Below are 120,359 nucleotides of genomic sequence, written 5' to 3' on the forward strand. Positions count from 1 at the left end.
TAGCTAAAATTATAGTCATGCCCCACCAGCATCTAGCAACAATTATTGTTGCCTAGAAAATAACTATCTTTGGACTTTTGTTTATTTAAGATAATTAATCACATAATTTACATTGTACTCCATTAACTCTGATTTTGATAAAGACTACATTTTTAAATATTCTGATAGTCTTTTTCATATGTTCTAAAATATAACTGATATACCAAATAGTTGCTATCCTTTATTTCTTCAGATATCATTATAATCACAAAACAGTGTTTCATTTTGTCTATCTTGTATCTTTCCTTTTTTGCTGATGATCTGTCACTTGAGCCATGTCTCCAAACCTGCATTTTGCTAGTTAATTGAAGATAGTGCCTAAGGATTTGTCTTCCCAAGTTGGCTTTGAATAACAATCATCAGATCTTAGCCTCGTGAGTAGCTAGGATTATAGACATGAGCCACTGGGGCCTGGCCAAATGCACCGTTGAGATTTTAATGAATATTAAAAAGCATAAGGATCAATCTCTTCATGTTATAAAAGAGGAAATTGGGACTCAGGAACAAAATAAGATATATAAAATTAGATAGCTTGTAAAGAGAAAAATCTGAAAGTATTGGAACTTTATAACTTTAAGTATGATACATTCCTTTGTTGTAGATGATGGAGATAATTTACAATCTTGTGACTGCCTGGGCCTTTTCTATAAGCTTAAAGCCTCATTTAGTCCTTTAAGAAAAAAGTAGAAAGAGTAGTGATTGCATATAGTTCTCACTCATGATGAGATTCTCTACTGCAAGGGATCAGGTACTAAGGGATGATGTGATAACACCTGTTTTCAGCATTAAGCTACTGTTAGGTAGAAAACCTGGAAATGAAAGTTATACACCAGTAAATCATCCTGGTACCCTAATAGGGTAGACAGCTAAAGTTAGGTAATACTAACTTAACAATCCGGAGGAAAAGGAAAAAAACAGTACACAAGGAAAAGTACTCAGATAATCACAGATTTTGGCTATCCCACTGTGAGTTGACCCTTTACCTCCCAGTAAGGTGATACGACCACATCTGATGCACAAAATCTAGACTAGAAGATGTGAATAGGATCATGTGAATGAGCCTGTGCTAAAATTATTTTCATCATTACTACAGTACAGCTCCTTTCACAGGTGCTAATCCAATGCTATAATGTACATTAAAAGGTTCAGTTCTCACCATTGATTTCTTTTTAAATGATGTAACATACAATGAGCAAATAATAACCCATTTTAGGGGCAGGGGGAGGCTGGGAAGGGATGTGAAGGGTAAACAAAGGAGGAGGCTGCAATGCTTGATAAGAAATGTACTCATTATCTTGCCCATGTAATTGTAACCCCTCTGTACAGTATGTTCACAATAAAAATTTTAAAAAAATAAATAATCCATTTTATTTTTTTTCTCTGACCCAGGTCTGTAATAAATGTTTTGCTTTTTCTTCCCCAAAATATCAGATATTGTAAGAAATATCTGATGTTCATGTTTATGCATATTACATTCAGAGGACTCTTAGTCTTTATGAGAATAAAGGCTACTTACCTACAGTTAAGTTGTCTTTATGAGAATAAATAACTTTATGAGAATAGAAACATCTTACCTTCAAGATGCTTTCAAATAGATTCCATGCAATTTCTACAATGATGAAAGTAATTTTTATTTATTTTTTATTGTAAAAGGTTAGAAGATTTGAAATTTATTTGTAAGTGTACATTTAGTGAAGAATGCCTTCCTCTGACACCACACCTGGTGTTCTTTCTACTACTTAGAAAGATGTGAAAGATGTACATTCCAAAGGATTTGCTTTGAGATTTTGCTTCAACACTTTTATTCGAATAAATGTACCAATTTAGGTTACTAATTGCATTCTTTATGAAAATATACTTCCATTCCAAAAAAAGTAGTCAAGTTTTTGTTCTAACAAAGAAAACTGAAACTACTATTAGTAAAGTAAAAATAGCTAAAAAGATAAAGAAGAAAAGGGGAAAGAAGGGGAAAAAGGAAGGCAGGCAAGCTGGGAAAGAGAGGGAGGGAGGAAAGAAAGAAGAAAGGAAAAGGTAAGGAAGGAAGGAAGAAGAGAGGGGTGGGGATGAAGGGAAAGAAAAATGAGAGGAGCGAAGGAGGGAGGATGAAAGGGAAGAAAGGAGACAACAGAAAGGCAGAGAAGAAAAAAAAGTAACCCAAAAATGGTGCATTATATGTAAAATTAGTAATATGTAAATATTTTATGTGGTTTTCTGGCAGGAAAATATAAGGCTTTCACCCATAATAGACCATTGTAGAATATCAAATAAGTTTGTAGCCCAAAGAAAGAGATTGTTGTATAGGAAATTTGGACAGTAATCCATCAAGTTAATCTTAGAGTAAAATGGAAGTAACTAATTAGAGATAATAGAAAATTGTGGAATTCATGAGCTGAATCTTGACAGGTTGAATATCAAGAGGAAGAGGAAAGGAAGAAAAGGCATTTCTTTTTTTAAAAAATGAGTTTTTTATTGTGAAAATACTGTACAGAGGGGCTTCAGCTACATGAGTAAGGTAATGAGTACATTTCTTTTTTTATTTTTATTTTTTTGGTCCAGTTGTGGGGCCTGAACTCTGGGCCTGGGCGCTGCTCCTCAGCTCTTCAGCTCAAGGCTAATGCTCTACCACTTGAGGCACAGTGCCACTTCTGGCTTTTTTCTTTTTGCTTATGTGGTGCTGAGGAATTGAACCCAGGGCCTCAGGCATGCAAGGCAAGCGCTCTACCACTGAGCCACCTTCCCAGCCCCATGAGTACATTTCTTATCCAGCATTGTTGCCTCCTCCTTTGTTTTTCCCATACCATCCCTGCCCTCCCATCTCCACAACTACATTCCACCCTACCCCCCACCTAAATTGCAAAGTTTATTTTTCCACATAGCATCTTGTACATCTCATTGTTGCAATGGGCCAACCTGTATCCCTATATAAACAATTTGTTTTTTCCCTTCCCCTCCCCAAATTATACCAACATCAAATACGGTGAAAACAGGGTTATACCATGGGGAAGGGATATACAAAGCAACAAAAAAATCATGTGGTACCTTATAAATACATTAGAAACAATAGCAAGAAAGAAAAAAACACTTGTGTCCTTATCTTGGGGTTCATTTTGCTTAACATCATCTTATCTGACCTTTCCTGCTTGCCTCAGACACTTACTAGTTATTTCAAATAAGGGAAACCATGGGACCTATGTTCTTAGGGCCAGGTTTACTTCACTTAATATAATTTTTTCCAAGTCTTTCCATTTCCTAACAAATGGGGCAATGTCATTCTTTGTGATGGAGGCAAAGAATTCCATTGTGTATATATACCACATTTTCTTGATCCATTCATCTCAGTAGATGGGTTGGTTCCATATCTTAGCTATGGTGGATAATGCTGGGATAAACATAGTTGTGCTGGTAGCTTTGGTATGACCTTGTTTGTGATCGTTTGGGTAAATGCCCAAAAGTGAAATTGGCTGGGTCATAGGGGAGCTCTATGTGGAGTCTTTTGAAGAACCTCCATACTGCTTTCCAAAGTGGTTGAACAAGTTTACACTACCACCAACCATGCAGTAGGGTTCCCTTCTGTCCACATCCCCTCCAGTATTTATTGTTATTAGAGTTCTTGATTATAGCCATCTAAATGGGGTGAGGTGGTATCTCAATGTTGTTTTGATTTGCATTTCTTTTATGGCTAGAGAGGCTGAGCATTTCTTTATGTGTCTATTGTCCATTCTTATTTCCTCTTCAGAGAAGTTTCTCTGTAAGTCTTTAGCACACTTATTTATTAGGCAGGGTTTTTTTTGAGGATCTGAAACTCCTTGAAAAAAAGCAGCAAGCTAAACCCCAATCCAGTAGACAGAAAGAAATAATTAAAATTAAATCAGAATTAAATGAATAAGAATCCAAAAAAATCATAGAAAGAATCAACAAAACAGAGTTGTTTTTTCAAAAAATTAACAAAATTGACAGACCCTTAGCAAATCTTATCAAAAAAAGAAAAGAACAAACCCAAATAAACAAACTCAGAGATGGGAATGGAAATATCACTACAGAAACAAGCAAGATTCAGAACATTATAACGGAATACTTCTCAAACCTTTATGCTAATAAGTTTGAGAACCTGGAAGAAATGGACCTTTTCCTAGCAAATATTGACATGCTGAAACTAAACCAAGATGAGTTAAACCAAGTTAATAGGCCCATATCAAGCATTGAAATAGAAACAGCAATAGGAGACCTCCCATTTAAGAAAAGCCCAGGACCGGATGGACTTACAGAGGAATTCTACAAGGCCCTCAAAACAGAACTCACACCAATACTCCTCCAACTCTTCAATGAAATTCAAAGAGAAAGTTCACTACTGAACTCTTTCATTGAAGCCATCATACCCTCATCTCAAAACCAGGCAAGGACTCATCAAAGAAGAGAACTATAGACCCATTTCTTTGATGAACATTGATGCAAAACTTCTCAACAAAATTTTGGCCAATCGACTTCAACAATTCATCAAAAAAATCATACACCACAATAAACAGGATTCATTCCAGGGATGCAAAGCTGGTTCAATATATGCAAATTAATTAATATAATTCATCACATCAACAAAAGTAAGGATAAGAAACACATGGCTATCTCAATAGATGCAGAAAGGCATTTGACAAGATCCAACACCCCTTTATGGTGAAGGCTCTAGAAAAATTAGGAATCCATGGAACATTCCTCAGTATAATAAAGACTGTATATGACAAACCTACAGCCAGCATTGTACTTAATGGTGAAAGAAAAGGCATTTCAAACAGAAAATCAGGAGCAAAATCACAGCAAAAGCACTGTACATCTGGGAACATGCAGATGTGTTAGCATCTGCTGAAGGGTTTGGTGAGGAGGCGTGCTTGCTGAGGGACACTAACCAGAACACAAATCAGGTATCTGGCGTTGGAAGTTAGCTTTCATGTAACTGCAAGGAAACAGAGGCTCTGAGTTAGGTAGAATCACTCAGACTCCCTTTCTTTACCCAGGGGACACAAGAAGCCCACTTCTGCTTTCCACCTCCCTGATCCTCCTTGTTCTCACGCTCAACAGGTAATCCATTACATAACAGCCTTCATAAGTGCTCCTTAAACTAATCTGTGCGCACTTTCTGTCTTGCTGTCATAAACTTTTTGGTAATTCTTCTGCTGAAGAAACAAAATATTTTTCTCCAAGTACTTACAGCATACTTCAAAGAATGTTATGCCAAAAAAAAAAAAAAAAAAGGTAATGCATGCCTTCTGGGTAGTGCAGACTCTAATTGTAACTCTTGTTAACAAGCTGAGTTAGCATCCCCATACATTCTGCTCTCATTTCTCTTCCTCTGTGTTGTACTCAGGGCGTACACCTAAAACAGCACCGCCTCATCTACTTCAGGAAAATTGGGCTAATGAAGTCACATGTTAAAAGAAAATCTCTCTTTTCTTTTTCATTACTTTCTCGATCTAAAACTAGCAGCACTAAAAAATTGACTATTTTGTGTAAATACCTTTAAAAACTTCTAATTCATTGATAAGATGAAGTCCTTTGAATATTCTATTTTTCACATTCTTTTTAATGTGTGTGTATGCATGTGTGTAGAGGAAAGAAATTTGGTACATACTGTGGCTCATTTAAAAGTGATTATTATATTTAATTTTTTTCCTAAATTATTCATGTGTGATTGCACCCTATGTAAAAAGTAATTAAATTCTAAAATAAACACAGGTGAAAAGACCCCTATCCAAAACTACTAAATGCCAATTTAAAATGCTCCCTATCAAAGTTTAAAAGACAGACAGTAATTCATGAATACAAAAACACGTTAAGTTGCAATTGGTACTTTAACCTGCTGGTTGATGAAACTTCATTGTATATTTAATAAGAGAATTCTCTAATGGCCATATCATTTGAATAGAAAATGCAAACAAATTAATCTCTTTGTATTCAATGTATTGTATTCAAATTATTATGCCAGTGCAACTCAATTATAAATTTTTTCTTTTTTTTTTGACCATTACTATTTTTTTATTTTTTTTATTGTGAAAATACTGTACAGAGGGGTTACAATTACATGGGCAAGATAATGAGTACATTTCTTATCAAGCATTGTAGCCTCCTCCTTTGTTTCCCCTTCCCATCCCTTCCCATCCTCCCCCCACCTCCCACCCAATCCTCTTCCCCCCCCACACCAAAGTTGTAAAGTTCGTTTTTCCACATAAGGACTTGTACATCTCATTGTTTTCCCCAAGTTCATTCTACTCTGCAATGCTGAAGCTCAAATTTAGAAAAGTGTATTTGCTAGACTCCCTTGCTACATGACTAATAAATTTCTACCAACAGGTAACATTAGAGGGTAAACTTTCAAGGTAGATAATACGAAAGGCACTTTCTGACTTGCAGCTTCCTCCTTTAGCTACTCTGGCTAAAACGGTTAGGCATACAGCCTTTATTCCATGTTCCGCAAACCAATCTGTTGTCACAGTTTCTTCTTTAACCCACGCTCTTCTCCAGGAATTATTCCAGGTCACAAATGTTCCATTCATCCTTTTTTCATCTCACCAATATCTATTTAACAATATTTCAAAGAAAACTATTTTAAATAATTAATGTGGTATCTATTAATCCATTGCAATTCTGATATTGTAAAAGTTTTCCAGATAAATATCCATTTCTATATTATTTACCATTTACAAGTTTGGGATGATGAGAGAATTCAGAGAAGAAATTAACAGTGTTCTGACCTTTGGAGCCAGAAAAATGGTACAAATGCAAATCTTGTGAGCAAAAGATAAATTTTCTGAATTTACCCAAGGCAAAACAAAATTCCCTAGACATCAATCATTCAGAAATGAGGAAGGGAAGGGAAAGCAGTATTATAAAAGAGCTTCCCACTAAAAAGTAGGCCAAGAGAGAGGGTACAAAGAGGTAAGGAACAAGTTTATCTTCTTCGCTTTGAAAACTTCAAAATTATTTTATGCTTTTCAGCTTTGAAAATTGCCTTGTTCATAAAACTTTTATGGGCAATTTAGATATTTTCTGCAAAAAAAATACAGAATATACAATGAGTTTCTGAGAGGTTTCTCCATTAACAACCAATTTCAGATCCATCTTGAAAAGGTAGCTCAGGGGCTAGACTCTGGCGACTCATTCCTGTAATCTTAGCCACTTGAAGATTGAGATTAGGGGGATGGAAGTTCCAGACTAGTCTAAAGGGCAGTGGGGGGAGGGCAAAAAAGCACACATGACTCATCTCAAAGGGAACATGTTTCCTCTCATATATAGAAGTCAAATTATAAGCACTTATGAAAATATATACACAAACAAATTGATGAAGGTATAGTATATGCAAGGGAGGATTCCAATGGAATAATTTTTAAACAGGAATTCACAGTTCAACATAATGAATACCAGGAAGCTGACACACATTTTGTGGAAAGCAGGAAAGGCCCAGAATGGGGGAGACGATGAATGGAGAGAGTACGGATAGGCGTTTACAGTTGTAATACTCGATGTAGATATGCGAAAATAAAACCAGGTAACTTGAGGGGAGAAAGGGAAAAGAATGATGGAAGCAATGGCATTGATCAAGATGGATTATACTCAGAAACTGATAAGTTGAATTGTGAAATAAGGATACTGGATTTAACCAACGCCATCTTGGCCATGTTGTGGGAATTGGTTTTAACCATCTTGTATTCATAGTGGAGGAAGGTAAAGTCACACCATCAAGTGATGGGTGTGCTTGAATTCCTAGAGGCCGGGACAGTGACGTGGTGGATTAAGTTACTGGACCTCTCAGTCCTGTGCCTTAAACTCCTGAAACTCTCCGTTCCTTGTGACCCTGCCTTCCCCTGACCCTATTTAGGCCCAGACCAGCTCAGACGTCATTACACCATGCCTCCTGTCTCCTGATTCTCCTTCAGTCACCGTGGAACCCCACTTCAGCAATCCATTGGAATTGATCTCCATTGGTTTATTGGTATTGTTTTTTCTCTTTCCTTTCTTTCCTACTCTCATGGCTCAGTTTTCTAACAGTGTAAAGTATATTCCAGGCACCCGCAGGTCTTTGAGACAGGAGTCCACTGGCAGTCACCCCTTTCCAATAAAGACTCCCAATTTGACCTCTCAAAATGTGGATTCTCTGTTTCTTGGGACTGAGTTCCTGTACAACAATGGAAACTCTTTTGTATGACTACATAACTGTATCAATTTTGTAGAAAATTTAAAAGACGCATCTTAACAGACAAAGCCAGGAGTGATGCATACTTCTTGTTCCAGTTATAGCAGGAAAAGGAAAAGGAAGACCATAGTCCAGCTCAGCTGAGGTAAGAAGTGAAACTTTATTATAAAAATAGCTAGAGCAAAAATTTTGGAAGCATAGATCAAGCACTAGAGTGTCAGTCAGCCTTGAAAGCATGAAGCTTTGATTTCAAACCACTCCAGTACGATTTTTTTTTAAATGCATCTCAGAAGTGCTGGACTCTAACATTTCTTGCTCTCATTTAGAAAAGAACTAAATGCATATTAAGCACTGTTATTTTAAGGTACCCTTGGGGATAAAAGCAATCTCAATATAAGTGTTAAACATTATCGTGTCAGAAAACAGTAAGGTATTTGGATGTCTTTTAGAAGGAAGGAAATAAATAGAATTAATAGACCCACCCAGCAAGATGTACTTGAGACATAATTGTATGGCTACATGCAGCGTACACTGTTAGAAAGTGAATCAGAAAAGAATTATTCCAAGAATTCCAGTGAGCATCCTTCTGCAAGCATGCATCTAAAGTCCACAGATATCAAGAACAACCTAAGCTTTCCCTGCTCACCTATACATATTCAGGGAGACCAGTTAGTTAATTATGTCGAGGGGGATCTCTAGACACCAACTGCCCATGAAAAATCATTTGGTACGTATTCATGTCTGTCCTTTAAAATACAATAAAGGAAATGAGGAATGGGTGTGGTTGAGAGACATGGGAAAAAATGATGAAAGGGAGAGCTGACATGTTGATGTGAAACCCCTTTGTATAATTACCTACAGATAAAGTTAAAAAATAAAACAAAAAATGATTTCATAAAAAAATTCCATAAAGGAACTTCCTATTTCCAAAGACTTTCCACGTGCTTTTCGTGCCTCTTATCTAAGATAATCCTCACAGAATCATTACAATGATTTGACAAATGTGAAGTATGTTCATGGAGCTTAGGCCTTGGATACAATCACACGTCATAGAGATGTTGCACAGGGAGTCAAAATGAAGCAGTCAGAACCATCAGAAAGCTCAGACATGTGTTCATTCATCTTCTCAAGCAAGAAAGATACATTTAGGGGACTGGGAAGGTGGCTCAGTGGTAAAGTACTTGCCTTGCATGCATGAGGCCCTGGGTTCGATTCCTCAGCACCACATAAGCAGAAAAGGCTGGAAGTGGCGCTGCTGCTCCAGTGGTAGAGTGCTAGCCTTGAGCTGAAGAACTGAAAGACAGTGCCAAGGCCCAGAGTTCAGGCCCCACAACTGATAAAAAAAAAAAAGAAAAAAAAGAAAAGAAAAAGATACAGTCAGAATTTTTTAATTTAAAAAAAAAAACTAAGGAATTTCTAAAATCTTGTTTCAGATAAGTCAGAGGATTTGAGAAAAAAATACTGCCCATAACAATATAATAGATATTGCTCTAGCACTCTCCAAACTCAGTGTCAATATAAACGTTCAAAGCAGTACAGTAAACAAGCAGATCTCACATCTTAGCATAGCCATAGGTTAGATTAATAGTTATTAAAATATAAACCCTGACCAAAGCATGTATGCTTTAGTCAATTCAAAATCCATAGCAAAATATCACAAATAAAGTGGATTATAAATATCAGTAATGTATAAGTTACATTTCTAGCAGCTGGGAAGTCCAAGTTGAATATTCCAGCATAAGTATCTACTTGCTTTTTCTTTTTTGGGGGGGGGAGGGGATGGTCGTGGGGCCTGAACTCTGGGCCTGGGCGCTGTCCCTCAGCTCCTCAGCTCAAGGCTAGCGCTCTACCACTTGAGCCACAGTGCCACTTCCGGCTTTTTTCTTTTTTGCGTATGTGGTGCTGAGGAATTGAACCCAGGGCCTCATGCATGCAAGGCAAGCGCTCTACCACTGAGCCACCTTCCCAGCCCCTCTACTTGCTTTTTCATAGATGGCTTTTCACTAGGTTGGAAAGGGGAACACTTCCTGTGGCCTCTTTTACAAGGACTCTGCTTCTTTTCACAAGGACTCTTTTCACAAGGACTCTACCCTGAAGGCAAACCTTGATCACACGGGGCCTTAGAATTTAACATGAATTTTGAGCAACCTGACTCATCTTTAGCAATCCGCATCACTTGGGAACTTGTTAGAGAAGTGAATTCTTGGGTGGATTGAATCATAAACTCTTATGTGGTTATCCAGAAATCTGAAGTTTATTAGTGATTCCAGATAATTCTGCTACCTTCTCTGGGATGAAAGTGGAATTCAGCTTAAGGTCAAATTTGGATTTTGTAAACAGATTCAACATCTACTATATAATTTTGTGTGAGGTCTTGAATTTATCATAATCTAAATTTGTTCTCCAGCAAAATGGATAGAATAACACTTCTTTGTTGTGTTATTTTAGAATTTAACATATTCATAATAGCCAATATTCTCATGTTGAAAATCCAGCTCAGATATTCCCTAACAAAGGAAGAAAATCAAACAACCAAGCCTCAAGGAAGTTATCACTAAAATAAAATTCCATGAGCACCTAATTCACCTTGAGCAATGCCTGGACCATGAAAATTTAAAAACCACAGAGATTGCCAAAGACTCCACATGGAGAAGACCATTCTGTAAGAATGCTGAGCATGGTTTATGCATCCAGGCAGAACTCAGGCCTCATTCATATTGCATTACTCCTTTGGTGAGTGAATGTACAAGATTTCAGGCCATCAATAATTTACTTACACGCCCACGGATCTTCTAAGTATTAGGGCTGTCCTTTAAAATAAGCCCAAAAAACCTGTGAAAATTTGCCAAAGACATCCAGCCTCTCCCACAAGCCAAAGCTTGTGAAAGCCAGATTTAGCAATAGAATTGCTATGGCTTTCTACCACCAGTATCATCCCTAGAAGCCAGCGTTTTACTGTCTCTTCCAACTAAGTCTTCAGGGATATAGAACTCCAATATCTTTTCAGTGATATATACATCGGATATAATTGAGCTTGAGAAATCTAACTTTGGTACACATAATTCCAGCTGATCTTTCTGACCCAACAGAATTGGAGTTAACAGTTTCATCTTACCACAGTCAATCAGGGTCACCTGATTCAGATTATCTTCCTGGCAGTAGGAACTCTCTAGGGCTCTCCCAGGAGGGCCCATGGCTAAGAAGAGGAACTTCTACCTTTTCTAAAAAAAATTCCACGATATTTTTCAATTGTCAATAGCTCCCCCTCATTTGGAGCCCCCAAATTCTAAGATAAGTCCTCTTGTATAAAATCTAACCAGGCTTTTGTCCTCAAAGGCTATAAAATCTGTTTATCCATTTGGCAGTCTACCAAGTTATCTCTGAAAGGTTCCATTGTTTGAACAGTCCAGATTATTTGAGAACTCTGATAGAGCCTGGAACATTTTTCTCAATCTCCCAGTATGTGTGGGAACACCAATTATTACTAAATTGTTCTGCTGAAAGTCAAGAATCCTCCCTGTCCCCCTGCTGAAACTCTATGGATTCTATTTGCCATCTCTAGGACCAGTGAAGCTGTGCAGGCTGTGTTGAGAACTTATTTAGTGTGTCCTGATCACCCCTAATACTTTACCTTGTCATCTTAGAGAAAAGCATAGCTCAAAAAGCCACACAAGCATCAGAATCAGAAACTAAGATAGAGATATCAACAATGACCATAAACAATACCATTTGCAGCAGCTTTTCTGAAGCCAGTAGGCTCTGTCAGTTTGTTTGGAATAAAAGCTAGCAGACATTAGCTAGTAGCTGTACTGAGTTTGCTGATGACGCTAAAGACATCAAAGTTCCAGAAGGATCTACTAATCAACCCTAGTGAAAGGCTGATACTATCATTGAGTCTAAATCTGCAGTTGTATGTTGTGTTTTGGCCACCTGTAGAGCACCTCAATGTTTAGATCTCTTGAAAAATGCCTATATGTATCACATGCTAGGCTGAGAGAGGTTACAGTATTGAGACTTAGGATGTTTCTAAAACATAGACTAGATGACTGGAGAAAGGTGACTTTATAAAGAGACCTGGTATGACTGGATTCTATCACAGACCAAAGTGCTGGTATCAACAGGATTTTACTACAAAAACAAATAAACAACAATTAAACGAATTCAGGTGTCCAGAGGCCTAGCTTCATGGGAAAGTCAGCTACTGGAAGCCTCTTTCTGCATGCAGAAATAAGTTTCTCCGCAAGGAATGTGGAAGGACTGAAGATTGTGTCCTCTAATTGCTGGTGGCTTATACCTATCATCTTAGCTCTGGAGGCTGATATCTGAGAATTGCAGTTCAAAGCCAGACAGGGTAGAAAAGTCCATGAGACTCTTACCTCAAATAACCAGCAAAATGTGGAAGTGGAGTTGTGACTCAAGTGGTAGAACATCACCCTTGAGTGAAAATATGCAAGCAGAGGTGTGTGGTCCTGAAATCAAGCCTTAGTACTGGCATAAAGAAAAATTCATCTCCTGAAATCCTCACACCAGTGTGATCTGTGGTAGGAAGAGGGGAGGCCTTTTGGGATAACTAGGTCAGGAGGGTGGAGATAAATAAAGGAAGAGATGGGATTCAAGCCCTTATAAAATGATCCCCAGAGAGTGCTCCTATCCTCTCTCTGCCATTTGAAGATACAATAATAAATCAGAAGCATGGAACCCAAAGAGGACCCTCACCAGAACTTGACAGTGTCAGCACAGTGATTTTGGGCTTTTAGCCTCCAGAACAGAAATACAGACTAGGTGAGCACAGAAATGCAGGCTGACTTAAGTGAGCACACAAACTCTCTCGCTGTACACACAGCCTTCATTGGCTAAGGCCCGGGTGCCTTCCAGGGACCTGAGGATCTGTGGTGTCATACTCTCATCCTGCCTTCTGGTTATTGCCTTTGAGTCAGACTAGTATGAGTTGACACTAATTCCTTCCTTAATAAATGCCTTTGAGACCAACGATTTCTCTATAAAACTGAAAAATAACATCTGTTGGCTTTAGCAACTCAAAAGAAAATGCATTCATTATAACACTGTTTTTTTTCTTACCAAATTTCTCTGAAAAAAATATAATATTCATTTAATGTATGTATATTTGATATACAGAGAGATGGATATATAGGGATAGATTGATAATAGATAATAGATGGACAGAAAGAGAGGTAGGGCTGGGCAACGGTGGCTCACACCTGTAATCCTAGCTACTCAGGAGGCTGAGATCTGAGGATCATGGTTCAAAGCCAGCCCAGGCAGGAAAGTCCATGAAACACTTATCTCCAATAAACCACCAGAAAACCAGAAGTGGTGCTGTAGCTCAAGTGGTCTAGCACTAGCCTTCAGCTGAAGAGCTGAGGGACAGTGCCCAGGCCCAGAGTTCAAGCCCCACAACCGACAAAAAAAAAAAAGAAAGAAAGAAAGATAAGTAGATGATAGATAGATAGATAGATAGATAGAGATAGATAGATAGATAGATAGATAGATAGATAGATAGATAGATAGATAGATAGATAGTTAATGAATGTGTGTGCATATACATGACTCATACAGGGCTTTAGAGTTTTTATGTAAATTATGTTGTACAACATGTAGGCACACACAGATTCAAGTGTTCTCAGGATTAGTTGCTTTTTATTCGTTCCTTGAAAAATCAATGTTTTAGTAATCATTTTTGGATATATACTTTTTCCATTTCTTTCTCCACCTTCATTTTTAGTGAATAACTTGTTTCCCTCTTCTTAAGAAACCAAGTATTCATAGGTAATTTCCACAACAGGCCCCAGAACCCTGTGAGTATTTCCTCTTTGTCCCTATGACCACCGGAACGCTGCCATTGTGAAGGTTTTCCTTCACAATAGGTCACTCACCTTCAGTCTTCCTTCCAGTTGCACTTCTAATCTTCAGCCCCCTAACGCTGGTGTTCCCCCAGCGATTGTCTTTAAGTCCCTTCTTTCTCTACAATCACTTCCCCTTGCTCTCATCTGGCTTTGAAGCTTTAAATGGCAAATCTATACTGATCTCGCCATTAGACCTGAATCTAAGTGCTGTGTGTCTTAATTTCGCTCTTCAAACCTCCACTTCAAACCTGTAACAGATATCTCAAACTAATATGTCTGTCTACCTCCTTCTTGCCCCAACTGTCCTTGTCTTCATCACAGGAATATTGCAATAAACTTTATAGTTTGGCATGCCCGATAGTCCTTATTTTTGTTCAGCAATATTCTCAAGTATCATTGACTAGTGAGGTAAGTGCTCATATTAGGTTTACCTAAAAAAAAAATGGGATTCTGTGCCAGCATTTCCCATCTCAAGGGCTCATCTGGAGAATTAGATCCACAGTTTTCAATACATCCCATGGCAGTTTACATATTTAGAACTTTATTTTTCAATTCCCTCTGTAGTGTTTCTGGAGAATTCTATAAGTTATATTTAAGCTCAAGAACACTTTCATTTATCAAATTTCATCAAGACTCCTATATTGGGGTTTGTGTGTATGCACATGTGTGTGCATGTAGGTGTGTGTGTGTGTGTGTGTGTGTGTGTGTGTGTGTGTAAACATGCATGTGGTATGTGCATGTGTTGCAGGTACAGATTTCTGGCCAGTGGGCCAGCCTTACACATGTCTAAGTCATTTGTAACATAATGTCATAATCGAGATTCTCCTTACAATAATCACTAAGTGATACAGGCATCACTAGGAGACAATTGCAGAAGATAGGCCCTCATGCTACACTTACTTTGTCTACTAGATCCTAGCTGATTCTTTTGTGTACTTCTGCGAGAGACATAGCAAAGTAGCAGTGTTTTTTCATCTTCCTCTGCCATTTTATAGAAGATATCATAACTCTGGGTTTTTCTGATTTTTTGCTACATGTCATACTGAATTAAATATGGAAACATGATTCAATATTAAAGCTATCCCTATAAAGTTAGTAAGAGAGGAAGAGAAAGAAGTGAACAGATTTTCTAGTTTATTGTTTCCTTGGCCCATGACAAAGAGAGGACTTTGTTTCTCTGCACCATTGACCTAGGTCAAAACTGTCTTGTTGACCTAACTCTAGTCAGGCTCTTCTGTTCTTCTTGTCCAGCTAGTCTTGACTTCTCATCTGTGCTCATCTCTACTTCAGCCTACTTTTGCAAGAAATTCTGCTGAATTAATTCTGCATCCCCCACAAATACAGAACCAAGTTTCTCAAAAAAAAAGGCCCACTGGATATTTGATTAAATAGACAAAGTAATCGTGTTCATTAAAATAGAGAGTCTTGCTAATTTTTTATCCTGGCTGACTTTGAACCATGATCCTCCAATCTCCACCTCCCAAGTAGCAAGGATTGAAGGTATGAATCCCTCTACCAGTCATGTCTTTTTATTTGACTTATGGAGACACTTTTTAGTATCTTTACCAACAAGTTCAAAGAAAATAAATGTATACTTAGATTGTCTAGTTCTGACAGGTAAAAAAAAAACTAGAACTATTCAAATAGATGAAAATAGTGGACAAAACTTTTAAAAGGAGAAGTTGTTCTTTTGTTTTTTTTCAGTTTTCCCCTGTCAACCAACAACTAAGGAAAAACAAATGCAAGGAAAATCATTGGATTGCTGGTATCAGCAAGGTTAAATTAGACACTAACATTTTGCAAGTGAAGTAGCCTAATAAATCCATTACTTGTAATCCTAATTTTCAAGCAGGACAAATAAAACAAGAATTTACAAGTATAATAGCTTAGGTTTTTTTTTCTGTTTTAACAAGCAATACAAATCATTTGAATAAATTAAGAAAAAAGTATAAGTAAAAGAAATTAAAGTCACCCATATATACTGCTGGTAAGGGACAACTGTAGCAGTGGACCCTTCTACTCTTGTCTAATTTCTATTCTAAAATAAATAGATGTAAACATCTAAAGTCTTTGAGTTCCCTCATGGCCTTGGTGAGGCCACTGCCCTTCTCCTGTTTATACCAATCTCTTCAGCAAAGGATTCTTGGCATCACCTTGATGTTCTGTCCTAACCATGCTTGTTCATTCTTTACAAGACCTGGCTGGGAAGGTTTTACATCTTTAGAGTCTAATCACTTTTTAATTATAAATTCTGTATTTAAATCGTTTCTTTCTTCCTACATGTACCACACACAGCTAAAAGAAGCCAATTAGCACTTGAATACTTTTCTTAGCTATTTCTTCCCCCAGATATCCTAGTTCGTTGTTCGTAGAACCTGATTTCCACAAAATCCTAGGGTATGCATACAAATCTGCAGAGTTCCTTGCTACTTTATAATAGTAGTAGCCCTCCTTTCTCCACACCCTCTTCTCCCCCCGCCCTGTTGCTCAGTTTTCTTCTCATCAGAATGACTACTGAATCCCAGGAAGGTCTGGTCTCTCCCAGAGCTGATCCCTTCTGAGTCCACAACCAAATCACCCTAAAATTCCCAGTTCACAGCAACACAGGTCATTTCATTACGTACTTCATAACTGCTAGAGCCTCTTCTCACTTCCCAGGTCCAAAGATGATTCCCTATTATTCAGAATTTGTTGTAACAACAACCCCATCTCTCCCCAGTACCATTTTCTTTCTTAGTCTATTTTGGGTTGCTATTGTATGCCTAGTATGGGGTCATTTATAATAAACAAGTTTATTAATTTTTTGCACAGTTCTGTGTGAAGCCTAAAATGTTAAATATCAAGGCACTGGCATGTAGTGAGAGCCCTCTTGGGGAGATGTAGAATAGCAAAGGAGAAAACAAACGAAGAAAAGCTCTCCTTTTAATGACAGCATTAGTCCTACCCCAGAGGGTAGAGGTTTGATATCTCAATTGCTGCTCCAAAATCTCAACCTCAACATGACCACAGATAGCCAGAGACATTCAATTGGTTTGTTCTCTCTCTTAATATGTGTGTATATATACATAGATAGATATAGATAGATACATATAACTACATTTGTATGTGTGTATGCATATATTATACTTTCTTCTGAACAATTGAAGAATAAGTTTCAGATACAATGATGATCCTTTCTTTAAATGCCAAAGTGAAATTTTCTTACACAGAGGATAAATTTTACATAAATGCAGTATAATTGGTGTTATTGGGAAACTAACATTAAGTTAATACTTCTTGTGACATATAGATTTTATTCATTTTTCCGTTGTATCATTAATGTTCCATTTAGAATAGGATGTCCTTTTCTTATCTGGAAAAAGAACACGAATCATACATTACATTGGTGAGTTGGTAAGAAAGAGTCAAAGCATGAAGGATATCTCAAGATGTAATTCTATGAAGAAATACTCACTTTTTAAAGAAGAAAAACATTGAAAGTTTGAAATAGGAGTTAAATATCTTAGATTTCTTTCTCTTTTTTTATTTTGAAAATACCATACAGAGGGGTTACAATTATATGGGCAAGGTAATGAGTACATTTCTTATCAAGCATGGTTGCCTCCTCCTTTGTTTCCCCTTCCCATCCCTTCCATCTTTCCTCCCTTACCCCCTTCCTCCTTCCCACCCCCCTACCCCCTGGTCAAAGTTGTAAAGTTCATTTTTTGACATGTCTTGTACATCTCATTGTTGCAATCATTTTACTTTTCAAAAATGGTATTACTAGGCAGGCACCAGTGGCTCATGCCTGGAATCTTTGCTACTCAGGAGGCTAAGATATGAAGATCACAGTTCGAAGTCAGCCCAGGCAGGTGCTATGACTCAGCAAAGAGGCCCTGATTTCAAGCCCCAGAACCAGCAAAAAAAAAAAAAAAAAAAAATATATATATATATATATATATATATATACATATATATATATACATATATATATATATATATATATATATATATAGTATTTCTCTCTGCTCAATAGAAATGAGTTTGGGTCTCTGGTCATGATTGTAAACTTGTTAAATCACTGAGGAAAGCAGTATGGAAGTTCCTCATAAAACCAAGGCCAGAATTACCCTATAATCCAGCAATCACCTTCTTGATTGTTTATCCAATAGATTACAAACCAAGATACAGTAAAGCCTCCAGCACAACCATGTTCATTGCAGTACTATTCACCATAGCCAAGGTCAGGAATCAATTAGCTCAGATGCCCTTCAAGAAAAGAAGAAGGCTTACCATGTCTAATAGTAAATGCAGTGTCCAAGATCATTTTTAGCTTTGAATGTTGATTTCAAGTCATCACATATCAAATCATCATCTATTAATTACTTAGGATCCCAAACTTTCCATTCAAACTAAATTACAGAATAGTCAATAGCCTTATGAGTGAAATGAAAATATATATGTCATGTAGTGTTTTATGGGCCTATGTAGTCTAAGTAGTCCATCCTAATGAAATATATCTGTCAGTTGAACTAAAAACCCTCTTATGAGAACTTTGTTCATGGAACACTTCCATTTACACACAAAACTTAGGATAATTAAGTTAAAATTCAAATTCGGACTCCATGAGACCTGGATGGTCTATATAAAATTCTGCATTTTAATCTGCTGAATGTGCCCTCCATAAATCGGTTCCCACAACACCCTTTGAATAAAAAGAACATAAGAGCCATGCAGTAGAGGCTTATATCTGCAATTCTACTTACTGAGGAGGCTGAGATCTGAGGATTGAAATTTTATGTTAGCCAAGACAGGAAAGATGGAGATATTCTTATCTCTATTAACCCCCAAAAGTCAGAAGGAGAGGCATGGATCAAGTAGTAGAGCACCAGCCTTGAGCAAAAAAGCTAAAGTATAGCACCCAGGCACTGAGTTCAAGCCCCCCCACCACCTCTCTCTCTCACACACACATATGCACATCATAGAAATTTCTGGCTGTTTGACACTGGCTAATCCATTTTCATTTGGAAAAGCAGGTGTGACAGCAGGTTGGACAGATCCAAAGATAAGGAATCCAAGGCTTTGTCTCTGTCATTGATGAACCTGGTGACCTGGGAGGAGCCTGTGAACCTTGTGGCTTCAGTTTGCTCACTGTGTTCTCCACTAGAGCAGTGAATTGATTTTCTAGGGTCTAAGGTCTGTTTCTACTAAGTACTTAGCAAAGTTCCAGTCCTAATGAACAAACGTGCTATTATTGGTTTAATTGCAGTAAATGCATTTATTTTAAAATGTTTTCAATGTTTTCCTGCTGAGAATTCATCCCAAAGAGTCACCATCTGGTTATAAAGAAAATGGAAAAGGAAATTGCCTCTATGAGAAAGTGGCCTCTTCCCTTTAAGAATCCCAGGCTGAACAAAACAACAAACAGAGAATGTGGCCAAAGAACCATGAATTTGGTAATTAAAATATACCTCTGCAGGTGTAGAAATGGATACTCTTTTTTTGAGTACAGAGCTCCAACCCAGAAATACATGAGGTTCCGTTAGAAGACCCGAATGGAAAATTATATGTTTTGTGTATAACATTATTTTCAGGGCCTCACGCTCTTTTGGCTTTTCTGCTCAAGTCTAGTGTTCTTACACGTGAGCCACACCCTCCGTTCCGGCTTTCTACTGGTTAATTGGAGATAAGAGTCTCTTGAATTCATCTGTCTCAGCTGGCTTCACACCAGGATATTCTCAGATCTCAACTTCCTGAGTTGCTAGAATCACCGGTGTGAGTCTCTGGTTCCCAAATAAAATATTATTTGTGAATAAGCTCGAAGTGGTAAACTAGATGACAGAACTTTGGGAAGAGAAAAGAGTAAAGTGAAGAAGGGATTATGCAGGGAGACTCAGAAAAAGCAAGCCTTTAACTTGGTATCATGTGAACTATCCACTTACTCTTTGGAGATCTTTGGGATCAGCTGCATCTTTGAAGCAGCTGAGCATCCAAGGGGTCACCTTTCGCCAGCTGCCCAAGTCCTGTTGCTTTTGATCACTTTCTCAGGCAGATGTGAATGATTCTTGTTGCCAATTTGCTCCTGTGAGTCTGCTAATGTGGTGAGCATTACTCTCATCTCACTAGCAGGGCTACTTCTGTGTGAAAAGGCAGACTTCCCTGGAAGGGCAGGTCCTGTCAGCTGCTGACAGCTCAGGCTCCCATGACAGATGTAGCTCTCCCTCTGGTCCTGGTGTCAGATTCAAAGGCCTGTCCAGCTTCTATCAGCAGACGCTCCCTCTTAATTGCCACAGATCAAATGTGCTGAGCATACCAATTAAAACAGTGGCACAGAAGGTAGAGCAAGGGAGGACAAAGAGTTGGCACTCCCCATGCTCATCCAGCTCATGTGTTCCCTACTGGGCTGCTCTTTCCCCACCAAGATCATGAGGACATTGGACAACTTCAAGGTCTCTTATTTATCTCTATTCCTAATGACTCCGCTCTTTCCTATAATTTGTTCTCTTTCTTAAGAAGAATGATTTGTCTATCTCACCCTTTTCTTAGAAGAAGCGCTACACACACACACATACACACACACACACACAAGGGCACTTGGAACCTCATTTCTTTTCATTCACTCATTCCTTTTTTTCTTTCCCATTATGTTTGACCCACATGGCAAAAACCTTCATTTATTAGAGCTGGAAAAGGGTTTCACTAAATAAAAGAGTAAACTGAAGCTATAGGAGTTGATACTCTGCACAAGGCTGGGAACTTTCTACCTGATGTGCACTCATTCTTCTACTAGCATTTCTATGCTGGGTGCATTTTCAAGTAACTGATCTGAGACCAGGAGAGGTTCTTTCATGCCCATGCCTGGTGCCAGGAGCTCATGCCTAAAATCCTAACTACTTGGAAGGCTGAGATCTGAGGATCACAGCTTGAAGCCAGACCAGACAGAAAAGTCTGTGAAATGCACACACACACACACACACACACACACACACACACACACACACACACACACACACACACACAATCCAAGTCCACGGTTGTCACATGAACCTTTGCTACTCCACAGTGCTGTATGAACTTAACATCAGTCTCTCTTACAGCATAGCACTGAGCATTCACAGGCAAACGCTCTCTAGTCCTAAGCATAATGAGTTGTAATTTACTTATTATTAAGTATACATTAATATTCATTGTAAACAAAACATCAATAATTTATACAACTCATTTCATACATCCACTAAATGTTAGAGACCAACGGTCTCTGAGCTTAGAGGATTTCATGGCCTGTTTTTTGTTTTTTTTTCTCCTTTGGCAAAGCAACAGATTGCCAATTTTCTTTTCTTTTTTTTTCCAAGGGAGGAGACAAAAATATTTTCCATTTACCCAGCACAGATATCTTATAAACTCAAGAACAGTACATTTCAAAGCTCTACAAGGACATAATTTGAAAACTAAAAATAATCCTTTTGCTTTTAGTGAAGAAAAATGTAGTTATGAAGCAGGTTAGGATAAACACTGGAATTTTCAAGCCCTTGGTCTCTCTCTGTCTCTCCAACAAAGAAGTGTTTTATGTTACCAGCCTCTTGCCTCTTTCTTCCTAACCCCACATGTGTCAGAGAGAAGCCAGGGCCACTGGCTGTTAATAAACCAGTATTTGTTGGGGGCACTCAGTGGGACAGCTGCCAGTCTCCCAACCTAAGCCAGTGTTCATCAAATTTACACATAAATCCAATTTGTCAGAATCAGGATGCAAGACAATTCATCAAATGTGGACCATAAACAAAATCTAATAAAATTAACCCGGGACAAGGGCAAGACCTTTCTTTTATTGCAAATCTCCCCTGGGCTTTGGGATTGTCAGGAATCCTGGTGGGTGGAAAAATAGACTGGAAATTTCATAGGCAAAGCTGGGCTGTAGATACAAAAACAGTGCCCAAGGTTAGAATAGCAATGGATCTGCTCAGTTTCCTGGAACTCAGGCCTTGGCTAGAGGTGACATTCCAACACAATGGACAGAGACACTAAGACAGGTGAAAGGAGGTATTCAGACTGAGGATGGCTGTCTCAGACAAGTGGATCATCAGGGGACACAAAACACTGCCTGCAAATGTCTGACGAGCTGTCATGCAGAAGAGAAAATAGGACAAATGATTGGAGATAAAATAAAAAGAGAGATTTGTGCTGCATAAAGAAAAATACCGTAAATCTTACAGCCATGTCCACCCCAATCCCCCTCCCTTGGCAAACAAATTCGGGGTTTGGAAAAAAAGGAATGGCTATCTTGAGTAAGTTACCCAGATTGGGACATATTTAAAGAAGCTGAGGGAGGTACTTGTGGCTTGGGCTTGTAATCCTAGCTACTCAGAAGGTTGACATCTGACAGTGGCAGTTTGAAGAAGCCAGTAAGAAAATTCCATTGAGACTCTTATCCCTGATTAACCAGTATAAATAGTCAGAAGTAGAGCTGTAGCTCGAATGGTAGAGCATCAGACTTGAGCAGAAAAGCTGAAGGATAGTGTCCAGGCTCTAAGTTCAAGCCTCAGTAATAGCATAAAAAGAGGAAACAAAGGAAGAAAGGAAGGAAGAAAGGAAGGAAGGAAGGAAGGAAGGAAGGAAGGAAGGAAGGAAGGAAGGAAGGAAGGAAGGAAGGAAGGAAGGAAGGAAGGAAAAAAGGAAGGAAGGGAGGGAGGGAGGGAGGGAGGGAGAAACAACTGGATAAAGTTTCCTTCATAAGAGACACCCACTCTGTGGAGTTAAGTCCACAAATGTAACAGAGAAAGAAGAGAGTGCCACCTGGGAGCTGGAGATACTGGTACTCCTGCCATATGCTCTTGAACATCACTGGCTGCTTCCTCTGCCTAGTTTTGCCCATGGTAAGCATCTTCCAGTGTGAATATGCTGGAGTTTCCATAGGGAATCTGTTTCCCCCCTTACCTTTAATTATGTAAGTATCATTTGTGGAATAGTTTCCTTCAAGGGAGTGCTGTTGGTTGTTGAAATGGGCTATGTCATTACCCTCTTGTTTATGTAAAGAAATTAAACATCAAAAATCAGAACAATGTCAAATGCTGTCAGGGATGTTGGGGGAAAGGAACCTATTACAAGCGGTAGGAACATACGCTTAAGCATTTACGTGTCACATACTCAGTTCCAATTCTAATCTAAATTGCTGATGTTGGGAAACCACATGGTATATGACTGATGTCAGTTAAATTTTTCTCTTGAAACTATCCTAATTTTTTTCCCTAACATACTCTGTTTTACTGCCAAGCTCAAGTCTAGAAAGTTACCTAGAAATTGTTGCCCTTCCTAGATCTGTCCTCTATACCAACCTCCACAGTCACACCTCTTTCTATGTTCTGGAAATCCGTGCCTATGTAAATGACACTGTGGGAGAACTGTGCGCTTACCCTTGATGTTTAGTGATTTATTCCTTGGGCTCACAGTGCTTCACCTTATCCCTTCCCTTCCCTTCCCTTCCCTTCCCTTCTCTCCCCTCCCCTCCCCTTCCCTCCCCTTCCCTTCCCTCCCCTTCCTTTCCTCTCCTCCCCTCCCCTTCCCTCCCCTTCCTTTCCTCTCCTCCCCTCTTCTTCCTTCCCCTCCCCTCCTTTCCCCTCCCTTCTTCTCTTCTTCTTTTCCCTTCTTTTCCTTTCCTTTATCTTTTTTCCCTTCCCTTTTCTTTCTTCTCCCCCATCCACTTCCCTCCCTCCTTTCCCTCTCCCTTCCCCTCCCTCTTTTTCCTCTCCCTTCCCCTCCCTCCCTCCTTCCCTCCTCTCTCTCTCATCCTACAACCATCCAACCATGACCATCCAAGCCTGGACACTGGATCCTTTCCATCCATTTATGTTTTTTGCTTCTACATATGGGTTGCTGGTGCAGCTGCTGAAAGCCTGCACCCATGAAGATTGATGCCACCGAAGTGCAGGACCCAATCACAGCAGCTCTCTGCATCCACAAAGCTCAGCAATTGCCAGCCGGTGCTCTTCATCATTCCCCTCAGCCATTTCTCTAAACTGTCACCTTTCTCTACATGCTTCTAAATCCCACTATCCTTGTTTAGAATATGACTTCTTACCTCTCCTTCCTCACATAACTGACTTTACCGTCTCATTCTCAGCACAGAAAGTCCTTGTATATTGCCAGATACACATGCATCCATCCACTCCCTTTCTCTCCTGTTTCTTATTAATAAACATACCCTCTTGTGTGTTGTATAAAGCTAGTCTCCTTCTCTAGATGCATATGGATATGGATATGTCTTACACACACACACACACACACACACACACACACACACACACACACACAGTATATGATCATTTCTATGGTTTATCAGGAATTTTATTCTATCACCAATGCACCTTCCCTCCGTTTTGTTCCATCTCCCTTTTTTTTTTCTAATTTCCATTGTCATCTAAAGATCTCTCTTCCAAATCCAAATTACCCTCAGTATAACTGCACCTAACTATATGTATATGTAACTAAACTTGATAGACAGAACTGAACTTGGAATATACTAAACTATTTGTTTTGTGTTGAGCCTGGGAGAGAACATACTATAATTTTTGTTTCTGTGGGACAGTAGCAGTGCATTAATTGATTTGAATTCTACTTATCCTTATTCTCAAAGTTCTAGTTGTAAACATCTGATGCTTTTATAGGTACAGACTCACTTTTGTTAAAGGTATGACTTTTTCCCCCTAACTCATCCAGCCAATATAGTTGATCAGGTCTCAGCATACTTCACGGTTAATGCTGTCTTCTCAGCTTAGAGTGCCCTCTGCTGGCAACATGAAGGAACAACAATCAAAGAAAGTTGACAGTCCAATGAAGGTTTAAAAATTTAATTCAATATACATATGAGGGAATATATGAAGCTGGAAAAGAATGATGGAAGGGAATATAGATCAAACTGTAATAAACTGACATGTTGAATTGAAACACATATACTAGATATTACATATACATATATATGTATATGCATATATTTTTCCATATATATTTTATTGTAAAAATACTGTAAAGAGATGTTACAGTTACATGAGTACAGTAATGAGTACATTTTCTATTGAGCATTATTACTTCCTCGTTTTTTTCCTACCATCCCTTCCTGCCCCACCTTCCCAACTACTCCCCCCCAAGTTTGTTTTCAACATAATGTCTTGTACATCTCATTGCTACAATGGGTCAACTTGTATCCTTGTTTCAGCATTTTGTTATTTCCCTTCCCCTCCCCTAATTAGAAAAATGTATATACAAGATGCAGGGTACCTGAATCATATAGAGTGTAAACAGGGGTTATACTATGGGGGAAGAACATACAAAAGAAACAAAAAAAATCACATGGTACATTTTAAGTACATTAAAAACAACAGCAAGAAAGATAAAACCACTTGTGTCCCTATCTTGGATTTCATTTCTCTTAGAACCATCTTATATGGTCACATGTACATAGCTTTTGACCTTTTCTGCTTGTCCTAGACATATACTGGTTATTGAAAATAAGGGAAACCATGGGACCTATGTTTCTTTGGTTCTGGCTTACTGAAATTAATATTATTTTTCCCAAGTCTTTCCATTTCCTAACAAATGGGGCAATGTCATTCTTTCTGATGGAGGCATAGAATTCCATTGTATATATATGTACCACGTTTTTAATCCATTCATCTACTGAGGGGCATCTGGGTAGGTTCTATATCTTAGCTATGTTGAATAATGCTGCAATAAACATAGTTGTGCTGATAGCTTTGGTATGACCTTGTTTGTGATCGTTTGGGTAAATGCCCAAAAGTGGGACTGCTGGGTCATAAGGGAGCTCTATGTGGAGTCTTGTGAGGAACCTCCATACTGCTTTCCAAAGTGGACGAACAAGTTTACACTCCCACCAACAGTACACATCCCCTGGCCACATCCCCTCCAGCATCTGTTGTTACTAGATTTCTTGATTGTAGCCATTCTAACTGGGGTGAGGTGGAATCTCAGTGTCGTTTTCGTTTGCATTTCTTTTATGGCTAGAAAAGTTGAGCATTTCTCCATGTGTTTATTGGCCATTCTTAGTTCCTCTTCAGAGAAGTCTCCCTTTAAGTCTTGGGGCCACTTATTTATTGGGCAGTTGTTTCTTTGAAGATTTGTTGTTGGGGGATTTAATTTTTTGAGTTCTAAGTATATTTTAGACATGAGACCCTTGTCCATTGTATGGCTGGGTGATGATCTTCTCCCAATCCTAGGGCTTTCTGTTGATCTTGCTAGCTATGTCATTTGCCATGCAGAAGCTCTGCAGTTTCATGCAATCCCATAATAATATATACACATAACACATATAATAATATATACATATATATGAACAATTTTTATCCCAGGATGGTAATGCATGCCTATAATCCCAACACTAATAGACACAGACAGGAGGATCACATATTTGAGGCCAGCTTTGAACAACATAGTGCTTCTAAGGCCACATACACTATATCCTGTATCCAAAATATTGGGAAACCTTGCCTTTATCAATTTCTCAGCTTATAAAGTGCTACACTTCCATTACCATATACATTTCAATACCATATAACATTGTTAACATGTTTAGTGTTATTCACCCCTTTCCCACTGAAGGGATATAGATAACAACTTCCAAAATGGTACCAACTATCCACAGGCTTCTTGGAGTTCCTCAAAAGTTCCTGGTTCTGCCCAGCACCGGTGACTAGTGCCTGTAATCCTACCCATTCAGGAGATTGAGATCTGACTATCTCAGTCTCAAGCCTGCCTCAGCAGATAATCCAAGAGATGCTTATCTCTTATAAACTATCCAACAGACACCTAATACATAAGTATAGCTCAAGTTGTAGAAGACCAGCCTTCTACTCAAGGCCAGCTTTGAGTAGAAAAGCTAAACAAGGGTATACAAGGCCCTGAGTTCAAGCCCCAGTATCTACCTCTCTCCCTCTTCTTCCCCCTTTCTCTGTCCCTCTTTCTCCCCTCTCCCCCCCATACACACACACACACACATGGCTCTCAATTCCACCTTACAAGCTTATAAACATGAGACATGAGGTCCACATTGTATTTTAACAGTTTCAGTGGGAAAGAGGGAGAGTCAGGAAGTGATGCCCATGGACGTTAATTTTTATATTCATTATATGTCAAAATGTCTTTGATGTTTTGGGTTAAAAAGAATCCATTTTACCTCTTCCCATTCCATCTATTTTTACTAAAGTGTCACTGGATATTGTACATGATATATACTTGTATTTCTGCATTGTAGCACACCTGCAGTGGATGCTATATTTGAAATTGACAGAACTCTACAGAAATGTCAGAATCAAGCGGCTTACATTTTCATATATATCGAAGACTTAGAAATCTTGGAAAGTAAAGATTGTGGAGAGATTGGGTTTTCTGATTAACTTTCGGAATTTCTTGATGTGGTGTAGCATCAAGAATCTCATCCTCCCCGCCGGCAGTGAGGGAGAAGGTAGGATGCACCCACATGTACAGCTCCCTCCCTTCCAGCCTAGTGACAGTGTGGAGGAACTGCTGAGAGGTGGCTAAGCGCTGGCTGGATGGGAGGACATGAGGGCTGCAAGTCGGGCACCTGTAGGCTCAGATGGAAAGAATGACTCTTCTCCAGCCAGGTTGTGGTTCAGAGCTTTTCCTGAAGAAGCCACCTAGAGGGGAGATAAGAGGGCGGTGGACGGAAATTGGAAATGGCCTAATGACTAATAATTGATTCTGGGAATTCCAAATGAGAGGCCCTTGGTGAATGAGGAAACACACTCACAGCTTCTGTAAACCTGCCAGCCTTGCCTTGGAAAAAACCACACCACAAACTAAGGGACCTCACTCAGCCTGACGTGTGGGTCACTCATTTAAAATGTTTATTTCTGCAAGCATAATCTGTTAATAGTTAAATCATGACCCTGGGCTGGAGATCCCTGGCTCCAGTCTGTAATCCTAGCTACTTAGGAGGCTGAGATCAGAAGATCATGGTTCAAATCCAACCCTAGGCAAGAAAGTTCATGAGACTCTTATTTGCCATTAACCAGTAAAAAAAAAAAAAAAAAAAAGCTGAAAGTAGATGTATGGCTCAAAATGGTAGAGCTCCACCCTTGAGTGAAAAAAAGCTGAGAAGGAAGGAAGGAAGGAAAGAAAGAAGGAAAGAAGGAAGGAAGGAAGGAAGGAAGGAAGGAAGGAAGGAAGGAAGGAAGGAAGGAAGGAAGGAAGGAAGGAAGGAAGGAAGGAAGGAAGGGAGGGAAGTGAAGGAGGGAGGGACGGAGGGAGGGAGGGAGGGAGGGAAAAGAAATTTTTTTCCCAAGAGGCTTCCTCTGATCCATTTTTACTTCCTTGCTACTTCCCCTATGCATCTATTCCTTCTCAGATCTTGAGTAACACTTTGTTTAATAAATGTGGATTTAAAAAATGTCCCAAGTGGAGAGGGCTCAGAAGCCCAGCTTCTTTTCCATCCATAGATTGGTTCACTTTCCATAGTTCACCACTGAGTCCCTACCAGTGTCAAACACCATGCTAGGCAGCACAGGTAGCATGTAATCGGGTGCTTCCCAGTGTGAGAAAGTTCTCCTATTAGATTTGGGTCATACTTACACACAGAATTACAAAGAAGCCTGAGGCAGGTGGTGGAGAAAGTGAGTTCAAGTTGTTTGGAGCACAACATAAAAGTTGCTTCCTGAACAGCTTACTCCACATAGCTCTGTAAGAAAAGTTTTTTTGTCCACTCATAGAACTCTGGGTAATTTTTTTTTTTTTTACTTTTACCAACTGTTCCTTTTTTCACCCTGCTAATAATTTTTAAAGAGATTGCCTTAGCTGACATGATAGCATTTATTTTCAAACAAAACCATTTCTGAAATGTTTTTGTCCTTAACTTTGAACATTTCTATATCACACATCCTCTTAAGTAGTTCTTGTAGAGCACTAAACAGTATGAGGTTTAACAGTATGAAAATCCTGTATCTTTCAATTATAGCATTTAGCCCACCATCAGTTAATTATTGAAACATTTTGGCTTCAATCTCCATTTTACTAGCTTTCTACTGTTCCGTGTTCTGTATGTCCTTTATTCCATGCCCCTCAGGTCGGGACACACTCCTCCTTCCCTCATGAAAAGACTGAAGGATGTGCTAAGGAGGGCCTGCAGGACACATCCTGGGCTCTGTTACTGTCTTGGAAACAGGACATTCTGAGCTTTACCCCACTGAGTCCCACTTCCCCTGGTAATAAGCCCCAGAGCCAGCTGCTTTCCAGGCTCTTTAGATGGAGGGCTGGTGGAGAATTAGCAGAGGAAATTTTATCCACCCACTCCACTTTCCTCCTCTTAGGACCTGCCTAAATTAATCTTACATCTCTGTCCCTTGAGGCCTATCTGTCAGCACCTGTGTACTCCGTTGCAGAAGAAGTTGGCAACCAGCACAGAGACCCTTGCTGCACAGGTAGATTTACATTCGTCTACATTCTTTTACTAACAAAAATGTGTTTTTAGCTAACCATTGGCGGCTTACACCTATAATCCAAGGGACTCAGGAGACTGATATCTGAATATCATAGTTCCAAGCCAACATAGGCAGGAAAGACTGTGACTCTTATCTCCAATTAACCCCCCTCCCCCCAAAAAAAGGTGGAGCTGTGGCTAGGATGGTAGAGCTCTAGCTTTGAACACAAAAGTTCAAGGAGAGCACCCAGATCCGAAGGTTTATTACTAACGCAAACTCTATAGCTGGACTTCATTCCTTTTCGTCAGTGGCAATAAGATTCCCAGATGATTACTATGTGAAAAAGTTTGAAAAATACTACATTGTAACACCTTAACTCCATTTACACTTACATAATGCGTACCTGATTTCATGCATTTCATTTACATATGAAATATACAAACTATCGCTGTTTAATATATCAATATTTATATTTACCAACAACTGATGTTTTTCATTAGATCTCTATTACTTCTCTCACCTTTCATCCAAAAAACATATTTACCGTAGTGTGATTTTGCATTGAGTTTTGTAAGGAAATTTACTTCCTTGTTGTTTTACAAACTTTATCATGGACATTTTCACTAAGTTCTAAGACAAAATAATATTTAAAAACTGGATTTACTAATTCTTCACAAATGGTCTATGCTAAGTATTTTTTCTATTCTTTTACTCCATACTTAGTGGCATTCCTGCTCATCTGTAAATGTTTTGGTATCTCTTAAATAAAAAGTCTGTTTGTCCTTAGATTATAATCTAAGCCAGATATGATTGCATCTAAAATATTAACACCAAGTCCTCAAGATCACCCAGTATCAGATGTCTTTATGTCTCTCCAGTGGTTGTATGGGTCTTTTCAGTTTGTAATTAAATATATATAGTATATTTGTAATATATATATATATTTGAAGGATTGTCATTTGTAAAGTTTTCCATAGTGCCTTTGGCAGTTTGCAATCTTGCTCTTAAAATATTTCTACCTAAAAATGGTAAAAAAAAAAAAAAAAATTTGTGGGTGTTGGTACTGGAGTTCTATCTCAGGGCTTTTTGCTTATTTGGATTTTTCCACTCAAGGCTGGCCCTGTACCTTATTTTGTCTTCTGGTTTTTGCTGGTTAACTAGAGATGTTTCTCGGGTTTCTGCCAGGGCTGGCTTCTAATCACAACCTTTAAATCTCAGCCTGAGAGGCTAGGATTACAGGCTACAGGCATGAGCCACCAGTGTCCAGCTGGTAGACAAATCTTGAACCTTGCTAACTTTGTATGTAGTGCAAGAACTTTCTATTTGGAAGCAAAGAATATATAAATTTTCCTTTTGTGAAGATGATCTTAATCTTCCATCACATTTTAACATTAGTTGAATATGCCTATCAAAGGATAGGCCCTGATTATTCATTACACTGAGGTATACACCTTTCTTTGAATAAATATCACGGTAAATGTTCAATTATTCACCCCATTTGCCAGTTTCCCAAATAATGTATTGATTCCTATCGACTATATGGAATCTGTAGATTTTTTGTTATTGTTGGTCATGGGGCTTGATCTCTGGGCCTGGGCACTGTCCCTCAGCTCTTAGCTCAAGGTGAGCGCTCTACCACTTGAGCCACAGCACCACTTTCTGTTTTCTAGTGGTTTATTGGAGATAAGAGTCTCTTGGACTTTCCTGCCCGTGGTAGCTTTGAACTGTGATCCTCAGATCTCAGCCTCCTGAGTAGTTAGGATTATAGGCGTGAGCCACTGTTTTTATTTTGCTCCCCAAACAAATAATACCTTCCCAAGTCCCCTTGTGCAATAAAAAAAACACAAGACACAGACCACTGTCTTAACAAATGGATGACTTTATTAAGAGAGAAGGACAAGGTAGGTAATCACCCCAGTCACGCCATCCAGGAAAACAAAGTACATAGACTTACGTATACAATACTTTGGTTTAAAAATTATCCTTATCATGTTCAACCTGATATTTGAAGAAGCAAATGTGGAACATAAACCATGGAAACACAAGCTTGCATAGATGAGTTAACATAGACAAGGAAGGCTGGAGCCTGGGAGAGTGCCTTCATGATGTTGACCACCTCAGCCTCCCAACGCAGAAAAAGTAACCAGCACCATGTTCCTCATCTTCCTTGATGAGTTATGAGCAAGAATCTGTGCTGCAGGAAGGTGACGTGAAACAGACTGATCCACCAGTTTAATTCAGATGGGTACGTGAGTACCAGTACCCACCCATCACCTTTAAGGCATCCACATCGCTTCCCTCACAGTATCTGTCACTGAATCTCTAGATAGGCATGTGGTTTGGGGTAGTGTGATTTCCAGCCTTAGATAAGCAACTGTATCCCATCAAGGTTCTGTTTGGCTCCATGAAATAGCTACTTCAGAGCTGCTTCCTCCCTTTGGGGCTTGGTTATATACTGATGCCTACTTGAGATAACATTGCTTTTGTTGTATGAACATAATCCAGATTCTGAATATTAAAAGGGTGCTTACCAAAGAACTGGAAGTGTCTGGGCACTGCTTAGTTCTCTCAAGGGATTATTTTTCCAAATTATATGACAAATGGCAGCATTACCTGGAATGGAATTTCCTGAGCAACTTGATTTGTGAGCAAATTCAACATTTTAATTCAGCACCTTTTCAAAATATATTTTGCTGGGCTAGATTCTTCTTAGGGGAAACCCTACATTCTCATGTTATTCCCTGCTATACTTTCTTTTTATTTACAACAGCTCATGTGAAGAATATTGGTTTGCCCAGAAGAGGCAAGAGGAAAATTGGCCTTTCAGTTTACAAGGTCTAAAGTTACAGTCTATGGGGATTTCAGAGATTAATCAAAAGTATAAAAATTCTGACACCTAAAACTATCTCACAAAACTTAACAGGAAGCATTTTAGTGGCTATGGTCCAAAATTCAGTGTGTCATACCATATTCTCTCATCTGTCTTCTCTTTAGTGTCCTAAATCTTTACTCTCCTGAAGGAAATATTACTTGACCCCTGCCTTGGATCCTACCCTCTTGCTATCTTAACCACAGAAACGAATAATGGGGCACTGAATTACAAAACAGTTCTGCCCTGACTGGAAATAAAAGTCATCACAGTGCTGGCCCCCCTGTCATGAAGTTCATCAAAAAGAGAAAAAACAAATTAATTCCAACTTTGTGAAGACACTTAAAAGAATACCACTTAATCTATGAAGAACATGTTAGTAAGCAGGCAGTGTTTATACATATATATGCATAATATATATATATATATATATATATATATATATATATATATATATGCATATGGGAAACAGAGTGGCTTTCAGGGCTGGACATTTCCCAAAGATGAACACAATCACTTACTAGAACCTTTAAAAACCATCTTGGTATCTCATTTACAAACGTTTTCCTGGGTAATTTTCTCCTAAAAAGTAGAAAAACATAACAGTCTGTAGCACATCAGAAATCTTCCATTTCAAACGAATGCACGCTGTTTGATTCTCTCTCTTTTTTGGGTTAATGGTAAATAATCATTTCAATACACAAAAGGCATTATGGAAATGTTTACAGTATGAATGTCTTCATTCACAAAAGAATCTTTAGAAACATCTACATAGTCCTTATTTTTAAAAAGGGGAGAGTCAGAAAACTCAATTGTTCAGAAAGTGATTGCCTGGTATGAAGGAAGGTTCTACCAGGATTTTCTTGCTCCTCCTCCTACCAGTCTTTCTGGTCATGTCTTTGCAATTCAGGGAGCTGAAATGATGTATTTGTCAGTGTCACATCAGCAGAAATATAGAGGGAGAAGAGGCCTTATGACAAGGAAGCTTGGGAATCATCTGTGGGTTTTGTCAATGACAGCTGACTGTCATTCACATACAGCAGTATATACTGAGCTCACACAAAGTCAAATTAATTTAAGGCAAACCTGCTCCTCACTAACATTGCTGGGATAAAGCTCAGAGCTCATCAGGAAAGTGGGTCTGTACTATTGACATTTTCCCAGTTAACTCTCATTGACTCAAGTTCCCCAAAAGTAACTTTCAGCATTCCTGTTAAGTGCCAGGAACAGCAATAGCCTCTGCTCTTCCCTTTAGAAAGTAGTTTTACATATATCATTATGGACAAAGGAGATTGTTCCAGCAAGAATTAGCATGACCCTATCCCTGTTCAGCTTTACCAGGATCATCTGTAGTTTGCTCCTCTCTGCTCATAAACACGATCACAGATTAAGAAGGAACAAGATAAGCAAATATAACTTCAAAGCTCATGGGCATCAACAGATACAAGAAAAGGGGAGCATTTTCCAGACTTACTCCTGGATGAGCAGAACATAATGGACATAATACATACTCTTTTGCTAAAAAGATGGGGGGGGGGGTTGAGTCTTTTTTAAAGGCTCAGGATATGGCACAGTATGTACAGTAAAATCTACTTGACCAGTGTTGCTTTTCAAAGTTAATAGTTGCTACACCAATGCCATCTACCTAAAAGGAACAAGCCTTTAATTCAGATTCTACTTTGTCCTTAGTAATTCCACTGATCGACTCAAGGTTCTCATCTTTTCTTATTCAGTCACCAGTCATCTTTCAAGAAAATTGAATAACAAACATTCTTGGTATTTTTCAGAGATTTTTTTCCTTTCTTCTTTTTTTTGAAAGGCAGCATTCATTAAAAATCAAGGCCCTAAAAAAATGCTAACCACTTACGTGGTAAACAATGCACCATATTATAATAATAACTATCTGCAATTTGGCACGACAAATTTAGAGAAGATATGACACTATTAAAAATAACTATCGACTAAAGCAAATATAAAAATACTATTACATTTTTATACTGACATGTTGTGTATATGAAAAAGATGAAAACCGTCAGCAATGAATTTAGTTACCAGCTTGTTAGGTTTCCAGCCAGAACAAGGAAAGGCAGAGGTGGCTGGGTCCAGAATTTCCTAGAGTTCACGGAACACGAGACTCATGGTCACCATTCTGAAAATAGTTTCCTTCTAGGAACACTTATCCATCTTTCTTTTTAACTTAGATGTTTGTTTCCCTGTGATCAGAATCACATGGCTCTTGTTACTGTTTTGATGTTGCAATTCATTAGTGTCCTGCAGGCCATCGTAAAGTCAAATTGAGAAAATTCAGTGCTATACATATTCATTTTAGAGCATGTGGAGGAACCAACCAGTCTCTCAGGAAAATAATTACATCTAACAATAGCTTAAACTCAACCTCAAAATTTTACCAGAGATTTTTGTTCTGTTTTTTCATGTTAGACATTTAAGCTGACTTTTATCTGATCTCTTGCCTAGGCAATGATTTACAAAAGGCCAGGTTCTGGAAGAGAGGGAATATATGTCAAGTAGCTCTAAAAGCCAGGCCCCTTAACTGGGTGGTAGGGCTTGGCTTCCAGAGAGCAGAAACTTAGAAGCAGAAAGAACTTCTGCTATTGGTATTAGTATAATAAATAACTCATAATACATTGTGGTCCTAAAAATTAAGTTGCCTGTGTTCCAACAGCAGGAATAGGAAAACAATAAATGTGTCCATATTGATGACAAAGTAAATGCAAAGTAAAAAGCAGGAAACATTGTGAAGATAGGCAGTTCATCAGAACACAACTGTTAGTTGTTTCTGCCATTTCAAAGATAATTATTACATTGGAATGAAATAGCATGAGAATATGCTGACAGTAGATTTCTAGTGAATTACAGATTTCTAGTGAATTACTCATCCTCTTAAAAAACTGTCTGCTTTACAAAAAATAAAGATAAAATATTTCAAAATCCTAATCTTTAAAAAAAAATAACAAAAAGTAACAAGTTTTCAATACTGACAATGAATTGGCTGTCACAAGGGCACTGCTATATGTGGTCATTCACTAATAGCTGAACCCTAAGAACTCTGGTGTGGTAGATGCCCTAATATCTTTATGACTGAAGTGTGCCCAGCTGACATTTCACAATAAATATGATTGAATAAAGTACATGAAGAGCCAAGAAAATGTTGTTTCAAAAGTAAACCTGATCACTATATGAAATAGAAAAATAAACATTTATAAAGTAAAAATATGGCAAAGAAATGTTGTCCATTTGCCTAATTATCAAATAAAAATACAAGTGTGTTTTCTGAGTTTAGTTACCATTTTAAAGCATGAATAAAAATCACAGGGCAGATAAAAATATAGCTATTACTTTAAGTCACCAAGTCTGTGCTTGGGATATTAACATCTCTAACCTGGATATGGACTTAAGACCAGCCTTCATTTTGTCTTCCCTTCTTTAAATGAAGACTTTCCTATATTCATTTCATTATAACTGGTTAAGTCCTGTTACTTTTCCCTTTCCTCCATTTTCTCAAACTGACCACACAAATTAAGGTTTCATTTCTTTCCAGATTATCATTTGCCTACAAAATAACTCTCAGGTGCCTTTTACCTAAGTCTCCACAATAAAAAAGAAACTTTATGAAACGAAAGCTCTTTCTCAAAATGAGAAATCCAAATCCACTCTGAGAATTTGTTTGAAATACCTTCCCTGAATTCTGCCCAATATTTATAGACGGTCTGGAAAATAAGGCAAATAGAAGGCAGTTCCCAGGACAGGAAAAATTAACAACTCTTTCTCTAGACACATATATTTCTTTCCTAAATAAATGCCATATTGATATGCAAAATAAATGACAGATTCATACAGTGAAAAAGAGCAGGAGGTCAAGCTGAAAGAATTATTAATGGTTTGATTGACATGTATGTATGTTAACAGAGGAGTATAGGTAAATAAACATGTCTGTGAGTTTGCAATCATACCCACTAAATTGCTAAAAGAGAGGGCACCACTTGTAAAAAAAAAATACACTGTGTAGGACCAAATACTCAGTAAAGAACTACTTCATAAAGTTCAACTTCATGACGAATTATTCTAATTATTAGGTGGGACATAAAACATTATTGAGAAGTTGTCAAGACTGTTCCTTTTTTTTTTTTTTTGGTCTGTCGTGGGCTTGGGTACTGTCCCTCGAGCTCTCTACCACTTGAGCCACAGCGCCACTCAAACACTGTTCTTTTAAGCAAGAGGCCACCTTCAGTCAATAGCCAGAGAGACTCTACAGAATCTTCTCTTTTGAAATGATCTTCTAATTCCACTTCCCTTAGCTCTTTCTAAAAGTAAATGTTAAACAAAAGATATAAAGACTGTTTGTTTTTTTAAATTTTCAGTTGATTTTGCAGATGTGTAAATTAATATTTCAGTGAAATAATTTTTGGCAATAATGTTCTTTGCTTGGTGTCTTCTGAAAGCCTTGCTATTGCAGATGCAACAGCACAGTACGTGTTAAATATAGAATACAGACCAATTTTCCCAGTGGTGCTTATTAATATACAAAACCTCTACTAGTTCCATGTATTCAGAACAGTAATTTCAAATGACCCTAGTGTTTCTTTTTTAAATACTTCATAGTTATAATATTTTATTTTCCTGAGAATAAAAAGTAAAAGCTCTGTCCTTCCAAACATCTAATGCACCAGGGGCTACCTCTTATATTCTTTAATTCTGTGGTGCAGCCAACTGTTACCTTTTACTTTAATTCTAACTGCTACATAAAGCCTAGTCCCTAGGTGTCAATACTCCATGCTAAACAAATAACATGTTACAGAGCATTTGGAAACTATATCCCAGGAAATATACATGTAGCCTCGTGGTGGCCAATATCCAAAAGCTACATTTTCTTATACTGCCCAAGTGATCAGAAATAGCAAAATCTTTTGACAGGAATTGAAATTAATGATAGTAAAAAAAAAAAATAAATCCCAGGAATGCAAACACACAGGGGGATAAAAACTAATGTGGCATAAAATCTGTATCATCCAGATATGTGCTACAGTGAGTCCATTTTCAAGGCCGACTCCTAGGTTTTTACTGCTTGTAATGGAAACCTGGGTTGGAAACAGAAAAAGCAAAAACAATTAGGAAAAACATATCTCTAAAATCTCAGCAAATTTCCTCTACTTAAGCAAAGAAATTTATCTTCATATTTATGTATTTCAAGTGGTTCTTTTCTTTGTTTTTGATTGTAAAGTATCTATATACAGAATCATTTTTTATTTTAATATTATCAGTGTATGTGTCCAAAAAACAAAGAGCAATGAACACAGCATTTGAAATGGAAAAATACCAACTATTTCCATTAAACTGGGGATGGTGAAATGCCACAAGCTGATGGGAATTATGACAAGTGAACTGGTTTTTTTTTTTTTTTTTGTCGGTCATAGGGCTTGAACTCTGGGTTTGGGCACTGTCCCTCAGCTCTTCAGTTCAAGGCGAGCGCTCTACCACTTGAGCCACAGCGCCACTTCTGGTTTTCTAGTGGTTTATTGGAGATAAGAGTCTCTTGGACTTTCCTGTCCAGGCTGGCTTTGAACCGTGATCCTCAGATCTCAGCCTCCTGAGTAGATAGGATTATAGGCATGAGCCACCGGCACCTGGCTAGTGAACTGTTTTGATAAATGTGTTCATAATGTCCAACTAGCTCCATCTTTTTCAAAATGTCTTTTAGTTTCAATATTAGGTGGATATCAATGGGGGAAGGAAATCTTTTAAAAAATGTAAATATCTGATATTCCTTTCTCAAAGATTCTGATAATAAGTAAGAAATGTAATTTCATTGGTGCAACAGTAACTTTAAGGACAGCAGACATGGTAATTTAAAGGAATTTGCAAAACTGCCATTAGGTTTGGAAAAATACAATGAAAGTACCATTTGATAAATCTTTAAAAATTGTATCATAACAGATCTGTTAACAAGACCTAATGTTTATAAAGTCTACTGCAAACTTCAAAGTTCTCATCTTATGTGATCTTAACAACTCTGGATTAAATATTTACATTGCCTCTACTTTGCAAATGAGGATGTTAATATAAGAAGGTATCTCCTTATTTGAGTTACAACGTGCATAAAAATACACATATGTATATATATCTGTGAGAACTATTCCTTCCATTTTTAAAGGGGCAATCCAATTTAGATATTCATGTTATTTCTTTACTTCATTCTTCTCTGCATGAACAGTTTGTGTGGTGTGTAAATGCACATATATGAACTCTAATCTGCAGACAAAGGCAGAGGGAAATTAGGAGTCAGTACAGACTGATAATATTTTGTCCACAATACTAGGAACACAACTATTTTTCATATTTCAGAATTTTCAGAAATTTGGAATATTTGCATAGACTAATAGCTAAGCATCCCCAACCCAAGAATCTGACATGTGAAATCCTACATAACACTAGCATTCAAAACATCTCAGAATTCAAATTTCCCTATTAAAATGCTCAAGCTGTAGAAAAAAAAGCAGCCCAACAGATGTAAGTGAGAGTTATAATTACTTTATACGGCTAAAAAAACTATAATCTTTCTCCATTGGAAAATACAAACACATAGAAAATCTTGCATTCACTTTAAGGTACTTTGCATTTTACTTTTTGTTCTTTGTGTTTTAACAAATAAGGAACAACATAGTGGTATAGAAAAAGACAATTTAATTTTTTACTCCAGTAATGAGAAGACAGTACTTGATTTTTTACAACATGAAACTTACAAAAGATGTGCACTGTAAAAAAAGAAATAAAAAAGAAAAAAAAAGATTTGATCACACACACTCTTCTTACCTTTATGAGAGGGCTCTGATTTTGAGAAGTGACGAGTAGAATTGTGCTGGTTTGTAAAGTGAGTATAATCTGGACCCTCAGCTTCTGTCACAGTAGCTGGGGGTGGCCTGAAGAAAAGACAAATTTAAAGAGTCATCTAGGCAGTAGAAACTACAATCACACCTGTCTTTGGGTTACAATATATTTTCTGCAGAAATCAAAAGCCAAAATGCTCTAGAAAAATCTCAGTTTAGTTCCTAGATAGTTGCATGAACTTAAATCAATTATTTTACCCTATTCTTCCTGTGTTTTGATTAACATAATTCAAGCAAAACAAGTATTTTCTCAGCACCTAGTATGTCTGTAGCCCTGTGCAAGATAGAAAGGCAAATGCGATATGACTTCTCCATTTTAAAAAACATTTACTTTGTTCTGCTAGGTTTTACCAAGAAAAAGAAACAGGAAGAAACAAAAGAACAGAAGAAAAGAAATTTACAAAATTAAGGAAGGAAAAAACAATGGAGTCAGGAAAGTGAGTGGCCAGCTAAGGGAGATAAGGTACTTTGAAAAACAAAAATTCACAGTCCAATTTCCTTTGTCCACCAGGTGGCAAAATAGATCTGAAAATAGATTCAACTTGCTACAGTACATACATTGGTAACTTTTTATATCAAAAAGAAAACACTAAAATTGAATTCAAATTTTTCATTAAACATTATTATTTTGGTGCTTAATATCGATTTTTTTCAAATATTTCATATTGATAAAGATTTCAAATCAAAACCTCTCATTGTGCTAGGTACTGGTGGCTCAGGCCTATAATTATAATCATAGCTACTTGAAAGGCTGAAATCTGAGGATCATGTTCAGAATCCAGCCCAGACAGGAAAGTCCAGGAGACTCATCTCCAATTAAACAACAAGAAGCTAGAAGTAGAACTGTGGCTTAAGTGGTATAGTACCTTAAACAAAAAGCTAAGGGACAGCACTCAGGCCCTGAATTCAAGGAACCAGCACAAATAAACCAACACCCTCTCATTCCTTTTTTTTTTCCCCCAAAATATATTCAAGTTTTATACTAAAACATAGAACCAGGTTAATATTGTTTTGAAAGTATAAAATATAAGTATCCTGAGGTTTATAAAGTTAAAGTCAGTTTGGTACCATGGTCTCTGCAATATAAAAATCAGGCAAGAGCATTCAAATTTTTCATCCTATCCCAAGCACTGGGAAGATGGGATATAAACCTGGGTGGATAGTGAAGAAGGCCTGGCTGTGAATTCTACATAGATTAACTCAATTAATTCTTAGTGCAAGATCCAAGTCTCCAAGGTAGTTAGGAGGTACATATTTCAGAGGTCAAAAACATAAAAAATATATACATTTAAAAGGATAAAATGATGCCTTGATACACATATGTGTTGTGTATCACCTAAATACATTTATCTCCTCAAACATCTATCATTTCTCAGTGGTGAAAGCTTCCACACTTGACTGCCGCTTTTCAAAACGTAGAGCTCACAGCGGCTACCTTGCAACTCTCCTGTGCAACAGCATACCAGACCTTTTTGTTCCCGTGTAACTGCAACTTAATTCCTTTCTCTGTTCAGTATTAGCCTATTCTCCCCAGCCATCTTTCTGTATTTCATGTTTTCTCCTCATATTCCAACCATAAATTCTTTTGAAAAGCCACTATGAGCAAAAAGGAACAAAAGAGGCTCCTTCCCTGGTCTTGAATGCTGACAACAGAAGTGTAAAAACAACAGTTACTCTTAACTACAACCCAAGACTTCCTAAGAGAAGTCAGGAGGTATACACACCTCAGGTATGTATGAGAATGCAAAAAGGACACAGACTCAAACAGGAATGAGTTTGGGCATGTTTAAATTGGGCATATTTAAATGACATGCACCAACACTGTAACCATAAAGAGATCCAGTAACAATTTAAAATCTGAGATTTTATTTAGGAAGATGGTTAATCTCCTGTCTCTCTAGCGCTGGTTATAAATACATAAATGCTGAAGTGCAGAGATAAGAATTGGTCCTCAAGAAAAAAAGCCACAATGTTCTGGATACATCTCAGTTTCTACAAAATACTATTATCTGACTTATGAATGTGATCCAATAAAGTTTAAGAATAATACTGTAAGACTCGATACAATACCACCTCAAAATTACAGATTTTTTTATCTCTTCTCTAAAGAAGTCTTCTCAAGCAACTGATCTCTCCTAACTTACCTAGAACATCACTTCTTCACCCTGCTTTTCAATGAAAGTGTCATCTTACCTTGCTGACCTGTCATTCTTAGAACGATGAGATTCATCACTCTCCTTCGACTTTGGGTGTGTTGATTTAGCTGATTTTGACTAGAGACAGAAAAACAACGACACACACATACACACAAATAAGGTTTAAGAAATACACCTATCACATCAAGCTTTTCTTCAGTAATTTTATCTTACTTTTATTTAAGCAATAAGGCACTTTTATAATACAGCCATTCAAGTTAAAAAAGGCTCTCAGCAGATAGCCAGACATACAAACATGCCACCCCACACAGCCACAGATTATTAAGAGTTATGGGGGGAGGGAAAGTGGAAGAAAAATGAGGGAGGTAACAATATTCGACAAGAAATGTACTCATTACCATCTGTACATCACTTTGACAATAAAATTAAGTTTAAAATAAAGGCTGCATAACAACACATAAGAACTGGAAGATTAGGTTTGGGATTTCAAGTTTTCTTTTGTACATCTGACTTAAGAATGATGATTTTTCAACCAGACAACTAAGGCATATGTAAATCAACACTCCATTAAAGGAACAGTACCAGTACCAATCATGTCATGTTAATCACAGACGTCATAATGTTCCTAGCAATGTGTTTATCCCCCTATGACTCTTCTGATTTATTAACCATAAAATACTTGTTCTTTTCTAGTTAACAAAGAAGCTGAGTAACTGTGGCAAAAATGCATCTGACAAAAGACCTTGAATATTGAAAGAGTAACTTAGAGCTAAGTAAACCTAAGTAATGTGGAAATCATACTTTAAGACTGAGACTTGGTAACTAAGCAAGAGGAAACAGTATGGCAATAATTTCAACATGTCTTCTTTTGCCTTACAACCATTACTGAGACTGTGAGGTAGGACCAGGGACCCAAGGGAGGACTCAGAGAGAAGAGTGCTACCCATCAACTGGATCATGGATGCATAACCTAGGCTGCAGTGTGACAGTCGCATTGTAAACGCCCTTCTAAAACAGGTTTTACTGCATGAATTATCTTCCCCTTCATCTGTTCTTGTATTCAACTTGATCTTATATGTGTTCGCTGCTGTTTATAATTTGACTTAGTGGGTAAGAGCCCTCTGTATTTCCACATTGGTCCAGAATGATATGCTGCATGTACAAAGTCACTGAAAGCAGTTTGCTAAATTAAAGTTGAAATCGCTACATACAGCAACCAAATTATTTCAGGATGAGTGTAGTCACTGTCCATTTTGTTACCTGACTAATGAGAGAAAAGACAATAATCAAGACACATGCTAAACAGTTCTGATATTGCGATATAAAGTAAAGACTGTGATGATAGCATTCAGTCAGTCTTCCATAAATGAAATTATGACAAAGCAAAAAAGGACCAGCTAAGGGAAGAGATGCAGAAAAATGCAACACAAAGACCAAGTAGCCAGAGAAACAGTATGTCTCTAAGATGGTGAAAGCATGTGAAATGCTGCCTTTTCTCATGACCTGAGTACATGAAAAATAAGGTAATTCAAGACCAGAGGCATCTGCATCTCAGCTGTCAAAATGCACAGAATGAATTTTCCTAGTACGAGTTGCAACTTTTACATTGCTGTCTTCAGGAAATTTTCACAATAAAACATTAGATTCATATGCAATGAAGATCATTATGCATTCCCTAAATACATTTGGAAAACTTACCCTAATAACACATTACCCTCATTAATACATTTTTACTATTATTTTTAATTAAAACAAAATAAAACAAAACACACACTAAAAAAATTCTACCTTTGATTCGGGGTCATGCTTTCTTTTGTCCAAAGAGGACCTCTCCCGATCTTTGGCTTTTTTATAAGCTTTCTTTTCTTCAGCCATGAGAAGGCGAGCAATTTCCTAAACAAAATCCAGTCAATACCATTACCTACAGAGTTAGCATGGAAATTACTGGGATGTTTACAAAGGAATATCCTATGAAGCTCTCTGACATGAACTTACCTCATCCTGGGCTACTTGAGCAGCTCTCATATCCACCTGGGTAGCCTGTAAAGCAGATACATGAAAGTGATTGAATTGGAACTTATGCTTTATATATTTTTATGTTTTTTTATTATAAAAATAATGCACAGAGGGCTTACAGTTATATGAGTAAGGTAATAAGTTGTAAAGTTCATTTTCAACATAGTGTCTTGTACATCTCTCATTGTTACAATGGGTCAATTTGTATCCTTGTTTCAGCACTTATGCTTTATATATTTTTTTAAATCTTATATAAAATAAACTGGCACCAGGTGCCAGTGGCTCACACCTGTAATCCTAGCTATGCAGGGAAGCTAAGGTCTGAGGATCGCAGTTCCAAGTCAGCCCAGGCAGGAAGGTCTGTGAGACTCTTATCCCCAATTAACTACCAAAAAGCTGGAAGTCAAGCTGGAGTTCAAGTAATAGAGCGCCAGCCTTGAGCAAAAAAGCTCAGAAACAGTGTTGAGGCTCTGAGTTCAAGCCGCAGTACTTGCAGACACAAAAATTAATTTAAAAAAGAACTGACATAAAAAGTTAGCTGTGTTTAGCACTGCTGAAGTTGCTAATACTCTGCATACATTCACTGGCCAGAGCAGAGCCATATTTGGTCAAATTCTACAACAGATTCTTAAGAAAATTTCCAGAACTTAATAATGCAGAACTAGGTACGTAACTGTGTTGCTAATTCTGCCTCAGCAAGTAAAACTGGAAGTAACTGAAGTAACAGTCCCCCTCTCCACCAGGATACATCCCATACCTTCAGGAGTATCTAACACCGCAGATAGTCTACTACGTTTTGTATACTCACATACACAGAGCTAGGAGAAAGCTTAGTTGACAAATTAGGTCCCAAAAGATGAACAATATTAAAAGAACACATATAGCGCTATGTTGTTATAAAAGTTGGTAGTTGTTTTTTCTGGGTTTTCCACTGTACTTTTTGGACTACAGTTGGCCCTGGTCATTGCAACCACAGATTTAGTTATGGATAAGGAACCAACAATACACAACACCCACTGTCTATAGTTCTGAACTGATAGCGATTGAGCCATTACATAATCCTTGTATAACATTCACAATGTAACTGAACTGTTAGTCGAGACACACAAAAAACAAACAAACAACAACAACAAACCCTACTGATTCACCTGAACTTTTCCCCTGAAATGTGCTTACCAAAAGTTCTTCTTCTTGCAGTTTTCTAGCAATCTCAGCATCATACCATTCCTGATCCCTGTGGGTCCCTCGCGATGGAGTTGAGATAGCTTCTTTCATCACTCTTGGCTTCATTCCTAAAAGAAACTCCATACAATGAGGCAACCGTAAACCGATACAAAAGTTTCCCTTTATTATCTATAACTGACCATACAGCCTCCACATCAGAATTTAGTGTGGAGTACATCTCAAATATACTTTTCCAGAAGCATGAGATTGTTGATAACCAAACTGTCCTGATAAAAAAATCCCTCTCACATAGCTTCTTCAACAACAGAAACATGCACGAAATCTCCTTCACAAAACAGGAAATGGAAGTTTAAAAGTCATTAAAAAAAAGGGTTTAAAGAAAACGAAACAGCATCTTTTGCAAGGCTATTCATCAAGACAGGAGGGAATGAGAAGCCTCTTTCTAGTTCCCACAGCTAATTGTCTCACTGAAGAGGAGACAGGAAGGCATCTGCAAGTTACCTGAAAGTATCTATTAGCCCAGCAGTAGCTTCTGATTTGCTAAACACAATGGCTCTAGATCCTTCACATAGTATTCACCATCTAATGTCATTACTAACTTTTAGGGAAGACATAATATACAAGAAATATGCACTGACAAGAATTCTATTTCTCTTGGGAAAAAGGAGTATGAGGGGATTAAGAAGTCCTGTAATTCTGGCTTTTTACTTTGAAATATTATAGATATCATTTTTTTCTTTAGTGGCTACTAATTACAGCAAATGTTAATGCTTGTTTCCATTTTGTAGGTATTTCCCACATACCCTATTATAATTACTACACAGCATAAATGTATTGTGCTCAGAAATTCCAAATATATTAAATGCAATGAACAGTATCAGCTATCTGGAACATTCAGTAAATGGACACAGAAAGGAGAAAATGTACTCATGACTACCTTATCTCCTTATGTCAGTAGTGCCAACTGCCACTGACATACAAACATATTAAAATTCCTCAGAAGTGCTTTAGAAATAAAAAGGTATCTGTGCAAACCCCCAGACATTCTAATTTGAGTAGCCTGGATGAGCTCTGGCCTTGTGTAAGTTTGTTTCAAGACTTTCTAGTTGATTCTTAGTTGTAGTAGGAGTAGTTGAAACTACTATTAACTAAGTAATAGTTGAAATCACCTCCATCAAAGTACATTAAAATGATTATCAAAAAGTCTCACGATACTCAATTCACTCATTAAAACACATGCACACACATGTGCACATGTGTACACACACACACACACAAAGTCCATCTTTGTGAAGGTTCAATTAAGCATGGTGGTAAATTCAAAAACCGAGACTTACATGCATTTACGGTTACTGTTTTTAAAAAGTGAATATAAACCTGAGCTTCTTTGCTTCAGACTTATTAAGAACCTGATTATACAGATCACTTCAAATCATTTCTACAGCTACTAGGTCTTATGCTATGCTATACTGGGTTTACCCTATATTTCTGACTGGTTTGGAAAAGAAAAAAAAATAGTAAATGCTCCCGAGAACAAACTATATATAAACAGGATTTACACCTCTGGAGTCCCTTAAATCGATCTAGAAAGGCAGATTATTGGGAAAGTAAATAAAACTACATGAGGAAATTAGCACTGGGAGAGACCAGTGGACAAATATGCTGTTGTATCATCCTTTAATCTACAGAACAAGGCTGTTCATTAGTATGTAATGTCCTTCTTTATCTCCTCACTAATTTTAATTTGAAGCCTATTTTATCTGATACTAGGATTGCTACTCCAGCCTGTTTGTGGGGGCCGTTTGCTTGGTAGATTTTATTCCAGCCTTTCACTTTCGGAATATGTTTTTGTAGGAAAGGTACATCTCTTGAGGACAGTAGACAAATGGATCCTGTTTTTTGATCCAACTAGAGATTCTATGCCATTTGATTGGAGAGTTAAGTCCATTAATGTTGAGTTAGGATTGCGAGGTGTCTGGTAGCTCCTGTCACGTTATCTACCTTCTTAGGGTGTCACTGAGGTTCTGCCTATTTATCTGATTCTTTGTTTGGGGGCTGTTTCTCTGCCCTCATCATGTTCTAGTTGGCTATGTGTAGGCTATCTTTAAGTATCTTTTGTAGTGCTGGTTTATGAGTAGATCAAGAAAATGTGGTACACACACACACACACACACACACAATGGAATTCTATGCTTCCATCAGAAAGAATGACACTGCCCCATTTGTTAGGAAATGAAAGACTTGGAAAAAATCATATTAAGTGAAGCCAGTCCCAAAGAAATTTAGGTCTCATGGTTTTCCTTATTTGCAATAATTAGTATGCATATACGATAATTATCAGATGAGCTGAAAAGCTCAAAAGCTATGTACATATGTCCACATAAGATGATGCTAAATGAAATGAACCCCAAGATATGGACACAATAGGTCTTTATTGTTATTGTTTTAGATGAACTATGTGATTTCTTTTTTATTTCCTGTACGTTCTTCCCCCTATGGCCTATCCCCTGTTGTCACTGTACTTGATTTTGGTACCCTGCATCTTATACATACATTTGTCTAATCTGGGGAGCGGGAAGGGGAATAACAAAATGCTGAAACAAGGATACAAGATGACCCATTGCAACAATGATACCCACAGGACAGTATACTGGAAATGAACTTTACAAATTTAGGCAGGGAGTGGGGGTGGGGGGTGGGAGGGGGTTGAGGAGGGAAGGGATAGTGGGACAACAACAGGGAAGGGGTAACAGTGATCGACAAGTCATGCACTCATTGTCTTACTCATGTAACTGTAACCCTTCTGTGTAGCATCTTTATAATAAAAATTTTTTAAAAGGCAGTTCAATGCACAATCCACAGCCTCATTCATAATAATATAATATGCCAAACTTCTCCCATTTTGCTATCTATAGCTAATAAAATGGTAAAGGAGGAAGTGCTTGGATTTTAAGACATTAACCTTTTTTCACTAGGGATGAAGATGTGTTTCAAATGGTAAGAATGCCTACCTAACAGACGCAGAGCCCTGAGTTCAAAAGACAGTACTCTAACAAGTCAGAATTAACCAAGAAAATATTCTGCTTTAAAATCTATGAGAGGGGGGCTGGGAAGATGGCTCAGTGATAGAGCGCTTGCCTTGCATGCATGAGGCCCTGGGTTCAATTCCTCAGCACCCCATAAGCAAAAAGAAAAAACCCAGAAGTGGCGCTGTGGCTCAAGTGGTAGAGTTCTAGCCTTGACCTGAAGAGCTGAGAGACAGCGCCCAGGCCCAGAGTTCAGGCCCCACGACCGGACCCAAAAAAAAAAAAATCTATGAGAGGAAAAGAAGGGGTGACATTGACCAAAAAAAAAAAAGTAGTCTTTACCTCACCCATGTAACTATAACCCCTCTGTAATCACACCTTTATAACTATAAAAAAGGTAAAATCTACCAAAGACTTGCTTTAATTCTACCAAATACACAATGAATGAATGTTTTTGATTGTTTTGACAAACTGACAAGATTATAACCACTAGCAGTTAAAAAAATGACAATTTGGTAAAAGTCAAAATACTCAGAAGGGAAGTAATTCAAATCCTTGCTGTATCATTGGAATTGGTAATTCTCATTAAATAGAAAGATCTCAAAGCACTGAATTCTTGAACTTACACGAGTTCTTACTCTTCATAGTTCTCGCTGTTCTTCAGGTGATTAATAGTTCTATAAACCCACATAAGGAACCACAGTAGCACCGTGAGAAGCAGTCATTACAGAAACAGAGATGTTTTTAAAAATGGTTTTAAGACATGGTGAACTGTAGGTTATTAACTTGAATGGCTGCCTTCATTTTGACAGCCTAAACCTCCAATGGGTGTGCGTGTGTGTGTGTGTGTATGTGTGTGTGTGTCTCAGGTGGGACTCAGAACCCTGCCCATGCTAGGCAAACACACTTATTGACCAGCCACAGCCCTTAGAAACTAATCTAATTGTCCCTTGTTTTCCTGTTCATCCTTCAGTGTGAGAATACAACTTCCCCAAATGAATACAAATAAAGCATCCTTTTTAATGCTTCAGAATGAGATCGATTGCTCAAAGTACTGCATGATAAATTTATTCCAAGGTTGAAACAAAATTCTACGGTGACTAACAGATTTGCTATCATGTAGGAATATTTTTAAGTCATCTCACATGTAGGGAATGTCACAGGACATTTGAGAAACAATTGATAGCATCAAAGTGCAGATATTTTCTGGCCTTGAGAGAATAAGAAGATAACCTGCAAAAGTGATAAGCTTATTTAAAAGTGTAGTTCAACAGAGAAATGTGTTTCCAAAGTTAGGTATGATTTAATTGCCAGTAAGAAGTTAACCAATCATCTATTTAGTTTAGCGATTTAGTTTTATGTTACTTTTTCAAATGAGTATGGATGTTGTTGTATAAATGCTCTTGGAACAAGCTTTCTCCTCCTTCTACTTTCTTCATATTGAGTAAAATAAAAGTTTGGGTTGTGCTAATGGCCTTAAGAACTTTGGTTTGATAGGGTCTTTTTTTCTGTTTTTTGCCCCCAACAGCAAGTACACAGTATGACTCTTTTGAACTACTATTCCAGAAAGGTTGCAAATTCAATGGCCTGGAAGGGTAAAATTTGTAAGGCGAGTTGAATGTAAAATGGTGAATACTTCACAATTCACATTTTAGTCATTTTAATACTGACTAGCTACACCGTTTTAAAAACTCTTGCAGTAGCAAAATAAAAGAGCATTTGCCTACAGTTCCAGTACTGGGGCCTATGGGTCAGTTTACCATCATGCTTCCTAAACCCTTCAGTATAACTAAAAGCCCTGCAGGTGAACAGTCCTTTAGAGCACATTTCCAGAGTCAAATTCATACAACCAGAATAGAGCTCAATGTAATCACCATTTCTTGCCTTCCCAAAACATGCCTTTTTTTGTTGTTGTTGGTTGTGAGGCTTGAACTCTGGGCCTGGGCGCTGTCTCTCAGCTCTTCAGATCAAGGTGAGTATACTACCACTTGAGCTACAGCGCCACTTCCAAAACATGTCTTTCTTAACATTAACACAAATACCTACTCCAGATAGATACTACTTTCTTTTCTATTCTCCACTGTTCTTTCTTTATATCTCCCTAACGCATCTCTGATTTGGCAAGTATTTGTTCACATATCCATCTTCTTGGCTTAATCTTCTGAGGTTCAGATTCAAGCATAAATCCCAAAACAAATGTATTTGTGGTAGACACTCAGTTTGGCTTGCTAACCTTCATTTTTCCTTGTAATGAGGTCCTTCAATCAGAGATACTATGATAGGAAAACCAACTGAATCAACCTGAATCTGAAACCTGGAAACCAGCTTCCCAGCCACAAGTAAAGCATAACTAGGCTATAGCAGGTGCCACCTTTATATGCCTTTCCCCATAACCTTTCCATCTCTGTAAAACTTCCTTGAGAGTTCAATAAAACCAGGATGGTGAGTAGGGTCTATTAAAACATCAGACAGTGTGATGTTATGACATCATCTTAGCCACAGGGAAAGTCTCACCTCAGATTTGTTCCCACAGCACAAAAAACAATTAATTCCTATGTTGATGACAGACTTCAGAGTTAAGTCTTAGAGGTGCCAAAAACTTAAGACTCAAATCTAATCACTTCATTTACAGGTTCCAAGAACTTACATTTACTGATACTTTACAAACAACATCTCCAGTTACAATTTGAGAAAGAGCATAAAATGTAACTTAAAGCAATGTCTTTTAAACTTTAACTTTATAAGAATGTATGTCTAAAACATGCCCAAACTGACCCAGAAAATATACCTTGTCAGGGAGCAGCCTATTTTCTTCCTATGTTGAAAATAATCTGAGGCCCAGAATTTGGAAATACTGCCTTAAAATATTTGACTACCCAACCCCTCATTTTACAAAGATGAGGTCAAGAAAATGGAACACTTCCAACATATCAGCATACAAACACCATTAAATCATTATCACTAGATCTTTTGGGTTCACTGAAATAAAACCAGAAATTCAGAACATTTGATTAGGTATGAGAAGCCCTGACATACAGTCTCCTCAAATGAAGAAATGCAGAGGTTTGAGCATGTTCACCTGATGCCTGGGCCTGGTAGAACCCTCCTAGGATTCAATATATCTTCACTGGAAGAGCCTCTGAGGAATCTGTATACCCTCATCACAGAAGGAGAAAAGCACAAATGTTTTCCTTGCTCCTCCAGACCTGCATAGTGTTTGGCTTCAGGATTTGTTTCAACGAAATGCGTTCAAACCACACAGGAAGAAAGGTTGCTTAAGATGCTCATAAAATGCATTGTATAATGTATACATGTAAAACCAGGACTTCCAATGGGGCCACCCTTTATTACCTGGATCATGGAGGTGGTACAGTTCTCTCTCTGAGAAGGGAGGAGTCCTGGGCCTGTGTTTTCTTTCTCTGTGCTCACTTTGCCCATGGTCCCTCCCATATACAGCTTCCTTGTAGTGAAGCCCCGATTTCTGTGAGGACTTGGGTGAAAGTGGGTCTTGGTGTCGGGACTGCTTTTCTCGATTCCGAGTTTGATGGCCAGTGTTAGCATTGCAGTCATCACACCCAGAGCTCAGAAACACCTCACCACTAATCCTGGGAAGAGGAGGTCTCCGCAACCTCTCTTGACCAGACCGTTTCCTTTCGTGCTGCTCCCTGGTAATTTGGGGATCATCCCTTACTTTTCTCCAATTAGCAGATGTCAGGGATGTCTCTGATGAACCACGTTCTTCCAGCTCTTCCAAGCCCTCTAGTGGATGTCTTGCTTTCTCCTTCATCTGCTTCACAGTTTGTGCATCATTTTGTGGTCTATGAGATCTTGAGCATCCAGAACCCAATTCCCTGGCCCTCCTTGACCTTGGTAGGTCTGAGAGGAGGTAGGGGGATGTGAAAAATAAAAATGCAGATTAACTTAATGAGGGAATGAACTCATTACACAGGGGAAGTTGGGGCCCAAGTTTAACATGATTTAAAAAATGGGGAAAACTGCTTTATCAACCTCAAAACTGAGAAGAGGGGATGAGCATTCACTGGAATGGTCTATGCACACATGAAAGTTTCTAGATACATAGCCAAAATGATTAAAAAAATAAAAACTAAAATTAAGTAAATTAAATTGGAAAGAAAAACTTGATCAAGATTAGGTAGAATCAACAGAGTGTATTTATATTTGCCAATAACAAAAAAATTACAGTCGTTAAACACTGAATTCTACTTTATTAACCAATCTGGAGCCAATGTGTATAGACACTCAAGAGTTTTATTTTAAAAAACACTCTATTTCCTTGATAGCCTTTCAAATATCCTTATTGGAAATAAAATGCACATCACAATATTACTAGTTTCTACCTAATTTAGAGAAATGGTCCCTATGCCTTCCCCTTTCGTGGGGCCAAAATAAACCAGCTATTTCAGAGAACTGTCTTATATTGTATTTCGGTGTGGAAGAGGATGGAAGATAACTTTAAGTGAGTAAATGACCCTGTTATCTAATTTTGTTCTTGATTTTAGCTGAACCTTGGCAGAGGAAGAGAAATGCCAAAGTAACATACATAAAAGGGGTCATTTCCAAAATATATTTCAAAACTCATGACACTGTCTTCTTTGTATAAAAACAGAAGAATTGCTAAATACATGTCCTCAAGCTTAGTGAAAACTTCAAATTTGCACATACATCTATGGCAGCTTTGTCAGGTCTCATTTGCATACAGCGTATTATCAAAATCAAGGGAGTAAATTAACATGCACTTTGCAAGAACATGCTAATATTAATATTTTTCTACACTCTTTACTATATTTTGCCAATAATAAAAAGAAATGCTAATCCACGGAAGAGTACTAATATATGTACCCTGCAGGAATTAACCATTTGCTGACTCACAAGTGAAAGAGAAACTAGAATTTGGTAACTGGGTAAGAGGGCTGTATTTTCTTAGTTTTTAGAGCTCTGAATTGTTTTGGCTTATTGCTTTTGATCATGGAAATCTGATAAAACAACAGATAGGGAAGGATGTGCTTAGCCCAACATTGACCTTCTAGCTTCCACTCAAAAACCTCAGTTTCCTCTTACATTTTCCAGAAGGAAATTTGTTTCACAGATAAGTCCAGATTAAAATCTGTCTTCTATACAATCTGCAAGTTATACAGTTACCTCTATTACTTATGGTTAAATGTGTATTATGCATAAAAACACAAGTAAAACAACAAATTCTGTGACTGAGAAAAAAAGTTATCTTCTGTATTAAGCTAACTTGTAAATATGTCTTCACAACTGAAAGAACTGGCCACTACAGTGAATTATTGTTACTCTGTGCACATTCTGAGAATAAGGCTTTACAGTGCCTGTTCAGAGTTGTATGAATGCAATATACCTTTAAGCCTAAAAGAAACAGACAGAGTTTTGTTTCAACATGAATTTGTGAAGCTGTTTCTGTTTTTCTTCTTACACAATTAACTAATCCATAATAGTTTTACTTTGGGGAAATACGTTGCACAGATTATTAGAACTATTTTAGATTTTTCAAAGTGTAATTATATATATTTTTAATAGATAAGTTATTGTGATATCTTTACATCAAAGAGGTGAGAAACAGATGTAGAACATTTCCTTGAATCCTTTGGCACTGTTGAGAATGTTTCTTGTGACAAAGTTATTTGGCAAATATAATTAACTCCTTTTTTGCCAATACATATATATATATATAAACACATATATACATACAGATCTATATTTTAAAATTGGTTCCATGTTTGTCATTCAAGATGGCTTGTTTATAAAAACAAAACATTCACATTTAACATTGATAAATAGATAGGACCTGAGTTTACACATCCTTCAACAAAATTACAATCGATTTTTTTCAACATCTATGTGAAGGCTCTAATTTTAGAATTCCATTTTCTAGATGAGATTAAAAGGCTTAAAAGTTATAGTAAGTAACTTTGCTAAAATTTTAGTTGTAAGACAAAGAAAGAACTTGAATCACAACCTTGTATGACTTTAAAGACCAAGACTTTCAAAAGAAAATCATCAATATGGATTTGAAAGAAAAACATGGATACACAAAAATAATATATACCGTTTCACAATTTATATGCATTTTGTAAATGTTTTGGGTAATTTCAAATTTATAGATCATTTTTAGGATTTATTCAGGCACACAAACAGCTGAAAGGACAACCAATCTACAAGGTGTGATTATTATGTAAGTAAGGCAAAATCAAACTACTTAAAAAGACAGAAAAATACAATTACAGAATACCAATCTACAAGGTGTGACTATTATGTAAGTAAGGCAAAATCAAACTACTTAAAAAGACAGAAGAATACAATTACAAAATATGCAGATGTGTTGGGAAAGAACCACTGCAAAAACATAAGGACTGCTTTGTAAATATGGAGAATTCATTATGGTATTGTCTTTGAGGTATTCAACCTGGTCTAACTCCATGGGATATAAATGAGAACATGGTCAACAATATATAGTCTCTCAATAACCACAGCTGAGGCAAAAGGAATCCCACAATCTATACACATACATAAGCTCACAAGGGCCCTACTTCCTGTCCTCAATACTCTCTCAGTCTCCCACAAGCATAGAAGCCACTCGCTACAGGTTCACTAAAATAAATATAGAAACATAGCTGGAGCTATGTTTGCATAGCTCCAGCTCTAGAGCTATGAATCAGGATCACAGTACTCAAGTCAAAGCAAACAGGCTTAAGTCTCATTTCAAGATATCACAGGCTTTAACACAGGCAGGTTAACATTAGTCTCTTCACATATTTTACTACTTCTCATCGTCTTGCTGTTTTTACAGACTTACAAGCTTAAAATAGTTACTTTTACTTATAGTAAACATGCCTTTAAAAAATAACCATATTTTGAAACCAAAGAGTTGTTAACCCCTTACTTTCTGGTCTCTAGTATCACAAAATATGATAATATTCTTTCTTTTTAAATGAACTAATATGTAATTTGATCAGAAACACTAGCAAGTTTTTATATATGAGAAGAAACCATCAAGCATTAAATAATGAATCTACTTACTGAACAGACCATACAGATTAGCTCTGATAGGCAAGACTAGGCAAGACTTGAAAGATTATACTTGGTAATGCTAACATGTACATATGCATGATTTTCACTCTACTCACAAAGGACGAATACTTTTTTATTTTTTGAAGTGAAATGACAGAACAGATCATCTCAAAATCTTTTGTTCTCTACAAGTTATCTTTAGGTTTTGTTCCTTGGTAACTCTGCAACTATGTGAAGCTGAACTTCATTAAACAGAAAATGAAATTCAGGAAATGTCTGATAAAATATTTGAAAAGATCTCAACTATGCTTGTTAAGTATTCATTTCCCAACACATTTTGAAGATAAAGAATCACCATCACCACAACCACTAGCATCACAGCACCATCACCACACTGTAAAACTTGGGCATAAGAAGTAAAACCCTAGAGGAGTGTCTTTCCTTCAGAAATTAATCGTGATCATCAAACATGATAGCATCAAATCCAAAAAATAAACAAGAACAGTAAATCTCAAAGCTTAATATGGTTTGTCATCAGAAGGTTAAATCACTGGCCTAAGTCTGAAGGTCAAGAACACGAGAAAAAGCTATGTTACCCATTAACTGATGCATAAAGTACTTTCTTTATTTAGAACACTGCTAATTCAAACTCAAACAGCACTGTCCAGACTTCCTTGAGAAAGGCTAAGTCTAAAGACTCACCTGCCACTCCACAGTGAGAGTAGTGGCTGCAGCACAGATTTCATTCCAAGTGGTACATACAAAGCCATTCTCAAGATTTTAGTGTTATAAAAATGGCTGTAATTGTACAAGTAAGGAATAGATGAACTCACCAACATTAAATAGAATACTCTCACAAATCTAAATGTACCCAATGCCTGAGTATAAGAGAACTCTCCCCAGGTCCCTATGGTCATTTTACTGACAAAATTAAAGGGGTATCTTATCTTGTGGATGGGTCTAAGAACAGAATAGATTGAATGGGTCTAAGAACAGAATAGATCATGATGTGGGTATTGTTACCTCCATCTTCATAGTAGTAATTATCTCCATAAACTTTGGCTCCAGAGAACTCTGGAATGTGTTTCTTTCTCTTTTTTTCTTCCTGTAACTCCTTTTCTTGCAAAAAGCGAGCTATATCCTACAAAGACAAAAGGGAATGGAAATAAATGTTTAGCAGGAGTAAGCTTGATAAAACAGAATCTGACATTCTACTGGAAAATTATTACATGCTCTATTCATAGGTTTTCAGACTTCTGGCCACAGATTACTGTTATTCAAACATCATAGACTACTCAATAGTTTGGATACATAATCTAGTTAACTTTTTTTTTCCAAATGAAATTTAAATCTAACTCAATCTAAAGATTTTCCAACCTAGCCCAGGCCACAGCAGGTTTACAGCAGAATTTTAAGATACTTATTTGTGGTCCTTCCTTCTAAGCTGAAAATGAAGTAAGTCTGGTTAGGAAGTCTCAGTAACTTATTTCTTTGGAACTTTAGAAACTATATTTACTTATGAACATTGTATGCACATATAATTATATTTTTGATAATCTACTTTAAAGCCTTTAGCTATTCAATGTCAGACCCCAGAGTGAGTGAGCCGCTGTTACAATTCAAAATGAGAGCAAAAGGATATAATGCCATCCAACACAAGCTACCCTATGAAATTTCTAGTACTTTTGAAAAATCATACCTAACTCCTTCTCATTTGAAAGAAGATACTCATAAAGGAATAGTACCTACGAAAGTGATTTCTTTGGGTTTCAATTCTTAATGTACAATTGAACATTTGAACTATTCAATATTAAAGTAAAATGGTTTTAACACCTTCATTCGTTCATCTTAATAAATCTGTGTAAATTTTATCAGGTGCCAATGCCTATACCAGATTCTTCATTTCTGATCTCTTAAGTTTTTTGTTGTTGTTTTTTGTTTTTGTCGGTCATGGGGCTTGAATGCTGGGCCTGAGCGCTGTCCCTCAGCTCTTCAGCTCAAGGCTAGCGCTCTACCATTTGAGCTACAGCGCCACTTCCAGTTTTCTGGTGGTTTATTGGAGTTTCACCAACTTTCCTGCGTGGGCTGCATTGAACAGTGATCCTCAGATCTCAGCCTCCTGAGTAGCTAGGATTACAGGCATGAGCCATGGATACCCAGCTTTCTTAAGTTCTTTTCAAGTCAGTGGGAGATGAGATGGGGAAGAATAGTACGTTCTTCCCTCCTGACCACTTTCCTATACTGTTGACTCTCCACATTCTGGTTAAATTTCCACATGTTGATACTCTTGACCAGAGAAGTAGAAAGAAGACATCTGACACCAGAGTTGTCATGTTTACTAAGCACCTAACACTATTTTCCTAAGTAGTGTGTTTCCCCTCTAAAAAATATGTGAAAAAATATCAATGAACAGTATCAGACCCAACTTCCAGAAAAAGTGATTCAACTACATGTCTGGGACCTTACAATTGCTTTCCTGCTATTGAATTCAGTCCTAATTAAACCATAGTAATAAGCGGCTCTCCCAGTGTGAAAACCAGAAGAGAACCAAAAATTATGTCTCTTCTTTATAAATGTATTAATAAGCTAGTCAAGAAAGTACTTTTAATGAAGTAGAAAAATAATAACTTGCCAAATGCATTGGCACCCAAATCTTTTTGCTTTTCTAACCTATCAGCTCTTAAGCTTCTATCTGGGCAAGAATAGTCCAGTAGGTTGAGGAAGAAAAAGGTAGAGATTTGATGGAAAACTGCCCCTATACTATACATAAGGCTTATTAGGACAAGCCAGTTCTCCTTCCTGCTTTTCAAACTTACGAGTACAATGATGAGTTTAGCTAGGTATTTAGAGTGACTTTCTCTTAAACAAGCTAAACTGGCCATTATTTGACAGCACACTTGGATGAAGCTAAGCAGCTCAGTCACCCTTGATGTAAAGAACTCTTGGATCCTCAGCTTCCACCCTGTGAAAGGGTAGTCTAGACAACACTTTACAAGTTCTGTTCTGGAGAACACTGATCTCAACAGCTTCTCAAGAAAAAAGTATTCAATAGAAAAAAATACACTTAATATACTTAAAAGATATACTTAAATTAAAAAATATACTTAATTCTTGAAAATGTACATTATCATATTTTAATTCTTGCATAAAGGAAACCTCAAATTTTTATATAACCTAGAATTTTCCAAATTTATGATCACTCATATAAAAAATATAGTTTGTGGAATTAGTATTCTATATAAAAGGAAAACATGTACTGAAGAACGCTTAACTCCTATTAAGAACTGGAATGGGAATTTACCATTGTATCTCACCGCTCCCTCATCTATTATGCAAGCTCAATCAACTATGGAAAACTTGAAACTCTAAATGCAAGAAAGGGTAGTTAATGATCTCAAGAATGTTAGAAAAAAAGCTATTTTCATGCAAACATCATGCAATGAGTCAGTAGGATATCAAATCGTGTGCTCCATGTCCTTATCAGGATAAGGCAATACATGCAAGGCTGAGGGATCTAAGACAGGCTTCAACATAAAAAGGTACACAGGAGCCCAAAGGAATCATGGTATTGAGCTTCTTAGGGTATTTCTAAGATGTATATGATTTACATCATCATTTCACCTTTAAGTTCAGCTGTTTTACAATAATAATGGGTTTCAGACAGAGGAAATCCTAAGTTTAAGAACAAAAGATTCAAAAATGTGATTGAGAACACTATCCCACCATTAGATTGCTAAGCTACTTTATTAACAATTAACATAGAACATAGTAGCATCTCATTCAGTAGAGATCTCATAGAAGGTATAAAAACAAAAGATACAGAGAGGGAAGGGATGACACTGTCCAAAAAGAAATATACTCTTTACCTGACTTATGTAACTGTAACCCCTGTGTACATCACCTTATAACTGCAATACAAAATTAAATTTAAAAATAAAAGGATTATGCTAAATAAAACAGAATAGAGTGACATCCAATGTGTATAGTAAAACGATCAGTGTAAGACTAGAAAAGGAAGGAGTCCCAACTTGCAGCCTCCCACCCAGCTGCCTTTCTGCTCATGAGTACAGATTTATTTTTAAAGTGCCAAAACGTAAGTTTAATAACTTATAGGTACTGCTATATAAGCCAGTGAATAAATATCACCAGCTTGCATAAATATTACTTTAGATCAGAAAATTCCAGGAAGTGGTACTGTGGCTCAAAGTGGTAGAGTGCTAGCACTGAGCAAGAAAGGATCACGGAGAATACCCAGGCTCTGACAAATAAACAAAAACCACCACCGACAAATAAACAAAAACAAATGTTATAATATTCCAATTACCTAAAGTTCTATGAATAAGTACTATGGGTCATCAGAGATTCATTTTTTTAATGTAAGCTTGGAACCTTTATCCTTAAATAGTTCAAATATATAGATGTCTTTAAGTTGTCAGACCAATGCCACAACCTTCCATGATGTTTGACCATGCTAATGTTTACTTAATGAAAAAAAAAAAGATTTAAAAAATGGTTTGCCTTATATTAAGTGAAGTAAGCCAGGCCCAAAGAAACATAGGTCCCATGGTTTCCCTTATTTGCAATATCTAGTACATGTATGAGTCAAGCAGAAAAGGTCAGATAAGGTGATGTTAGGGAAATGAACCTTAAGATATGTATTCAAATTTTTTTCTTTCATGCGATTGTTTCTAACACATTTATGAGTATTTCTTTGTTGCTTTGTATGTCCCTCCCCCACAGTATAACCCCTGCTTTCACTGTATTTGATGTCAGTATAATCTGTGGAGGGGAAGGGAAAAAACAAATCGTTTAAATAGGGATACAGGTGGACCCATTGCAACAATGAGATGTACAAGTCGTTATGTCAAAAACCAACTTTACAACTTTACAACTTTCGTACGGGGGCGAGGGGGGGAACTGAAGGATTGGGGGTGGGGGTAGGGGGAGATGGGAAGGGATGGGAAGGGGAAACAAAGGAGGAGGCAATGATGCTTGATAAGAAATGTACTCATTATCTTGCCCATGTAATTGTAACTCCTCTGTAAAGTATTTTCACAATAAAAAAAATAGTTTTCCTAAAAATAATTCCAAATCCACATATATTTGACCAAGGTTTAAACATAATACATACACACACACAAAAAAAAAACTCTACACAATTTTATACAGAACATTTTATTTAAGAATAACTAAGTCTAACTGAACTCAGGATACTTCACTTTATTTTTTTAAAAAATCTCTATATTTAAGACAATACACCAAGGAGGTTTAAAAGGAAAATTAACCAATAAAAGATAGGGACAAGAACATGCAGAGTGAAGCAAAGATGGAAAAGAGAAGGAAGAGGAGGAGAGGAAAAAAGGAGAAAGATGTCCCAAACACTATTAAAACACTTTTCTGAGGGGCATCTGGGTTGGTTCCATATCTTAGCTATGGTAAATAATGCTGCAATAAACATAGTTGTGCTGGTAGCTTTAGTATGGTCTTGTTTGTGATCATTTGGGTAAATGCCTAAAAGTGGGATTGCTGGGTCATAGGGGAGCTCAATATGGAGTCTTTTGAGAAACCTCCAAACTGCTTTCCAAAGTGGTTGAACAAGTTTACACTCCCACCAACAATGCAGTAGGGTTCCCTTCTGTCCACATCGCCTCCAGCATCTGTTGTTTATTAGAGTTCTTGATTATAGGCATTCTAACTCATTTGGTCCCTGGCATGTTGATGGTACTTACTACTTCTTACTTCTGCTCTCTGCTAACAAACACAGATGATGTTGGAAATGTTCAGTCACACACACAAAGTTGTGTAACACCATTACAACTACAGTACAATATGTTCAGAACAAAATCTCTGACCCAGAGAAGAAATGGGCCTTAGTCTTTACATCTGGTTATTTTGGGAAGTTATAAGCTGCTCAAGAGAGTTCACCCCAAATAACTCTGAAATAATTAGGTAATAATCCAGAGAGGAATTTTCCACAACTGTATTATTAAATAACTAATTAGTCTACAGGGAAGAAGAGCAAAGAGGGGGAAAAAAAAGAACTAGGGCAGGTTATGAGGAAAAGGTAATGCTGACAAGAATTAGCACTACTGACTGTCAGTCTCCTCTGCCTCAAAGGTTGCTTGTTTCATTCTTTAAGAACAAATTTTATTAATGAAAATTCTATTCATTTAATATTGGTAACATGCTAGTTAAGTAAGACTCACATTTTTCTATTAGAAAGGAACATCCAGGCACTATAGATAAGACGAGGTGAAAAGTGAACAAGACTTTGTTGTTGTTGTTGTTTTGGCCTGTATTAATATTTGAACTCGGGGACCCTATACATGCTTACCTTCCTTGCTCTGCTGTCACTCTACCACATGAATCACATTTCCAGCTGTGGCTTTTTGCGGGTTATTTTGAAGTCTCATATTAGGTGTGAAAGAAGGTAGCACAGACAATGCAAACTAACCTTTTTATATGTAGTAGTACAAATACATTCCACAAAAGCAAATAGTTAACTGTAAATTCAAGTCCTTTCAAAGTATTATTGCTAATTTCAATCATTCTCAGCTTTAAAAATAAAACTTAAGGGCTGGGAAGGTGGCTCAGTAATAGAGTGCTTACCTTGCATGCATGAGGCCCTGGGTTTGATCCCTCAGCACCACATAAGCAGAAAAAGCTGCAAGTGGCACTATGACTCAAGTGGTAGAGCGCTAGCCTTGAGCTGAAGAGCTGAGGGACAGCACCCAGGCCCAGAGTTCAGGCCCACAACCGACTCCAAAAAAAAAAATTGTTTTAAATATAAACACAGAATTAAATTACATATATCAACTGCTTATAGAAAAGTAAAATCACCAATAAACAGAGTAAGATTAATGCCAGCTTCCTAACCTTTAACAAGAACTAATTCCTGATTCTAGTTTGAATTTTATTAAGGTCTGAAGGTGGAAAAAAAAAAAAACAAAAAAACAACAACAACAAAAAAAACCAGGACAGAAAAAGTTAGTGAGATCAACAGTAGCCTTATTTGAAAATGGAGACTTTGTGGATGAAAGAAGTTAAGCTGATCATTCGGATGAGGTCCTTAAACCAATTACTAATGTCCATATGAGAAGATATACACATGGAAGAAGTCCCTATCACAAAAGAGGCAGAGACTGAAGTGGTACAGCTACAAGCTCAAGACTGCTGGGGAAAGATAAAGAATAAGTCCTCTTAAGAGGAAACACACCCCTACCAACACCCTGATTTTAGACTTCTAACCTCTAAAATTGTGAAAGAATAAACTTCTGTTATATTAACATACCAACCTGTGGTAATAGGTTTCAGCAGTCCTACTAAACAAATTCACATCTTATATCAAATTATCCATTATTATTTCTCAAACTTTTACCGGATGTACACCTGTTCAAGAAACAAATGATCCATGGAGAGCAATGCTTGCACTATCACATTCCAAGTAAAAAGAATCTGCTGGCCACCCAGCCTCCAATGAGTCAATTACACACAAAAGGCTTTTGCTGAAGAGCTGGGTACCCCTTCCTCCATGGGTGAGGGGTTCTAACTAAGTTATACCTCATCCTTCTTCTCCTGAATGCGGCGTCTCTCTGCCTCGATAGTCAGCTTCTCTTGAATTTCCTGAGCAATTTCACAGTCTTGTTGTTCACTACAAAACAAAGGTAAAACTAATAATAAAAATAAGGAATAGTGTTAGTAAAACATAATTAACATTGTTTACTGTATATTGGGAACCCTCAGATAGTTTTACCTCACTTTACCCTCATGATAATGACACACACAGGCTGATAATTGTCAAACTGTACAGAGAGAAAACTGGGCTCAGAAACATTAAGTCATTTCCCTCAAGATCACAAAGAAGATATATGGCAGAAACAGTGTTTAATCCTACAGACTACAATGGAATGATCTAGCTTCTTCACCATATCATATCACACTAAGGGGCCTTTTGATGGTAAACAAGCATTGTTTCCAGGAATTCTGCAAAGGTTTTATATGTAAATGAATACACACACACAGATTAATGCCCCCCTAACATCCAAATATATACACAGAAAAAGTCTGCAAGCAATGTTCAACACTGAGAATAGAAATAGGAGAAAACGCTCCTTTAGCTTTTTGAAACCCCTCATACATTTTAGCAGAACAAAGATCCTTTAATACAGTAATGTCAGAAAAGCTATTTCACAGAAAATGAACGTTGATTTTTCTCAGAAACATTACCCAGGGTGCCTCTACCTACAGAAGTCTTCTGATTTTTGCTTTTAAAAAAATTTAGAAACTTAAAATTCCAAAATGTGATTATCTCTGGAATGTTACCTTTCATACAAAGTCACTAGCTAAGAAACTAGTTAGGAAACCTAAAAATTTGCCAGAATAAAAGTCTATCTGTAATTTATATATGCAGTTAGTTTGCTAAGTACATATATCTATCATTCTCCCCTTGTCAACTGAACTTGAAATATTCAACAAGACTCAAATTTGTTCATATGTTTTATGTTTAATGTCAGTCTTTTGTAATTAAAAACAAGGATCACATGAACTATTTTGTAACTTATTCTTTGGAGAATAAACCCAAATATTCTAACAACACTGAAAATATAAAACTAATTCTCATGTGTATAAGACAATGGTCATTTTTGTAGTACTGGGGTTTGAACTCAAGGAATAAGCTTGCTGAGCAGGAGCTCTACCCACCTTGAGCTACACCTCCATGCAGGAAATGGAAATAAACAGGTGAATTTATATAAGTATGCACACACACTAGATGTGTATACACAAAAAAGCAGAAAGAAAGCAAGAGATTACAAGCAACAGAACATAAGCCAGAAAGAGGAAAACACGTATTTAGAGCCAGAAGAAAAAAATAAGAAGTCTGTAGATCCGATTTGTGTGTGTGTGTGGATAGATCCGGGTGTGTGTGTGTGTGTGTGCGCGCACGTGTGTGTGTGTGTGCATGTGTGTGTGTGTGTGTGTGTGTGTGTGTGTGTCCGGGGTGTGTGTGTGTCCGGGGGTGTGTGTGTCCAGGGTGTGTGTGTGTGTGTGTGTGTGTGTGTGCATGTGTGTTTGTGTGTGTGTCCGGGGTGTGTGTGTGTCCGTGTGTGTCCGGGGTGTGTGTGTGTGTGTGTGTGTGTGTGTGTGTCCAGGGTGTGTGTGTGTTTGTGTGTCCTTGCACACACATGCTCATCCTAGGGCTTGAACTCTGGGCCTGACTACTGTCCCTGAGCTTTGTGCTTAAAGCTAACACTTTATCACTTGAACCTCAGCTCTACTTCCAGTTTTTGGTGGTTAATTGAAGACATGAGTCTCTTGGACTTTTCTACCTGGACTGGCTTTCTGTTACTACAACACTTTTCCATTTCAGTTAATCAGCTGTTAAGTGAATGATTTTTACATCTAGGATTCAAATTTGATTTGAATCTTAGATTCAAATAAAAAAATAAAAATCTGTTTATATTTCCTCTTATCTATTTATATTTATGTAAATATATCATATTTATGTTTCCTCTACATTCATTCACTTCCTTAAAATAATAAGAACCATGGTACTAGTTTGAAAGACTTCTACCTGAACCTCCCAATGAATGTAAAGTCCATACAGGAGGCAGCCGCTACTGACTACACACAGGTAAACTCAAACAAAGCTGTTCAGGTCTCAGGTGATGGGGATGCTGCAGCTCCTTGTACAGAAAGCACACAAATTTTCAGCTAAGCTTCATGATTTCTAACTGCTCCAAAAAGGGTTGGCTCTAGCTCCATCAGCTAAGTATAAAGAACCACAAGGAAGTAAAATGAGGTGCAAAAGGGATAGTGAGAGGCTGGGAAGGTGGCTCAGTGGTAGAGCACTTGCCTTGAATGCCTGAGGCCCTGGGTTCGATTCCTCAGCACCACATAAGCAAAAAGAAAAAAGCCGGAAGCGGCGCTGTGGCTCAAGTGGTAGAGTGCTAGCCTTGAGCTGAAGAGCTGAAGGACAGCGCCCAGGCCCAGAGTTCAGGCCCCACGACTGTCACCCCCAAAAAAAAAAAAAAAAAGGATAGTGAAGAATCTGGTAAGCTTGGCTTTGAAAACAGTGGCCCTCAGACACTGACAGAGTAAAAGAGACCAGCTCATTAAAATTGGAAGCATCTCATCCTTCTCTTTATAGAGCCAGCTGTCAACACTTCTAGAAAGTGAAAGAATTCCTTTCTAATTACTAAGTATTTCTAAAACCTTGGAGTCCCAGGAAGAAATACGCCCATGCCTGGTTCTTCTCTAATTTAGGACCTATTATCTTTCCATATCCTGATTTGTATTTCCCAGTGTTTTGTCTTAATAATCTCATTATGCTCAATGTCATCAACCTAATTCAGGAATTGAACCAGTACATTAACCTCAGAACTGGTTTAACAGAGAATTATGAAAATATAAAGGGTGGCCATTGATGTGTCTCGAACATTTTATTTGAGCTCTGGCTCTCATCCATCCTCTCTGTGTTACCCTGGGACTCAGAATCTCTCAAATCTGTCCCTTCCTCTCACATCTCCATTACTACCACCTTTCAATTCAGGCTTCAGTGTCTCTGAATTTGACCTGCAATCCTTTACCCACCCAAATTCTCAAAGTAGGTCCCAAAATGATAACCTAATACCCTTTCAATGGTTTAAAATATAAATGGCTATAATATAAATCTATAAGACATAATTACTTTAACGTAACTCATAACATAATTTGACTACTTTTCTCAACATAGTCTTAAGAATACTCTCACTCTAGCAATACTCAACTTCTCACCATTACTGTGTGACTGTAGGTCCTTTTTGTTTCAATCCACATGCACACTATACCTTCTGGAATGGTTTTCCCCAATTATTATCATAAATTTCTAACTAGCCATCAAGATATGGATTAAGCACATCATGTAGCTTCTTAAGCTTTTCCCAATCTCTTTTCATGGACATCATAATCAAATCTGTTGGTCAAGTACTTATCTCTCAGTGTATAATGCTCATGTGTTTTCAAGTCTCCAGTGGTATTCTTCAGGCCAGGTTTAGCAAGCCAATAGAGTATTTATTTGCAATATAAGGAAGCGTAACAAAATTTAGAATAAATTCCTCTCTATAAATGATAAACAGAAGGATGAACCCTGCCACCAAAGGGGGAAAACACAGTAAGTGTTCCTATTTTATTGGAACACAACACTAAATTAAGGGATCTCTTCATGTCTCCTTTATTCTTTTCTTCTCAACACATGGTCTTGTGGTAAAATAAACCATTTGAAGTTTGAGTTGTAAGAGCCAAATTTGGTCAACAAATACACTGTGAGCTTTTATACATTACAAAAGATTAGAAAGCCATTATACTTTGAAAGATTTTAGAAATAAAAATATGTATTTATCTATCTAATAAGTTTGGTCTGATGTTGAAGTCATGAAGATAACTAAGTATACAAGTCAGAGCTTTCGAGAACATTCTGGAAACAGAATAAACATAGCTAGGACATAGTAAATAAAGCCAATACAATGCATAAAGTTTTTTGCTGTCTACTATTTCATTGGGTCCACTAAATTAACTGTGAGGCAGAGGAAGAAATGTCATCTCTCCCTATACTTGTGGCATAAAAAAACAAATTCAAGGAACAAAGCTACTAATACTATTAGGAGTTCATGTAGCTATTCACCCACCCAAGACTAAGTTAATGGTACAAAAACAAAGAAAAATTTTCAAATAAAACTATTGAGTAGGCACTGAAGGACTGTAAGAGAAAACAGGGGAACAGGAGGGATTTCATCCCCTGTCCTAGTTAGCTGCTGGCTCCAAAGACAACTCTCACATTGCTCCCACTCCCCAAATCCTCACAGATCTTTGTAGCGCTTCTGGAGCTGAGCCTGGGCTTTCAGATCTTCCTCTTGGAGCTGCTTAGCCACCTGGAGATCGTGCTGGACCAAACGGTTCCGCTGAACATTCGATGCTAGATGATGCTCAACTGTGCAGAATGATTAAAGAGAGTTAGAACAGGAGCTACAATGCTTTTGCTTGTTAGTTACAGACCTCATAATTAATTTAAGAAAGGCTTTACTGCTAAAAAGAGTAGCACAGGGATTGTTATTGCCAACAAAAAGAATCATTTGTTCTGGTCCCATCGCAAAAAAGTGATGGTGCCAGGATTGCATCACCAATATTCTAAGCCAGGGCCTGTGCTCTATTGCCACATGTTACTACTCTTCATTAGCCACATTTTTCAATATTGATAAATTAAGAAATCATTAAGAAATCACGAACTCAAATACATGTACAAACTTGGTTTTACTTTCCTCAAAAACACTGTTAAAAAAAAAAAGTCCACAATGTGACTTCATAAAGATACTGTGATTGCCAAGAAAAGATTTTCAGGCCCCTAGCTGAGGACAAGAACAGATTCTCATGATAGGTCCTGGCACATCTTGGATACATTTACATGTGACCACAGTCTCTCTCTCTTCAGGTCTATCGATTCCTCCTATGCATATGGCAGTGTCTTCAAATCCCTGATGGCCAGTCTTACTTTAAAACACTCATAAATTCATTTTCATAAAGCTGCTTGCCTAGACAAATCCTTCTGAATCCAGGTACAGTGCATCTTGGTCACAATATTCGTCCCTACATCACCCTAAGAAACTAGCCTCAAGCTACACACTAAAACAAGAAAACTGAAGGCCCATAAATAAGAGTCATTACTCACTCTCTTGTTCCTGCAGGCTGTGAGCCAGGGTGTGGTCCTCTAGAACAGCAAAATCTCGGCACACTGCAGAGAACAGCAGGGATGAAAGGAAAAACAGAGGGAAAGGCTCATTAGCTGTATTTTAAAACATGAGAAGTACTTTGCTTACTTCAAAAAAGAAATTATAATTATTTTAAGATGATCAACTTTGTAACTTGAAATAAACTAAACAGAGTTTCATGAAATATGAAGTCTTCCCTCACAATTCCACACAGTGCCTGCTCAGTGTCAAGCACAGAGTATTGCAAAATAATAAGGATTACCATCCATAGCATCAGAGCCCAGAGGTCTAAAAGTTCCAGTCCACTTCTCTAAGGGAAGAAGTGAGGCTGAAATAACAGCAGAGCAGAGTCAGCAATGCATTGACACTGATGTAGAGCGAGAGTGGAGTTCTGCAGGGAAAGAAGAATTCAAAAAAGCCTAGCCTCAGCTTCAGCCTTCCTCAGTTCAAGGGTCCTCTCACAGGAAGCTATGTGTACTGTCCTTTGTTAGTCCCTCACTTAGGAGTAGAGCTCTAGTTTAAGAATAACAAAGGACCAGTTCCATATCTTAGCCATGGTAAATAATGCTCCAGATGCCCCTCAATTGATGAATGGATAAAGAAAATGTGGTATATATACACAATGGGATTCTATGCCTCCATCTGGAAACATTGCCCATTTGTTAGGAAATAGAAAGACTTGGAAAAAATTATATTAAGTGAAGTAAGCCAGGACCAAAGAAACATAGGTCCCATGGTTTCCCTTATTTGCAATATCTAGTATATGTCTGGGACAACCAGAAAAGGTCAGATAAGATGATGTTAAGCAAAATGAACCCCAAGATATGGACACAAGTGGTTTTTTTCTTCCTTGCTATTGTTTCTAATGTATTTATAAGGTACCATGTGTATTTTTGGTGCTTTGTATGTCCCTCCCCCCTGGTATAACCCCTGTTTTCACTGTATTTGATGTTGGTATAATTTGGGGAGGGGAAGGGAAAAACAAATTGTTTAAATAGGAATACAGATTGACCCATTGCAACAAAGGAGGAGGTAACAATGCTGGATAAGGAATGTACTCATTACCTTGCTCATGTAACTGTAACCCCTCAGTACAGTATTTTCACAATATAAAAAGTAATTAAAAAAAAAGAACAACAAAGGAAGGGATAATAATGCTGGATAAAAAAAAAGTAATCATTACCTCAACTGATATAACTGTAACCTCTCTATACAACATCTTTACAAGAAAAAAAAAAAAAGAATCACACTCTTTAATGCATGAAAAAAAAGTAATTTCCATGGGAAAGTTCTATTCTTTTAAATTCTAATACCAGTAGGTTTAAGTTGAGTCATTGTATTTTACAGAATGAAAGTATTTTCAAAATGAACTAGTTAACTTCCTCATTTGATAGGTGAGAAACTTGAGGATAAAGAAGAAGAGAGTTTTACTAAGACTATACATAGGGCACTGGTGACAGGAACTGGGAGTATGCTACACCAGTAAAACCTCTTTCCTTCTCTAACATTATACCATTCCTTGCCCCCCAGAAAGAAACCACAGCCAAAAAAATCTCAAGATATTTTCATATTAATATACACTCTCTAAAGGACTTCAATGAATTGACACTTAATTGGGACTTAATTTATAGAAGATGGATTTGCCAATATAACCAAGTTTTATGTATATTAATGCTATTATAAGGGTTGGATGCTTGGTACAGTTGATGGAATGCTAGCAAATGATCAAAAACATCAAGTATCAAGTTCAAGTACCAATCTCCAAACAACAAAATGAATGCTATTGTAACACAATACTTACTGGTTGGAGTAGTTTTATTATAATAAAAGAGCTAATGCTTGTATAGTAGATTAGTTTTTTTGGATTACTCATCAAGTAATATTTTCCAAATCATGAATGCCTATCATTAGGTCATAAAATCAATTTACTAAATCTGGCACAAACACTTAAATATTCATAGGCTAGAAAATAACAAAATTAACATGTAATATAGATGACTATGGTTTAGAAAGAGCAGTTTTCAATATTTTGTGTATGTATGTATGTATGTATATATATATAGTACCTACATATATAATCATGTGATATTTGTACTAGTTCACAAAACAGATTATTCTGTAGATTATACTGAAAAAACTTCAGAAGATATTTCAACTTATGTTATTAGGCCATCACATTATGTCAAACACATATTTTATATGTGTTTCATATCATGCTGATTAAAATTAAAATTGTAAATTATTTGTAAAGGGATGGGAAGGGGAAACAAAGGAGGAGGCAACAATGCTTGATAAGATATGTACTCATTACCTTGCCCATGTAATTGTAACCCCTCTATAGGGTATTTTCACAATAATAAATAAATAAATAAATTGTAGTTTTCCATGTAGAGTATCGTATGCCTGCAATATTTATATTTTATTTTTAATACATTAAAACAAAAGATACATTGTTTATGGGCAGATATATCAGAATTAAAAACTTGGTTTTTAAATATATGACTTGACACAAACTAAACTGAAAGTAGTGGTAATCCTAGAGAGATGAAAAGGGGCACGTCTTAGCATTAAACAAGGGTAAAAAATTAGGCAAAATGTTGACATGTATGTGAATGGTAGGTTCCTTTTCCTGTTTTTTCATTTGTTCTGTTTCAGTTCTGGGGTTCGATTGAAGAGTTTGCACAGGTACCTAATATTAAGCTATATACTCAACCCACACATTAGGTTCCTGGCTTTCAGTATTTTCTGTGCTTTTTGTTTTGTAATGTGCTATATATAAACCATTTCTTTTTAAATTCTATAATTAAGTCTAACTTTTAATCCACTGCTTTCATTTCATTAATGGCATATATTGCTAAACTATGTAGGAGCTTAAAAACTGCTTTTTCTAAATAGGACTGACTCCGACTTAGGACCACAAGTTAAGTAAAAGCAGGATAAAAAGGCAGCGCAACTTAGGTCCACAAGAAAAAGCAGGATAAAATGGCAGCCCATCTGTCTTCTCTGTCTTCTCTTAAACCTTTGAGTCAGATTCTGCCTAATTGCTGTAGGCATGTTATTTAGAAATTTTGTTGTTGTTGCTGCTGCTTTTGTTTTATTTTTGTCTTGCTTGTTGGTTTATCTTTGGGAGAATAATGGGGAGGCAAAGGGTGAACAAATACAACAGTGGTACTTATTAGACACAAGGAAAATGAACTGTACACCTTGTGGGTGGGGATGGGAGGGGAAAAAATAGGAGAGCCCAAGGCAAGAGGAGACATGGTTTAGAAAGAATTGTACTCATCTGACTCATGCAACTGTAACCCCTCTGTATATCACCTCTACATAACAATAAAATATATTAAACATTTAAAATTGTTTAAAGGTATGTATCTAACAAAACTGAAGGCTTCAAAGTTAAGAGTAAGGAAGGCGTTTTACGACCAGCGAAACCCCCACCAAAGAACTCCTAAAAATCTCCAGTCATTGTCCTAAACATGCATTCACCTCCAGATCCAGAAGCAAAAGTCACCACCCCGCTACACACACAAGTAGTAGCATTCATCTCGTGGAAACCAGATTGCCCCCCAGTAAAGACTTCTTCCAGCCACCTTGCTGGACCAGAATTGAGATAAAGATCAACAGATCATAAAAGACCGTGTTCAGGCCAGGACTGTTTATGCTGTCTCTTGTCCCTTGCCCCAGTTCTTCCTCTGTTTACATCAAAAGCCACAACAATGGCTGAAATGCTTAGTCTCCCTCTTCCCATGTCCACCCTACCATGCATGTCAATAAATCTTCCTCTGCACTTTACTACTGCATTGCTTCAACTACCATATTAGGGCTAGTGGCCAACAGGCTAGAACCCTCTGGTCTCTCCATTCCCTTCCCCTCAGCTACTACCAGGGAGTTGGGCTTCTGGATCAGGACTGGTTACAAAACCAAACACAGAGAAGGGTTTGGTATGTACAAAGATTATTGATTACCTTCGGGCTTTTTAGAAATGATTTTTAAATAACTAAATAGCTAAAGCAAAATATATCCAATTACTGTGAACTGACCCCGAATCTTCTACTGAAAGAGGCTGAACAGGTACCCAAAGGTATGATCAGGGCCTGAGCTAGAAGAGGACCTTGAAGATTCAATGACACTAAGGAAGTGTCTACCTTCACACAGGTGTATTATCAAGCACACTGACAGATATGGCATCTCAGAGTTTACTAAAACCTTTCAAATAGTCATTTACTCTGAAATTATATATGTGTGTATGTGTGTGTGTGTAGAAAGAGACAGACAGAAAGACAGACAGACAGACAGACTGATATAGTTTTATGGGTTTTTTTGTTGTTGTTTTTTGCTTTTTTGTTTTGTTTTGCTTTTGCCAGTGGTGGAGGCTGGGGTCTGGGGCTGGGCACTGTCCCCCAGCTTCTTTTGCTTAAGGCTAGCACTCTACCACTTCGGCCACCGCTCCACTTCCAGCTTTTCTGAGTTTATTAAAGATAAAAGGTCCATAAACTTTACTGTCTGGACTGCAATCCTCATATCTCAGCTGAGTAGCTAGGACTACAGGTGTGATCCACCAGCGCCTGGTCCACAATGTATTTTTTTTCAAGACCTCGCAATATATTTTCCGAACCATTACTCTAATATAAGCTAGAAAAGAGTCACAAATTCAATCACCTTTGTAAATCAATAACTAGACTGGAATGTGGAACACACTTCACCAGAAGGTCAAGTTTAGAGTATGAACTGAACTTTGTTCTTTGTCTGGCACACTGCACTTGAATAGCTCAATGTATCTTAAATATACCTGAGGACACATTTAAGATATTCATTTGGAATCTATTTTAATCTTCCTACTTCTCAAACCTTTTCCCTCCAGGCTCATTTTCACTCAACCACAACTTAGTCTTGACTAAATGCTATCAGCACAACCCAGCTTTTTTGTTTATTGTCCTAGTCTGTTACTAAAAGGAGATTCTACACCACAGTTAATTCACAACTATTCTTGTTCCCACCAACACTGACAATCCCTTAGCCCCTTCCCTTTACCCTAACCATTTCTCCAAAACTACACGATGATAGCTAGCCAAGTTATTTTACCTGCTTCCAAGCTTAGAAGATCAACATGTAGATGTCATCTACAAAGGCAGACAAGTGTCCCCCTAACTGTCTGTAAAGAAAACAGAACAGGCAATAGCTATGTACATAGGACCATATGAAATGATGCTAAGTGAAATGAACTCCAAGATAAGGAAGCAAGAAGGTTTTTTGTTGTTTTTAATGTACTATGTGAAGTTACTCCCCCTCCCCCTGACCCCCACTTTGGTCTATGTGCTGTTGTCACTGTTTTTGATGTTGGTATCCTGTGTCTCATATATACTTTTATCTGATTTGGGGAAGGGAGGTGAAATAACAAAATGGTGAGACAAAGCGTGAACCAATACAACAGCAACATTCATAAGATACCATGTTGAAAATGAACTTTACTATCTGGAGGGAGCTGGAGGGAGGGAAAGTGGGAGAAAAATGAGGGAGTAACAATGTTTGATGAGAAATGTATGTATTATCTTACTTATGTAACTTTAAACACCTTTACATCACCTTTACAATGAAATTATTAAAAAAAAAAAAAAAAAGAAAGTATAGCAGGGGCTTTGTGAGGTAATCTCTTGATCTTCTAAACTATTAATGTGTATATACAGTGGGACTCATTCAGTTAAAGATTTTCCCTAAATATCCAAACCCTCTTGAAGCCATTTAATAAGCACTCTTTTACTCAATAAATGTATTAAGCTCTATGTTTCAGTATAAGTCATCTTCAAATCACAAAGAGGTGGAGATGAATGAAAAGTTAAATAGGCTAACTTAACAACAGATGTCATACTAAAGACCTGTAGTAAATTCTAAAGGTAAAAATATTTGAGCAGTGAAGCTTGTTAGGAGTTGGAAGGAGGAATAATAAGAAGTGGACTTGGATAGTGTCTCAGATGCCCTTTAAATAATGTGTGAAATGGACTGCAAAATAAGGTTAGAACTCCCAGACGCAGAAATGTTTAGCATGATGGCAGAGGGAGCAATTACAGAAAAAAGGATGCAAAAGACAAAAAAAAAATTCACCAGCAATGTCCTTAAGTGACTCAGAAATGCATCTGAATGGCAATCACAGCAAGGGGGATGAGCTAGAAAGAGTCTGTGAGAATGAGAAACAATGAGAAACAAATTCTACCCAGTATTCCTCATTTACAACATATAGACCAAAGGAAATCTGGTATTTATTGCCACTTTTTTCCTTCTTCCTGAGTCTCTAATACCATCATTCTTCTGTTTGCTTCCTCCTTATTTTTCCCTACACAGAGATCTGTTTGACAATTTTGTCTCCCAGCTCTAGGAAGAGCCTGCTCCCCATTCTCCTACCAGTAACTAGGAGGCTTTCATATATACAGTGAAAGAACTGCTTCTCCTTTTACAAAGCAGAGCACCCTCTCATCAGTTCACTCCTTGGAAATTGCCAGAAAGAAGAAACTACATTTCTACACTCTACTAACTAATAAGGTAAGTAAATAAAGAAAAAGAAGTATCAATAACTTAAATGTCCCCTGAAATTCTGGTTCAATGAAAACAAGTTTAAAGTCCTACATTAGTATTTCAACCTGGGGTTTCTTGGTCATTAACAACTGCACGTGGTGATTCCCTCTGAGCCTTCTACCAATAAAGAAAACCTCCATTTCACATACAATATACAAGATTGATATTTTTTAAAAGTTCATTTTAAACAAGTTTCTCTCTTCCCACTCAGAAATAACATTTTCTTTAAAACCTGTTTCAGAGAAGTGATTTAGGTTTAGAAGTTAAAATGAAAGTCACTGAATTCCCTTATCATTTTTCGTGGATAAACAGAAGTTTCTCTTTCCAGTTGCTATCACAAGTATATATATGCGTACATGCATGTGTTCACACACATGATAAAACAGATATCTTGCTTAATCTTCATGAACATATTCATGAATTTTAGCCAAGAATCAAGGACTTAATCTATATTTATACTGGTAACACATTTGAGGAAAAAAAAAACCTTGGGATCATTTGTCTAAACTATTTTGCACAAAAGCTTAAGTTCCAAACTAAAACTAAATTGTACTCCTCTTAGCCAGAACTCTTTCTTTCACTACAATCACATATGTAGTATGAGCACACATCATGGCTCTAGGACATTCTCTTATTATATTTTATAAGTACACATTTCCAATTCTTTTGCATTTAACTCTACACAACTAGAAAAGTAAAAATCATTTTACTTCTGTCATTCTTTATCCACACCTCAACTCTGAAAGTGTAATTCCTATAATTCAACCACTACAAATTTCTAGCCACATAATTTTGAATAGATTGGTAGTACATTCATTCACGATTTCTTTCAACCAGTTCTGTTTTACTTCTTATGGAATGATGGAATTTTATGAATTGTCTTGCTTTTTTGTAACAAATAGACTATACGTCATCTGTAAACATAGAAATACCCTCGATGAACAAGGAAAATATTCCAGAAACACACTCTATATCTTTAAAGTACGAGAAGCAGCTATAGTTAACATTTACATGGAAATTTGTAGATTACATTGCACTTTCACTTTTACTCCTAATCATTTAAAATAAGTTCTACCAACATCTTCACTTTACCTATTAACAGAGGTTGGCAAGAACACAAACAAAATTGTAAACACCCCACCTCTCGGCTCAAATATTTCTGCTCAAAAAACAGAGAGGGGATAGGGGGAGAGGGAGAGGGAGAGGGAGAGGGGGAAGAGGAAAAGGAGAGGGAGGGGAGAGGGAGAGGGAGAGAGAGAGAAATGGACCTATGTATACATATATATATAATAAAATAAAAATTTGAGTAAAAGTGATATAAGTAGTCAAAAAGCAAGTTCTAAGTCCTAAAACAGAAAAGATGAAACAATTTGACCCATTATTTCCTATGCATAGACCTTTTAGCAATGAGTTAGCCAATATTTAGTCCAAAAAACAAGAACAATAAAAGCTTCCCTTAATTTGCATAGTGTTTCATAAGTGACCTAAGAAAATCCTCTAGTGTCTACAGTGGAAAATTTAAGAAAATTCTCCCTTTGAGATACACCAATCTACCAACCCTCTCTCTGGTTCTTCATATGACATCAAGACTTTCCTTCTCTTTGAGAAGGCAGGGAATTACTAAATTCTGAACTAATATACTAAAGTATTTAATAACAATTTAAACTAATAGCCAACATATATCCACTCCTACACTTTCGTTCAACTAAAACAGAAATGTCTCAGTCTATCAAAGTCCATTCTTAGAAGTTTTTCTTAATTTTTTTCTTAAAATTACCAGGTGGAAAGAAATTTGGATGTCAGAAAACTACACATGACAAACTGTCTATGCTTGCTGTTCCAACCAAGTTTGTATATTTGGGGACAAAGATGACATCAATGTCTTCACTAACAGCACCACCAAAACCAATCAAAACACTATCACTGCCAATCCAACTAGGGGCAGTCAGAAAGTTCTTAGAGATGCTAAGCTATAGGATGCAGACAACCTCCTAAGTGTCCCAATTATGAGCCTCAGAGCTGCTAGTCACTATCAGGAAGAAGGCTGAAAATCAAGAGGGTATCTAAGCAACGTTTAAGCAATTTATCAGCTATAAAACAAAGGATAATTGAAACCTTTGATCCTTCTCCCTCAGTGCCCTAGAATTTCCATCTCATTGAAATAATTTTTAAAAAAGTATGACACAAAGAGGGATTGACACCTAATTTTGACAGAGGCTGAGCAGATAGGTGGCACAGGTGTCCTGTCCTCATTTACTCCATTCCTAGCGGTCAACAATAGGGCTACTTTTCTAAGTCTCCAAATCCCTTGTTGGTTCCAATCCGCCATGGTTACCCCATCTGTCAAGGAGAGAGATGATTTTTCTGAACGGAGATGCAGTTAGATGCACCTGCCTGTAGTTATTTCTTAGTACAACTACTACCCACAAAGTACACAGATTTCCGTGATTCTTTTGTGAAAGACAAAACAAAAGACCTTCATTCTACACAAGTAAAAGAATTGCAGGATCAAGAAATATTAACCAATACTACAACTGTTTAGGGATGATTAGTGGTTTGGGTTTTTATTTTCAGTGGTCTGGTGGTTGCTGGGTGTAGAACAAAGAGAATGGGAGAACCTTGCTATGATAGGAAACTCTCAGACACTATCACATAGATGGGGGAGGAGCCTACTCTATCAATACCCACTCACACCCTCTTTGCTGTCTAAAGGACTCACTCCACAATTTAAATGTTATTATTTCTATCAACTCAAATTTATACTTTATACTACATGCAATAAAAAAAAAATCAATGGAGCTGGGAATGTGGCTTAGTGGTAGAGTGCTTGCCTTGCATGTTCGATTCCTTAGTACCACATACACAGAAAATGCTGGAAATGGCGCTGCTAGCCTTGGGCAAAAGCAGCTCAGGGTCAGTGCCCAGGCCCTGAGTTTAAGCCCCAGGACTGGCCAAAAAAAAAAAAAAAATCAGTCCATAACAATGATTTTTGTCCATTCTTTCTTTAATATGTCATAGCACATGATATATAAACTTTGGCATTAATCATAGTTAAACGATTTTATAAATCCATTTCCCTAGTATATATTTTAAGTCCTTAAATAAGGGGAAAATCTTATGAGTCATTTTTATCTCCAATGTTCTTATCAGGGTCTGGCTTGGGATTTTCCCATAAATGTTTCTGAAAAGAATGGCTCCTGAGAACAAAGATGGTTAAATATTCACTATATAGCATAAAACACTGATATTTTTTAATTCACAGCCATCCAGCATATTGACTCATTCAAATTATTTGCCTTACTCAAAACAAGGCTAAAAAACTACATGCCAACTCATATTACCTCAAATGACAGTGAATCCTATCACTCCAAATCTCAAGTGTATTTTAATGGACAGGTATCTGAGAGAATCTGAGAATACCCAGAAACATTTACTCAGGCAAGTGACCAATTTACGGTATCTTTGAACCAAAACTAAAGTCATCACTGTATTTGGAGGGGGGGGGGGTGAGATTTGGAATAATATACTGATGATCATATAGATTTTTTTTTAATGGCAATGTCCAGATTAGAGCCTAATATTATAGAATATCAGTGTACTTATATAGTCAAATCAGTTTCATTCAGCAGCAATTACATCAGAAAGGAGAAATGTGAAATCTTCACTTTATTATATGTGCTACGATACACTGGAAACAAACATACAATAAAAATAAACTCAGGTTTTAAACACACACATACACACACAGAAAGTAATCTAAAAAGCAGAAAATTTGATTTAATCCCAACATTTCACTTTCATAAAATTTATCAAAGGAAGTTTCTAAGTGTGTCCTTCCCTCCTCAACTCCCTAAATTCAGAGTGAAGTAAAAACCCCAGTAACTTAAACCACTTGTTTGGCAGGAAGACTCATTTTAGCTAACCACAGACAGCAGATTGCCGGCAAGTGGTTTGTGAAAATGCTGAGATAATGTAAGTCATCAAGTCAGAAGTACTACTTTAATATCACAAACCATCCACATCATTATCAGAGACCACAGATCACTGGGTAACTTATTGGAAAGCAGAAAATGGCTGAATCAGAAATTTCCATTTGACAGGGCAGGAGAAGAACCATGAAGGAGAAGAGACAGAGGAAGTACCATAGAAATAAAAGCCATTTTTACTCATACCAGTAGTACCATGGGAAAGAGAAAAAACTTTCCACATGGGACTCAAGCTACCATAAATGATTTTTTTTAAATACATATAACTTCACAGGCTTCCTATATGTGGCATAGACATGAACTTACAGACTGGTGTTATCATGAAGCCAAAACTTTTTTTGATGTCAATAATGAAGTAAAACATATATTCTCAGGAAACACAGATGCATATATTAACATAAAACACTGAAGTTTAACTCCTTTCCTTCTCAAAGAGACTCCATAATCTGAAAGGAGATTAAATGAAAAAAATCACTTAGTCTGAGCTCTCATCAAAGCAAATCTTGAATTGTTTTTTTACTCCCACACTTCAAGTGGTCCATCAAACTGCAAGTGGTACATATTCCAAATGGTCTAATGTTGTATGAATCGTGTATCAGAAAGACTTCTTCCTTAAACTAGACTAAAATCTGTATGTTCTATCATTATTATCATTATTCTAAAGTCTATTGTCCTCACTTTTTCCACAGTATGTAAGTCACATGTAGTAATTTCAATTTAAAATTAAAATTTAAAAATTCAATCCTCAGTTTCATTAACCACATTTCCATTGCTAAATAGCCATATGAGGCTGGTGAGTGTACAATACTGAGTATCTCCAGCACCACATTAAGTCCTATTGGTTAGCACTGCTCCAGACAATCATCAGAACATGACCCTGCTTAGACAATGACCCTGAATTAGGCTCTGTAGCATTTAAAACCATTTGAACTATGTGTGTGTGTCTGTGTGTGTGTGTATATTGTACATATGCATGTATGTAGAAGCACACTTACATTATAACCAAGTTATAATTTACTTTGGCAACCAAACTGTCCTGACAACCAAGAGTTCTGAGTATATTACAGCTCTTGTGCGAGGCACCAATTTATCTTCAGAGTGCTTGTATACTATATTCCTTATACTTTTCTTTTCCTGAGTAGTTTTGTTCACCTCAGCAGGGTCAAAGAGAAAATATTATTCTACATTTACATGATAATCGCTGTGCAGCTACAATCACAGAGAAAGTGAAGAGAAACAGGTATTCGGCATAGCTAAAGAAGTTTATTTTGGTTTTCTGTTTTTGTTTTGTTTTGTTTTTGTGGTACTAGAGTTTGAAGTCAGCCTGGATAGGAACTCAACCACTTAAGCTATGCCCCCAGCCCTAGAATTTAAATTCATAAAACGTAACTGCTATTGAGTAAACTTACCAAATATCTAATTCTGTACCAAATACGTACCAATGGACATTGGCAAATATGTATATTTAGGAATTTCAACCTGCTTTGAAAATTAAACTAATTACAATTGAAAGGAGCAGTCTCCTAAATTTATTGCTAACCCTGTCTTCTTAAAATAACAATAACTTTTTACATGGGTCATTTCCTCCAGAACAATTCAGGAATATTTTAACGTATAAAGCAACTATTTTACTGCTAGTATCATAAAAGTGAGTAAAATATAAGAATTCTGCTATTTTTAAATGCTCAGTTCATTTTTAAGTATTTTATGACTTACAAAAGTTCCTAATTCGGCAAAAAGAGATGGATATGAAAACTATGAAATTCTCAGTGTTTTCTATAGAACAATGCACACAACACTGGCTCTGTGAGGTACTTAGTAACAGACACTGCATAATGAACCAATCTTGCTCAACACTCCCTACGTAAATAATCTGTGTCACCTATTTGCTCACCTATGAGAAAAATAATAATCATCAATAAGTACCTGAGCAGTGCAGGGAATTAAAATTTTAAGATACTCACAAATTACCCTCCTAAGAGACCATCACACCTATGTACAAAACAACATATTGATGGATGGAGAATGATAAGAAGGTTGATATTGATCAAGATGCACTGTACTCCTAATGTGACTTACAGAGATGAAACCCTTTTGTACAACTAGTTAAAAAAATACATTACTGATTGTCACAATGCACATTCAAAAGTGTAGATGGCAGTATATGAGCAATAGTAAGCAGAATCTTGTCAAAGCAATTTTTTCTCTAAGAATATCCAGACAAAACTTATTTATTCTATTTTGGGCCCACATATCCCTAAAGCAACTCCAACCTTCTTCTGCTGTATCCCTATTTGAATGGCACTTTTCCTGGCGCTTAAACAAGCCCTCAAATGGTTTGGCAGCCAATTCTCTGTTTGCCTTAGCCTAGAAAGAAAAGCCGCGCATTTTCTCAAACCTCTGTAGAATGAATCCAGTGAAGCCCATTAAAAACCAAAAGATCACATCCAACCCAACTTAAGTACAAGTTTACACCAGGGGAAGAAAACCCACTTTGGTTTATTGGCTTTGTATGACAAGAGAATTGCCTTAAGTACTGGCTTCTGCACGCCCTGTTTATCCTTGAGTCAGATATTTCCACTTTCAAATTCTCTTGTGCAAGTAGATATTTTCTAGCACTTTACTTCATATAAAGCTAGTAAATTAATTTTAATTTCAAAAAAAAAATCGAGAAATTCTTCAAGTTCTCCAACAACTTTATTATAGTTATAATAAGATAGTAGATAAAGTAAAATATTCTTAGAATCTTGCTTCCATAAAATAAACTACAAAACTCGTAGTTCCATTTTGGTCACTACTTGTCAGAATTCTATAAACATTTCCAGTGACCTACTAGTATGTAAATCAAAACTTAAGGAAAAAATAAGTCAATCTTCAATATTTCTTATGTCACTATATCATAACTAATTGGTCATGTTCACTAGAAATACTGAGTCGGTAAGTCTCTGGAGGTCCTGGGCTTCTTTCTAGAATCATATTCAATTTTACAGTAATCTTAAGGTAGTGTCTACACAGAAGATCAGAAGACTTGTCTTCCTACATCTGTTTTCTAATAAAAGCAGGCTTACATTAAAATCAGATTTCATCCCTAGAACTACAAGCTCTACAAAATAAAGATGAGGTCTCATAGCAAATTCAAAGAAGTGATCCAAACTGGGAGAGAGAAGGAAGGGGTGACATTTTCCAAAAAGAAATGTACTCTTTACCTGACGTAAGCCCCCTGTATATCACCTTTGTAATAACAATAAAAGTTTAAATCAAAAAATAAAAAAGAGTGGGAACAGCCTACACTAAGCAAAAGGAAAGAAATGTAAACATCACCTGAGGTGGAAAAAATAAATTGTATTGTCAGAGCTCATAGACCATGATAATGACACTTTGCCTTGGGAAGGTTAAAATGTATGTGAAATTTATGTAATCACCTAATCTCAATTAAAGAAAAAAAGTGAGACGACAGATGGGTTAGGAGAGATGGGTGACAATGTTGGCAGACAATTTGGACTCAGTATATACTGTTTCTGCAGAATGGGAACGTCTTTGTACAACTACTTAAAGATAATAATAAAAAATGAAAAAAACAAAAAGCCTGTGCTTTAAAGGACATATATTGTTCCTACACAAATAGGCAGGAATAGAGTCCATCAGCTACTTTGTCTCTCTGTAGAGACTAATCAGAGTGAAGTTTGTTTGTTTGTTTCCTTGAGTAAGAAACCTGTATTTGCCTCACTGGTACTTAAGTTATATATGAACTCCTGACTACCTATTCCCAACAAAAGTTGGAAAATCAGCAGGTATGAAAAGAAGAGAGAAGCAAAAATCACAGTGATCAAAGTCCAATTAGGATACTGAGATCCAACGTGAACAGAGGAGCCTGGCACTAGCTGCTCACACCTGTAATCCGAGCTACTCAGGAGGCTAAGTTATAGAGAATGATGGTTCAAAGCCAACTATGGCAATAAAGTTTGTAAGACTCCATCTCCAAAAATAAACATTAAAAAGCCAGGCTGGAAGCATGAGTCAGGCAATAGAGTAAAATCCCTACTTTCAAACTCCAATACCACTAAAAAGAAAACATAAGCATAGTACATAGACTGGCAATATGGATTTGTAATGAATTGTGTTTAGTATTGAAGCACTTCAGAGAAGATATCCAGACTGGACTTCAAATATTGTTTACTTAAAACGCTAAAAGACCTTTAACTAATTATTTAACCTCTTTGAGACTGTGGTTCCTCATCTGTAAAATAACAATAAACTGGGGGAAGAGGTAAGTAATGGAGAATGGTGCCAAGCGAGACTGACCAACTAAATTGGTCAAATAGGAGTAAGAAGTTCTGGTGCACACAGTCAGGTGCTACAGGTACTGACATGCACTGCATTATTTCAAAAATCTAGAAGAAAAAGATTCTGAGTGTTTTCACCATGAATGATAAAAATAAATATGCAAGGTGTTTACCCTTATATAGACATTTTACACAACATATTTATGAATCAAAGCATCACAGTCCCTCATAAATATGCATAATTTGCTTTCTTTTTTTGGGGGGGGGGAGGGGTCTGGTTGTGGGGCCTGAACTCTGGGCCTGGGCGCTGTCCCTCAGCTCTTCAGCTCAAGGCTAGCACTCTACCACTTGAGCCACAGGGCCACTTCCGGCTTTTTTCTTTTTGCTTATGTGGTGCTGAGGAATCGAACCCAGGGCCTCATGCATGCAAGGCACATGCTCTACCACTGAGCCACCTTCCCAGCCCCGCGTAATTTGCTTTCTTATACAGCTAAAAAATAAATTTTAATATTTAAAAGTAAAAAAAATCTAAATTAGCTAAGCTATGCCCAGGGCAAAGAAATTATCTGCCACTCAGTAAAAAGGTTTTCAATAAACAAAGATTATTATTATTTTTGACATCACCACGGTTAATAAATTTTGTAATTAGTTGTTTCTTCTTATGTTACTCCTTCAATCAGGTTCCAAGAAGTTAATGATTAAACTCTTTTAGTATAGATCTGTATTGTAATATGAGGTCATGACCTGATTTGAATAATGCAGAAAGTATTTTCTGGCAATGAATAGTATATAGAATGGCATCCCTATAGTTCTTCCTAATTTCATCCAACAAAGAGAAAACATATTTCCAATAACTCAGGTGGGCCTGAGGCAAATCACAATACCTGAATGTCTGATAAGATCAGCCACTTCAAACTTTTTTTTTCAGCTGAATTCTCAAGATTAGCAAACAAACTAGAATTCTAAAATTATTTCAAGTGTTGTGGGAATGGAATGGGTAGGTTTAGAAGCGTACCTTGTCATAGGGTACTGGTAGCTCACATCTGTAATCCTAGCTACTCAGCAGACTGAAATCTAAGGATCCCTGTCCCAAGCCAGCTCAGGCAGTAAAGTCCATAAGACTCTTACCTCCAATTAACCATCAGAAACTGGAAGTGGCACTGCGGCTCAAAATTGTAGAGGGCTAACCTTGAGCAAAAGAGCTCAGGGGCAGTGCCCAGGCCCCAAGTTCAACCACCATGACCAACCAAAAACCAAAAAAAAAAAAAAGTGTATTTTGTCAAAAACCCAAACAACATGGGGATTAAATTTTGTGCCATGGCTAAAACTAGACAGATTTTTCTAATTTCTGTGCTTTAGTAAAGACTTTGTACCAAATCTTCAATTCACTTTTGCAAGAAATATGGTTATTTCTTGCCCAATTTGAGGAAATCTAAGGGTTCTGCTATAGTATATAAAGTAGAAACAGGTGAAATGCTAAAATCTCTCTTCTTAATTCCAGATACCTGCCAGAATTTTAGTCCTGGCTCTCAGCAATTTACCAAGTAAGCTCTGACAAGTTATTTCCCAAACAAGGGCCTCATGCCCCTATGTGTGAGTGCACGGTCTAAATTATCTTTCAGAACTCATCTAACTTAGACATAGGGTTATAGGAAAAAGTGGATTCATTCTCTTATGTAATGAGTATGTAATCTAAAAATGTGTAACCATCTAAAAATGTGTAACCACACCATTATCCAATCAGCATGATTGTGATGAAGTAATCTTCTGTACCAGATAGTGTTTCCTTCATTGTTACTCTTTATGTCACTACGTCTAACAAACAAAAACAAACTTCTGATTATTTTATCTGAACAGTAACTGTCACCACCAGTTAATGTTAAGCTAACCTTTCATTCAATCTGGTGCCTCATAAAAAGGTAAGTTTTCTTATAACTAGCAGCTCTCACAGAACCTTTATCATCAGGGTAAAACAAGACCAAGTTATCAGTCCCTACCCGTTAAACAACACAAATGTACACAGTAACCTTTGCTAAAGGTTGCCTTTAGCAAAGTGTCTTCAGGCCAGATGAACAGAGCGTAGCCTGAAAAAGCTAATACCTTCCACATTCAAGGCTTCTTGAAGATCACCAGATGATTTCAGTCTGTGGGAATGCATCCTAAATGTCTTGGATTTCTCTATATAAGGCTACTAAAACTAGCTCAGTACACCTTACAAGGTGTCATGCCACAGCCCCGTACAGGAACTGAAAGAAAAACAAGGCAACCTACATCTGCAAACCAAACCTGATACCCACTAATAAAACTCTGTACAGAGGATCTACTTGCTGCAGTTGAATTTTAAGGGGTCAAATTGTTCAGATGATTTAGAAAATTTATACACTATCTTCCTAGAAGTACAAATTTCTTTCTTGTAATACTGCACGCTTTTTAAGCAGTGTTAACTACTTATGCACTATATGAAACTGAACACAATGACTCTAAAAATAAGTAAAATTAAAATTCTTCCCTGAAACTAAACTCTGGAGCTTCTTTTGCTCTTGACTTCATTTTTTTTTTTTTTTTTGGAGGGGGGTAGGGGGCAGGTCATGGGGCTTGAACTCTGGGCCTGGTCACTGTTCCTGAGCTCTTCAACTCAAGGTGAGAGCTCTACCACTTGAGCCACAGTGTCACTTCCAATTTCCTGGTGGTTAACTGGAGATAAGAGTCTCATGGACTTTACTGCCCGGGCTGACTTTGAACCGTGATCCTCAGATCTCAGCCTCCTGAGTAGCTAGAATTACAGGTGTGAGCCACCAGTGGCCACCTGACTTCCTCATTCTTTTCATCCTAAGTCATTACACATTTGCAATCTGTACAGCATTTTAACTCCAACCCCAAACTTTCAGATTTTTCACTATTTTACATTGTGGAATTTTTTTAAACAATACATGTTCGACCTATTTTGTTAAAACCTGAAGAACCTCTTTATCTAAAAACAAATCTAAAAGAGAAAATACTGCTCATAAAAATTCTGAATTAAATCCAACCCTAACTGGATCCTCTAATCAAAGAAAACCTCCAGCAGTTTACTGAATAACATACAGGCATTACCAATTTAATCAATTTAATCGTTAAACAGGTAAGATTGTCGTTGCCAATGTAGAATGCCATGGGTTTGGACCTAACCTCAACACCACACCCCCTCAAAAATTTGAGAGATAGGGAGCTATCCCAAACTCATTCTACGAAACTTATATCACAATCATCCCCAAACCAGGCAAAGACCCAACCAAAAAAAGAGAATTACAGGCCAATTTCCTTGATGAACACAGATGCAAAGATCCTTAACAAGATTCTAGCTAACAGAATCCAGAAACACATAAAAAAAAATCATACACTATGACCAGGTAGGCTTCATCCCAGAGATGCAGGGCATAAATGTAATCCAACACATCAACAGAAGCACGGCTAAGAATCACATGATTATCGCCACAGATGCAGAAAAGGCCTTTGATAAAATTCAACATTCATTCATGCTAAAAGCTCTAGAGAAAATAGAAATAGAAGGAACATTTCTTAAAACAATAAAAGTCATTTATGACAGACCAATAGCCAGTATTATACTTAATGGAGAAAAGCTACAACCAATTCTCCTAAAATCAGGAACAAGGCAAGGATGCCCACTGTCTCCACTCCTCTTCAATATAGTCCTGGAACCCTTAGCCAGGGCAATAAGGCAAGAAAAAGACATTAAAGGGATCCGCATAGGGAAAGAAGAAGTTAAACTATCCCTTTTTGCAGACGACATGATATTATACCTTCACGATCCCAAAAACTCCATCCCCAAACTCTTAGAAATCATAAATCACTTCGGCAAAGTAGCAGGATACAAAATAAACCCACAAAAATCAGTTGCCTTCCTATACACTGATAATGTACAGGAAGAGAGGGAAATAAAGGGAGCAACCCCATTCACAATAACCTCCCCAAAAATAAAATATTTAGGAATTAAGCTAACCAAAGATGTAAAAGAACTATTTAATGAAAACTATAAAAAGTTAAAGAAAGAAATTGCAGAAGACACTAGGAAGTGGAAAGACCTCCCATGCTCCTGGATAGGCCGACTTAATATAGTAAAGATGGTGATACTTCCAAAACTAATATACAAATTCAATGCAATTCCTATTAAAATCCCAATGACGTACATCACTGAAATACAGAAAACCGTCCAAAAATTCATATGGAACAACAAAAGACCTAGAATAGCCAAAACAATTCTAGGGGATAAAGACAACATGAGAGGGATATCCATGCCGAACTTCAAACTACTACAGAGCTATAATAACAAAGACAGCATGGTACTGGCACAAAAACAGACCCAAAGACCAATGGAACAGAATAGAAGATCCAGAAATAAATCCACAGGCCTACAGCCAGCTGATATTCGACAAAGGAGCCAAAGACATACAATGGAAGAAACACAGCCTCTTCAACCGCTGGTGCTGGGAAAACTGGGCAGCCACATGCAGAAAACTAAAAGTGGACCCCAGCCTATCACCATGCACCAACATCAACTCAAAATGGATTAAAGACCTTAACATTAAACCTGAATCTCTGAAACTACTGCAGGACAGAGTAGGAGAGACACTTGAACTAATAGGCACAGGAAGGAACTTCCTGAACAGGGTCACAACAAATTGGAGAGAGACTCGACACACAGTCGATTTAGCTTCTGCACAGCTAAATCTATTGCAACCAAGCTAGAAAGACAACCAACTAATCGGGAAAAAATTTTTACCAGCAATGTATCAGACAAGGGGTTAACATCCAGTATATCCAGGGAACTCAAGAAACCAATCCCTCCCAGACCTAATAAACCAATTACTAAATGGGCAAGGGAACTAAAGAGAGACTTCTCAGATGAAGAAATAAAAATGGCAAAGAAACACATGAGGAAATGTTCATCATCCCAGGTGGTGAAGGAAATGCAAATAAAGACAACCCTGAGATACCACCTTACCCCAGTCAGAATGTCCCACATCCACAAATCAGCCAACGACAAATGCTGGAGGGGATGTGGAGAAAGAGGAACCCTATTACACTGCTGGTGGGAATGTACACTTATACAACCACTTTGGAAAGCAGTCTGGAGGGTCCTCAGAAAGCTAAAGATTGATCTCCCTTACGACCCAGTCATACCACTTCTAGGCATCTACCCTGAACAACAGGAACCAATATACAAGGACACGTGCACCTCCATGTTTATTGCAGCACTGTTCACAATAGCTAGGATATGGAAACAACCCAGATGCCCCACCACAGATGAACGGATCCAAAAATTGTGATATCTATACACAATGGAATATTATGCAGCCATTAGAAATGACAAAATAATGGCATTTGCAGGGAAATGGATGGAGCTAGAAGAAATCATGTTGAGCGAGGTAAGCCAAGAGCAAAGAGACAAATGATAAGTGGATGTTAAATCCAAAATGTTAGGTGATACAACAAAATTAACAGGATGTAAGAAGCAAAGAACTTCCACTCATCTGGTCAAACCACTACTAAATATCCCCATGCTGCTGATAACATGTATGGTGTATATGTGTACACCGTTATATGTTATAGACCGTGAAAGACAATTTGCTCCAGGAAAGTTAGAATGAGCTTGTGACTTAAAATGAGCATCATTATTACACAATACTGTGAAATTTGGGGAATTATGTAATCACTTAATCACAATAAAAAAAAAAAAACAAAAAAAAAAACCCACCAGAAAACTAGAAGTGAAGCTGTGGCTCAAGTGGTAGAGCATGAGCCTTGAGCTGAATTGTTCAGGGACAGCTCCCAGCCTAGAGCTCAAGCTCCACGACTGACAAAAAAAAAAAAAAAGAGGGGCTGGGAAGGTGGCTCAGTGGTAGAGCGCTTGCCTTGCATGCCTGAGGCCCTGGGTTCGATTCCTCAGCACCACATAAGCAAAAAGAAAAAAGCCGGAAGTGGCGCTGTGGCTCAAGTGGTAGAGCGCTAGCCTTGAGCTGAAGAGCTGAGGGACAGCGCCCAGGCTCAGAGTTCAGGCCCCATGACCGGACCCAAAAAAAAAAAAAAAAAAAAAGAGAGAGAGAGGGATCTTTCATACAATTGTTTCTAACATATTTATAAGATTATGTCTTTGTTGCCTTGTATGTCCCTCCCCCATGGTACAACCCCTGCTTTCACTATATATGATGTTGGTATATGTGGAGGGGAAGGGAAAAAACAAATTGTTAAAACAGGGATACAGGAGGACCCATTGCAACAATGAGATGTACAAGTCGTTATGTCGAAAAACGAACTTTACAACTTTGATGGGGGGGGATGGAGAGAGGGGAAGGATACAAAGGGATGGGAAGGGGAAACAAAGCAGGAGGCTACAATGCTTGATAAGAAATGTGCTCATTATCTTACCCATGTAATTGTAACCTCTCTGTACAGTATTTTCACAATAAAAATATATTTTAAAAATTTGAGAGATGAGATAATCAAGTAAATTTGACTTTTACTTCATCCTATATTCCTGCCCTAGTGGATTCAGATAAAAGATCGTTGATAGCTCTTAATATAGTAGGATTAGTTCAATTCTATCAGATCATTCTCTCCACTAAGCTCAAATTGCCAGATATTCTGGACATGTTTGCTAGTGTACCTTCTATGTATAAGAAACTCTTAAGAAATGCTGAGAACAAACAGCTGCTTGTCTTGACATGAGAGACCAACAGATCAACTCAGTCAGAGAGACACGTTATGTAAGACTCTCCCTTCTTGGCCCATTCTTTCTCGGTACCTAAAGATGGAACATGAAGAAATGTCCACCACCCTGTCTTCCTAGGTGCATATAGATACCAGGCAAGCCAACGACTGCCTGACATTGGCAGGGCCATCCACCCTGAGCCATTGTAGGCCCAGACTATAAGGCTCTGAGGCCAAGCTGTGAGAACAGTAAAGGATTAAAAGGTTAGAAGAATAAAAACTGTATCCTGTAAAGGTCAAACCCTAGGCAAGACAGATGTAGAGATGTTTGAACATTAAGAAAGCTTGAGAACTTGGATAAGGGAATACTTACCCTATTCTCTGCCTGCACCTACGGCCACCTCCACCCCATACTAAACTCATGTAACCCCTAAAAAAACCTATAAAAACCTTGACTCCAACCCTTCCCCACACACATAACCTCCATACCCCTGGGAAGGTTTGTCCCTCTCTTGCAATAAACAGTCCTAACCTGTTGCTATCTTTGTATAACTTTGAAGCCAGACCCACTGCCTTTACCCTATAAATACTCCAACAGCCCAAGAACCTGTGTGTCTCTCTCCCTCTATCTCCCTATGAGAGCACCTACACTCTGATAGTGTGTTCCTGCCCTTCTGTTTCGTCTGTCTACTTTTTGTATGCGTGTCTGCTTGCCTGCTTGTTTACTTACTCAATAAAGCTCCACCAAGTTTTCTTACCATAGTGACTTGTCCAGAAATTCTTACTCTGTGATAGAAGTTAAGAACCCTAAGTGAAGATCCTACCTCCAATGGAAACTTCACTAACCCACACCTGCATCCAGTGACATGTCCATTTCTTCAAAAGTAAAGCAAGCCTGTTTATTTGGCATAGTAAATATTTTCTCCAGGGAACAGGTGAAGAAGCTGGAACTTAAAGATACTAAGTGATGCCTCTGAGTTGATACATCTAGTATGGGAGAAAGAAAAAATGTAAAACCAGGCCTTACAAATCGAGGCCCAAAGATTTTCTTTTACAAGGAAGTCAAGTGAACTTAAATTCTGTATCCCAAGGTAGTTTATCATACCAGTTTATCATATATAACTCAATTGTTGAGTTAACCATATGATAAACTGGGAGGCTAAGGTAAATATTACATAGTAGTGAAAAGATTCACAAAGAGCAGCCCCTCTACACTTCCAATTAACAGGATGTTCATATTCCATATTGCCAGTAAGCAGGAATCAGAATGTACATTCCTCACATCTTTTCAATAACCTTATTCAGTTCAACATGTGTTCTTCACATTTTTAGAAAACAATAAAGAAACCCATAAATAGAAAGAAAGCTAACTCAAGAAATATAATTTTGGTAACTACTAATTAAATGAGTAAGTAAAATTCCAAAGAGTTCTACTGTATTCTATATTGTGCTTAATAATCGAGCATGAGATGAGAAACAAACTGTTCACCTCAAGACAGTCTATGGGAGCCCGGCACCTTTCAGGTTTTAAGAGCAAATGAAAACTTTACATTTTTTGTAGGCAGAAAGGGTTTTGTAACAATCACATCCAAGCTCTTGTGGTATTTTAACAATGTTCCTTTCTGTTAATGATCTTTCAGAAATCAACTCCATGAAGCTTTAATGGGGAAGCAAAAACAACAGAAAAGACTAAATGATCTGCAAATACAATAAAGCCCAATTTAACATTATCAGGCCTGACCACGTAAGTCAGGAAAACAACAGAAGCAGATGTGTTAATTTAGAATTCAGCTATCACTGAATGAATAGGGAACATTTTGTAAGCAAAGCCTGAAGTGTCTGGAAATTCAGACACTGAGAAGAGATGAAAAGCCCTTTTTACCAGAGCAGAGCAGCTAGCCCAGATGTGAGGACAAATAAGAGATGTGGAAGAGAGTAAAAGGAACTTTAATAAAGTCCTTTCTTTCTCTTTGTCAACTTCTAGTTTCCCAATGATCAAATGTCAGTGAATGTAGTACTTAAAAATAAAGCCTGGGCTCCACTATAATCAATAGACAAAACAAACTTTGCTGCTGATAAAGGCAGTTTAGAAGGAAAGACTTAAGTCATCTACACTTTACCCATACACATTTAAAAGTCCTGGGGTACAATTGATGGAAATATGACTCATTAGAAAAGCAAAAGACAAAATGTCCAGTGGAGACTCCCCTGATACTTGGTCATTGAGAAGTTTTATCAGGACTGAGAACATTTATCAAACACAGAAAGTGGTAAATTAGCCTGGCCAAAATTCACACACAAATTTCTCTGAAGTGGTATTTCATTAATACCAACACCCATAAAAGGCTTTGAACAGATCCAATTATTAAGTAACAAGGTAAAAACTACAAGCAAAGCCAGATGCTGGTGCTAGAATCCTAGCTACTTTAGGGGCTGAGTCTTGAAGGACTGATGTTTGAAGTTAGCCTGTGCAAAATCCACAAGACTCCATTTCCAATTAACCAGTAAAAGAGATGGACTAGCATTATGGCCCAAATAGGGCATAGAAAAAAAAAAAAAAAAACCTGGATCAAGTTCATCAGTTAGAAAAGCACTTGTCTGACATGTGCAAAGTCCTAAAGTCCTGGGTTTGATGCCAATCCCTGAAAACAGGAAGAAAAATTGGATTTGTTGGATATTATGAGGCTTACTCATAAAATGTCCTATGGACCCAGCTAGGAGCTGGTTTATGACACAGTGTGTACTGTAGATAATATTTTTACCTTGATTTTACTGTTAATTCTGTAGAAATCTGTAAGGAATCTCATCCTTACCAAAAAAGTATATAAACCTATATATCCAATACAAGATACAAATCAATACAAAAAAAATATACTATCCTAAAGAGTTCAACCAACAATTGTCCCCAAGGGCAACATTAAAGCAGAGTTATGATAATTATTATTTACACTGATCACTGAAATATGGTCTAGGAAAGTGGCTTAGTGGTAGAGTGCTTGCCTAGCATGCATGAAACCCTGGGTTTGCTTCCTCAGTGCCACATAAGTAGAAAAAGCCAGAAGTGGCACTGTGGCTCAAGTGGTAGAATAGTAGAGTGCTAGCCTTGAGCAAAAGCTTAGGGACAGTGCCCAAGCAATGAGTCAAGCCCAGGACTAGCAAAAAAACAACAACAAAAAAAAGGCTTTTGAAAGTTTCATGGAAAGTAATTTCAAAAGAAATCTTTTATTTAATGTGAAGAGCCTTAGGGTGTCTAGTCATGTATGCCTCTGTGGAATAAAAGCAACCACAGACATCATGTAAATGAATGAGCAAGGATGTGCTCCAATCCATCTTACAGGTACTGCAATTCAATTTCCTGTAGCTTTCACATCACATCAAACAATAAGCCATCCCCAGTTCATGTGCTGTATCAAAACAAAACCACAGCAGGGTGGATCATGTCTGTAAGTGAAAAGTCGACCAAGGGGCCCTGATTTCAAATCCCAGTATCCCTGTATACATGCACACTTGAAGACTATTTATACATGTGTCAAACCCAAAACTATATGCTAAAAGAAAAAAGGATTGTCTGTTGTATGTAAATTCTATTTCAATGAACTTAACTACACCTTCAGAGTGCCAGAATTACATGTAAGCACCACATCATGTCCTTTTGTTTTTTGTTTTGCAGGACTAAGGACTGAACTCAGGGCCTTGCACTTGCCAGGCAAGTGCTCTTCCACTAAGCTAAATCCCCAACCCTTTGTCATGTCCTTTTTAAATGTACTAAGAACTCTATAGCATCATTTTCCAAATTCAAGTGTCTAAATAACCCCACAGGGTCCTTCTGAATATAAAACCCAATTATCCTTTGTAGGCCTTATTGAAAATCTAGGGTATCCTAATTTTATATTAGCACAGGGCACCTTTAAATGGATTATTAGATAAAAGCATTTATCCACTGGTCCTTCCAGTGAGTAACTCTGAAAGTGCTTATGTCATTAAACTGAATTTATCTCAAAACCTCTTAAAAGAAGGAGATCATGGTCAATAGTTTTGAGTTTAGTTCTAGTGTAAGTTTAATTTTAGAGTTCAAGTCCTTAAACAATAGCCTCTTCGTGAAAGTTGAGTACATCAGAGAAGGTTTACGTTATTCTGTGTAGTTTTTCAAGTAGAAAAACACTGAAACAGAAAAACACTGATGAAAGAATGTGGCTTTCTATATAGTTCACTGGGTAATTCACCTGTTCAATCAAAAATTAACCCTCAAGAAATGCTTAGTTCAGAAGTAAAATATAGTGGGGCACCAGTTATTCACATATATAATTATAGCTACTCCAGAGTCTGAGATCAGGAGGAACAAGGTTCAAGGCCAGCCTGAGAAGAAAAGTTCAAAAAACTGTTTTGCTCAATCCATATAGCTGAGTGAAGTAGCACATGCCTATCATACCAAGCTACACTAGATGCTGAAATTAGGATTATGACTGCAGGCCAGTCTAAGCAGAAAAGTCTACAAGACACTGTAGCAAAGGAAGCTAGATATGATGAGGCATGCCCATGATCTAGCAACTACAGGAAGTCTAAAGTTATGCCCATTCCAGAAAGGAAGTGAGACCCTGTTCTAAAAAAAAAACAAAATGCCAGTAACAAACAGCTGGGGGTATGGCTCAGTTGGTATCACATCAGCCTGCCAAGCCAGAAGCCCTGACTTCAAACTCAGCACTACCAAAACAACCAACCAATACCACCTACCCAAGCATCAGTAGCTCGTGTCTATAATCCTTGATACTCAAGATGCTGAGATCTGAGGCTCTCAGTTCAAAGACAAGCCAGTCAGGAAAGTCCAAGAGACTCTTATCTGCAATTAATCACCAAAAAACCAAAAGTGAGCAGTGGCTCAAGTAGTAGAGCATTGGCCTTGAGCACAAAAGCACAGGAACAACATGTCAGGCCAGGAGGAATTTAAGCTCCCAGACTAGTGCTCACACACATAATAATAGAATCTCTGCAAAGGTCTTTCCACTTGTTCATAAATTTCACTGTAATATTTTAATGACAATACTCAATAAAACACTTTAGAAATTAGTCTTATGTATCTATAGAACAATTTAAAAGAAAAAGGGAGACAAGGAGGAAGAAAGAATGAATTATGTAAATTTTTCTAACTTAGTCCCCAATAGGCCAGTCCCTTGCTAGTTCAACTGCAGGGTTTCCCACAATTCATTTCCCATCTGTAGCACACAGATTCCCCCTTCCCCCACCTCTGGAAAGTGGGATCAGTTGTTTTTTATGCTTTCTTTTCTGACATCCCTTTTTAAACAATCAGTTTCAAAAAAAAAATGCAATGAAGAAGCTAACAAAAAAAAGTTTACCTTACTAACTACAAGTCTTTATTTTTATGGGAAAAAATGCATTTTCAGCTGTGACCTCTAAACTAAGAAATTTAGAATATTGTTGTAATCCATATGATCCTCTACTTAATATTCATAAACTGCATATAACATAATATAATAATTTTTAAAAGAGCTGAGAATCATTTTAGTTCTTTTTGCATAGAAATCCAAGAATGCATTACTCCATATATGTTTTAAACATTTTTTTTCTTAAAAAAGCATTTGACATTTAGTGAATTCTTTTTATCACTACAAACTCCAAAGGTCCTTTTTTGTGCTCTAGCTCAAGAGTGATTTCCCAAGCTACTGCCACGGATGGCAGAGAAGGGGGAGGTTTAAAAAACATCTTTCCAAATGATTAATTTCTTTGGCCTCCTTAAAAACTAAAGAGGCAAACACTGGATTTTAATCTAGCAAAGATGTCAGCTGCTACCCATGACCTCTCTTTTGAGAAGTTCACAAAGGTCACAAAGTGTCTCAGCCCTCTCCAGTGGAAAGGTCACACATTCACAACAAAATTATTCTCCATCTCCACTGGAATCTCCCCCATGATGCCAGATGGAAACGTATATAAAATTCCCAAGGGTTTAAATTTTAAAAAGAAATGGCAAAAAGGACAGATTGCTTGTTTTAATGGGATTCAAAACTATGTTGCAGAATATTAAGCAAACACCTACCAAACGTCCTCAAACTTAGTAATACAACAGTTCCAACATTCTGCCTCAGTGCTTCAGCTTGATTCTCTTTCATTAACATGAAGACACTCTTAGGGAACAACTACATCATAATGAAGAGTTACATTAGAGATAGATATCATGTATTAAGCTTTAATATTTCCCAGATCCAAAACTTCTCTACCATTAAGACATTCCTAAACAACATCATTTCCTTTGATGATCCTGGACCCAGAAAAAAACACATGCTTACAAAGACAATGATGTTCTCAACAATTTCTTCAAAACTAATAAACAGTAAATTCTAACTGAACAAAGTCACATGAAAGAGCCACACTAAATTTCCTCATCACTTTATCAGACTATCTGTATTAGCTGCTAAACATTATTTTGCAAACTGGAACCAATTAGCAAGTATTCCATGAGAATTTGGGAATGGAAAAATCCTACATTTGCAGATGGGAGGGCATTTGGAACTCTTTAAAAAATTCACTAGGTGGCTCAAGCTTGTAACCCTTAGTACTAAAGACAGGCTGAGATCTCAGGAACAAGGTTCAAAGCCAGGCCATCCAGGAAGACTCTGATCTCCAATTAACGACCAAAAGTCTGAAAGGGGAGTTGTGATTCAAATGATAGATCACCAGCCTTGAGCAAAAATGCTAAAGGTTGGCACTCCGGCCCTGAAAAAAAAAAAAATCCAAAGACCTAAGAGTAACAGGGATGTATTACAGAAAGTCAGTTTTAAGATTTTTTTTTTTCCAGGTACTGACAAAACTATAGGCCTATGTAAAATAATTTACAAGTGAAGTTTTGTTTGAATTCCAATTCCCACTCCATTAATCACCTACCTCTAAGGAAGCGGTACCATATATAAGGGTCACTTTTTCTTTAAAGACATATCAACACAGAAGAACTCATGAACAAAAGGGACAACTAGACAAACTAAAACACTGCCCCCCCCAAGCAAATTACAGAGCTGCCTTTCCAATCACTCTGCTTGACAGTGACTGGAAAACTGTAATAGCAGTCTTCAACAAAGCTGGGTTAGGAACAGAAACTCAGAAAAACATGAATGCTTTCAAAAAAAGAAAAAATGCTGGGCCTGAGCGTGTTAGAATCAGCCTTCAAAAAAACAACAGAACACACTCAGTCCCATCCAAATTTCCTAACTAAATAAAAGTCAGTGACTACCAGGTCACTAATCTAGTGCTTGGAACTCTGGGGAAGAGGGCAGGCACGCAGTGCCTAATCTCCTAGGTATGTCTAAATTGCTGAAGGGGGAACACTTAAGAGTCTCATTACGCTGAGAGAGAAACACGCAACTGCAAGAGAGTTAAAATCCTTATTTTCAACTGGGCACAGGTGATGGTACTTGGGCGCAACAGATGACACCCACCTATCAGACACAGCTTCTAGAACCAAAGAAAAGGAGCCAAAGACAGCTAAAAGTTCAGAGGTGATCCAAGATAACCATCAAAAAGATTAAATAAATAAATTAAAAAAAAAAAGACCGGGTCCTGAGGGCATAGAGTTCCCCTGGGGAAGCCGAAGGAAGACTGGGGAGTGAGGCCGGCCAGGCCAGGCCAACCATCATCCACATGGGGGACCTCCCCTGTGAAGGTCGGCAGGACTACCATCATCCACTTTGGGGACCCCCCTGTGAAGGTCATCAGGCCCTTACCCCGTCCCCCCTCGTCTCTCCCTAACAAGTTTTCCTATTCCTTCAGAGCAACTAACTTCCTGTCTGCCCCCCACTTTGAGGCCAAGCCTCCACTTCCAAAGCTGGAGGAAGGTGGCCGGGCCGGCGGCTGCGGGCCAGAGGCCCGGCTGGGACTGAGTGGGGCGGGAGGGGGGGCGGGGGAAGAGGAGGGGGAAAAAGGGGTCAGGTTTCAAAACACCAGGCCTGCGGCGAGGGCCGGGGTGTCAGCCTCCAGCCCTCCCGGCCGGGGGGCCGGGATTCCCCGGTTCAGACTCACCCAGCTCCTGAGTTCACTAGGGTTCGGTTTTTGTCCTACCATCCACGGGAGACATTGTGCACCACCACTTGCTGGGGGGGGGGGGTGCTATCCCGTCCCACCTTCTGGCACCCCTGAGGCCATCAGAACCCCGGGGTCGAGCCCGCGCCCGGTCCCCAGCCAGGCCTGACCCACGCGGGCGGGCACGGGCCCCGGGAGCGACGGGAGGCCCAGCGGGGCCCGGGGTGGGGTGGGGTGGGGTGGGGGGTCCCAGGGCCCCGAGACGCCCCCCCCCCCCCCGTCCCGCGGCGCCGGCTCGGCCGTGGCCCCCCGGCCCCTACCTTCCTTCACTCCGGGCAGCTTGGACTGGTCGATGCTGACTTCGGCCATGGTGGGCCGGCCGGGGTCCCGCGCGCCCCCGGGGTCCACCGCGCCCTCCCCCGCCCCGGCGGAGAGCCGGCCCCGAGCGCGGCCGCACCGGCGCCCGACGCGGCGCCGAGGTCGGACGGGCGGGCGGGCGGAGCGCCCCGGCTGGAACCGCCGCGGCCGGCGGGCGCGGGGAGAACCGGCGAGAGCGAAGGCGTCCGGGTGCAGCCGGCTGGGGCCCGGCCGCCCCACCTCGCCGCCGCGGCCACCTGCTCCGAGCGCCCCCGCGGCCCGGATCGATACCGCCGATGCCGGAAACAGACCCCGAGCGGTCCACTACGGAGGGAGAGAGGAGCCAGAAAGGCGGGCGGGCGGGCGGGCGGCGAACGCGCGGGCGGGCCTGGCGGGGGAGGGGGAGGGAGGGGGAGGGGGAGGGGAGCTGCAGGTCGGAAACCTGCGGTGGCTTCTGGCCCTGGGAGGCTTGGGGCCTTGTCCCCAGGCCTGCCTCCCTGCCCCCAAGAACGTGTCCTTAGGTGTCCTGAAGGCCCCCTCCCCCCCAAAAAGCCATCCAGACCGTGATCTGGGTGGGGACCAAACAGCAAAACCCAGACCGGGATGGTTCCTATCAGAGGTGTTTGTGCTCCAGTGCTTGGTGCTCACAGGATGCTTCCTGCACACCTAGCTCTAGCTCAGGCTCCTTTTGCAGGTCGGCTTATGTACCCATCATGGAAAAGGAGATCATTTAGGGAGTTAGCAACAACAACAACAACAACAAAGGAAAGAAAAAAAAAAGCCTCTCAGACAACACATTCAGTTTGAAAGAGCTGCTAAAATTCTGAGCTAGAGATTCGAGTAAAATGTTCACAGCCAGCTGGTGGAACCGAGCTGAGTCATTCATTCATCAAAAAGAAAAAAGCATGTCCATACGTTTGATGTCAGATGAGGGGGAGGCAGGGGTGTGATTAAAATAAAATAAAACAAAAAACGGTGTCAGACTTAATACTCCAGCATGACACAAATAGGACTATAATTGTAACATTTCTACCTCTTGCAAACAGACAACCTTGCCCAGGTCATCTCATGGTAACATCTCCTGTTGGGAAGACGATCCCTTTTCCCTACTCAGAGAAGGACATCCTGTCCTCAGCTTGTGCAAACATAGAACCTGGGCACCCTAGCCAATCTCTATCTCTCTCCCTACACACACACACACACACACACACACACACACACACACAGAGGTTTATCAAAGGGTGTGTGTTAGTCCAATAGGCTCCTTTCTGATAGCTAGCATGCTCCTTTCCTTCCCAGGACCTGGCAGGCCCCTTTCCCAGAGTGACCAACACTAGGCCCATTTGGTGCAGGCAGTAAATAATCGGCCTCCCTCCTCCTTAACTTGAGATGACTCTCCATTTAGGCCAGTTCCAACCACAAAAGGTTAAGAGGACCCACACTGAAGTTGATGTTCAGTCTGAGCAGCTGCCAGCCCCTTATCTACTACTTGGGCAGCAGCCATAAATCCTAGCCTGCCATGATGAAGTCCCTGGCCCACACTTCCACACTAAGGTTCCTGTCTACCTAGTCCCTTTAGGTTATAAAGGTCACTCAAACAAACACAAGCAGTGTTTCTCCCTGAGAGAATTGGCCTTGTCAGTTCCTTTGCTGGAAATAAGCCTTTCTTTCTTTGTTCTACATGACTGGATGTCTGAGTGGTTTTCTGGGCTGGTTCTTACAGTGTGTGTGTGTGTGTGTGTGTGTGTGTGTGTGTGTGTGTGTGTGTGCGCGCGCGCGCACGCGCGCGCGCGCGCGTGAAATCATATGTGTGAAATCAGAGTCAAGAAGTGTTCCCCTATCTTCATTACATAAAGAACACACACAGCCTAGCTACTCAGGAATCTGAGATTTCAGGACCTGGTTGGAAGCCAACCTAGGCAACAAAGTCTGTGAGACTCTTATCTACAATTAACCAGCAAGGAAGGAAGGGAGGGAGGGAGGGAGGGAGGGAGGGAAAGGAAAGAAAAGAAAGAAAGAAAGAAAAGAAAAGAAAGAAAATAGCTGTGCCTCAAGGGGTAGAGCATCAGCCCTGGTGTAAAAGCTAAGGAACAGCACCCAGTGCTCTTTCTACCCCTTCCTCCCCCCTCCTTCTCCCCCTCTCCCTTCCTCTCTCCTCTGCCCTCTCTCTTCTGCCCTCTGCTCTCTTCCTCTCCCCCCTCTCCTCTCCCCATCTTCCTCTTCCCTTTCCACTCTCTCCTCTCCCCTCCCTCCTCCCCCTCCCCCAACAAGTAAGAAGTAGATGCTGAGCAGGAGAAGAAAGTCGGTCCTCAGTAAAGAAGCTGAACTGTACTTAGAAGCAAAGATAAAAAGAATTCAGGAATCTCTGAGGCAAACAGTAACAAACTAAGATATTACTACAAGGCAGCAGGGATGGCTTCTGTCCTGAATGTAACCATCTCTGAATTTATCTTCAGTTATAGTTAATGGAGTAAAAGTTGGTTTCCTGTCCTTATCAGCTCTGTGTTCCAGTATTAGAGGCCAGGAAGGAAGAAAGGTTTTACTCTGACTTGACAATGAAAAACAAGCAAACCATAGGCTAACAAAGCCAGACCTTAAGATAGTAAAAATCTAGTAGACAGATTTCTGAGCTAGAGGTAGAAAACTACAGTCCACAGACCAAATCTGTCTCACTGTTGGATGACTATATGTGTTAAAACTATCTCATTTTGAATGATTACATAGGATGTATTCTAATTTTGTCTCATAAGCCCAAAGTTAAAATATTATCACATTCTTTACTGAAAAAGTTTGTCCAAGCCGGTACTAAGGCAGAGAGGATGCTCAGTAAGTTAAATATGTGACTAAAAATAGTTATCATCAGAAAACTAGATGTCTATTTTTAATGGTCTTGCTGTTAATTTATGTTTATATTCCTGTAGTGATAGTGTAATAGTCTTTTCTGTTCCTCTCCCTAACTCTGCAGTTTGTACTTCGCTACAGAGTTCTGCTGTGCGGATGATACATCAGTCCCCTGGCTGTGTGGCTACCTGTTGAGCTTGTGCATTGAGAAGTACTGTCAGATGATCAAAAGAAAGAAGAGAAATGCATTCTTCTCCCTTATGTTAAACCAAAAGTTGGTCATTCTTATGTCCTAGAACTATAATGCCTGTCTAGAGGCATGGTCTCTTCTCACAACTTCAGTTCTTATGGGTTTGTGGTGTGTGTGTGTGTGTGTGTGTGTGTGTGAGTGTGTGTGTGTGTGTGTGTGTGTGTGTGTGTGTGTGTGATGCTAGGTTTGAACACTTGCTCTCCTGCTTCATGGGCTGGTACTCTTCCACTTGAGTCACATGGCCCTTTTTGCTTGTAAGAGTCCCCAAGTTCTTTTTAGATAGGATTAAGTTTTTTTGTTGTTTTTTTTTTCTTTGCCTTGGGGCTTGAACTCTGGGCCTGGGCGCTGTCTCTGAGCTCATCAGTTCAAAACTAGCACTCTACCACTTGAGCCACAGCGCCACTTCCAGTTTTCTGAGTGGTTTATTGGAGATAAGAGTCTCATGGACTTTCCTGTCCAGGCTGGCTTTGAACGATGATCCTCAGATCTCAGCCTCCAGAGTAGCTAGGATTACAGGTGAGAACCACCAACGCCCAGCTAGGATTAACTATTTTTGCCTGGGGCCAGCGTGGACCTCATTTTACTTACACCTTCAACTTAACCCACTCAGCTTTTTTTGATTAAGTAGTCTGTCACCTCTCTCCTTTTTCTGTCTGTGTCTCTGAGTCTCTGTTTTTCTCTCCTCCCTCTCCCCCCCTCTCTCTTTCTCTCTCTCTCTCTTTCCCTCCCTCCCTCCTTGTGTACATACACACACATACCACCTGGGTGGACCTCTAATCATAATCTTCCCCAATATCTGTCTCTGGAATACCTGGGATTACATATAGAAGTCACTACACCAAGCCTCTCATGGTTTCTAATGCTATCATTTCCTTCCAACTCTTCAGGTTTAGGATGTTAATGGCTTCCTACTGTGATAGTTTATGTAACCCTGGCATCACCTCTGCAGTCCCTTACATTCTTTTCAGATAGTCATTTTGATGGTGACCGACTCCCTTTCTAGACTCTGAGAGATACAATAAGATATGCCATAAGGGCACTGCTTTTTTTTTCCCCCTTAAAAATGTCATTTGTGGCCTTGATACAAAAGAAAATACATCTAAAAGGCATGGCTATTGTTCAGGGCATGCTTACTGAGCAGTTTGCCTTCCAGAGAAAAAGTAATGAAAAGGGAGCAGGAACCTCATCTAGTTCCTAGAAAACCCCAGTCAAGCTTTCCTTCTGATTCACATCCACTATACCTGCCCACAACAGGACCAAGCAATTAGAAGCCAGGGTTAGGATCAGACTCCTTCAACAGAGGTCTGAAAGGAGCAGGAGTAATAACTAAATATTTTTGATGAGTTATTCTTTTTACAGAAAGTGTTGTAGTAATAGGGAATGAATATATAGTGAGTTTCTATAACTAATTTATATTTCTTAGTGTCCCAAAATACTGAGTTTTGCCAGGTAAAAGAACCCGCTTCCCCTAGGGAATTTAAATCCCTAACATGGGGTGGAGCATAAGCAAATAATTCAGGGCCAAATCACAACTTGACTGACATACAGAGAAATAAGAATTTTACTCCAGAAGCAATATGGAACTGCTGATTGATCATTTAGGATGTGATTTTTTTTCTACTTTAAGAAGAATAAGCTTTATAACACATGCCTATTATTCCAGCACATGGGAGTCCAGGATAGGAAGATAAGAGTTTGAGACCAGCCTGAGCTACAGAGTGAGGACCTGTTTAAAAAATCAAGGGGGCTGGGAATGTGGCTTAGTGGTAAAATACTTGCCTTGCATGCATGAAGCCCTGAGTTTGGTTCCTTAGTACCACATAAACAGAAAAAGCCAGAAGTGGAGCTGTAGGTCAAGTAGCAGAATGATAGCCTTGAGCAAAAGAAGCTCAGGGACTGTGTCCAGGTCCTGAGTTCAAGTTCCAGGACTGACAAAAAATAAAAATAGGGGGTTGGGAAGGAGAAATCTAGAGAAAATGAGGGGAGCAGGTGTGTTCAAAAAGAAATATACCCTTCTCCTGACTTATATAAGTGTATCCCCTCTGTACATCACCTTTACAATAAAAAAATTTAATCAAAACCAAAAGCTAATTTGGGAAGATATCTTCTTAAAGATTGGAATATAGAGTTCCCATATTCACTCTCTAGTCTGGTCCACGTAACATTCTTAGGAAAATTCCATAGTTATTCTAGTTGGGAAACATCAAATTCCATAGAGACAATTCCAAGTTGGAGACACCAAATTCAACTATGATTTTTATCATTATATCAATGACTAGTTTTCCAACCGTACCGCCAATTTAAAAATCATAAAAGAAGGCTAAGAGAACACAATATGAAAAAACTAAGTCCTGACATTGACCTTGATGATAAGGAAAGAGAACTCACCCTAGGATTCTCACACTGCATGCTACACGCACTACAGGAACTACTCCTCCTTCTCCTGGACAACCAATCCTTCTGACCTCTTCAACACAGTTTACCCGAGCCAACACTTCCAAAAATGAGGTTATCCTAGCTAGGGATGCTGTAACAAAATACCACAAAGCAGTTAAACAACAGAAATGGATAAAATACATTTTTAATCCCCAAAATATGTATTTTATGGGATAAAACAAAGATCAGTAAAGCCCAAGATCAAAAAGTATCAGCAGATTTCAACTGTTCTGAAGTCTCTACTTGCTCCACACCACAAAACACTTTTATGTGGGCCTTATACTGTAGGGAAGCACATTAAACTACTCAGGCTCTTCAAATCCCCAGTTTTCCAGGTGCTTTCACCTTGTCTAATGGAATCAATGCACCATTATCCACAAAATCCTCTCTATCTCCTCTGTGAATGTCCCCTTTTCCCTACTGAAATCTAATTTTCACTGTAATGTATCACTTTCTCAGTATCCCAGTATCCTGTTTCTTCTTGCACTGGACCTTGATGTTCCTTGACTGAGTTTTATTTTATTGTCTCTTCTAGAGTACATTTCCCCCACACTTTTAAATATTCCCAGTTTCTTTGAAGCTCATGCCCTCACATTCTCTCACCCTCTGCATCTCTTTACCACAGTCATTTGTATTTCTGGGTAGCTTCTCATTCCTTAAAGGTAACAGCTCCTTTCTAACAATCCCATCATCACTCAATTTTTAACAACTCTATTTTCATGGCTTCCTTGATTCCTGTCTTAGTCCATTTTATGCTGCTTAAACTTGCTAATGCCCCAATTCCTTATGTTTTCATTGGTTTTACTACAAAGTACATAAATGATTTGTTCAAATAACAGACATATGTTCCCAAATCCTGCTTTAAGCATCATTGGAAAATGTAAACGTGGAAAGGCTACTGTGTTCAAACATCAGCCTTGTGTTTCCTTAAAACATTTCAGCCATTTTGCATCTCTACCTATTTCAAATATTCTTAATTTTACTGCTGAAAACACATTTCTAACATTCATTGGATGATGCTATAAGGTGCCTATTAATTTAATTTTTTAAAAACAAGCTTAAGCTCTTGTTTTAACTTCCTTTAGAATGTAACCTTCTCATAGAATTCTGTTTTATGAAACCTGAAGTTTACTTTCCTAGTTATGCAACCTACCACCCCTAGGATGGAACCTTACACATGTTACATTCTGTAGGGGTTCCTCTTCCACTTTCTAAGCTTTTAAATGTTAAACTATTTCAGAGAGTATTCCCAGATCTCCAATGAGAGAGCAATTCCTACCCTGGAGAATCCATTTAGGGACATGTACCCCTATTCAGCTGTCTGGAAGCTGAATAACCCATTCCTTTCATATGTTCTATGAGAGTTTCATTACCTAAAGAATAATAGTTGAATCAATAGCCATTTATGATCAGTCTCCAGTTTCCCTCCCCTGCTTGAAGTTTGTTGGTAAGCCAGAAACATTTTAACCCTCTAATCATGAGGTTGCCTTTTCTCTGACAGGCCCCATCCCTAAGAGCTACTGGCAAAGCACCCCACCATTCCAAATCTTTTGGGGATTCCAAAGAGTTTAGATATTATGTAACAAGAAACAGAAGCAGACACAGAATGGAAATGTCACAATATCACTGTCATCATGCTCTGAAGTCTAGTTTTAGTTAAAGTCCATTTGTTTAACACAGATAAATAAATTTCTGATTGAAAGAGTAGAATCTCGAAGTGCTGGTGACTCAGACCTGCAATGCTAGCTACTCCAGAGGCTGAGATCTGAGGATCACAATTCAAAGTCATCTCAGGCAGGAAAGTCCATGAGATTCTTATATCCAAAACCAACAACCAGGAGTGGCTCAAGTGGTAGCCTTGGACAAAAATGAAGCTCAAGGACATCTAAGTCCTGAGTTCAAGCCCCAAGATCACACCAAAAAAAAAAAAAGGAAAGAAAAGAAAAAGAAAAAGAAAAGCTGAATAAAAATAAGACACACTGATATTTGTTGTCATTTAAGGAATTTTCCATGCCTGTCATAAATGGTGTCAAGAAACAGTGAAGAAAGTGAGTCAATGTGGAGCCCTGGGAAGGAAATCTTTGCCAAACAGCTTGGGAGGGACCAGAGTGGTTGTCAACAGTTTTCTCTTCATGGTATTAAGCATACTGGCATAAACACTGAATGGTACACAGAGCATAACACAAGCCTGTGTGCTAACATTCAACAAGAACAAGACTCAGCAGAGAGAGATTTGTAAGAAATGCTTCCTAATGCTTAGCTATAATATTTTACCTGCTGGAATTTCTACCAGGAGTCTTACAAATTCACATGGGCAAAAAGAATTATTTAAAACTATATAATTATAAATTAAAAGGATTACAAATGCAGTTTAATTGATAAATATGAATTTATTTACAAGTAGGACTAAATTCATAGAAGTTGTGATTATGTGCCTTTCAACCAATGGGTTATTAAAAACAAAGAAGAACTGCTTTGTCAAATGGCAACTCCCTTGTACAATTAAAGATAATAATAAGAAAAGATAAAGATCTTTAGACTGGAAAGTATTGAAAGTCATTATTAGAGGATGGACCACACAGTCAGTATATTCCTGCAGAAAGCCTTTGCAAAGCTTACCTAACATAATGAAGCCTCAAATTAAGGCTTAATAGAACAAAGAAGAGTTTCTGGTAAATTAGCTGCGTGCCAGAACAAAATTCAACAATGTTTTCAAATAGACAATCTCGCCCAGATTCCTTGTAATTCATCCACCATTATTCAAAAATTACACATGCAAAGAAGCTGAGTAACAGCTGCTTTGATTTTTCTTTGGCTTCAGGATATTGACTCAAAAATTGGGCTGACAATTTAACTAAAAGCAAAATAAAAGCTTAGCAGCCCAGCCACCATTTTGTATCTTTCTACTTTACTCTGATCTAGTCTCTCTCGAAGTCCCATTGCAGCCATCTTGGCAGCCAGGAAGAAGCGTTGCTAAGTAACATGACTCATTATGGCAAGGACCCACCTGACCATTCCTGACACAACAGACTGTCAGCCCCCCTCTTCTGCCCCCCTCTGTAACTGGGAGTGCTAACCTATGCTTTTCGTTCTTTACCTATCTTTGTCTATTTAAACCTATACTCAGAAGATGGCTGAAGATGAGACAGAGTGCTGATCTGCCTCTTCTTTCATCTGCCTGTGCCATATAATAAAGGGTTCTCTACCCTTCATTATGCTTTCTGTTGTTGTTGTAAGTGCCAGTACCAGGGTTTGTACTCAGGACCCTGCACTAACACTTGGCTTTTTTCCCTGGGATTATACCACTTGAGCCGTGCCTCCAATTCCATCTTTTTGCTGGTTAACCGAAGACATGAGTCTCACAGATTTGTTTTCCTTTGTGTGGAATTCAAACCATAGTTCTCAGATACCAGCCTTCTGAAAAGCTAGAGTTACAGCATTAGCCAACAGGAGCCAACACCATAAATCTCGCATGCAAGTACCCAGACATCATGTTGTACTCCTGGCATTTGGGGCTTGAGATCTAAAGTCCAATTTCAGTTTCAAAAAAATGAGATACTATATGCTAGTATGTTAGATGACCTATATGTTAGGTTTAGTAGGCAACAATATAAAGAGGGTATTATTCAGTTTTATGCATACTTGAAGGACTTAAAGCAAAATATATAACCCTCATGAGATAACAGCATTGGAAGTAGAAAATGCATACTATCACTGAGAAATACAGAATTGTAGTGGATGAAAAAGTAGAAAAGAAGTGGAAATTCTAGAGCCAATAAAGATAGTATCTGAAGTAGAAAAGATTATTTGTTTAGTTTAATAGATTAGGGATGATCAAATACCAACTCAGTAAACTCGAGGAAAGGGAGCAATAAAAATGATTTAATATGAAAAAGTCAGAAAAAATGATAAAGCCATAAATAATTAAATTATGACCTTAATGTGAAAAACAAAAATAAAGAATATCTGAAAGGCTCAATCGGAAATGTTCAATATGTAACAAAATTGTCCATCAGAAATACAAATAGGACTGGAATGAAGTGTGATACTTATCTAGGAATTGCAAAACATCTCATTCAGTTGCAACTACCACAATTACAAGAACCACATCAACAATACTTTCTTATAAAAACTAAGAAAATTGGTGCTGAGGTCTGTTCTTGTGCCAGTACCAAGCTGTTTTGATTAATATGGCTTTGTAGTAGAGTTTAAAATTTGGTATTGATATTCCTCCAGCACTGTTCTTTCTGTTAAGGATCATTTTTTGCTATTCGGGGTCTTTTATTGTTCCATACAAATTTTTGGATTGCCTCTTCTATTTACTTGAAGAATGAGGCTGGAATATTGATAGGTATCACATTGAATTTGTAGATAGCCTTGGGAAGTATTGACATTTTCACGATGTTGATCCTTCCAATCCAGGAGTATGGGAGGTTTTTCCACTTTCTAAGTTCTGTTTTGATTTGTTTTATCAGGTTTTTAAAGTTTTCATCACAGAGGTCCTTCATTTCTTTGGTTAAGTTAATTCCTAGGTATTTTATTTTTTGTGGGGCTATTACTAACGGAGTTGCTTTCCTGATTATAGCCACGCTCTTCTCATTGTTGGCATACAGAAAAGCCATGGATTTTTGAGGGTTAATTTACACCCTGCTACAGACCTCAGGACCTATGGGATAGAATTGAAAACCCAGAAATGAACCCACAGACCTATAGCCATCTAATCTTTGATAAGGGAGCTAAAAAAATAGGATGAAAGAAAGACAGCCTCTTCAGCAAATGGTGCTGGCAAAATTGGCTAATCACTTTTAGAAAACTAAAGCTGGATCCTTATATATCACTCTGCACCAGAATCAACTCCAAATGTATCAAAGACCTCAAAGTCAAAGCAGATACCCTGAAAACATTACAGGAAGGAATAGGAGAAACCCTAGGTCTCCTTGGCACAGACCATAATTTTCTTAATAGAGACCCAGAAACACAACAAATCAAAGAAAGGTTGGACAAAAGGGATTGCATAAAGTTGCAGAGCCTCTGCATGGCAAAGGACATAGCTAGCAAGATCAATAGAAACCCCACGGATTGGGAGAAGCTCTTCACTAGCCATACAACAGACAAGGGTCTCATGTCTAAAATATACCTGGGAACTCAAAAAATTAAATCCCCCAACAACAAATCCTCAAAGAAACAACTGCCCAATAAACATGTGGGCTAAAGACTTACAGAGAAACTTCTCTGAAGAGGAAAGAAGGATGGCCAATAGACACATGAAGAAATGCTCAACCTCTCTAGCCATAAAAGAACTGCAAATCAAAACAACACTGAGATACCACCTCACCCCTGTTAGAATGGTTATAATCAAGAACTCTAATAACAACAGATGCTGGAGGGGATGTGGACAGAAGGGAACTTTACTGCATTGTTGGTGGGAGTATAAACTTGTTCAACCACTTTGGAAAGTAGTATGGAGGTTCCTCAAAAGACTCCACATAGAGAGCTCCCCTATGACCCAGCAATCCCACTTTTGGGCATTTACCTAAATGATCACAAACAAGACCATACTAAAGCTACTAGCACAACTATGTTTATTGCAGCATTATTTACCATAGCTAAGATATGGAACCAGCCCAGATGCCCTCTCAGTAGAGGAATGGATCAAGAAAATGTGGTATATATACACAATGGAATTCTATGCCTCCGTCAGAAAGAGTGAAATTTCTCCATTTGTTAGGAAATGGAAAGACTTGGAAAAAATTATATTAAATGAAGTAAGCGAGGCCCAAAGAAACATAGGTCCCATGGCTTCCCTTATTTGCAGTAACTAGTATATGTCTGAGACAAATGGTAAGGGTCAGATAAGATGATGTTTAGGTGAAATGAACCCCAAGATAAGGACACAAGTGTTTTTTTTCTTTGTTGCTATTGTTTCTAATATATTTATAAAGTGATTGTTTGTATGTCCCTCCCCCACGGTATAACCCCTCTTTTCACTGTATTTGATGTTGGTATAATTTGGGGAGGGGAAGGAAAAAACAAATTGTTTAAATAGGGGTACAGATGGACCCATTGCACAATGAGATGTACAAAATGCTATGTTGAAAAATGAACTTTACAACTTCGGTGGGGGGGGGGGTTGGGGGGGTGATATAGTCGTGGAGATGGAAGGGCAGGGATGGTAAGGGGAAACAAAGAGGAGGCAACAATGCTTGATAAGAAATGTACTCATTACCTTGCTCATGTAATTGTAACCCCTCTGTACAGTATTTTCACAATAAAAAAACTTATTTAAAAAATTTAAACTAAGAAAATATGTAAGAATAAATCTATACTGCACAAAAAATGTTCAATATTGTTATAAAGTGATGTGCAATTCTAGTCCTAGCTACAATGAAGGTTGAATGGGGAACACTGATACCCATCTCAAAGAAAGAAAAAAGAAAAGTATAATAAAAGTTGAAATTTAAAGAGAAGAATGACATCTAAGGATCAGGATAAGTTTTCAAAACATTAGACTATTACCTAATGTCTTTATTTTTTTAAATAATTTAATATATAGACAGTTGAAAATAATTTGTAAAGTAATAACTACAAAAAATGGTAGTAGAAATAAAATTCATAACTTCTTATCCCTACATTGTCTGAGACATTCAATCTCTCTCTAGGGACTCTATGCACAAGTAGTAACAACAAACTTGAACATGCATACATGCATATATGTTACGTAAGCTACCCCTGTCAATCAACCTGCATCAGTGTTTACTGCCAAAGGATGGACTACACTGAACTTTGGCCCACCAAAACTTCACCCAACCAGAGCATTTGTGCTCTAAAGCCTAGCTGGAGCTCGCTTTCCCCCAGAAGTGTATTTTCTTTAACACATTATGCTTTGTGTGTTGCATGAATTTTTCTCTCACAAGGCCAAAGAATGGAGCTTTAGCTGCATGAGTTTTGGGTAACCTTGTATAAGATTTAGCTACTTGCTTTTCAACTAATACCATGAATACAAATAAAAACCCTTACATAAAATACTGAACAACATAAAATACTGATCAACTGACACTTCTACAATGAACTTATCGGTAGAATAAAACTGAGGAGGTTCCAGATTTTCCACTGAATGTCTGAGAAGCAGGAAGGGGAATGACACAGCATGAAAGTACAGGGAATTTGACCAGCTCTGGGGCACCCCAGTGAGACCAAGAGAAGAGATGGAAATACTGGAGAGTCCCTTGTGCTTCTTATTCACTATCGACTGATTTCAAATGAGTGATCCTTGGAGCAATCCAGACATTCCACAGGACACAGCAACTGACTCTTTTCTTGTGAAATTGTGGCCAGCAAGAAACACATCACCTTATATTTGTTTTCCCTCTGTCTCATGCTTTACTTTTCTTTTCTCTGTGTTCCTTTGTATTTTTCAGTAGAGCATTACTGCACAGGATTATCTATTTATTTTTATTGTGGTAATTCTTTTTTTAATTTTAAATTCTTATTATAAAGGTGATATTCAGAGAGGTTACAGTTACATAATCCAGATAAAGGGTAGATTTCTTTTTTGACAATATGACCCCTTCCTTCACTTCTAGGTTTTCCCTCCCATCCATCTCCCACCCACAAGTCATATAGTTCATTTTCAATATAGTGACCAGTAAGTACCATTTCAACATTTTTTTTACCCTTTGTCCTTCCATTTCTGTGCTTCCATTTACCGTCCCAAAGTCATAGAAACAAACAAACAGAGCAAAAAGAAAAGAACACAAAAAAAAAAGAAAGAAAAAAAACCCTCTCGTTTGAAATGAGCTCCTGGAGCTCATTTCAAAAAATACCATTTTGTATGATCAGGTGCACATGCATATTGTGACTTTCTGTCCCTTTCCTGAGATTACTACACAGTTTTGTTTCAGGTTTGCCTTTTTAAAGGACATTATAGGCTAAGATGAACTGCAACAGCATTTGGAGGGCCCATGAAAATGTGGTTGGTAAAGAGATAGCGATGATGGACTTGAGGCTGGATGAGGAGAATCTTCAATGTCAAGCTAAGGATTAAAAGCACACTTACTTCCAAGACTGTGTGATTCTGCATTCATACAGAGTGATGAGAACAAAGCTGTGCATGAATAAAACCACCCAGGGCCTGGCCAGGCCTTCATTAGCTAATTAAACTGGGGAGCTAATATTGCTGAGTCGTTCTCTTCACGCAATGCCTCTGGATCTCTTTTCCACTTAATTATGTGGACTATACCCTCCTGCCTGGCAGAAACATCTCTCATGTATAGGAGAGAAAAGGTCTGCCAGAGGTGAACCAAAGAAACTATTTAATGAGAAAATCTTTAGCAACTACAACTATATAAATATTCCCTCCTTATTTCCCCCTTCCTTAACACAGGAGATGATTGGTGCTCAGCTTAAGAACCCCAATATAGACTTTCTGTACCATTGTCAATTCCGTGGTGCTTTAGATAATTTTTAAAACAAATGTAGGTAGAATAGGCTTGGTGTTGTATGCTTTGAATTACATTTTCAGGGAGTAAAATTGAAACAAGAGTTTTTACACCCCAAGCTCAAACTCCAGGACTTCCACCTTATGTCTAGCCATCCATTCTCATATGCCAAATAAAAAGGGCAGAGAAAAGATATATTAGATGACACTGGCATGCCATGGGAAGAACACGTTAGCCTATTTACAGCTATTTCTGAGGGTGTAGTAATGAGCTGTAGCTTTTATAGGCAAGGAAATAGGGCAAGGGGAATGGTGTATGTATAATTATTAAACAGTCCTAGTTCAAGTATAGGCTGGTTGCTCCTCATTGAGATGTTCAGGTAAGTTACTACTGTAGTCATCACTGATCATGATAAACAACTCATCATTTCCTGTGGGTTATCCCTTCTGGAGAGGTTTTATTATTCTTTTAAGACCAGTTTCTGTTCCCTGTCATAAAAATGTTTTAGATCAGCCTTATTCTTTCTGGTTTCCAAGGTAATTTTAAAGTGACTGCATAGAGAATGGCTTAAAACAATGGCATACAAAACGGGGGCAGTTTTGCCCGATTTTCTTTTCCTGCTTTTAATTAATTCATGGGTCCAACAAAAGCAGTTTTTAAGCCTCTTGCAAACAGATATATAACATAAACTAATAAACAGATGAAAAATCAATTATGTCCAATTTGTAAGATGTGTTAGGTTTCAATAATCATTTTGCCTAATCTATGAATGATAAAATGAGTGAGCCAGATGTGTGTGTGTGTGTGTGTGTGTGTGTGTGTGTGTATGTGTGGTATACTTCTCCCCTTTATGTCTGGAGTCTTAGTCCAGAGGCATAATTCTGGGGGTTTCAAAATGTCAGGTGTGCCCACTTGCTCCCATGTGCCATTAAAGATAGGAGTAATGGTGAAAGTTAGGGAAAGAAAGAGGATTTATTAACACACTTGCTATGTATAGGAAGAGAGTAGAAAATATTTCAACCCAGCTCTAGGTCCTGAGGTGAGCTTTAAATTTAATTATAAGAAGCATTAGGGCAGGGGCAAGAGGTAAGCATTAGTAATTAGTCCAAGGCCACAAAGTCCTGGTTGGTTGGTTTGTTATTAGCTAAGTTCTGGTTCTGAGATGATTTCTAGGAGAATTTGGGGAGCAATCTGGTCTGTGTGCGGTGAATACTACTGCTCCAGGGTACAACCTCCTCATTATAGGTAATTGTCCTCCTATAGGGGGGTGATCCACTCTGCTAGTCTCTGTGGTCACTTCATTTTAGTCCTCTATTGTAAAAATGTGATCTCTAGTAGAGCTTTCCTTTCTAGAGTTTAAGGTGGCCAAAGAGAGAAATTTGGAACAAAGGAAGCAGAAGCAAACTGAAGGCAAAGTGTGTCAGGCTTTTATTCTACTTTCATTTGACATGTGGGTCCAATGTAGCATCAGTGCTTTGTAGCAAAATTGGTTTGGAAGTACTTGTTATAGAAACGATGTGGTCTTCATTCATGTTACATGGTAAGTGAGGACAAAGAAAAAAATAACATAAAAGCAGAAGGTTTGGTGAGTTTCTGTGAGATGGAGTTCTGAGGATAAAAGAGAGATGTGGCTATTGTGTCTTAGAGCATTGCTTCAATTGATTACACAGGGAAGGTACAATTTCTGAGGGCACAGGGGGTCTCTGAAAGGGTACCCTTTCACAAAGAGGCTTTTCATCTGTAAAGAAGCAACAAGGGAACATAAATGGGCTTCTTTAGTTTGCACTAGTTACAGGCCTAGGAAAGATATTTATTAGGAAAAAGAGATTGGGATTTGTCACCTGGCCTGGAGAGAGATGACTACACGTGGCTATTTTCTGAAGGACTATCTACATGACATGGCAACCCTTGACTACACGTGGCTATTTTCTGAAGGACTATCTATATGACATGGCAACCCTTGTTCATTCTGCACCTGCTCCCCTCATCCCTCCTGTACCACCTCCTTCACCCCAGAAGTCAGAGACTCCAGCTTTTTGTTCACCTGTGTTTCAACTGTCTAAGATCTCTTGCATCTTGTCTTGCACACGAGCAGCTTCAGTGCATACAACAATGAATGTGTTGTCTTTCCCCTGTTAATCTTCCTATTGGCATTTATTTCTAAACTAATATTATCAAAACTTCAGAAGGGGGGAAAATAAACTTAAAGCTTTCCTATAGTAGTCACATTATATTTGGTGTGTCTTAATTTGCTGTCTGCAGAAACACATCTTCAGGTAAAGATTCTAAAAACTCTGTCAAAAATACAACTAACCATGATAATGTAGCTAGCTACTAGCTAGCTAGATGTAGATGTAGATGATATATATCATATATATATATATATATATATATATATATGTCATGCATTTACAATGCATTTACACACACAAAAAAAAACCGACTAAAAGAGGATATACTTAGAGGAATCCAAAGATGTAACTCCTCTGAAGAACTACATTACTGTCTATCAAAACAAATACCAGGAAGTAAAATGTTGTTTGGGGGATAGGCAAAGGAAAAGCACAGTAATGGAGGGAGAAAGGGTGAACAAAGACAATAATTATATTCAATATACATCATGTAAAAAGTGAACTGTATGGAAGCGGGAAAATGGAGGAGGAAAAAAAAGTATTTAGGAAGAAAGCTGGGGGAGAGAATGAAGAAGAAATGTGTACGAGAACTAAAGAATAAAAAGTAGGAGAGCATGTTACGTGGCTGTAAAAAAGTGCTTAGAAGTTGCTGTGTGTGTCTTTGTGGTGTGTATGTGCTGATACAAGAGCTTAAACCTAGGATCTTGCCTTCTTAGTTAATATTCTGGCTCATGGCTGGTACTACCCTGAGCCATGCTTACAGCCTGGTATTTTTGCTGATTAATTGGAAATGGAGTCTCAAATAATTTTCTTCCCAGGCGGCCTTAATAATAGGGTCCTCCATGTCTCAGACTCCTGAGTAACTAGGGTTACAGGCCTGAGTCACCGAAACCCAATTGCTAATATTTTTTAATTCAAATGTAAAAACAAAAATTTGACAATACATATATGTATATGTAAAGTAAACATCATTCAGAAGACAGTCAGTAAATAAAAACTATGGATGGTTACTTAAACAGAGAGATAGACAGAGACACACGGAGAGAAAAAGAGGGAGAGAGAGAGAATCAGAGCTCAACAAATGTCATGATACTTGGAAACAGTGCATGAGAAAGTGAGTTCTGGCATTCTGACTCCTTTCATAGCTCCTTCCAGTGTAATAAGCTTTTGGGATAATCTCCTGACCTTATAATATATAGCTTGCTGATACTGTTGGGGTTAAATACTCAAGAATTGACAGTAAGATGTGTTATTCAGGCATTCTGTTCCTAGATGCTACCTCCTACATTCTTACCTTAATTTCTCTCTCCCAAAGAGAATATTAGTTCAAAGGATATCAGAAATGCCTGCTAGAGATATCTCAAACCAAAGCAACTGTTACTAAAGTCTAGGTTGCAAAAGACCAGGCTTAGCCATTTACTTCAAAGAGAGTCTAACACACACACACACACACACACACACACACACACACACACACACACACACACAGAAGGCAAGTGGGGGAGGATAGAAAGAACTAGTGATACATGGAAAGAGATTATTCCAGTGTGACCTTACTGAGCAGACAATGGGTCTAGTGTAACCAGAAATGTTCTAAGAACATTCTCCATATGGATGAAAGCTCCAGGATTATATAAGGGAAGAAAAATGGCAGAGGGACCAAGAGGTATGTATAACAATCTTAATTAAGCAAGGGTGGTGTTGACTTGGCTCTATTAGAGTCCTGCTGGCTGCAGAGCTTGAGGGGTAGTTTCCATTCTATTAAGTCTACATGACTCAATGTGCCTGTATTTGAGATAATCTGGGGAGGAGAACTAACCTAAAAAGAGAAAATAGGTTAGAGGCACAAAATGACCATTTAAAGACAAGGTCAAGCTCAGTCTTCAGAGTGGGTAAAGAAGACCCTTGTATTATGAGTAGAGCTGAACTTCAGAAGCCAGAAAAACGAATTTCTACATTTCCACCTTTTGGGGAACTCTTTCCCCCCACCCCCAATCTTACCCTTAGCAAAGCTCTGAGTAGTGCCAATAAATGTCCCTTCCTCTTTTATAGTCGCTAATGGACTTACGAACAGCTGAGCTGAAAAGTCATACCCACGCCAGAGCTTCAATTTATCCAAGTCAGGGTAAAAGCATCATAAATATAGACACCTCCTAATTACTTCTGTCGGATGGAGAAATCTCATTTGGGCTAATGGCAAGCTTTTCCTAAAGCACAGCTCTTTGAATTGGGGTCTTGAAGATGGACTAAGAGTGCCAAGAATTTAGTTAGCCAAACTACGTTGTTCAATGTGTAACCTCCTCGATTACCACAGTATTTTGGTAATATTGAGGGTTTTTCAGAGTGAAACCTTAAAAAATATTGTGGTGAAAAACAGAGGGGAATTTTTGGAGAGAAAATAGCATTGGAAATCAACCAGGTAGGACTGAGTAAAATCACCTTGTGTGGAGTCAAGGTTGCCTGAACTGCTTCCAGTGGTCTAAGGGTATGAAGGTGTTATAACATGGGGAAAACAGGGGCTGGGAAGGTGGCTCAGTGGTAGAGTGCTTGCCTTGCATGCATGAGGCCCTGGGTTCGATTCCTCAGCACCACATAAGGAAAAAAAGCCGGAAGTGGCGCTGTGGCTCAAGTGGTAGAGCACTAGCCTTGAGCTGAAGAGCTGAGGGACAGCGCCCAGGCCCAGAGTTCAGGCCCCACGACCGGACCAAAAAAAAAAAAACATTTGGAAAACATTTCTAATTAGAACACTTTCCCATGTCAGGAAAAGGAGAATAAACAGGCAAAGGATAGCCCAGCCGAGTTATTTTTACTGTGGAAAAAAGTGAGCATTTTAATGATAATAATAGGCCCCTGACAAGATGTAGGATGTAGGCAAAGAATGTTGTGAGGAGGAGGGGTGCTGGGAAGCCAGGCTGCTTAAACAAGCATGGGTGAAGCAGGTAGTTTGGTTATAGACTGTCCTAGTTATCATTGTTTGGGTTCTTTGTTAGGCTACAAAGCAAGGAAATCTATTGGCTGATATTTCAGGCCCATCCTTACTTCTGTCTAAATGGGCCAATGTATGGGTACATTTCTCTCAATTTGGGGGCTTCTGTAGGAAGGTTAAACACCTTTCAAACTTGTCACTGGGGATCTTTTCTCTTTCCTCCTCATCTGACTACCTTCTTACTTTAACAGAAGTTCTTTATTTTTTTGTTGTTGTTCAAATGTTTGGACCACACTTTTACAGTGACACAAAGACTTCTGATGAAGGTCTATGTAAATTCCTGAATCTGTTTGGCTTGGAAAGAGGGCTTGGAATCCACCTAGAAAAGAGGAAATGGCTCTGTTAAGGAGAGGAAGATGACAGCTGTGGTTAGACCAGAAAGTCACTTTGGTATATTGAAGGGAAAACATTGCTGAAACACAATGAACACAAAACAAACTGATTTATAAAGGAAAGAGAGTACCCATTCTAATTTAACTGAATTAGTGACTTTTTTTTGTGTAATTTCAGCCCCTAAAGTTTTCACATTTGTGCTAGGTGCTTTGTGGAATCTTAAAATCTGTAAGGGAATTGAATTACCTTTTATCTTAAAAAAAAAAAAGGAGATAAATATACATACTACTACTAGAGATCCAAAAGATTAGAATATTGTCACCAAATTTGCCAAGGGGAAGAATCTATGATATAATTAACCACAGTCTAGTAAATGTGAGATACTGAAGCTCAAAAACCTAGAGGTTCCAATGTTCTCTGAAAAAGTGGAAAGTTACTTATTCAAAATAGTTCACCAAAAACACATCCAATTTGCTTGATTTCAGTAGATTTTATTTAAGTGTGTTGTGAGAATGGACAAAGCTTTCTTAAAAGTAATTCACTTAGTAAATAGACATTGTTTAAATAAGAATGGTCAATTAGGGAATATTATTCACTTTATCCAATATCTACAATCAGTAGTACGTGCCAGGTGCTATGTTAAATACTTTACATCTATTTTCTCCTCTCATCCCCACAGGTTAGAAGACATGGAATGTGAGGAAAAATGAGAACCTGCCATAATTGTTCCCAAGCAATTCAACATTTTGAGAGTGATTGGAGAGTTTGGCTTAATTACCAATGGAATGCAACAGGTGTAATAACAGTTTGGATGAGAGAATATAAAAGATAAGCTAATTAAGCCCATCCCAAAGAAAAGAGAAAAGAGCAAGGGATCCTTTTAATTGAGAAATATGACAGTGACATTTGATTTTCAAAATGATTAGTTTTCTAGACAGCATGTGCGGGGGGGGGGGGGGGGGGGAAGGAGGAGGGGGACGGATAAGAACCTTTTAGTAAAGAGGAAATGTGCGAACAAAGGAATGTGTTTTTGAAAGCATTCTCTTAGCTTTAATGTACAGTTAAACAAAGTCTATACCAGCTACCAAGCTAAGAGAGAAATCAAGGTCAGAGAAGAACAAACAAAACTCCTGAGTGTAGGTCCTAGGTATAAAGCTAGGAAAGTGGCCAAGGATAATTGTATGGCTCTGATTCAGGCACCCATAAAGGACAAAGCCTCCAGATTAATCAATAATCTAAATACAAAAAGCTCATAGAAGGCGACAGGGCACAGAAGTTACAGCAGGTATTGAAATAGGGAGGGAAAAAAGGCTTTTTTTTTTTTAATTTAATTTTATTTTATTTGAGAACATACTGTACAGAGGGGTTACAATTACATGGGCAGGATAATGCATACATTTCTTAACAAGCATTGCAGCCTCCTCCTTTGTTTACCCTTCACCTCCCTTCCCAGCCTCCCCCCTCCCCCCACCCAATCATACCCCCCCTCTCCCCCCCCACACCGACATTGTAAAGCTGGTTTTGACATGACATTTTGTACTTCTCATTGTTGCAACAGGTCCACCTGAATCCTTAAACGACTTGTTTGTCCCCATCTCCTCCACATGTTATACATCAAATATAGTGAAAGCGGGGGTTACACTGTGGGAGAGGGACATACAAAGCAACAAAGAAATAATCTTATAAATGCGTTAGAAACACATGCATGAAAGAAACAAAAACATTAAAATACATATTTAAGGGTTCGTTTTCCTAACATCACATTATCTGACCTTTTCCGCTTGACTCATACATATACTAGATATTGCAAATAAGGGAAACCATGGGACCTATGTTTCTTTGGGCCTGGCTTACTTCACTTAATATAATTTTTTCCAAGCCTTTCCATTTCCTAACAAATGGGGCAATGTCATTCTTTCTGATGGAGGCATAGAATTCCATTGTGTATATATACCACATTTTCTTGATCCATTCATCTATTGAGGGGCATCTGGGTTGGTTCCATATCTTAGCTATGGTAAATAATGCTGCAATAAACATAGTTGTGCTGGTAGCTTTAGTGTGGTCTTTTTTGTAAACATTAGGGTAAATGCCCAAAAGTGGGATTGCTGGGTCATAGGGGAGTTCTATGTGAAGTCTTTTGAGGAACCTCCATACTGCTTTCCAAAGTGGTTGAACAAGTTTACATTCCCACCAACAATGAAGTAAGGTTCCTTTCTGTCCACATCCCCTCCAGCATCTGTTGTTGTTAGAGTTCTTGATTTTTGCTGTTCTAACTGGAGTGAGGTGATATCTCAATGTTGTTTTGATTTGCATTTCTTTTATGGCTAGGGATGTTGAACATTTCTTCATGTGTCTATTGGCCATCCTTCTTTCTTCTTCAGAGAAGCTTCTCTTTAAGTCTTTTGCCCACTTATTTATTGGGCAGTTGGGAAAAAAGGCTTTTTGTACTTAAGTACTCTTCTGGAAAGATCCTTGACTTCAGAACCTGGGTGAATCCAGTGAATGCCATAGGAGGCCTGTGATTTGATAACATTTTGACATCTCAGCTTCAATAATGGCTGCTACAAGAAACGGATATTATTTCCCAAGTACAACAGCCTCATTACAGTTTATTGCCTAATCTATCTGCAGTAAAGGTGTCTACATAATTTTGGTATCTAAAACTCATCAGTCAAATTTAGTTCTCTTCCATCTCATTCACTCAAGGCCAAATACCTCATCCACTTAGGAAACTAGAAGTCTTTTACAGTCCTCTCTTCTTCCAGGAACTGTGACTACATATTGGTTTTGGAGACATTCACCTGTTCTCCTTTCCTTGGAGTAGACACATCCTTTGTCTAGAACAGTCAAGAACCTTTCTCTCCTTGGCAGGAAGGGTTTGAATCAATAAAACTAATGGGAGTCAACGAAGCACAAACTGAACCACAAAAAAATGCTTACTCTTGTTTTTCTTTATTTTTTAATCAATAACTATATCTGGGGGACACACGTGGACAAGTAATTCTTTTTGCTGTTGTTGTGGTTGTTGGTCATGGGGCTTGAACTCTTGGCCTGAGTGCTGTCCCTCAGCTCTTCAGCTCAAGGCTAGCACTCTACCACGTGAGCCACAGCAATACTTTTGATTTTGTGGTGGTTTATTGGAGATAAGAGTTTCATGGACTTTCCTGCCCGGGCTGGCTTTGAACATGATCCTCAGGTCTCAGCCTCCTGAGTAGCTAGGATTACAAGCGTGAGCCACCGGTGCCTGACTTGGACCAGTAATTCTAATTGTTGGAGGTAGACATTCTTGAGTAAAGAAACATGCATTGTGGCATATGGATTTTTAATGTGTGATGGGATAAGTCACTGCACCAAAACCTACATTATTGATTTCAAATTGTTACACGAGCTTTTCAGGAAATGAGTATAGTTCAGCTAAAGGCTCTCAAAAGTTCACTCAACTGCTCTGAAGAAATGAATGGAGAGTTTCTTGAGGAAGAAACTATTTTAACTGACATTTAAAATGTGTGTGTGTGTGTATGTGTGTGTGTGTGTGTGTGTGTGTGTGTGTATGTGTGTGTGTGTGCTGTGTT

General features: G+C 38.1%; 1 protein-coding gene across 3 annotated transcripts; it reads right to left on the reverse strand.

Moving 5' to 3' along the window:
• Positions 1 to 34,185: 34,185 nt before the first annotated feature.
• Positions 34,186 to 97,429, reverse strand: Ccdc50 (coiled-coil domain containing 50). Of its 3 annotated transcripts, XM_042670063.1 has the most exons (12): positions 97,332 to 97,429; positions 67,406 to 67,468; positions 66,544 to 66,670; positions 62,266 to 62,356; positions 55,729 to 55,846; positions 51,007 to 51,531; positions 44,621 to 44,736; positions 43,424 to 43,468; positions 43,217 to 43,321; positions 41,466 to 41,545; positions 39,199 to 39,305; positions 34,186 to 37,466 (listed from the first exon to the last, which is right to left on the reverse strand). In XM_042670063.1, the coding sequence occupies exons 1-12, from the start codon at positions 97,378 to 97,380 to the stop codon at positions 37,447 to 37,449; spliced, it is 1,446 nt and encodes a 481-aa protein (XP_042525997.1). In that variant the 5' UTR covers positions 97,381 to 97,429; the 3' UTR covers positions 34,186 to 37,446. The 3 variants fall into 3 exon arrangements, with proteins under 3 accessions (XP_042525997.1, XP_042525998.1, XP_042526000.1); XM_042670064.1 differs by lacking the exon at positions 51,007 to 51,531; XM_042670066.1 differs by lacking the exons at positions 66,544 to 66,670; positions 67,406 to 67,468 and having other exon boundaries at positions 97,332 to 97,391.
• Positions 97,430 to 120,359: the final 22,930 nt, after the last annotated feature.

This window comes from Dipodomys spectabilis, unplaced genomic scaffold (genome assembly GCF_019054845.1).
Source record: "Dipodomys spectabilis isolate Male_0828 unplaced genomic scaffold, ASM1905484v1 ptg000017l, whole genome shotgun sequence".
In the NCBI taxonomy this organism is placed as follows: domain Eukaryota; kingdom Metazoa; phylum Chordata; class Mammalia; order Rodentia; family Heteromyidae; genus Dipodomys; species Dipodomys spectabilis.

Bases quoted from the DNA above. Each gene is read 5' to 3' on its own strand.
- Ccdc50 (XM_042670063.1), bottom strand. From the start codon at position 97,380: ATGGCCGAAGTCAGCATCGACCAGTCCAAGCTGCCCGGAGTGAAGGAA. The intron at 55,847-62,265 runs GTATAACTTAGT...TTGTCTTTGTAG, and splicing joins TTCAGGAGAAGAAGGATGAG to GATATAGCTCGCTTTTTGCA. The intron at 44,737-51,006 runs GTAATAAAGGGT...AGTTTCTTTTAG, and splicing joins GTACCACCTCCATGATCCAG to GAATGAAGCCAAGAGTGATG.